Here is a 144,179-nt window from a genome sequence, read left to right on the forward strand (position 1 = left end):
CTACAGACTCCCTCGTGGGGAGAGGGGAAGAGTCCCTCATCGGGAGGGGGAAAGGGTCCCACCAACTTCCTGTTTCCATGGTTTATAAAGGCTGTAGTTCCTGTGTCCTGACATCCCTTCTGATTGGTCAATATTCCCTTTCCAATGGGTTACTGTAGTGACTCCTGAGGCCCTCCTCCCTCATGGTCTTCCTATTCCTTCTGGGCTTTCTTCCTTCTTTATTTTGTAAATACAGATCTTTTTTGGCTACTTCCAGTTCCCTTGTCTTATGGAAATATACCTGTTTCTGCTTCCTTGTCTTATGTAAATACAACTGTTGCTGCTCCCTTGTCTTATGGCGATGTAACTGCATCTGGCTTCCTTGTGTTAAGGAAATGTACCTTCTCCCCTTCTGTAGCCCTACGTGCGTTTTTTCCATGGACCCCAATTCTAAAAATTCCCTAAACCTGCCTATGTTCACCCAAAATTCCTGTTTCAAATGGTGATAATGCTGGGGTGAAATTCAAACTGAACATAAATGGAAAGAGCTGTGAGAATGTTGACACCTAATGCAGTTAAAAGGCTGATATGAAGCCACAACTTGGTGAAGGCACACTTACCAACATAAATGGGGAAAGTGGCTGTGACAAAGATATCCCAGCCTGGCTGGTTTGGCTCAGTGGATATAGAGTATCTGAACACAGACTGAAGGGTCACAGGTTCAATTCTGGTCAAGGACATGTACCTCAGTTAGAGGCTCGATCCCCGGCCCCAATGGATGTGTCTCTCTCACATTGATGTTTCTCTCTGTCTCTCCTCTCTCCTTCTCTCTAAAAATCAATGGAAAATATACCCTTGGGTAAGAATTCACAACAACAAAAAGATGTCCCAGGGGAGGTGAAACTGGTGTAAAACTTCCTATTAAAAGGACAGAGATCAAAAGAATGAGAATAAAAGCCACAGACTAGGAGAAAACATTTGCAAGACCTATCTGATAAAGGACAATTATCTAAAATATAGCAAGAACTCTTAATGGTCAACAATAAAATGAATAACCCAATTACAAAATGGACAAAAGACCTGAGCAGACACCTCATCAAAGATATACAGATGACAAATAAGCATATGAAAAGATGCTCAATATCATATATATCTGGGGAACTGAAAACAAAAACGAGGTACCAATACACACCTGTTAGAATGGCAAAAATCCAAAACACTGATAACACCAAATGCTGGCAAGGATGTGGAGCAACAGGAACTTTCATTCACTGCTGGTAGGAATGCAAAATGGCATAGAGATTGCTTGGCTGTTGCTTACAAAACTAAACATACTCTTGGAGAAACCAAGATGGCAGCATAGGTAAACACCGGAGTTTGCCTCGAACAACCACTTCAAAAATACAACTAAAAGACAGAACGAACATCATCCAGAACTACAGGAAGGCTGGCTGAGTGGAAATTCTACAACTAGAAGGAAAGAGGAAAGCTTACTGAGACTCAGAGGAGGCACAGTGTGAAAGTAAAATACTAAGGTACAGAGGCGCACATGGAGCGCACTGGTGGCTGAGGGCGCGGTTGCCGTTTCAATCAGGAGGGAGTCTCAGGCTCTGAGCTCCAGTTCCGGGCGAGTCTCTGGGGACCCAGACTCATACAGAAGAAAAGGGACTGTCTGGCATTGGTCAGAACTCGAGGGCAGCTTTCTCTCGGAGGGGCTTGCAGCAATTGCCAGGACACTGAGAAGTGGGGCCTCTGCGAGCAGCCATAACTGCTAGCCCCGCCTTGTTGATCCCGTGGGACCCGCCCCGCCCAAGCCCTGCAGGGAGGCTTTTGCTGGATAGCTAAGGCAGAGGCAAGATTAGCACCTCCCTAGCGATCCAGGAGCCAGGAAACCCAGAGGTGAGAGTGGGACCATCCAGTTTGCAGCTCTGTGGAACCGTAAAGGACACACTCAGGGGGCAGACTCATGAGCACCAAAGCCCCACTGAAGCAAGTCTCGCCCCATAAGGGTATCTCCAGCACAGAAGTTCTCCCACTGCAGACACAGTTGATTCTCACAGCCAATTGGCCTGGAGGTCGATTCCTCCCACTGATACCAGCAGCAATCAAGGCTTAACTACAAGACTGTGCACAAAGACCACAAGGGGGTGCACCAAAAGTGTCCTCCTCAGGTAATTGGGGAGGCTGAACCACTGGGGCCTAGAGGACACTTAGCACAGAAAACCACTTTATCAACACAGGGAAGCATAAAAAATGCGGAGACAAAGAAAAAGGACACAAATGACAGAAATGGAGGAAAGCAAACCACTGGATATAGAGTTAAAAAACCACACTTTTAAGGTTTTTCAAGAATTTTCTAGAAACTGCCGATAAACTTAATAAGACCTACAAGAAATCTAATGAGACCCTCGAGTTATGATAAAGGACCAACTAGAAATTAAGCATACACTGACTGAAATAAAGAATTTTATACAGACTCTCAACAGCAGACTAGAGGATCGCAAGAATCAAGTCAACAATTTGAAATACAAAGAAGCAAAAAACACCCAACCGGAAAAGCAAAATGAAAAAAGAATCCAAAAATATGAAGATAGTGTAAGGAGCCTCTGGGACAACCTCAAGTGTACCAACATCTGAATTATAGGGGTGCCAGAAGAAGAGAGAGAGCAAGATATTGAAAACCTATTTGAAGAAATAATGACAGAAAACTTCCCCTACCTGGTGAAAGAAATAGACTTACAAGTCCAGGAAGCGCAGAGAACCCCAAACAAAAGGAATCCAAAGAGGATCACACCAAGACACATCATAATTAAAATGCCAAGAGCAAAAGACAAAGAGAGACTCTTAAGAGCAGCAAGAGAAAGAAACTCAGTTACCTACAAGGGAATACCCATACGACTGTCAGCTGATTTCTCAACAGAAACTTTGCAGGCCAGAAGGGAGTGGCAAGAAATATTCAAAGTGATGAATACCAAGAACCTACAACCAAGATTACTTTATCCAGCAAAGCTATCATTCAGAACGGAAGGTCAGATAAAGAGCTTCACAGATAAGGAAAAGCTAAAGGAGTTCATCACCACCAAACCAGTATTATATGAAATGCTGAAAGGTATCCTTTAAGAAGAGGAAGAAGAAAAAGGTAAAGATACAAATTATGAACAACAAATACACATCTATCAACAAGTGAATCTGAAAATCGAGTGAATAATCTGATGCACAGAATCAACTGGTGATTATAATAGAATCAGGGGCATAGAAAGGGAGTGGACTGACTATTCTTGGGGGGGGGGGGAGGGGTGTGGGAGATGCGGGAAGAGACTGGACAAAAATCGTGCACCTATGGATGAGGACAGTGGGTGGGGAGTGAGGGCGGAGTGTGGGGTGGAAACTGGGTGGAGGGGAGTTATGGGCGGAAAAAAAGAGGAACAAATGTAATAATCTGAACAATAAAGATTTAATTAATAATAAGAAAAAACTAAACATACTCTTATCATATGATCCAGGAATTGCACCCTTTGTCAACACAAAAACTTGCACATAGATTTTTGTGGCAGCTTTATTGAGAATTCCCAAATTTGGAAGCAACCAAGATGTCCATAAGTAGGTGACTGAATAAACAGTGGCACATCCAAACAAGGAATATTATCCAGCACTAAGAAAAAATGAGCCACCAAGCCTTTATGGGAGGAAACGTAAATGCACATTAGGAAGTGAAAGAAGCCAACCTTAAATGACCGCTTGCTGGCACTCTCCCTTTCTGAGCACACCTGTGCCTTTCCCTTCCCCCTTTGTCCCTCCAGGCCTGTTACCTTTGCCTCTCTCTCTAAGCTCCAAGGGCCCTTCTTCTGCCTCTGTCACTTGTTTCCTGAGCCTACACAGCCCAGTTGGCTCACTTCTACTACCTCTGTAACTTTCTAAATAAACTTTCTCTTAAAATTTGGGAAAAACAAACAACAACAAAAATGACCGCATACTATATGATTCCAGTTATTTAACATTCTGGAAAAGGCAAAACTATGAAGACAGTGAAAAGATCAATGGTTTCCAGGGGCTAAGGGTGACGAGGGTTGGATAGGTGGGGTACTGAGAATTTTTAGAACAGTAAAACTGTTCTGTATGGTACTTTAATAGTGGATTTCTTTGTCAAACCATCAAATGTACAATGCCAAGACTGAACCCTAATATAAACTATGGTCTTTGGGTGATTATGATGTGTCAATGTAGGTTCATGTATCGAAACTGATACACCACTGTGGTGCTAGGTGTTGATAGTGGGGGAAGCTGTGCCTTTGTTGGGGAAGGGGTATATGGTAACTGTATTTTCTGTTCAATTTTGCTCTGAACCTAAAACTCCTCTAAAAAATAGTCTATTAAAGAGAAAAAAGAACAGGGGTATTTTGTGACACTGAAAGGGCAATAACATGTTGAAAGCTGATCCAAATTTAGGATTATGACAATTTACCAAGGTATTAAAATAATGCTTGTAAGTTATAAAAAAAGGTACTGTTCAAACGACACATAAATATTTACAGAAATAAAACTTTCTCAATGTTTCTAATACTTTGTAGTATATTGAAATTAGTTTTAGTACTTATTTCATTTCCTTATACATTTAGAACCAATGTTTTTAATGTGTTGACAAAATTTTTTAAAAATCACGAAACCATCACTTTCCCCAATGACTAAGATTTTGCAAATTTCAACTTGCTGTCATTTTTACAGCCCCATACTATCATGGAAAAGCAAGAAGTGTATGCATAACAAAATTGTTGAAATAGAAGCCTTCCAAAGTACTATATTTAATATGATTACTCCTAACCCCTCTTAACCATGTACTATTGGAACATAAAACTGGGGTTTAATTTACATGTTACTATTAACATTGGGTTACCTCATTTCAATATGTCAAGTTGTACAGAAACAAACTAATGAAATACATGGTCTTACACTTGAAATACAGGGAAGCAGAAGGAAAATATAGCTGAGCACCCAGACACAGGGAGAGGGAGAAAGGAATAGCAAAGCCTAGCTTAACATACTCTTCAGGGGCTTCTTCCCTTCCAGAAATGTTCCATGAAATGGGGGGAATGTTACCAGTAAATGCTTTATACGTTACTAAGGATTACACATAGAACAAAGTGTTATTTTTTTATAGTCAATGGCTGTTAATAAATGATAATAGGTTATTGGTAAATCTCATTGCAAAGTACTCATGTCATTAAGGCAGTCTAAAGAAAACGTATTTCACAAAAATAAATTTACATAATAGTCTAGATCAGTGGCTGGCAAACTGCGGCTCACGAGCCGCATGTGGCTCTTTGGCCCCTTGAGTGTGTCTCTTCCACAAAATACCACATGCGGGTGTGCACGTACAGAGTGATTGAAACTTCGTGGCCCATGCGCAGAAGTCGGTATTTTGTGGAAGAGCCACACTCAAGGGGCTAAAGAGCCGCATGTGGCTCGCGAGCTGCAGTTTGCCAACCACTGGTCTAGATAAGACAGGTAGTAACTTTTCCTCCCTCTTACACATGTCTATTTCCCTGCATGTGATTACATTCTGACAAGCTTTAATAAAAAATAAAAAAAATTCATAAAAAACAATGTTTAAAATTATAAACATTTAAAATAAGATGATCAATCCTACTTGTTTACACAAATCAACTCAAATGTGCAGTTAATTCAAATAAAGGAAGTCACAGCAGTTTTCTTAAGGATGTATTTCATTTCAATCATAGCATCACCTTAACCTTTCAGGTCATCATTTTTTCGCTGAAGGACAAAACATTCCATTATCCCATCCTGTACCCAAAGTAAATGCCTCCTCACTGAGCAAGTGAGAGAATATGAATGATTCAGAGCAGAAATTGAATTGCATATTATAATTGGGAAAAAAAATATTTTAGGAAGAGTTAAAAAAATCAATTTAATTTCATGGAACATTTAAGGGTCTCACTTAAGGTCACACAAATAGAAACCAAATCTCTTGATACTCCTATCTAACCACTATACAACAACACCAACAACTCGGAACAATATTAATGTTTCAATATCAGTACCTACTGACTATGGGGGTCAGGAATACAATTGTGAAAACACATAAGGTGTATGTCTTCCATCTTTGTGTGACATACTAAAAAAGGCTGCTTCAGTTGGTCAAGATATTACTCCAACCATGGCCTCATCTGCTCTCTTTACTAATTAATGGATTATACTTTACTGACATCAGACCAATGAAGGCACTCATGAGAATAGATCCCTAAGTAATAAATTCCAGTTTATTGAGAAAGAGACAATATAAAGCACATATGATCTCATTGTGCTCAATATTTTTTATTTTTAAGGGTAAAGGGAGAAAGGGTTAAAAACTATTGAAAAGGGTGTGAAAATACAACTTAAGATCACAAATACTTTTATTAAGCCTCAGACATAATAAAGCATTACAGGGAGAACCCAACTACATTTCATTAAAGATAAAAAATATGGTTTTAACAAAAACAAAAGAAATAGCCTACCAATGAAGATACATTAATACAGAAAAGTTATGAGAAATCTATTGTAATATTTTAAAAGGTAATATTCTTAAAAATTTGACAAAGTAATTTGGGTACTGCGATGCAGGAGGAGACAGTAATATTTGCCGATTCCTTTTAGTCCTCATACTAAAATAAATGGAGTATGTTTAATACACCATCAAGATTGGCTAAGTCTACTGAGTCATGAGTTTTCAGAGTCCACAATATCTGAAGAATCACTATCAGAGTTTCATTAGCCTTCTAACTACAGAGGACTATATTACCCTAGCATCTTAGCAAGTCAGGATGCCTGGAAAGTATAATCTCCAATTAACAAATCTTTGATTTATAAATAACTTTATTTATAATGGTATTTACATAATAAAAACAACACATGAAACTCACAAGTTATACAAAGAAACTGATGTGTAATAAAAACAGCAATATAGACCGACAGGCAAAAATTTAAAGAAAGACTTAATAAAGAGTTAAATATCAAGTAGACAACTTACTTCTAAGTTTCACTTTGTCACCCACACTGAATTGGAATTGAATAATGGCTCTCTCTTCAGGAGGTCCTGTACTGGAATTTCTGGAACCTGGTAAATCATATTTTGATAAGCATGTAAAGTTAATGACCTATTTCCATGCAGTACCTAATGCTTCCTTAACATGAAGTCACATTCAGTCTGCTTTGAAGTGAAATAGCCTGTTAATCTGTTCTGCCAGGCTAGAAAAAAATGTCACCAACATTTTGCTGATGTGTGATTTGGCAGAATAACTACTATTTAGAGAGTAAAGAGAACTGGAGCAGAAATGACTGGGCAACAGTTTCAAGAGAAGCAAAAGCCAAGAGAGGGAAATCAATGAAAACATGCACAGGAATGGGCAGAGTAATATACGCACAATTAACGCAGTTGGGAAATGAACAGAAGTAATTAATTATTCCATGGAGCAAGATAGGGCTTCTTTAGATACTATTCACTGGAAAACAACTTAGTGCCTAGCCAAACATACTTGTTTTAACAGAAGTAGTTGGGAGGACCTGGGGGTGTCAGTATATGGAATGCCACCTTTAAATTCAGGTTGAGTTCTAGTTGACAGTGGTGAACATCTGCTTCAAATAGCAATAAAATGAAAGCTATATAATCTATACAGCTGTATTCTTTAAACCTAACGTAATAAAAAAGAATTTCAAATGAGACAAGCAAAAACGAGACATAAGCATTGTCAAATAAGGCACATGTAAAAATCTACACACATTATCCAGTGAAAGACAATATATATATATTTGGAGGTAGAAATAATTACAAAAATACTGACATTTCTAAAGCATTAGCATATTTGTTACAAACAATCACCAACTAATCCCCATTCAGAAAACTGTTTTGTAAAATGATTATTCAACATCTTTAGGACTACATATTTGTGGCTTTTATTGAAACTTTATATGTGAGCTTCGGGAGAATTCAGTTAGTGGCAAAAAAGTTGTCCATACTATGAGAAATGTAATATGGAAATTATAAAAAGTTACAAATGTTCATAAACCCCATGGTCATCATAATGTAAATGTCCTTGAGTGCACCAAGTTGATATTTCCTCATCAATCAGGAATTCACAATTCTTATTTCACAAGCCCATTGATGTTTTAAGTAACGTGGCTATATCTGCTGGCATGCTCCCTTCGTCTCCTGCAGGTTAGAAAGTGGCATTAAAAGTTTAATAAAAATACTTTTTAATATTTTATAAAATATATTCATTCTCTCCAATTTTTGCTACTCCGGTGAATTTCTAATCATCTTTCAAGGCCCCATTTGCTTCAGTGTCATTTCCTGTTAAAAATCTTTCCAAATCTGTCTGGCTGGTGTGGTTCAGTGATTGAATGTCTACCCATAAACCAGGTCACAGTTAGATTCCAGGTCAGGGCACATCATCGATATTTCCATCTCTTTCACCCTCTCCCTCTCTTTTCCTCTCTCTGAAATCATTAAAAACGTATTTAAAAATAAATTTTAAAAATCTTTTGAAATCCCTCTGTACATTAGAGCTACTTCCTCTGTGCTCATGCTCCTATTGACAGTACGGCATCAGCAGGCTATGTTGCTGATGTGATATAGATATATAAGGATACACAGATAGTTGGATCACATCCTATTCAACTCTGCATAGTATTTATTCCTCAAGTTTGCTAAAGTGAGCACATTTATATAATGAACTGAATATTAAAACAAAAATAAAGCTCCCAAATCCCAACCAAACAAGAAATCATATCATCTACATCCTTAATTTTAGTCCAAAGATACAATCACTAACTTGGGCTTAATCAAACACATCAAAACAAAATTGAACACACCGTAACAGTGAGGATTACAGTGCCCACTGTAAACTACCATTTCCCAATGTTTGTCCCATGTTTCAAATAAATGGGGCCGCAGTATCTGAACATTTATCCAGGAATTAATCAGGATTTCCTAAGGTATGAAAACATCTGTGTCAAGGTAGCATAGGATCTAGTCATTCTTCATTATTTCCATTAATCACTCAGATTGTTTTTAGATGAAGTGTTTGTTTATAATAACAACGGTACAGCTGGCAATTCATAAATATTTATACACTTATAACTATGAATAATTTTATAACTTAGAAATGGCTAAAATGTAGCAAAACTAATCACTTCTCTCTCTCTAACCCCCCACCCCAAGTTATAATCTAAAATTATGAGAGTACTTTTATCTACTCTTCTTTCAATAAAAATCATATGCACAGGAACACAAACTATTGCATTAAACCCTCAGAAAATTCACTGACATCTCTGCCTCCAAATTCGTCTACAGATTTGAAGATAGTCTATTTTGTGAGTGTGTGCCAAAACCAGCAAAATCTCTGACTCAAAATTCTTCTGCGTGCCAACCCTAATTTTTTGAGAATATGTTACACCTACTTGATATCTCTTAAGGTGTATGTGAAGAACCTTGAAGAAATAATAAAATTCATTCGAGAGACAAAAACACAGTATATGATGATGAAAAATACATTTATTTTTTAATGTATACATGTACACTGATAGTCCGACAGAAAACTTTATGACTCCGTTTGATATTATCAGTGGGACTTCTGCTGCTGCATCACTGATGACAGAGACTATACATCAGGTTTATATTTCGTGACCTTCAGAGATATGCACGAGCTACTACTTTCATCCGTCAGGCTACTCCTATTATGAGACTTAACAAAATTCATCACTGAGAACAAAGCGTATGTGGATGAAAACATGGAGAGTAACGCTGTTGCAAAGTTTTTTAAACAGAAAAAATTTTCTGGAATGGCATTCCAAGTCCTCAGTAGTTCGTTTTCGACACTTCTCTCTGGTACTCCTGTCTCTAATCGCTTTTTTTCAATGTTTTCCAAGTCAACTCTAAGGTCAATAAATTTCTGCTTCCAAATTGAGCTACTCGGAAATTCAATCAACTGCATTTCAAAGTCAGCCATGTCTATCCATGAAAACATTTGTAAGTTTAGTTACTCCAGTTTCATGCTGTCTGGAAACCTCATGAATTTTGCTGTCTCTTCCAGTTCTCTGAATTTTGCAAATCTTGAGAAGAACTGCTCAATAGTTGACTCGATGATGTTTAAAAACAGCTTTTGAAGGCTTTGACAGTCTGTTCTGTCATCTTTTGGGAGATCTCTGATGTGCCTCTTGAGGTTTGGGAAATATCTAAATCTCTCACCATCCACATCCCTCTTAAAGACTTCCAGTTTCTTTTCAAAAGCCTTTATGTAACCAAACATAACATCAAGTGTCTTGCCAGTTCCTTCTAATTTAACATTTAAGTCATTCAAATGTTCACAAAAATTGTAAATGGAAGATTGTGAGAGAGGGCTTCGCATGCCAGCAAAAGTTACTGGCATGACATGTTTGGCACGCTTGCCAGGGGTTGCCCACCCCTGGTCTATAACATCTAAATTGACACTTGTCCTATATTAATTGATGCCATGAATAAATAACTGAACAAATCCAGAATACAATAAGACAACAATACAAATCTACATGACAAGAAGACTCTCCAAAATTCGATATTACTAGGAATTCAGGAGGAAAAAGGAAAGAGTGAAGACTCTTCAAAATTCAAAGATACTAAAGAAATCTATACTAATAAAAAGCCTAGGTGGCGTCTTGCCCTCATGTCGCCACAAGATGGCCGCCCCCACGATGTCACAAGATGGCCGATAGGGGAGGGCAGTTGTGGGCAACCAGGCCTGCAGGGGCGGGAAGTTGGGGGTGATCGGGCGGGCAGGGGAGCAGTTACAGGGCAATCAGGCAGGCAGGCAGACAGAAGCGGTTAGGAGCCAGTGGTCCCGGATTGTGAGAGGGATGTCTGACTGCCGGTTTGGGTCTGATCCCGAGGGGTCCCAGATTGGAGAGGGTGAAGGCTGGGCTGAGGGATAAACCCCCCTATAAAGTACATTGAGGAGGAAACTGGGGGAAAATCCAGATATGGATATAATATTTAAAAATTAATTTTCTTGGATGTAATAATGGTCATTATGGCAACTTAAAGGAATATGCTAAACTATTCAGAATAAAGTGTCATGTTTATAACTGACATTAAAAGGTTCATGGAAAGAAAAGGTTGAATGTCTGTCCTGGAGGAGGTAGGCACTGGTGTCTTCAAGGCAGGACGCTGGACTGTGATGGCCAAATAAGCTCGAAAGGGCATTCTCACATGAAATGATGAAAACCTTAATGCAAAACGCTCAGGATCAGGAGGTACTGTTGTAAACAAAAACATGCCTGTATCAGCAAAATACAGAGCTCCTCTGCTTGATGGATAGCATGTTGTGAAACAGCCCTGAATGAGAACCCTGGAGTCACAACCAGGGAGGCACCCAAAGCCGAGGGAACAATGTGTGACCTGTACTGAGGAAAGAAAAGACTCCCCCCTAGCCCCGCCCCACAATTTCAGGTGGATCAAAGACCTGAGCTTGAAAAGCAAAACTTGTACTTTTTGGAAGTAACCTAGATTATCTTCATGACCTACAGATAGTGATACGTGACATAAAAAATACTAACCAGAAAGTCTGACAGATTTGACTACATTAAAATGGGGAAATAAAACAAAACCCCAACCCAACCTGACCTTCAAAATACATCATAAAGAAAGAAAAACAAACTGCAGAGTAAGAGGAGGTGTCATGGATGCAGATGACTGACAAATGGTAGTGTCCAGGATATGTAAGAACTAAAGCAAAAGAAAGTCTTCCCAACAGAAAAGTAGGTAAAACTACTGAATTGTTGCTTTTAAAATGGAGAAATTCACTTCAATAAATATAGGTGTTCAAGCTCATTGCTAATCAGGAAATGCATTAAAATCACAGTGATTGTTTTTCATTGATTGGTCTTAAGTGCACTACACCCAAGAGCATGGCAAATATTAGAAGTTTTGACAGTTGTTGGTAGACTAATGGGAATTTTCTAATGGGGTGGTGAGAATGTTAACCAGTATGCCACTTTGGAAAGTAGTTTATGATTATTTAGTCAAGTTGAAGATGGACTTCAGATCTAACAATTCCACTTGTTGGTATTTATTAGTATGCCAGAGAAAATCTTGCTCAGCTATATCCAGAGACATTATAACAATGTTGTTAGCAATATTGTTCATAAGAACAAAAAGCTGGACAACAAAGTGTCCATCAACATTATAATAGTTCAAAGAATTGTGGTATCTATACAGCAAGAAAATTTGTTGAACAGCAATGGAAAATGGAACATTATATGGCAACAATAATAAACAAATTATAGCTACATGAAGCTATTAGTAAAGCAACATGAATCTCACAAGCATAATGGTGGGTGTAACAAGATGAAGACAAAATAATATATACTGTATGAATCTGTTTTTATAACATTCAAAACCAGGCAATACTAACAAAATAAAACCCCCCACAAAAGCAGGCGATACTATGTTGTTCAGGATGCATTCCCAGGCAAAAAAACTACACAAGGAAAAGCAACGAAGTAATTACCACAAAAGTCAGAATGGCAATTACCTCTGAGAAAAAAAAAGGAACTATGATAAAGGAAGGGCAAAGGAGGTACTTCTGGAGTGCTGGCAACATACCTTTTTTCTTTTTTTAATTTAGGTGATGATTACACAGTTGTTTGATTTAAAATAAAATAAAATAAAAAAGGTCGAAGCAAATGTTGCAAATGTTATAGTAAACCCTTGATTTTGCAGACCTTGATTTAACAAGCCTTGGAATTAACAGACAAAATTTCTGATCCGTAAGTCATATGTGAAAATCAACATCTGTTAATTTTAAAATGCTGCTCACCAAGATTTACTTATAATTAAATTAGAGGCCCGGTGCACGAGTTTGTGCATGGGTGGGGTCTCTCGGCCTGGCCAGCGACTGGGACTGATTGGGGCCCTTTCGCCCAGTCCCAATTGGGGCCATTGGGGTGGGCCAGCTGGAGGTAGGGACCTCGGGAGGTTGGCCCGTTGTGGGAGGTTGGCTGTGGGCGTGCACCGACCACCAAGGGGCAGCTCCTGTGTTGAGTGTCTGCCCCCTGGTGGTCAGTGCACATCATAGCGACCGCTCATAATGGTCGCTTCAGCCTTTATATATATAGATTAACGGGTTTTTTTGTTTTGTTATTAATTCACTGTTATTTTAAACAAATTTTAGCAAACAGACCATATATTAGGGAAAAAAACACTAGTAATTTCACCAACATAAATAAATATTACATATCTACAACTATATTCTACAAATTGTCACTGCTCACAATGTTTGGTGAATGATTAGCACTTGAGCACATAGCATCGAATCTCACCAGGTAATTGGTTTTGTTGTGATGTGGCCTGACTTTCTGTAGCAGTTTTTTTTTTTGTTTGTTTTTTTTAAATTGATTTCAGAGAGGAAGGGAGAGGGAAGTGAGTGATGAGGTGGGAGGCTTTTGTTTGCCTTTTATATATTTTGAATTTTGTATCTTTTCATATATATGTATCTTTTCATGTATATGTTTTTAAATTTTTAAACTTACAAAACTAAAAATTATTCTTTTCAGAAGGTGGTATTTGAGGGTTTTTTTCCCTAAAGCCAATTACTTTCATCTGAAATTATTAAATTTTTGAAAAAATGCATTTGATTATACTCAGTGCAATAAATATTTGCTGGTCAAATATTAAGGTAAATAAGCTAGTATTAGACCATCAATTTTGAATCTCTTGATCCATAACTATTATGCAGTAAGTAAATGATGATATTATAGATAAAATTATAGATCCAATTTTAATTTCTTTCTCGAATGTTTTGGTGTCAGAGATAAGGGATGGAATAGGCAGAATTTTGCAAAATCAAAGTGTTTATTTACATCAATTCTGGCAAAATTATCTTAGTTATTGTTGTACTTTTGAAATGAGTATGTTTCTTTTCTCCTATGCCATCCCTAAAATGTATGCCAGTTAAGGACCCAGACCATCTTAGTTACCCTTTGGTATTGCTAATTTGTTACATTTCCATATGAATAAATAGCTGAAGTTTCTGCTTATAAACAACTTACCTTCATCTACTGTGGTCATATCTTGCTCTAGTTTCAATTTCTGTTGGTTAATTTTTAACATGGATTCTTCAATCGTCCCTTGGCTTATTAATTTTATAACTAGTACTTCTCTAAAAAATAAGAGAGATGTCCACTGGTTACTAAATATAAAATGTTTAGATACATGTGAACTATATAAATCATCTTAGAGTCCTATAAGGATATTTTAAAAATTATATAACAAATATATACATAAATTTGAATTTCTTTATTCAAACTACTTGAAATTCACATTTTCTGAGCATGTCACTTTTAAACATCCTTTCCTACTAATCCAAGAGAAGCGAGAAAGATATTTGTACGTTAAAAAGTATTGGGTTTACAACACAGAATTGGGTTCACATAGTAATACCATTTTAAAAAGGAACTGCCGGGAGCCGGTCCATCCTTGCTGTTTCAAAGGACCTGGCATATATGGCATACTGTTCTTAAAATGTTTGCTCACCTTCTTGGCACTATTTGTTTTAACCAAGGTCTCCTCTCTGAGTAAGGTTGTTTCCCCAGGTAGGGATTTTCCCCTGAAGTTAGGGAGGGAATAAAACCCCTCAACTAAGTGCCAGGCGGGTAATTAATCACTTTAACTACGAACAATCATGCTTAAGCTACATAAGCTTTACTCCCTGGAATGGAGATAAGAAAAGCCCTAACCTTTGTAATAGAGATTGATAGGATTGAATCAACTGGTATAAATATAGATGTAACAAGACAGCAAGACACAGAACTTAGAAGACAGAACCTACACAGAATCTAGAGACAGAAGAACTTCGCTGGAGAGAACACGGCAAAAGATCCTGGACAGAAACTGGCAACAGAACCTAGAGACAGAACCTAGCGAGAGAAAATGGCAAAAGATCCTGGACTGAACCTGACTATAGAACGTGGCAAGAGAACCTGACTAGAACCTGGTGACTGAACCTGGCTGGAGAAGCTGGACAGAACCTGGCTGGAGATCCAGACCAGAACTTGGCTGGAGATCCTGGCTAGGCTGCTGATCAACTGAACACTGTCTCCGTGTCATTCCTTCTTAGCCAACTCCGTCCACACCTTTGGGGACCCCTGGACCTGCTGGGGTTGGACCCCAGCCAGGAACATGCTTTAATTATTAAGTTCAAAGAAATAATTCAGTACAAAAAGAAACAGTATAAAGATTACATGGGAGGTTTGAGTCCCACAATAGGTACTGATACCTATTTGGTTTATAAATGAATATATCAATGTCTTGGAAATACTGTCAAATACTCCACAAAGAAAACACTGTCTGCTGTTTACATGTGAAAGTAGAGTTGAAGTGTAGGTATTTTTTCACCTCTATATGGTCCTGTGACCAATATCAAAATTAACCATCACCTAAAATATCTAGAACTCAAAGAATCTATTTCCTAAAGAGTAATTGGGTAGCAAATGTATGTATATTATCAAGTCTATCTGGCTCTTAAATGGTCTAACAAGCAAGTCTTTTTAATTATTAATCACTTCAAAGGCACTGGATCATTGATAATATCACCATTTCATTAGCTACAGAATTATTTGGATTGGGGTGGAAAGTTATTTTGTTTTAAAAACTAAAAATTGAATAGGTTACACAGTGAAGTTCATATTTCACACTGCTGGTATAAAATACATCAGCAGCCATGCTTTGATAAAAAATATAAAAACTAAGGCAGGACAGCTGACAGACTACACTGTCATAGTCCATATACAATAAAATTACATTTGATTAAATATAAATTCCAGAGAAACTAAGATGGCGACATAGGTAAACAACTCAAATTGCTGCCTCGCACAACCACTTCAAAATTACAACTAAAAGACAAAACAGACATCATCCAGAACCACAGGAAGGCTGGCTGAGTGGAAATTCTACAACTAGAAGGAAAGAGAAAAGCACACTGAGACTCAGAGGAGATGCGGAAGTAAAGTGCAGAGGTACGGAGGCGCGCATGCAGAAAGGGCTGGTAACAGAGGACGCCGATGTCTTTTTCAATTGGGAGGGAGTCACAAGCTCCTGACGGCCCTGAACTTCAGTTCCGGGCGAGTCTCTGGGGACCCAGGACTCATACCGGGAGAAACTGGACTGTCTGGCATCGGGTGGAACTCGAGGGCGGCTTTTTCTCAGAGGTGCTTGCAGCGATTACCAGGACACTGAGAGGGGACACTGAGACCCGGGGGGCCTCTTAGGGCAGGGCTGAGGATCAGCCATAGCTGTTTCCTCCGCCCTGTTGATTCCCTGAGACCCCGCCCCACCCAAGCTGCTAGCAGAAGTCTTTGCAAATGAATGTGCTGGCCCTTTGAGATCTAAACTTACCTAACAAACTGCAGCTGGGTCAGAGAGACCCAGAACTTCCAAAAGAAGGCCCAAGGCATCACAGCAGCTTGCACTGCTTCACAGCTGGGCCTCATCTGGGCACCTCCAAACCCCAAATAAGGGAGAGGAATCTGCAGATCTCTCTGTAGCTCCTGCTGGGTAGCCTCAGGCAGAGGCTAAATTAGCACCTTCTTAGAGATCCAAGAGCCCGTGTACCCAGTGGTCACATTGGGACCGTCCAGATTACAACTCCTCAGATTCATAATGGACACACTCAGGGGGCAGACTCAGTGAGCACCAAAGCCCCACTGAAGCAAGTCTTGCCCCATAAGGGTGTCTTCAGCACAGAAGTTCTCCCACTGTAGACACAGCTGATTCTCACAGCCAATTGGCCTGGAGGACAATTCCTCCCAGTGATACCAAAAACAATCAAGGATTAACTACAACAAGACTGTGCACACAGCCCACAAAGGGGTGCACCAAGAGTGTCCACCTCAGGTAATTGGGGATGCTGAGCCACTGGGCCCTATAGGGCACCTAGCACACAAAGCCACTCTATCAACACAGGGAAGCATAAAAAATGTGGAGACAAAGAAACAGATCACAAATGACAGAAATGGAGGAAAGCAAACTACTGGATATAGAGTTAAAAACCACACTTTTAAGGTTTTTCAAGAATTTTCTAGAAACTGCCGATAAACTTAATGAGACCTACAAGAAATTTAATGAGACCCTCGAGTTATGATAAAGGACCAACTAGAAATTAAGCATACACTGACTGAAATAAAAAATAATATACAGATATCCAGTAGCAGACTAGAGGATCGCAAGAATCAAGTCAAAGATTTGAAATATGAAGAAGCAAAAACCACCCAACCAGAAAATCAAAAAGAAAAAAGAATCGTGAAATATCAAGATAGTGTAAGGAGCCTCTGAGACAACTTCAAGCGTACCAACATCTGAATTATAGGGGTGCCAGAAGAAGAGAGAGAGCAAGATACTGAAAACCTATTTGAAGAAATAATGACAGAAAACTTCCCCTACCTGGTGAAAGAAATAGACTTACAAGTCCAGGAAGCGCAGAGAACCCCAAACAAAAGGAATCCAAAGAGAACCACACCAAGACACATCATAATTAAAATGCCAAGAGCAAAAGACAAAGAGAGAATCTTAAAAGCAGCAAGAGAAAAACAGTTAGTAACCTACAAGGGAGTACCTATATGAATGTCAGCTGATTTCTCAACAGAAACTATGCAGGCCAGAAGGGAGTGGCAAGAAATATTCAAAGTGATGAATACCAAGAACCTACAACCAAGATTACTTTATCCAGCAAAGCTATCATTCAGAATTGAAGGTCAGATAAAGAGCTTCACAGATAAGAAAAAGCTAAAGGAGTTCATCACCACCAAACCAGTATTATATGAAATGCTAAAAGGTATTCTTTAAGAAGAGGAAGAATAAGAAGAAAAAGGTAAAGATAAAAATTATGAACAACAAATACATATCTATCAATAAGTGAATCTAAAAATAAAGTGAATAAAAAATCTGATTAACAGAGTAAACTGGTGAATATAATAGAATCAGGGGCATAGAAAGGGAGTGGACTGACAATTCTCGGGGAGGGGGGGTGGAATGGGGTGTGGGGGATGTGGGAAGAGTCTGGACAAATAACGTACACCTATGGATGAGGACAGTGGGAGGGTAAGAGCAGAGGTGGGGTGGGAACTGGGTGGAGGGGAGCTATGGGGGGAAAAAAGAGGAACAACTGTAATAATCTGAACAAAAAAGATTTATTTAAAAAAAATCATTTCAACTGAAATCACTTACTTAGTCTGGCCTACCCTATGGCATCTATCCTCTGCTTGTTTATCATTGTAAGGGTTACAGTCAATATCGTGAAGTATAACAACATTTGCTGAAGTCAGGTTTATTCCTAAGCCACCAGCTTTTGTTGACAGCAGAAACACGAAGATATCCATATCGGTATTATACTCATCAATTAAATGAATCCTGTAGGATAAATATATTAGGTTACATCTCACTAAAAGGTATATAATTAAAATGAAAACAATCACATCACATGAAAAATAAACTTGAAGATATAAATGCATGCTTTTCGTATTATAGCTACATTACCTGCAGCTATATTACTGAAAGAGCTTCCCAATTCATCAACTTCTTTTCTATGCCATTTATCTCTACTAATTCTTACTTAATTCAACTATTCAGAATTGATTAATTCCTGAAGGGCTATTTTGTCCTTTGTTTAATGGTTCTGGCTTCTCTAAATTCTATATATGGCTTTTCAGTCTTTAACCTTCTCCAAACTCTGTCAACTGCTACTAGTATACAATATAAGTATGAATTGAATCTCAAGATCAAGCGGTATTGGTGTAATCTCTTTATCATGACTTCCCTCACTGCAGTGCAGGGGGAAAATATTCACTCTGGCTGATAAAAAATAAATCAAGATATAATGCAGTTAAACACTCTAGAAAAAACATTCCATTTTTCAAGATAACCATTTTTAGCATTTGGGAATTAAAACATAACTTACTCAATTTCTCTTAAAATATGAAAGGCCAAGATTTTAAAACAATCTCAGTTTACAGATAAGGTGCTTTAGACTTTGAATGATTTTTAAAGAGAAAAACACTACTAAGTATACAATTATAGAACTGTTTCAAAATATACTTTATGCAATTCAGGCCAAAAAAATTTAAAAAAAAAGTTCCTCATCTTCAGGTAATGACTAGAAGTAACCACACATAAGACTCAAAGCAATACAATTCTATCAAGTGCTCTAGACATTTAAAATGCAAACAAATAATATAATTTGAGGGTAAGGTGGATAGAAATTTTTGAAACTAAAGTAAAGTATACCAACCTTTCAGAAATCTGAGTCTTTCCATCTAATCTGAGGTACCTATGCTGATGATGTTTTAAAAGAGCCTCTAAAATATCCAGCATCATGGTAAATTGGCTAAATAATACAACTCTATCACCCTGTGAAAATACATATATGTATTAAATACATGGGAAGAAAAATTATAAATATCTAATGTTCAACTGCTTCTTTAATAGAAATAATCATAACTAAGGTAAAATTCTTATTTTGGATTGTATATAAATTAACTTAATTTCTAAACTTAAGAACTAAATTCAATTTTCAGTTTTGATTTGTAAGGTCAGTAAATGGGAATAGCTACAAAGTACTGTTTGGGTTGTGTTCCTATTAATGTAAGCTATTTCCCATATAAACTGTAGTGTTACTTAACCTTTAACATAGTATCTTCAAAATATTAATTTTGAAGCAATCATAGAGATAGAGTGTTACCTATGAAATAATGGTGAGATTCTTTTTTTAAAAACACCAATATAGATATGTTCTAATAACTTCTATTTTTCTTTTGGAGGTTCGACAGAGGAAAAGTAATCAGGAAAATATACTCCCATATACAGTGGAAATCCCTTATCTGCGGGAAATACATTTCAAGATCCATGGTAGATGCTTGAAACCACGGATAGCACCAAACTCTACATATACTGTTTTTTTCCCCTCTACATACATACTTTTTCACTTAAAGGAAGCACTTTACAGCTTGTCTTCGGCATATCCAAATTACTAGCATCACTACTCTTGCACTTTGGGCCATTAATAAATAAAATAAGGGTTACCTGAATACAAGCATTGCGTTACACAGCCGATCTGATAACCGACTACAGATCTGATAACTGAGAGAACTACCGAGTGACTAATGGGCTAGTGTACATAGTGTAAATATGTTAGCACATACTGATTCATGTCCAGGTGAGACAGCGCAAGATCTCATCACAAAACTTAGAATAGTATGCAGTTTAAAACTTACGAATTGTTTATTTCTGGGATTTTCCATTTAATATTTTTGGATCATATTTGGATTTTGGTGACTAAAACCACAGAAAGCAAAAGGGCAGATAAGGGGGGAACTACTGTATCTTCCCCAAATGCTCAAAACACTAGTTCCTAAAAGAATGCAGAACAGACAATGGCTAAAACTTTAAGAAAGTCAAATCATGCCAAAATTGTCTTAAGAAGTTTAACTAATTGGGAAAACACATAAGAAGTAGCATTCTTCTTTAATACCTTCTCTTTTAGTTCCGACAAAATGCGTGCCAAAACTCGGAATTTTCCAGAATCTAAAATCAAGTCCATGTCTAACTGGAAGTTATTAATGTGCCGATACTGTTTACAAAGAACATGTAACTCAAAGTCTGTCATAACTTCCATATCTTCAAAGATCAGGTCAGGGTTAGCTTCACAATGTGTAGGTTCCTCAAAGCAAAACAAACAATACACATACTTCAAAATTAAGATAATTTATATGATCAAAACAATCTAATAAATTGTTCACATCTGATAAAGTATCTAAATCATAGAAATTTTAGGACAACATATGTAAGAAAGAAAACTAATATTTTTTAAGTACAATAAAGGGGGAAAGTTCTTACTATTTTAGAATTAGCATAATGAAATATATATAGATGAAATAAGATCTAGAATTTATTTCAAAATAATCTTGGGGAAGGGAAACAAGAGTAGTGTTACCCTTATGCACTGTTGATGGGACTGCATAGTGGTTTAAATAACCATTCATTTAAATGATCACAATAACACTATGAACAACAATATGGAGAAGTATCAAAAACTAAAAATAGATCTATCATACAACTCAGTAATTCCACTTCTGGCACTTATCCGAAGAAAACGAAAACACTAACTTGAAAAGATATATGCATTCCTATGTTGAGTGCATTATCATTTACAACAGCTAAGATATGGAAGCAACCTAAGTGTCCATAGATAGATGGATAAAGAAGATGTGATATATAAGTACAATGAATATTACAGAGAAATAAAAAAGTATGAAATCTTGCCATTTGCAACAACAGGGTATTAAGCTAAGTGAAATAAATCAGACAAAGATAAGTAACATATGGTATTACTTATATGTAGAATGTAAAAAAAATGCCAAAAAACCCACATGAACAAACAAGAACAGATTCATAAAAACTGACCAAATGGACGGTTGCCTGAGGGGAAGGGAAAGGGAGAAGGGTGAAAAAAAAAGGAAGGGGAATATAGTCAGTAATGATGTGATAAGTTTGCGGTAGCAGATGATGAACAGTATTAGTGAGTGATCACATTGTAAGGTATAAAAATGTTGAATCCCTATACTGTACACCTCAAATTAATATAACATTGTATAGCAACTACACTTAAATAGATAAAAAATAAACAAAGACTAGTGTCATTCCAGATAATAATCGCAGAAAATGTGTGAAGATTATATGGGCAGAGGATTTCATTATACATTTCTCTCCACTTTTACATGTTTGAAATTTTCCATAGTAAATTTAAAAATAATAGTAAAAAGAAAAATCAAAACAAATAGCTGCTGCCCAGCCGGCGTGGCTCAGAGGTTGAATATCGACCTATGAACCAGGAGGTCAGGGTTTGATACCAGGAGATCAGAGATTGATTCCCAGTCGGGGCATATACCCAGGTTGCAGGCTCGATGTCCACTGTGGGGTGTTCAGGAGGCAGCCAATCACTGATTCTCTCTCACTGTTGATGTTTCTCTCTCTCTCTCCCTCTCCTCTGAAATCAATAAAAAATATATTTAAAAAAAAAAAAAAAGCAAATGGCTTCTTTTAACAGAAGAAATATGGGTAGGTGCTAAAGAAGAATGTGGTAAAAATAAAGAGTAATGGCTAAAACGAAAAAAATAGAGAAAAATGACTCACTACCCAGGCGATAAAATCTGAGAAATCTTAGGGGGGGGGGGGCGGCATAAGTATATTATAAAGTCTAGATCAAGAATTGGCAAACTTTTTCTGCAAAGGGCCAGATAGTAAATATTTTAGACTCTGTAGGCTAAATGATCTGTTTGGCCAACATTCAACTCTGCCCTTGTATTGAGAAAGCAGTCACAGACAATGTCAAAACAAAAGGCTGGCTGTGGCTGTTAGAATAAAACTTTATTTATAAAAACAGACTACCATATTTGTCCCTCCAGAGGTAGTTGGCTGATTCCTGGTCAGTCCTTCTTGGCTCTTATGTCTCTCAAATTATCTTGAACTTTGTCTTAAAACATATTTGTTTTTCCTAAATGTGGTTAAGTTAATATGCTTATTAGGGTCAATGGTCTGATTTTTAGCTTAACAATTGACCCTCATGTTTAACAGTGGTAAGAAAGCTTAGTGTTAGCCTAAGATGGGACCTTTACCTTCAGCATCAGCTGGGACATTTCCTTGAGCTTTTCAGCTGTGTAATATTGGCGATGTAATAGAGGATGATTGGCCATTTTTCTCAACTGCATCATGACATTGCACATTTCTGTGTTTTTTTCTGTGATCCAAAGAGACAGATTTTTAAAAAATACAAAAAACAAACATAAACAAGCTGACAGCTGTTTGTTGAAATATATCTCAATGCAAACAAAGAGCTAAAATTATTTCTTCATATTACAACCAACTTAAAAAAATGAGTGGAGCCCACTATAATATGACTAAACAAAATGCTGCCCCAGTACAAGATCATTTTTCACGTAAAATTGTGAAAATCAGATTATACCCAAGTTATTGATAGACTTCTTCAATTTGCTGAAAAGACCCAGGTAGAGTTGCTCCTGTTTCTCCGACATGGGACACAACTCAATCTGGTCCTTCTTGGGGGGGAGCTGCTTGAGAACCTGAGTGAGGAAACCAGTTTAAGTAAAACAATCAGATAAAGATGAACACAGACATTTAAAAAACAATCGTAATAAAAAATATGAAGATAACAGTTACCTCATCTTTTACTCTTCTGAGAATAAATGGTTTTATAATTTGTTTTGCATGTGCTATTCTCTCCTTTTCATATATACTTTGCTCATCTGCTGATTTCTAAATAAAATAAGAACATATGCTTTTAGAAATTATATTCATTTAAATGATCACAATAACAATATTATACAACATGAAAATTTGAGTTGTTTTGCATAGAAACTCCATTTATTCTAGATGGAACTTCACATTTGTATTCTGGTCTATAATCTACTTAAAGCTCCATATGTATTTTGAGATTTCATGACATGTAAATTGTGTATTCTGCTGAACTGTACTAGGTTAGTTTTCAGAAGTCATTAACTGATGAGTTGTTACTGATTACCTAGAGAACGTAATGAAAAAGTATGTGCGTGTGTGGGTATGTGAGAGAGAGAGAGAGAGAGAGAGAGAGAGAGAGAGAGAGAGAGAGAGAGAAAGGGGGTGGGAAAAGGTGAGATGAAGGGTATGAGAGAGAGGTAAAAAACTTGTATTTATTTGTGGAAAACGGCCCTAAAAGAAAACTAGTACAGGTGATGTGAATCATGTGCTCTAAAAAATGGGCATAATTATTAGTCAAAACTGGTTAATTTTGGAGAATTAAATAAGTGGAATTTTATTCTAAAATGTAAAGGTATCATCAAGTGAGAAAAAATTCATTAGTGAGTTAAAAAGGCAGTCAATTGCAGCAGAAGACTATCACAGAAAATGCTTGCAAAATATGTATAACAGGAGAATCAAGAATCTATATTAACACTGCTATATGGAAGAATTTACGAGTTTTTGAAGACTATATATTGTGCTTTTTCTAAACAACCAGGAGAAAATTAACAAAATTTTCATCTAAACGGATTTCTTTATTGTAACTTTTAGAAACTGTTACTTTTGTATTTATGAACTTTTATTTCAAAACTATGTCCCAGGATAGGAATTTTCAACCTTTGCCTAGTTCTACAGTTCACCTGTTAAAAAAAAAAAGTGCGAACTTTCCTGACCAATTTTAATAAAGCAACAATCAAAACTTTTCGCAAATATTATATATCAGAGACTTCCACTAATTTAAAGTTGTTATTCTTCAGAAAATTAGCATGTTAAAAACCAAAACTTTTAGACACAGATTACAGAAGCCACCAATTCATTTCTCAATGTGTTTTGGCTGATTTCTCAACTCATCCAAGGATAGGAATACCGACTACTTAAATTTCAACATGAAAACAACAAAAAGACAAAATAGAAGAATGACCCAGGTAAAACACAAAGTAACATATTTGGGAGTAAATATGAATTTATGCTTACTGTCTTAGAAGAAAACATTCTTCGTATTTCACTTGTGCTACTACTAAACATGTGTGGCATAACAAAATTCAACAGCGACATGAGTTCTAATAGATTATTCTGAACAGGTGTGCCTGTGAGCAGCAAACGGTTATTTGCCTGTGAATGAAGGTAATTAAGATTAGTTGGTTTTTTTAAATTAGAGACACATCCTTCTTTGTCTACCCTCTGCAGTGGTGGTGGTGGTGGTGGGGATTAATACCATTATTAATAATGTAACATTCTGTAATGAAAGGTTAGTAATTTAAAAAAAATTATCATCTATTGTATCTTAAGGCAGAATGTGTAAAACTAATGGTTTCACTTTTTAAATAGGTAACTTGCATCTTTAGATTACTTTATGAGGTAATGAAAATAGATTATATTTAATATTCAGAGTTTATCACACAAGACAGAGGTGGTAAATTGAGGCTCATGAGCTATGAATGGTTTTTACAATTTTAAAGGGTTGTAAAAAACAGCAAAAGAACAAGTGACAGAGGCTAAATAGTCCACAAAGTATAAAATATTTCCTATTTGGCCCTTTACAGAAAAAGTTTGCTGACCCCTGATATAAAATACTACTTACATTAAAATACATAATATGAAATGTTATCAAAATTGGAAAAATTCACAAACACTCTCTTACATTAATTGTCATAAGGTGCTGGTAGCGAATAGAGCCCATATTCTTCAGCATATGGCCCTCATCAAAAATTGCGTAATTAAGTTTTAATCGTCGAAAGAGACCACGGTCATCAGAACTACTGATTGCACAATTATACCTGTCACCAAAAGAAAAAAGGAATGTCTAGGGTTATACCTTTATGAGCCACTAGTAAGATTTATTGCTTTGTAAAATTATTTTTATTTATACACTTTTAATCACTGGTATCTAAAAGATACTACTAGTTGGTGCTCAAATAAATATCAATGTAATGTAATTTATCTAGTAATGACTGATGTACATGTAACCAAGTTTAAAAATGGCCCAGCCAGTGCGGCTCAGTGATTTGAGCGTTGACCTATGAACCAGGTCGACTTTCAATACCTGTTCAGGGCACATGCCTGGGTCGCGGGCACAATCCCCAGTGGAGGGCGTGCAGAAGGCAGCCTATCAATGATTCCCTCTCATTATTGAAGTTCCTATCTTTCTCTCCCTTTCCCTCCCTCTCTGAAATTAGTAACCAAATCCTATCTAATACCAGACAAACATGGTAATTGACCATGCCTTCACTATGCCTCCCATTGGCTAATCAGCATATGCAAATTAACCAACAAAGATGGCAGCTAATTTGCATATACCAGCTGGGAGCGAAGACTGAAGACACCGTAGAAGGAAAGCAAGCAAGGGAGCCAAGGTTGCGGAGACGGGTGGGAGAGAAGCGGTAGAAAAGGGTGGGGTAGCAGCAGCAGAGATGGAAGCAAAGCCCTATTTTTGCAGGACTCTTCCTGCAATGGGCTTCTAGTATATATATATATATATGTGTGTGTGTGTGTGTGTGTGTGTGTGTATCACTTCCATAGGTAGCTAAAAGAATATTTAAATGTTATACTGTAATCAGACAACTTCTACATACCTAGGAAGAAGCCAATTTTGGTAATGTATATGTAATCTGCACTTGTTGTACACTTCACTGCATGAACTGTTATATTTTTAAAAGCAGCAGAAAAAAGGACATTACGCTAAGATATTTCTGTTAAGAACATCCTACTATATTAAACTAGCAGAGTAGATCCAAGAAATAACAGTTAATAGAAGTACAAGTCTATATAAACAATTTTTTGAATTAATTATTTTAATCATGGCCTCCTTTAAATATACTTAATATGCTTAAGATAACCTATTTAATAAATGAGCATTAAATTCTCTGCTAGATATTTATGCCAATTAGCTACTAATGATTAACTTATTCGGTTATATTTTCTATCCTTATTTCTAACTCAAATTTTTCACTGAGATTACATTGTATTTACTATTAATACTTGTAAGATAGAAATATTATAAATTACCTTGGTGGAATATCTTAAATGTTACTTTATTGTTATTTTTTAAAGAAATGCTTTTTATTTTTAAAGTTTTATTTAAGTATAGTTGATATACAATATTATATTAGTTTCAGGTGTACAATATTTTTATATCTTACAATGTGATTACCTGCTAATTTTAGTAACCATCTGTCACCATACAAACTTATCACATTATTAACTATATTCCCCTTAACCTTTTTGACCCATCTCCCTAAACATCTCCTCTCTGGCAACCATCCTTCTGGTGTTTCTACGAGTCTGTTTTCATGGATTTTTTAAGATTACACACATAGGTGAAACCATATGGTATTTGTCTTTCTCGGTTTGATCTATTCACTTAGCATAATGCCCTTTAGGTCTATGTTGTTGCAAATGGCAATATTTCGTTTTTTTTAATCCTCACCCAATGATATTTTTTTTCATTGATTTCTAGAGTGGAAGGGAGGGAGGAGGGGGAGAGAGACACGGAAGGGAGGGAGGAAAGGGAGAGAGAGAAATATCTATATGAGAAATATCAACGTGAAAGACACACCAATTGGTTGCCTTCCTTATGAGCCCCTACTGGAGCTGGGGAACCTGTAACTTTGACTGGGAATTGAATCTGTGGTCCTTCAGTACATGGGCGATTGTTCTAACCACTGATCAAAACCGGCCAGGGCAGATTTCATTCTTTATTGCTGTGTGATATTTCATTGTACATGTACATATATACCACATCTCCTTTATCCATTCATCGATGGATAGAAACATAGGTTATTTCCAAATCTTGGCTATTATAAATGATGCATATCATCTTTTCAAATTAGTGTTTTTATTCTCTTTGGATGATACCAGGAGTGGAATTGATGGGTTGTAGAGAAGATCTATTTTTATTTTTTTGAGGAATCTCCATTCTGTTCTCCACAGTGACTACACCAATTTGCAGTCCCACCGGCAGTGTACAAGAATTCCCTTTTCTCCAAATCCTTGCCAAACACAAGTGATTGTTGACTTTTTGATAATAGCCATTCTGACTTGTGTGAGGTGGTTTCTCATTGTGGTTTTAATTTGCATTTCCATGATGATTAGTGATGTTGAGAATCTTTTCATGTCTGTTGGCCATCTGTATGTCTCCTCTGGAGAAATGTCTTTTCATGTCCTTTGTTCATTTCTTGTCATTGAGTTGTATGAGTTAAATGTTACTTTAACTGAGAGAATATTATAACACTATACTTGCAGTCAAGTAGACAAAACCTTTTTATAACCAATGTCAACCAGTCACCTAATGTACTAGCAAAAAACTGCAATCTTGGTTTTATATACCAAACTGAAAAAATGCCTGAATCCTCATCATAAATCATTCCATTATTTTAGTTGCACAATTCTTAGCATAAACTTTCCTTCATATTAATATTATATTTCTTTTTAAACTTGGAAGCTGCACAAAATTTCTTTCTAGAAAACTTTTCTCAATACTTACGTGGTCACAATTACATTGTATTCTTCATATTTACTATGAATGTTATATCTTATCTGTTTACGTTCTTCTTGAGAACCTAGAATTTAAAACAATATGCATTTTGATTGTACTTATTGTACTCTACTGTATGTTAAAATTTTAAAATTAAAGCAAAATGATATATTCTTACCATAGTAGCAGAGCACCTTCAAAGTGGGGCACCATAAATTAACTTCCCTTAACCAGTTATCTATGAAACAAGAGATATTACTTGCATCTGCTACAACAGGATATGTGTATGCAATAAAATCAACACTACAATTTGACAAATTTTGCCCAGAAATTATTTTATAAAATAATACAGGTGATTTTTTGTTAAATTATAGGACCTTCCCAATTTTACTCCTGATGATTACAACTGTTTTGAGGTTTTGAGGTGGCATCAAATAAAGGGCAGAGAACCAACCATTGTATTTATAGGTGATTAATGATTTCCTATTTAAAGAAATGTCAATTTTGGTTATATTCATACATACATTCTCTTACTCTATTCTACACCCAATCAATTGAGCAAGAATATAACAATAATTTGAATGTGAATGAGTTGAATACTTTCTGATTCAATAAATGTTTAATTATAAATTTAAATGTACTTAGTTTCTTTTAGTTATTCATCAAAACAATTTATAAGTATTATGAAAACAAGATAAATGTTATCAAATGGTCTTTGACTTATAACAATTGACTTATACTTGAGTTTTTTTTTCTTTAAAAGACTTCTAGTACACACACACACACACACACACACACACACACACACACACACACCACAGAAATAAATATTCACCTCCACAAACTAAGGAATCGCACATACACACTCGGCTTTTCTTCTCCCTACGTAAAATAGGCTATAGTCAAGCCCTAGCTGGTTTGGCTCAGTGGATGGAGCGTCGGCCTGTGGACTAAAGGGTCCGGGGTTCGATTCTGGCCAGGGGCACATGCCTGGGATGTGGCCTCGATCCCCCTCAGTGGGGGGCATACAGGAGGCAGCCAATCAATGATTCTTATCATTGATGTTACTATCTCTCTATCCCTCTCCCTTCCTCTCTGAAATCAATAGAAATATATTAAAAAAATAGTGTAGTCAAGTATGGTTGTCCACAGTACTACAAACCTATAGTTGACGCAGGAACAACGATCAAATGAGGACCTTTATTACCCTCCTGATAGAGGTATGCCAGGAATGCAATGGCTTGAATAGTTTTTCCTAGGCCCTAAAATTAAAAGTTCAAAAGACAATATATGAAATGTAAAGATAAACAAACAAAACAAATAAATATAGAAAATACGAAAGAAAAAATATATTTCTGGTTTTGATTCCCTATAATGCAACACTATGAGAATTTCTATTAGGTTCTCAGTTCTTAATGAGATAAAAGAAACAAATATCCAAGGGAAATTACAACTTAGCTTAATGAGCAAGATATATCATAACTGCTAGTTAATATGTGACATACATTAATATGGAAGATCTTTGCATTGCACATAAAGGATATAATTTTGGTAACTATTTATATAAAGCAAACATTTAATACACACTAGATGGACTAATTACAATGTTCTAATGACTAATTAAAGATATAACCTTATTACTCAACAATTCCACTCCATATTCTATATGGGAGAATATTGCCACAAAAAGACTTGGGTAAGGACGTTCATATCCTATTATAATATAAGAGCCAAACACTGGAAATAACCTAATGCCCATCAACATGAGAATGGATAAACATGTTATAGCAGACTTATACTATGGACTTCTATATGCCAATATAGTAGCTGATACATGTAAATACTCGAATGAATTTCAGTAAATTTGTGATGCATCAAAAGAACCAGAAATTAACAGTATATACCACACGGTTCTATTTATATAAAGCTCAAAATCATAAAAAACTGATATGGTGATTGGCATCCAAATGGTGGTGGTTATAAAGGAACTTTCTGAGATGATAAAAATGTTGATCTGGGAGGTGATCACACACAGGGGTACATATATGTAAAAATTCACTAAGGTGAACATTGCATGTTTTATTGCAGCTGAATTATATATCAATAAAGTGTTTGTTTTTCACAAAAAGGTATTGAAGAGATTTAGCTCCTCAGGGGAGAAAGATATTATCATCTGTTCAAAAATGAAATCCCCCTCCCTCCCACTTGCGATTCATGTGTTGAAACCCTAACCGCTGGTGTAACTGACCGACTATATTTCAAGATAGGACCATTAAGGTTAAATAAGGTTATAAAGGTAGGACCCAAACCCCTCTTAAAAGAAGAGAAAGAGAGCCCTGGCCAATGTGGTTCAGTTGCTTGAAGTGTCATCCTGTATACTGAAAGGTAGCAGGTTCAATTCCCAGTTGGGCATGAAAGGAGGGCAAACAATCAATGTCTCTCTCACATTGATGTTTCTCTTTCTCTCCCCCACTTCCCCTTTCTCTAAAAATCAATAGACATATCCTCGGGTGAAGATTTTGAGAGAGAGAGAGAGAGAGAGAGAGAGAGAGAGAGAGAGAGAGAGAGAGAGACAGACACACACACAAAGAGATACTAAGGATGTATGCACACAGAGAAAAGGCCATGTGTGGGCACACCAAAAAAGTGGCTAACTACAAACAAAAAAAAGTGGCCTTAGGAGAAACCAAACCTGCCACATCTTGATCTTAGGACTTCCAGCCTCCAGAACTATGAGAAATAAATTTCTGCTAAGCCACGCAGTCTTTGATATTGTGGTAGCCCCAACAGACTAAGACACTAACTTATCACAAATATTGTCCTTTACAAGTTACAAAAACAGGTTCAAATAATATACCTCATTTGATACCAAACATAAGATTTTATAACATAAAAATTACTACATTTTATTAATGTTGGCAATGAGAGATTAGGTCATTGATAAAGAGCAAATGACTCAAGAAAGGCAAAGCTGTGATCCAAAACCCAGACTGACTGCTCAAATGCAGTTTTCCCACTGCTGGGGTCCAACCCCAGCAGGTCCAGGGGTTCCCAAAGGCGTGGACGGAGTCGGCGAAGAAGGAATGACATGGAGACAGTGTTCAGTTGATCAGCAGCCTAGCCAGGATCTCTAGCCAGGATCTCCAGCCAAGTTCTGGTCTGGATCTCCAGTTCTTCTGTCTCCAGGCTCCGTGTAGGTTCTGTCTTCTGAATTCTGACTCCTAAGTTGTGTGTCTTGCTGTCTTGTTACATCTGTATTTATACCAGTTGATTCAATCCTATCAATCTCTATTACAAAGGTTAGGGCATTTCTTATCTCCATTCCAGGGAGTAAAGATTATGTAGCTTAAGCATGATTGTTTGTAGTGATTAACTACCCGCCTGCCACTTAGTTAAGGAGTTTCATCCCCTCCCTGACTTCAGGGAAAAATTCCTACCTGGGGAAACAACCTTTCTCGGAGAGGTGACCTTGGTTAAAACACAGCGCCAAGAAGGTGAGCAAACATATTAAGAACCGTATGCCATATATGCCAGGTCCCTTGAAACAGCAAGGATGGACCGGCTCCCGGCACCCACAACCTTAATGTTCTATATCTAACTGCTATATCTATTTTGAAATCCTGCATACATTATTCATTTTTCTATCAGGTAAACAGCTAAACAGTACCTTTGCTTTAAAATGACATGCGTGTAGAAATAGTGGAAGCCCTTAAGATTACTAGAATGTAATTAGAGAACAAAGATCACTATCCTTGTTCATTTTTATTTTGGAAATCTAACACACAATGTAATATATATATATGTATTCAATAAATATTTTCTCCACAGATCATGACTCATTTTTAATAAATACTTCGAAAAAAGTATGGCGGGAGGAAGAAGGTAAGGTTAAAAGGCAAGTTTCTATGCAATAGTATCTAGACTACTGGCTGTAATAAACTGCCCAAGTCTAGGGTCAAGCAAATGTGACTTGGGAAAGAACAGAAACTCAGAGACATCTAGCAAAATAGTGGAAATGATGTTGATGAAGTTCTGATAAATGTATGAATTTATTTACTAACAAGGTCAAGTATCTATGATAAATTTTAATTTTAAAGGCAGCTATGGAAAAGTGCATATAGTACAATCTCATTCATTAGTTTGATAATCAGATAGCAAAAAACCTATATTCATTTGCGGTTGGGGTAGTAAGGAGGCTAGGGCTAAGACAAGCAATACAAAACCGGGAGGAGTGAGAGGGATATAGATACTGAAGTGAGGGAAGTAAACTACAGTTAAGGAAAAATTTCATTCTTTAAATGACAGCAAGGATGTCTTTTAATGAAAAATCCTAGAAATAGAGTTATTACTCACCATTTCATCTGCCAAAATGCCATTGAGTCCATGTTTATGTACCAATGCCAACCAATTCAAACCAACCTTCTGATAGGGCTTGAGTGATAAACTGATAAAGAGAGAGTTACCAAGTGTTACAGATTTATACTTCCATTAGTTTTCTCACATGAGATTTAGGTTTATAATGTACACAAAAACTGAAATACTATGTCTAATCTTACCTTTTAATTTACTGTTATGAACTATTTATATGTACTTAAAAAAAATCAGTCCAAAATATAATGCTCTTTCTTTTTTTTTTTTTTGGTCTTGTCAAATTTTATTCTGTATTTGTTGATTTATTTCTTCTGGCAATAAGAATTAAAAAAATAAATTCCCATATTTGGTCATAATGTAATGTCAACAAATTAACTAAATAACTGCAATATTAACTATGATAACGTTTATACTAAAAAATTGTATTGTACTGATTTGAGTTTTAGCACATTAAGAAACTTAAAGTATGAAGACAAAAAATACATGAGCATAATCTGTCTATCTCACTTGGAAGCCTTTTCTCATTCTCATTAGGACAGCATACAACCCATCTAACATGAAAACCTAGGACAAGGCCATGCCCCCCATTCTCCAGCTTTTTATCCGTCCTCTAAATTTCCTGTTACACATCTTATCACAGGGAAAGGGTCTGGACATAAGTATGGCATAATACACAGTTAATGGTTAGATTCTGAAATCAAAATACCACTATTAGAAAAGGGGTAAAAGACGTAGGACAGAATGATAGCCTTCTTAAATCAAAATCTATGTTTCAACAGTGCAGAATATATCCATAAAACATTTCTTATTTGAAAAAATGAAAAGTATAGGCAGGGAAAATATCAGCAGTACTGCTAAAATCTTTATAGTTCATTTTAAAGTTCATTACTTTTTGGACAAAACATTTTTTCTATGCTGCTTGCTACAAAAGTAATCATAAATAAAACATATTGTAGATATTTTAATTTCCAGATCCAAATGAATTCTTTCTACTACAGTAATGGTGAGAATAAGTTCCAGTATTGGAATGTTCACAGTATTTCAGTCACTTTGCTGTGGGCTTCACATGCATTATTACTTCATTTCATCTACATTATAAAGTAGATGCTATTATCATCTCTTTTTCCCAGATGAGAAGTTCTCTAGAACTCAGAGAGGTAACTTGTCCAATGTCATGTAGCTAACCAAACCCATGTGTGCAGTGACAGAGCCAGTATCCAATCCAGGACCGATCCAGTGCTCAGCTCCTAACCATTAAACAGCAAATATGAAAGAGTTTTTTCTCTCTCTCTCTCTGACCCACCCACTCTATGATCAAAACTGAGGCCTCATGTTATTTTTGAATCATTCACAATGCTTAAATCGTCTCACACACATGGCATGGAAGTGATGAAACGTGATGAGGTTGGCACACTACTTCACTTATAAATGCATTCAAGGGTGAACATGCTATCCCAATGTAAATCACAAAGAGCCAAAAAATACTCTTAACAAATAAACAAAAGTTACTGAACTTCTTCATTATCAACACATGTTGAGAAACAAGTCTATTAAAATATTTTTCACTACACATAAAACTTTAAAAAGTGATGAGGAAATTTTAAGAATCTACTACATAGAATTTTTCATTCAAATAAAATGGTTTCATCCAAAATCACAATGCAGCTCTGACTGCTGTTTTGATCAGGACATTAAGTTACTTTTGAAATATTTGTTTTAAAAGTATAAGTATTGGGTGATGGACACACAGTACAATATTCAGATCTTATAACATAGAAACCTATACCTGAAACCGATATGTTCATGTTGACCAATGGCACCCCAATCAATTTAATAAATATTAAAAATACATTTTTAAAAAATATTTCTAAAATAAATAAATATAAATATGTATGTACGTATGTATGTATTTGTGTGTGTGCATATTTGCACCTCTGCTAAATTTATCTAAATTACAATTAGGGGAATCCAAGATGGCAGCCTACGGGACGGCAGGCTGCAAGATAGTGTGTAAGAGAGTGAAAGGAGACTGCATGGATGTGCGGGGAGTGTATTTGTGAGTGAGGGACAGCTATATTCCACAGGACTGTTAGGGACTGGCGGACCAGGCTCCCCTGGCCGGGCAACCTCCACTACTGCTGAAATCTCTCCCAGAGTAGCCAGCTATGTCGCAGAGACTGTGCCATCTTGAAGGGGAGAGCGGCTGTGATCGGAAGCCCAGCCTTACCTTCAACTGGGAAGACCTCAGATACCTCCTGGGACCCTACAACCACATTGCCCAGGGACCAGCTACCTCAGCTGCGAACCCGCAAACTCCGAGACTCCAGCCTCCCCAGCCGCCTAAAAAGTTTGCCCAGAGGGAGACAAAGTGCCACTGAATACTAGGACAGGCCCTGCGCCTTCCCACAGAGCAGATAGAAGGAACACCTGAACCAAACAACATGCACCCAGAATTGGTGAATTAAATATAGCTGGTAAGGCAATCTGTGGATGGAAAAGTCAGAGATTGCCTAGAGCAGCCGTGGGCAAACTACGGCCCGCAGGCCGGATCCGGCCCATTTGAAATGAATAAAACTAAAAAAAAAAAAAAGGACCGTACCCTTTTATGTAATGATGTTTACTTTCAATTTATATTAGTTCACACAAACACTCCATCCATGCTTTTGTTCCGGCCCTCCGGTCCAGTTTAAGAACCCATTGTGGCCCTTGAGTCAAAAAGTTTGCCCACCCCTGGCCTAGAGAGAGCTCTGCCTCCTCAGATTCATCTGGGGATTTGTTGTTTGGGTGTTTGTTGTTTGCATTTTTTGGATTAATTGTTACTGGTTGTTTGCATTAATCTCAGAGTGTTTGTTGTTTGCATTTTTTTGGTTAGCTGTTGGTTTTTTGGAATTTTCTCCACATAGAAATATATTTTTCCCCCTTTTTTCTTCTCTTTCTTAGATTTTTTTCCTTTTCTCAATATCACTTTTGCATTCTTTTCTCTCCCCTAATTCTCTTTGCCCTGGTGGTCACCTTTATTTGGGGTTATTAGTATCGGGAATACATTTGTGTTTGGTGCCCTGTGCATTGTGTTTTGTCATGTTGTATTTTGTGCCTTTAAGTCAACGCAGGAGAGAGAAAGAGAGAGCTCTCTATCTCAGAGGAGTGACCACGGGGAGACAAAAAACAGCCCACATACTAAAGAAAAGGAATCACCAGAAAGGGAAGTAAATGAAATGGAGGCAAGCAATATTATCAGAGAAAGAATTCAGAGCAATGGTCATAAGGATGCTGAAAAGGATGGAAGACGAATTCAACAATATATGTAAGAACCAAAAGGAAATGAAGAAGAACCAAGAAATGGAAAATGACATTGCTGCAATAAAGAACACAGTAGAAAGCATCAACAGTAGACTAGAAGAAGTGGGGGACCGCATCAATGAGCTAGAAGACAAAGTAGGAAAAAATACCCAAGCAGAGCAGCAACTGGAAAAAAAACTTAAAAAGTATGAGGAGAGCCTAATGGAACTTTGGGACAGCATGAAACGAAACAACATCCGCATAATAGGGGTCCCAGAAGGAGAGGAAACTGAGCAAGGAACAGAAAACCTGTTTGAAGAAATAATGACAGAAAACTTCCCTGATATTGGGAAGAAGAAAAGACTCACACAAGTCCAAGAAGCTAACAGAGTCCCAAACAAGATGAACCCCAAAAGACCAACACCAAGACACATTATAATTAAACTAGAGGCCCAGTGCACAAATTCAGGCACAGGTGGGGTCTGGCTGGCCCGGCCCCTATGGGTGCAGATCAAGGCCAGGCCTGTCAGGAGGAGGACACGGAGGGAGGTTGGCTGGCTGGCCAGGGGGAGGGGCTACAGGCAATTGGCAGGCAAGTCACGCCCCTTATTGGGGGGGGGGCAAACTGGGGGTGGGGCTGGCTGTGGGGAGGGGCTGTGGGTGGTGGGATGGCCAGCCCTGCCCGATTGGTGTGTGGGGTACCAACTGAGGGCATCTGGCTGGGGAGTGGGTCCACGGGCCAATCGGGGTGGTAGGGGCTGATCAGGGGCGGGGATGGCTGGGGGGAGGGGGCTGCAGGCAGTTGGACGGCCGGTATTGCCCCTGATCGGGGGGTGGGGGGGCAATCTGGGGTGGGGCCAAGCAGGGAGAGGGGCTGCAGGAGGTTTGCCAGCTAGCCCCGCCTCCTATTGGGGTAGGGGGGCAATCATGGGCGGGGCTGGCTGGGGGAGGGGCCGTGGAAGGTTGGCTAGCCGGCCCACTCCCAATTGGGCCGGTTCGCTGGCCGCAGTGGGCATCATAGCTACCAGTTGTTACGGTGTTCTGGTCGCTGGTCTTTTATATATGTAGACTGACAAACCAACAACAAAGTAAGAATCTTAAAGGCTGCCTGAGAGAGACAGAAAGTTACCTATAAGGGATCTTCCATCAGACTATCGACTGATTTCTCAACAGAAACACATCAGGCCAGAAGGGAACAGAATAAAATATACAAAGTCATGCAAAGCAAGGGTCTGAATCCAAGAATACTGTACCCAGCAAGTCTTATCAATCAAAGTGGAGGGTGAAATCAGGAGCTTCACAGACAAAAAAGGACTTAAGGTAGTTTATTACCACCAAACCAGCAATGCAAAAAATGCTAAAGGGACTGCTGTAAAAAGAAATAGGAAGGGAAGAAGGAACACAGGCATAAAGAATAAAAATGGCAACGAACAAATGCCCCAATCAAAAGACATACGGTAACTGAGTGGATAAGAAAACAAGACCCATATAACTGCTGTGTACAGGAGACCCACCTCAGAACAAAGGACTTACACAGACTGATGGTAAAAGTATGGAAAAAGGTTTTTCAAGTGAATGGAAATGGAAAAAAAAAACCAAACTGGGGAAGCAATACTTATATCTCACAAATTAGACCTCAAAGTGAAGGCCATAACAAGAGATAAGGAAGGCCACTTCATAATACTAAAGGGAGCAATTCAACAAGAAGATATAACTCTGGTAAACATATATGCACCCAATACAGGAGCACTGAAATACAAAAAAAACTTCTGGAGGATATCAAGGGAGAGATTGACAGCAATATACTCATAGTAGGGGACTTAATACTCCACTACACCACTGGATAAATCCTCTAAACAAAAAATCAGCAAAGAAACATCAACCCTAAATGACTCAGTAGATCAGATGGAATTAATTGACATCTTCAGAACGTTTCACCCCAAAGCCACAGAATACCATATACTTCCTTCTCAAGTGCACATGGGTCATTTTCAAAGATAAACCACACATTGAGACACAGGCAAAATCTTTTCAAATTCAAGAGGATAGAAATTATATCAAGCATCTTCTCAGATCACAATGGCATAAAACTAGAAATCAACTACAATAAAAACAATGAAAAATATCGAACACTTAGAGGTTAAATAGCATGCTATTAAACAATGATTGGGTTACCAAAGAGATCAAAGAAGAAATAAAAACCATCCTGGCAGCAAACGACAATGAAAACACAACAATCCAAAATCTATGAGACACAGTGAAAGCAGTCCTGAGAGAGAAGTTCATAGCTCTACAGGCCTACCTCAAAAAACAATAAACAATGGTAATAAATTATCTAAACCTACAACTCAAAGAGTTAGAAAGACAGGAACTAGAAAAGCACAGCGTAAACAGAAGGAAGGAAATAATAAAGATCAGAGCAGAAATAAATGACAGAGACCAAAGAAACAATACAAAAGATCAACAAAAACCAAGAGCTGGTTCTTTGAAACGATAAAGAAGACTGATGAACCTCTAGCTAGGCTCACCAAGAAACAAAGAGAGGACCCAAATAAACAAAATTGGAAATGAAAGAGGTGAAGTAACAACAGACCCCACAGAAATACAAAGGACTGTAAAAAAAAAACAACACTAAATACTACGAACAACTCTTCTCCAACAAACTGGACAAACTCGACGAAATAGACACATTCCTAGAAAAATACAAGCTTCCAAAAGTCAATCAGGAGGAATCAAAAAACCTGAATAGGCCAATAACTACCAAAGAAATTGAAGCAGTAATCAAAAATCTTCCAGCAAACAAAAGCCCTGGTCCAGATGGCTTTACAGGGGAGTTCTGCCAAGCATTCAAAGAAGAACTAAAACCTATCCTCCTCAGACTATTCCAAAAAATTCAAGAGGAAGCAACACTTCCAAGCTCTTTCTATGAAGCCACCATTACCCTAATCCCAAAGCCATATAAAAGACACCACAAAAAAAGAGAACTATAGGCCAATATCTTTGATCAACATAGATACTAAAATCCTCAAAAAATTCTAGCAAATGAATTCAACATTACGTAAGAAAGATCATACACCATGACCAAGTGGGATTTATTCCGGGGATACAAGGATTGGTACAATATCTGTAAATCAATAAATGTGAAATATCACATAAACAAACTGAGAGAGAAAAATCACATAATCATAGAATTGATGCAGAAAAAGCATTTGACAAAATCCAACACCTTTCTTAAAACTCTCAGCAAAGTGGGAATAGAGGGATCATAACTCAACATAATAAAAGCCTTATGTGACAAACCTACAGCCAACATCATACTCAATGGACAAAAACTAAACTCATTTCCCCTAAAAACAGGAACAAGACAGGGACGCCCACTCTCACCACTTCGGTTCGATATAGTACTGGAAGTGCTAGCCAAAGCAATCAGACAAGAAAAAAACAAATAAAAGGCATCGAAATTGGAAAAGAAGAAGTAAAACTGTCCTTATTCACAGATGACATGATACTATACATAGAAAACCCCAAAGCCTCCATCAAAAAACTACTAGACCTAATAAATGAATTTGGCAATGTAGCAGGATACAAAATTAACACCCAGAAATCTATGGCCTTTTTATACATCAATAATGAACTCACAGAAAAAAAAAAGAAAAAACAAAAAACAAAAACAACAACAACATCAAAAAAACAATCCCATTTACCATTGCACCAAAAAAATTAAGATACCTAGGAATAAACTTAACTAAGGACATAAAAGACCGGTATTCGGAAAACTACAGGGCATTGAAAAATGAGATAGAGGAAGACATAAATAAATGGAAGAACATACCATGTTCATGGATTGGTAGATCAACATCATTAAAATGTCCATACTACCCAAAGCAATCTACAAACTCAATGCAATCCCCATTAAAATACCAATAGCATATTTCAAAGATCTAGAACAAACTCTCCAAAAATTCATCGGGAATAAAAAAAGACCCCGAATAGCCACAGCAATCCTGAGAAAGAGGAACAAAGTTGGCGGGAATACAATACCAGATATCAAGCTATACTACCAAGCCACAGTTCTCAAAACTGCCTGGTACTGGCACAAGAACAGACATATAGACCAATGGAACAGAACAGAGAACTCAGAAATCAACCTAAGCCATTATGCTCAATTAATATTTGACAAAGGAGGCAGGAGCATACAATGGAGTCAAGACAGTCTCTTCAATAAATGGTGCTGGGAAATTTGGTCAGATACACGCAAAAAAAAGAAAAAAATGAAAGTAGATCACCAACATGCACCATATACAAAAACAAACTCAAAATGGCTAAAGGACTTAAACGTAAGACAGGAAACCATAAAAATCCTACAAGACTCCAGAGGCAGCACAATAGCAGACATATGTCCTTAAAGACACAGCTCCTAGGGCAATGTAGACTGAGGAGAAAATAAACAAATGGGACTACATTAAAAAAAAAAAAAAAAAAAGCTTCTGCACAGCAAAAGAAACCATCAACAAAAAAACAAGAATGCCCACCGCATGGTTGAACATATTTTCAATGATATTTAAGATAAGGGTTTAATCTCCAAAATTTACAGAGAACTCATACAACTTAACAAAAAGAAGATAAACGACCCAGTCAAAAAATTGGCAAAGGACCTAAATGTACACTTTTGAAAGGACCTAAATAGACACTTTTCGAAAGAGGACATATAGAAGGCCCAGAGACATATGAAAACATGCTCAAAGTCACTAATCATCCGAGAGATGAAAATCAAAACAACAATGAGATACCAGTTTTATGTCCTGAGTGTAACAGCACTGCTGAAAATACTGCCACATCATTGGTGTGTATCCAAACTACTAAAATATTTGCATCAACATAGTATTTTGAATTAGTCAAACTAGACCTGCAGTATAGATTTGCATTCATACCTATCAGAATGGCTATCATCAACAAATCAACAAACGACAAGTGCTGGCGAGGATGTGGAGAAAAAGGAACCCTAGTGCACTGATGGTGGGAATGTAGACTGGTGCAGCCACTGTGGAAAACAGTATGGAGATTCCTCAAAAAGTTAAAAATGGAACTCCCATTTGACCCAGTAATCCCACTTCTAGGAATATATCCCAAGAAACCAGAAACACCAATCAGAAAGGATATATGCACCCCTATGTTCATAGTAGCACAATTTACAATAGCTAAGATTTGGAAACAGCCTAAGTGCCCATCAACAGATGAGTGTATTAAAAAACTGTGGTACATCTACCAGTACACAATGAAATACTACACCACTATAAAAAAGAAGGAACTTTTACCATTTACAACAGCATGGATGAACTGGAGAGTATTATGCTAAGCGAAATACGCCAGTCAGAGAAAGATAAATATTACATGATCTCACTCATATGTGGGATATAATGATCAACGTAATTTGATGAACAAGAATAGATCCAGAGACAAATGGCAGGGGAGGGAGGGGTTAGAGAGCAACCAAAGGACTTGTGTGCATGCATATTAGCATAACCAATGGACACAGACACTGGGGCGGTGGGGGCTTGCCCAGGGTGGGAAGAGCTGGGGGGAGGGAGGTGGTCAATTGGGGAAAAAGGAGACATATGTAAAACTTTAGACAATAAAAAAAAATCATTTCTGAAAAGTAAGAAACAGAAACAGGAGTACATACAATGTATTAAATTTGAGTTTAAAATACAGAAAAATACAGGGCTACAGAGCCTGGTTTTAAGTAGTTCATATGAAACAGATTAAGGATGCTAGTTGACCAAAGTTTTATGTCCTGTGAGTGTAACAGCACTGCTGAAAATACTGCCACAACATTGGTGTGTATCCAAACTACTAAAATATTTGCATCACCATAGTATTTTGAATTAGTCAAACCAGACCTGCAGTATAGATTTGCATTCATACCACTGTCAAATGGTTTCATAGCAACTGTGTAGGAATAGGACAGGGAACAATTCTGTCCAGTTGAGGGAGAAGAACATCAAAAGAACCTTGTTAAATTTAGCCCAGAAAAACAGAAAACATTTTATATTAAACATTGATAAATCTCTTCAGTTAAAACAGTTTAATAAATTTTAGATAAACTACCACAGCTTGAGAGATGGCTACATATCTATGATAGGAATAAAAAAAGGGGAAATACTGAGTTTTTTCTCTTTTTCCCTCATATATTTTAACTTTAGGCAATTTTAGTTTTGACATTTTAAGGTAAAGATTATGAATGTAGTGATTCTGAGATACATATGAAAAATCTTATTTTCCCTGCAAAGATCTTATTTTTAATGAGGAGTTATGGTATGTCTGTATTTCCTTGATTTCTTAATTACATAAGATGGCATTTTCCATCTTATGTAATTCATATAAACTTATAATAGGAAAATAAACACAATATAATTTTGCTTCAAAGTAAATTTTGCTTCAGAGATTTTGTTTTTTTAAGAAAGAACTTATTCATGGTAGCTTATTCATCAGCACAGTCTAACATTTTCCTTGTGCTAATAAATCCTTTCCCAAGGCAAAGAAACTACTTCTTGATTCCTGGCTAGTATAACAAGTAAAAGTGCTTGTCCAATTCCTACCTTGGTTAAAGACAAAAACCAAGACAACAAATTTCACCCCCTAAAAGTGCATCTATAAATATTCTATAGATAATATTTATAAAGGTTTTTAGAAGTTGTACCTTGGACTACATCCAATAAAAAACTTTTTAAAAAACTACTTTTATCATCTATTAAATATTCCATTAAAAATCCTCAGTCTAATGGAAAGGGCAATTTATTACCTGATCTTACGATTTACAAACAACAGGACTTTGTAAATGTGGATTTAAGAAAAAAAAATTTTAAGTGATGCAATAAAGCACTCGATTTTTTAAGCTCCAAATTATGATAAAGTAGACTCAACTGGGCAAGTCTTGTAGAGTGAAGAACTCCCCATATCCAATGCTGTAGAACAAGAAGGACCAGCTCCAACTACACTTTTAGGAGATGAATTTGCTGACTTGGCCATAGTTCTTTCTATGCAACAGAGAAAAGAGCTTCTTTGTGGGAACTGCATCACGTTTCCCTACACACCATCCCATAGCACCCTAGAAGGGCACAGAAAAGATTGTAGCTTACTATTAAAGGCCAGTAACCACTACTTGACTTTTAATTAACCAATGATCAGCAAATATGCTCTGATCATGAACTTAGAAAACTATCAAAAGAAGTAAATAAAATCATCAACTAAGGTAATTAATTTTAATGAGACCTTAGTCTTTTTTTTCTTAATTCTCACCCGAGGATATGTTTATTGATTTGAGAGAGGGGTAGGGGAGAGGAAAACATTGATCAGTTGACTCCCATACACACCCCGACCAGGGATTGAGCCCGCAACTTAGATATGTGTCCTAACTGGGAATCAAACCTGCAGCATTTTTGGTGTACAGGATGATATTCCAACCAACTGAGCCACCTGGTCAGGGCCCTAGTGCTACTCTTATTAAATACTTATCAGAAATATACTGAACAGATGTACCTCATAATTCATTCTAACTACTCTCTGATTTTTGGAACTTAGATTGTTTTCATGTTTTCGCCACCTATAAATATCATCACAGTACACAATTTTGCACATTTTTAAAAAAAGGAAATACTCTGAACATTCTGAGTCCCTAAACCACTTAAAACTTAGGGTCTACTTTTTGCAAAAATTATAACAAGGTATTTACTAAGAGTAACAGTTTGGGGGAATAATCTTTCCTTATATAATCTATTTAATGAAAGTGCCCTTTTCATTTTTGATGTGGTTCTACCCTAAAAAAAAATTTTTTTTTACAAATCTGGGCTACTGAAAACATTTAATTATATGTACAGGATATTTTAACCATTTCATTTTATTTATGACTAAAAATAGGCCCTGGCCGAATAGCTCAGTTGGTTAAGTTGTCCAGATATGCCAAATTTATGTGCCAGATCAGGGCACATACAAGACTCAACCAATGAATGCATAACTAAGTGGAACAACAGATCAATGTTTCTTTCTCTCTCTTTCCTTTCATTTCTCTCTCTCTCATTCTAAAAATTAAAAAAAGAAAGACATTAAGCTAATACAGAAATTTTTACATTGATGCAATTAAGCAGCTGATTTTTTAAAGTATCAAATTATGGAAAGGCATATCTAAAACCACCTTTTCAGTGCCTGTGATTATACACTGAGTGGCCAGATTATTATGACCGGCCAGATTATTATGACCACCCCATCAGTACTTTGTTGGGCCACCTTTTGCCTTCAATACTGCGGCAATTCTTCTTGGCATTCACTCCACGAGATGTTGAAAGGTGATGTGAGGAATCTGACACCATGCCTGATGAATAGCACTGTCCAGTTCTGTCAGATTTGATGGTTGTGGAACCAGCTGCCTGATGGCTCTTTTAACTTCGTCCCACAAATGCTCAATTGGATTGAGATCTGGTGATTGTGGGGCTGCCTAAGCAAGGTAAAGTCTCCCTCATGTTCTTGAAACCACTCCTGTACAATACAAGTACCGTGGCATGGTCCATTGTCTTGTTGGAAGAAGCCATCTCCATTGGGATACTCCATCAACATGATAGGATGAACTTGATCAGCAATGATACTGAGGTATGTTGTGCTATTCAGACGTTTATAATGATCTGGCTCTCTAGCAACTTCAGCGTGAAATTATAGCTAATTTGCCTACAAATGTCAGGTGGTCATAATATCTGGCCACTCAGTATATATGAAATTATCAGTAATCAAACAAGGAAAACCTAGGTCATATAAGACCATAATATTTCCTCTAATTTATGGTATGATGGAGTAAAATATCCTAATTGTGGGAAGGAGGGAAGTCAATGGGAACCAAATAATATACCACTTATATGTCATATAAAAAACCTCGGGTTTCCCTTTTAACATTATTAGTTTTCATATCACTTCCACATTTAAGTTCCCTAGGCATATTATAGAAACAAATTCAGAAATTATATACAACTGTGGTGAAAAAATGAATAGGTGTGTACAACAAATATTACCTTTGATTCAAAATAGAGGGTTGTTCTATGTTCCATCCACCTCCATTTCCAGTGAGCATGGTAACTTGTTTCGTCAATTTATTTGAAATATCTTCACATTTGTTCATAAGTCTTATAACTACATCTCTTTCTTGGATCAATGTTTTACAGTGCCATATCAAATCTTCTGATAAGCCATTAGTTTTGGACAGCTTTGTGAACTATGGCATGAAAAGAAAACAATTTAACAGTTCAGATCTAGTAAACAGAAAGCCAGTATCATTTTCTTTCTTTTGAGGAAAAAAGTTTAATTTAAAATTTTACTAATGACCTTAATCAAGTTCTAAGAAAACCTGATTCTTCATGTTTACATTTATATTCCTGTTTCACTTTGACAATCCTGTGACCTCCAACATAGCACACTGACATACAATATCTTTCTCTCCAGAATACACAATTCTACACTTGTAACTGTGACTCTGCTAGCTGTTTTCTTATAATGTCTCAAGTTTTGTCTTTAAAATCTCAGATTCACCTTTATTACCAAGGTAATAACACCAAATATAATAACTGCATACCTGATCTCTTGCCATTTTTGTGACTTCCTATGACTATGACATATTAGTAAATGATTAATCTTCCTAAAATATATTTTCTCCTACCTATCATCAGTACAATCCCTAAGCTTTCAAAACTCCAATTATTTGTTGTCACTTGATATTTTACTCTTAAGCTTAGACTATTACTTGGAAAGATAATGCATGAATCAAAAGTTAACTATGATCAATTCAATAATTGGATAAAACATTTTCCAAAAATTAATTTCAATACAACACCTGTTTTAGTCAAAGAATTTCTTCAAAATGTATTTGTACTTATTTTTCTAAAGGACACAATGAATACTGTAAAAGCTATATTAGAATTAAAAATTTTCCATATAGGTAGTTAAAAAAAATATGCCGAAAAACATTATAAAAATCCTTAGTGAAAGCTTGTTGGGCAAAAAAAAAAAAAAAAAAGCCCACAATCCAGAATGGAATAAAGAAAAATAAAGTAAAATCACTGATAGGATAAAACCACACATGATTTTGATTCATGTTAATCTTATTTAGCATATTCTTTCATGTTATGAATCACCTTAATAACTCTAATCTCTATGAATTTATTTCTAAATTCAAAGAGAATCTCAAGCAATAGAGATTAAATGCTTATAAGATATACTAAGATAATTTCATAAAAATGCAGTTTATAAAAATATACATTTTTCATATCTAGCCTAGAATAAGTTGGCAAAAAAGAAACTCTCCAATCTATTTGAAAACCAATGTACTGCAGGGTTAAAAATAAAAATTTACCATTTCACAAAATGGCATTGTGAAATATAAAGTTATTTGCACACTACTTTACATTTTCACAAGGAAAACATTCATAATCACAATGTGACCTCCCACTCTGTGCTTTCTAGAGAAAAGATTTATATGTAAACAGAAGGATATATGAGATTCAGTGCCTTGAAGATTTTAAGGGGGTTCCATTAGAACAAAAAACAATCTCATGCCAACAGTGGTGTGTGTGTTTGTGATGTATATGTGTGTGAAAGAACCAACACGAATAACTAGGAAGTACAGGAAGAACATGCATTCTGTACTTTTTATGTGCTAGAAACTACTAGATGCCTTTTATTCACTAACATTAAATCCTCACAGCAATTACAAGATCAGTCTACCAGCTCTGGATCAATAAAGCAAAGCTTCAATTTTCAAGGTGACAAAGATAAGAGATTCTAAAATCCATGTTCTTTTCTTTGCACTATAACTAGTACCTTCCTAAATAATTAAAATTTAAGACCTTAAAGTTAAACAAACAAAAATAAAAATAAAAACTTTTAAACTATAACCAACTGCCATTTATTATGTTCTTATTTTTAGCAACTACTACCCTGACTGGTGAAGGTACCTGGTATGTAGACAATAGCCCCTATCCTCATGTGGTTTATGGTCACCGGAAAAGACATGCAACAAAAAATTTTTAGTTTTAACAACTGGTATTATAAGGGGGAAAACAAATTTAATGGGCACTTTTTCACAAGGAGACCAATACAATCTAGCATCTAGGAAGTCCTTTCAGAGTAATAAACCCAGAAATAAGAAAAAACCGTTTTGACTCACAGAAGATCAATTCATTAGGACAGAACCTAGAAGTAAGAGATAAGCTAACATTACAAAAAAGGAACAACCAGACACTAGTGTCTCCTGATGAAACAACACAACAACAACCTTGTAATAGTACTGGTGGGAGCATTTAACCTTTTAATTATAACTTCACAGAAATTAACTGGTTCAGAAAAACATGTTTGTGTTAAACTATACCAGGGAGGTTTAACCAGAAAAGTCCAGACTGGGAAGCTATAGAACAAATGATGCAGTTTTTTTCACCAAAGATATTATAGGAAAAGAAAGAGATAGGTGGATGAGGAACCTACAGGTTAAAATAGTTACAAAGGCCTATCAAACAATCTCAATATGTGAACCTTATTTGGATCCTAATTCTAACTAACTCTAAAAAAGACAAATATTTATGACATTTATGAGGAAATAGAAATTTGAACACTTGAATGGGTATTTTCTAATATTAAGGAATTATTGATGACATTTATTAGGTGTGACAATGTTACTATGGGTTTAACGGATAAAAAACCTTTTTTTGAGTATGTATTTAAATTTTTAGGGATAAAAACTGAAGTCTGAAATTTGCATATAAATAGTAAGAGATGGAAGGGAGTAGATGAGGGTATAGACAAAACATCAGCTGGTACTGAAGCTTGTGATGAACACATGGGAGGTTCATTATACTATTCTAATTTTTATGTTTTAAATTCTTGTATGGGTAATGAAGTACAATGGTCTAAGTTTCCCACTCTCCGCCCCCCCCACCCCCCCCTACAAGCCAACCAACATTAGAGATGATCAAAATTATTGCTGCTAGTTTAGAATTTAGGTCTATCTGGTAGCGAGTGATACACTACACTGTCCATGAATGTAAAAAGTAGATAGATTTTCAAGGAGAAAGTTTGAATGATGAATCTAATAGGATTCGGTTAAGTTATGCATGATAATACACCCAAAACATCAGGAGTGTAAATAAGACATAAGTATATTTCTCTGTCATACAAAAGAGGACCTGAGGAAGCAGTTCAGATGTGGTACAATAATTCCAAAATCAAGAATTCTATTTTATTCTTCAATATCCTCAATATGTGGTTCTCATCACAATGACATCTCAACCAACAGGAAGAAGGGATCCTTAAAGAACACTTTCCAAAAATCGTAATATATTTATGCTTACATCCTATTGCAGTGACAGCGAACCTTTTGAGCTCGGCGTGTCAGCATTTTGAAAAACCCTGACTTAATTCTGGTGCCGTGTCACATAGAGAAATTTTTTGATATTTGCAACCATAGTAAAACAAAGACTTTTATTTTTGATATTTATTTTATATATTTAAATGCCATTTAACAAAGAAAAATCAACCAAAAAAAATGAGTTCGCGTGTCACCTCTGACATGCGTGTCACAGGTTCACCATCACTGTCCTATTGGATAGAACTTTGCCAAATTACCACAAGGGAAGCTGAAAAATGTAGTCTTAATATATTGTGGGTAATATGACCAGCCATAAATCTGTTTAAAAGCCCTGAGGGGTTTAAAAAAGCGAGAAAAATGGTTTCATCAAAAAAAGTTTCACACAATATGGCTCGAACTGATATTGGAGAGAAGCAGAAAACAACAAATGGCATATACAGTACTTTCAATGCAAAGTATTGTGGGTATCTAAAGCTAACGTTTTCCAAGAGCTTAGACTTCCCTATGGGTCAGTACCATAATTATACACACTTACAGATGAAGAAATAGAGAAACAGAGAGAATTTGCTTAAGGTTATATAAATTACTAGAACATGTCAAAACTGGGATCCAAAACCAGGCTATTTAGCTCCACTGTATTATTCACCCACCCCCTGGTAAGTCCTTACAAAACCAAGGGAATAAATGAAAAGACATGCATGAAATTCACAAACAAGAGATCCAACACAACAGAGACAATAGGATTCCTTAGGTTGTCAAGGAAATGAGATCTCAAGGCCATAGCTGATCAGCTTGCCTATAACACAACCAGTCTAATTCAAGGCAGTTCAATAAGACACTAAAAGACACTTCCTCAAGAATATAAAACTGACAGGATACCTGAGGTATCTAAAGACTGAAAGTAAATTTAGACAGCTGGGGAGGAGTTTAGAGTTGAAATAGTAAGTACACAGAAAACTAAGCAAACAGAAAAACCAAGGCAACTAATAACTAGAGAAAACAAAACGGTGAGCAAGGAAATAAAGCAATTATGTAGTATATTACATGGCCCAGCAATGAGAAGCATTTACATAGTCATAACAATGTAGATACTAAAAAAATATCTCTAAGATTACATATTAACTTATATTGGTTGGGTTGGGGAATAGGAAATGGGCATGTGAGGTGAGACAGTGAGAAGGGAGCTAATCCTACAATAATATTATGATTTATGTTATATCAGCTGATAAGGACTGCAATTGAAAATAAAAAGTAGGAATATGTTTTTATATGGGTTTTTTTTTTTTTTTGTATTACCTAGAAAAAGTGAAAAAAGTTATTTGTGGTATAAAAAATAGGCTGGGGACGGGAATAGATATGGATTTGGGGGGAGTACAAGCCTATTTTTTTTAACTTGTTAATCTAAATAGATGCATAACCCTGGCTGGCATGGCTCAGTGGCTGAGCGTCGACTTATGAACCAGGAGGTCACTGTTCAATTCCCCGACAGGGCACATGCTTGAGTTGTGGGCTCGATCCCCAGTATAGGGAGTGCAGGAGGCAGCTGATCAATGATTCTCTCTCAATATTTGATGTTTTGCCCAGGCCAGCATGGTTCAGTGGTTGGGTGTCAACCAATGAACCAGGAGGTCATAGTTCGATTCCATGTCCAGCACACGCCCAGGTTGTGGCTCAATCCTCAGTGTGGGACGTGCAGGATGCAGCCGATCAATGATTCTCATCATTGATGTTTCTACCTCTCTCGCTTCTCTGAAATCAATAAAAATATATATATAAATAATAAATCAAAATACTTTTTTAAAATCCTAATTTTTTTCCTTTTAATTGTTTTTATTACTCAAAAAAGCTTCATTTTTTAAAATTTATTTAACTTTCTGACTCTGTTTGTGCCTTCAACACTTTCACAATGATTTTCTGTCCTCAATAAGGAAAGCATGCTTGATCCAGTCACGAACACACTTAGTACACATGGATCCACCATAGGCCCTGTTGACTTGTTTTTTCCTTTTAGACAACCTCATTAGAACTTTAGGTCTCAAAGCACAAACTCCGAAAAGTTGGCCTGGGCGAAATGCAGATTTGGGTGCTTTCCCAACCTTCTTGGTATAAAGGTAAACAATTCTATTACCAGGTTTTGGGACAGCCTAGTGTAGGACAGCCTCTGACAGTATGTCAAATGCTGGATCATGGCGAATGCCTGAAGTCACAGTCTCCGGAAGAGGAAAAAAAAAAAAGCTAAAACCCTAATACTTAATTCCCACAATTCCTTCACTAAGTACATGTGTATGTGGCAGGATGGTGGGGGGGGGGGGGGGAGGGGGGCAGGGTAAGAGAAGGTCTAAGAACACTCTTATTATTCTTTTACTATTCTTTGAAGACATAAAGAATTTAACAATCCTGCATTTAACAATCCTGTAAGTTACTTAGCTTCACCAAAATTTTTTTAAGAAATACAAAGTATTCTGTAAATACAGGATCTACTAGTAAATTTAAGTTATTGGTAGCATAGAAAATATGATCCTATTTACATGTTAAATATAAAAAGGTATGTATAAATAGATGAATGCCAAATAATTAAGTGGTGGGTATCTTTGGTAGAATTTTGACTAAACTTGACTTTCTTCTTTGTTCTTGCAAGTACTCTTTCAATTTTAGACAAGGAAAACAAATCATTCTTTTAAAAAATGGTAAAGCTATTTTTCTAGGAGGAAGGGAAAAGAAGTAATTGCTATTTGCTGGAAAATTAATTACATAAAAAAATAGTATCAATATAGCCCTGGTTACTACCTCTTTGACAAAAAACTCAAGTACCACTCTAAGAACTTTTTTCCTTTCAAAATAGCCATAAACTGAAGTACCTCTCTCTTGCCACAGTGTGTCACTCTTACAGCACAAAAATTTTTTAAATTTCTATAGGAAGAGGGATATTGTTTACAAGTAGATTTGATTCCCCACCTAACAAGTAACAGTCTTGAAAACAGAGTACTAATCTTATTCATTGCTATAAATACCTGGCACCAGCCTACAAAGTACTCAGAATAAATTTATCATAAAAAAAGTTTATCAAACTCATAAAAATTAAAACAAAGCTGAATACTGTAATCTTCCACTCTATCAGGAAGAGAGCAGTAGGCATTACAATACTTCACGTGACAAATTCAGACAGAATTTTATACTACTGGGAAAACAAAGCAGAAAAAGAAAGCCTGTGGTCTGTGGTCTATGTTTCTAGTAGATCGGAATAGCTCAATGAAGAGCTTAAATAAACTAAAAAATGAACTCAACCTAGGTTGCCTGGTTAACAATCAAGAAGGAAATCTATTCTGATCTAAACGGTAAGGAGGTAGATGCATAAATGAAGCTTTCAGGCTGAGCTATTCATGAATCAGTTACTCATGAATAAAGTATACAGATGCAATGTATAGACATAATTACATCTCTAACCCACCTTATACAAGGCTAATAAAAAATTCAGTAAGTAGTTGGTGAACTGATGCCATCAAATGTGTAAAATTTGGCAATAAAAATCCCAATTTTATCACATTAACAGTACATGTTTTAAAACTAGTGACATTTTTGGCTTGCTGTATTTCCAAAGTCTACATGATTTAATGATGTGGTTTCTTATAATAAGCATATACTTTACTGCTATTAAGCTGAAAAATAAGTAAAATGAAAAAGTTATAAAGAGAACTTGCACAAACAATATTTAAGTTCTGATTAAAAAAAAAAATGGGTATAATGCTGAAAACAAACAACCTCATCTAATGCACTGATTTTTTGTTAAATAACCAAATTTTCCTCATGTAAAGTGAGTGTGACTAGTATATCTAAGATCATTTTATTTAATTTTTTAAGTGCAATTCTCTGAAAAGAAAGTCCTAACAATGATGCACAACTTTTCAAATAGCTTTTGTTTTAAAAGGCAGTGCTAACATAATTTTCACATTCAAATTATTTTTAAAATAAGACAGTGAAATACTAATGGTTCCATTTAACCCACCAATGTTATAGAGACTTCAGTTTTAACCAAAATCATAATTAAAATGTATGTGTGATTAACTTGTTGGCTTAGTAGGCATTTTAATGAAATATTAATAAAAGTTAATAAAAATTGCCAAATTCCAAATCCTTAAGACTAAATAAGCTTCAACAATAATGTTAAGAGTTTACTAGACTTTTACATGCTATTCTTACTATACAGGGTGGGGCAAAAGTAGGCTTACAGTTGTTCATATGGAAAATAATGCAATAATTGATAAATAACCATCCAAGAAAAAACTTTCGCATATGCACAACTGTAAACCTACTTTTGCCACACCTTGTATAATGTATTGTAGTTTCCATTAAGTATGCCTGAGTAACATAATTAAAATTTTAATTAATTCTCATAGGAATTTCTTAAAACAGCAGCTATGAAAACAAAGTAAATGTTTTCTTCTTTTGTTTCATTTTAAAGCTGTTCACAATTATACTATTAAACCTCTTTGATTAATAGGGAAAGAGTAAATTATATAGCTTTTTACCAAAATATTCGACTTTTTCCTTTATAATTTTAAGATATTAAATTGCCCTACAACCAGTCATATTCAAAATTTTAAAGTAATTGAAAGTATAAACTTACAGGTTCTAAGCCAATTAAAACTCAAAGCTTATATATACTGACGTGCTAATTTTAACTGTTCATTTAAAAAGCATTTTCATTTTCCTACTTTTTTCAGAAAAGCCCTGAATTACTGAATTCAAGTAGCAAATTTACTTTTTAAATGTTACATAAAATAATCAACATTTACATGCATAGCTAGCAAAAAATAGTCTTTGTATTCAACTTTTAAAAAGGGGACAAAGTTTAAGTAGGTAACACGCAATCTCATGTTAAGACTAATTTAAACTATGCCAATTAATTAGTAGGGGAACTATGCTTTTTACATGTTAAGTTGCTGAATATTTTAAAAAGCATCTGGCACATACAACTGGTTTAATTTACTGTTATTATAAGATATTTGGGCAAGTAGTTACAATGACTAAACACACTAGTGCGGATAACTGCATTCCTTATTAAATAAGCTAGAATCCCAACAAGCCTGAGCAACAGCAACCCTGCAATAACAGAGGAGATTATTAAAGATGAAAAGAAATTAAAAAAGGAAGAAAAGATGAACAAGAAAGCCCTTCAGCAAATACTTAAACAAATAAATCACTCAGGCAAAGCTGAACATGTTTGAAGGGCCTGCTTTGACAGATGTTTTCTGCAAGAGCAAAGGCTTCAGGCAAAACAAATGACTTTTTTTCTAAAGCTGAGAAATACTAGTCATTTAGTTTCTATATTTTTCATCTATTTTAATTTTTTAAAACATGCTTTTACAACCATTGTTTAGGAACCTTCCGATAACACCACTTCAAGACATTTGTCAAGGGAACTTATGCTCATATAGGTTTGTCACAAGTATAAAATTAATCACAAAAGCAACTTCTCCCTAAGTTAGCGAATAAAAACTTCATAAACATTTATAAAGCATCAAGAGTCAGTTTATCTTCTAAAACTGTAAAAAATAATCCATATCGCTTTCACTGCAGGGCCTATATACAATTCATACTATAAAGTCCACATTCTCACAAAAGTTGAAGCAACATTTTAAAAAGACAGGAGTATGAATAAGATTTGCTGATTGTTCACATTTATAAAACTCATAATACAAGTATTCTGACTAAAACTTGTTTATAGGAAATCAAATTCCAGAAAATGATCATGCAGAGTGTACTTACCAGTGCTTATGCCTTCCCTTCCCCTAACGCTTGAATTCTAGGCTTCCACACTTTTCTATCTTTCCAATTAAAAACGCTGCAGCCTGATATACTCCATAAAATGGCCGCGTTGTTTAACCAAGAAAAACATGTTAGAGCTGTCACTTTTAAAAGAAAAAGAAAATAAACAATTGTTTCTTTTGTGGAGAAGCATAAAACACCTAGGCTGGCATCTTGAATTATGGAGCTCCCCTGGATGTTGCTACTGCTCTTCACGTAGTTGCAGTAAAATTTCTGCCACATTCTTGCTTTCTGCATGGTGTATCAGCAGTAACAGATCAGAACAGGCTAGCAAACAACTCCTTTCTAAATGTAAGCTCTAATTTCTTCTTCTGCAGTGAAATGAACCAAGTTTCTATGCAAAAGAATGAGTGACAGTATGCCCAGCCAATCAGCTTGGGTTTTTTTTTCAGGAAAATCACCCCTTAATTCATTCAAAATTAGGTCATATGACACTATTTGAAATACTATTGGCTTACAATGAAAGTAATGTTTGCCTCTACAGAGGATAAGGCCACCCATCTATGCTTCCCTGGGCTGAAGACACGTTGAGTATAAACGGTACTGTGAATTAAACACACACACACACACACAGGGGGAGATAAAGAATGTAGCCTTACCAGAGCTTCCCAACTATTAAAGGGCCGGAGTTCTGTTATCTTCTGAGCCTTTTTCTGAGAACACTGAGGAATCAAAGTAAGTTCAGCAACTGAAGCATCTTGAAGGAAGTGAAGAATTTTACCTTTATAGCCATCCTCCATCACTTCTTCACCACTACTATAGTCCTCATCTAGTGAACTACCTGCCTCAGAACCTGAATCATATTCAGAGTCTTCAGTAACTCTCTTCGGATTAAATACATTTTTTTTACGTTTCTTGTTAAAACCATTTTGTGCTTTCATGGCATATTTCTGTTTTAGTTTTGCTTTAGCTATACTTTTAGGATAATTTTGACTTCTTGAAGAAACTTCTTTTCCATTTGGAAACTCACTTTGTGAAGCATATTCTGTGTACAAAGACAAAAATAACTAAATTACAATGATATAAATTAAACGATGTAACACTTCAAATGAGAAAAATATTTAAACATGTGTATCTTTCTTCTGAATACAAAATTCAACTACAAATTATAGTTAAATCTTGATACACACTGAAGAGAAATACCGAAGTACAATTTGAAGTTATTCATAAGTTAAAATAATTAGTTTCAAAAACAGGTGATAACTTCTTTTTCAAAGTGTATTAATTATAAATCCGCATTTTCTAACAAAGGTCCTGAAAATATAAATGGCAGCTTCATACCCACATGTCCCAGATGTTACTTTGCAGCCCATTCCTATGCCAACACTGATGGGTATAGCAATAACAAGGTTCACCCAAATTAAAACCTTCCATATTATAATTAATTTTTCCCTTACCACCTCTAAGTAATCTAAGTTTATTATTACTTAATAAAAAAGTATTTAAATATATTAAAAGGCACCACTGCTTTATCACTGATCAATAAATCATATTCCAGATTTCTAACATGCCTGTGATTGAAGGTACAATTTTAATGTACCAGTAAGAAAATATGTACCAATTAGTTTTTACACAAGACTTTATTATTTAGAATGTTTTTGTTTTACCTACTCAAAGAGCATTTAGACTTACACACTGATTATCATACGCCTTCATTCTTGTGCATATATTAAAAAAATAAGCAAGATAAATAGGGTAATTTCTTCACCTCATAACCTATCTCTTCTGAATCAATTTTCTGACTCAGAATTGGTGATATCAGTGGCTTACTTTACTCCACACAATATCATTCTCTGTGCCAACGAAAGCATTTGTAGTATAGCCATTCTTAAAAGAAATCATTTTCAAAACAAGAAAAACCTAAAGCCAATTATAAAGAGCTAGTATACTTAATTCTTGCTTAAGGATGTTAACTAAACATGAGTGATTCAACTCTGCCCCACTACTTTTCATACACTATTTGGTTCCTAAGGTTAGTGTTCCACCAGACTTTCTTCCATGCCAGTGATTCCCATCTTTTAAGTTTCTGATATTGGTACTTTTGACATTCATGCAAGTGCAGGCTAGGACTTCTACATTACAGTGACACCATCAATCATTAAGATCCATTCAGAGAGCTGTTAAAATGCAAAAAAATGTAGTGGGTTTTTTTTTTTTTTTTTTGTATTCAATAAAACATGGTAGTTTACAAGTAGCCATAAATATCAAAGAAAGTTATCCAAACAGAAAAATATATTTATTATTTCATTTTACACAATCATAAAGAATAGGCCAAAACATTTGGGAACTGGTCATTTACATTTTTTTCCCATTACTGTTTCTACTATCTTTTACAATCCCATTCTCTAATTACTAGATAATAGATTTACTATTTTCTTATTAATTAAAATATAGAATATAATGGGGGTATGTATTTTCTATAATAATAACACAGAATGGACAATTACCTTGATCTTCTGCAAACACTTTTAAAGATTCTAAGGCTTCTGTGTACATCCATTCATGTTCCTTGAGTACATCCCTTAGTTCCTAGATATAAGTTATTGATGTTTTTATTAAAAATCTAAAATTAGCAGCTCCTAGAAAACTTTTATGCTCTTTTAAAAATAAGAAAATCACCTGAAAACGTAATAGAATTCATCTGATTATTTCACACTTGTTTTCATGCTGCTTTACAAATGCTGTCTGTTTATATAATTTCACCTCCACAGATATATAACAGTTGTCAAAGGGAAGGAAGTTTGACTTCTTTTGCATTTTTACTTTCCCAATGAAATTCTCTGAACATTAGAGGATTAAAAAGTGTTTGCTCAATTAAATTTCTATATATAGCCGGGCTTTTACAAACTGTAAATTTCAAAACATATAGTTCCAACATATGTAAAAAAGGAGTATAGCAATAAGATTTTGCATTCAGCTCATCAGAATTAACAGATGTACTACCTGTACATATGCCTGAATAAATCAAATGCAAGTATTCTAAATGTTAAACAAATCACGCTTCCATATACGATCATATAATTAAACTGTGGCCCTATTAGCACCAGCATGCTTGGTATGGGTCTTTTTAATGACTCAAAGTATTTTCACTATCTGGCAAATAGAACAAAGCTTACAGAATATTAGCACAATGAAATGCAGTATTACAAATTCTTTTTATGTTGTTGTTAATCCTCACTTGAGGATATTTTTTCCATTGCATTTCAGAGAGAGTGGAAGGAGGCGGGGGGGGGGGGGGAGAGAGGCTCATCCATTGGTTGTTGCCTCCTGCACGAGGCCCAACCAGGCGTGGGGAGCGAACCAATAACCAAGGCATGTACACTTGACTGGGAACGAACCCAAGACCCTGTGGTGTGAGGGCCGAGACTCTAACCACTGAATCACCCTGGCCAGGGCTACACTTTGAAATTTTTTATGAGAAATTTAAAAAAAATAGAACAGCCCTAACCGGTTTGGCTCAGTGGATAGAGCGTCGGCCTGTGGACTCAAGGGTCCCAGGTTCAATTCCAGTCAAGGGCACGTACCTTGGTTGCGGGCACAACCCCGGTTGGGAGTGTGCAGGAGGCAGCTGATCGATGTATCTCTCTCATCGATGTTCCTAACTCTCTATCCTTCTCCCTTCCTCTCTGTAAAAAAAATCAATAAGAAAAAAAATAGAACAGGAAAAAAAGGTAAAAAAGCTGACTTGGGGTTATAGATTGCTTTCTAGATAATTTATATTTTATACATAAGTTCACAATTGTTAGTATAATTATGTTTGTTATGATTATGGTTAAATGCTGATACTATAGTTCGCAAATACGGTAAATAAACAATGTAAAGAATTAACAAGCCGTATAAAGATATTTTAAAGAAAAAATATTTAATTAGAAAAATGTAAAACTCATCCAAAGCTTTTATATCTCAAACACTATTTTGTAATACAAACACTTAGTACATGCTGATTAAATTTCAGTACATTACTCACCTTTCTACCCAAATGGGGAAATTCCTTTTGCAATTTCAATACAATACTTTCCTGCTTTTCCCAAATATTGCTAGATTCTGCAGACTCATTTGATTCCTCTCCCTAATGAGGAGAAAAAGAGAACCAGTTTAAGAGATTATCAATAACCAGAGGCTAAAGACAAATTACATTTGTATTTTGACTTGATTTGGAAGTTATCACATTCAATCTGAAGAATCCAAAACTGTTTCATTTTGTTCACATGAAAATTGATAAATTTATGTGTTTAAGGATAAAAAATTATTGCTGGTTTAAGATCTCTGAAAGACTTTGATTGCATATCCAACAATTGACAACTCACACTTCATTCATACAGTCGTCAAAATGAGATAAATCTCCTAAAAAAGAAAAAACAAAACAAAGCAATGAACTAGCATGTTTCTCAAATTAACCTGAAATAATTCAGGTATATTGAAGTCTCTCCAAGCTATTGGGGGAAAAAAATCTCATCTGTGTTCAGTTTCATGCTTTCAATTTCAAATACTGAGAGGAAAAAAACATTTACTTTTATTTCAGTCTTGATTCACAAAATGGCTTAAATATAAATTGCTCAGCCAGAACATAAAAGTGACACGATGGCCCTAGCTGGTTTGGCTCAGTGGTAGAGTGTCGGCCTGCGGACCAAAGGGTCCCAGATTCGATTCTGGTCAAGTGTACATGCCAGGGTTGCAGGCTCAATCCCCAGTAGGGGGCATAGAGGAGGCAGCCAATCAATGATTCTCTCCCATCATTGATGTTTCTCTCTCTCTCTCTCTCTCCCTTCCTCTCTGAAATCAACACACACACACACACACACACACACACACACACACACACACACAGTGATACAATGATTAAAAAAAAAAAAAAAAGACAAAAAACTTATGTGGGCCCTGATCAGATAGTTCAGCTGGTTACAGCATCGTCCCAATACGCCAAGGTTGCAGGTTTGGTCCCCAGTCAGGGCACATTTAAGAATCAACCAGGCTTGGCTGGCATGGTGCAATGGTTGAGCATCGACCTATGAACTGGGAGGTCATGGCTGGATTCCCGGTCAGGACACATGCCCAGGTTGATGGCTCGACCCCCAGAAGAGGGCATGCAGGAGGCTGATCAATGATTCTTATCATTGATGTTTCTATTCTCTCCCTCTCCCTTCCTCCCTGAAATCAATAAAAATATTTTTTTAAAAAAAGAATCAGCCCTGGCTGGTTTGGCTCAGTGGATAGAGCGTCAGCCTGGGGACTGAAGGGTCCAGGTTCGATTCCGGTCAATGGCATGTACCTTGGTTGCGGGCAAATCCCCAGTAGAGGGTGTGCAGGAGGCAGCTGATCGATGCTTCTCTCTCATCGATGTTTCTAACTCTCCATTCCTCTCCCTTCCCCTCTGTAAAAAATCAATAAAATATATTTTAAAAAAGAAAAGAAAAAGAATCAAACAATGGTTGCATCAATAAGTAAAACAAACTGATATTTCTCCAAAAAAGTCAATCAATTAAAAAAAACACTTATGTGAAACTAAACAATATATAAATTAAACATCAATCTGGGAATTACAATTATGGTTACTCATATGCACAATCTCTTTCCTCTTTTTGTGTCACCTAATATCACTTGAAGAAACTGGTTAAAATTCCACATTTAAACAAAAAAGATTCCTTGGGTTTATGCCTAAGAAATATCTTGTATTTTAGTCAATCCAAAAGCATTTATCTGTCTACTCTGCTTAGATCTGTACTACATGCTATACACACAAGATAAAGAAAAATACAGTCTCATACTTGCTCTTCTATTTTCTTTCTTAGCCAACAAATTAATGCAATATTTTTTCTGTCACTACCCAAGTTAAAAATAAATTGTGATACCTCACTTGCACACAGGAAGATGAGGTTCCACAGGAGAGACAAATAAAATGTTGTGTATAATGTATGTATGGTACCTGTATGTTAAAAATTGAAATTAAAGTTTCATGAACCACTTAAAAAATGCTATGGAAGTTTGGAGCAGGAAGAAAACTGCACATGTTTTTGTAATAGTAACTGGTCTATTTGGGATAAAGCACAGAGACCATGGATAGGCTAATGGCTAAAAACTAAAACCAGAACTAATACTGAATAAGGCTTGAAGTGCCAAACTGAGGTCATTTATCAAAAAGCAATAGTATTTTGAGCAGGGGAATAATAAAACACTAATATTTGGAGAAAGCATTTCAAAGCCCTCAAAAATTCATAATGCCACACTTATTTTATAGCTAAAGACACTGAAACTCCAAGAACAAGCTTTTTAGAGGTCACGGACAGATAATAACCAGAAATAGAAACTTAGGTGTCTAAATAGGTAAATACATAGAGACAAAGAGCAGAGTGGTAGCTGCCAAGGGTTGCGGGGAGAAGAGAAGAGAAACTGCTTAAAAGGTATGGCATGCTATTATGGGGTGATAAAATGTTTTGGAACTAGACAGAAGGGGTAGTTGCAACAACACTGTGAACATATTAAATGCCACTGAATTGTTCATTCTAAAATGGCTAATTTTATACTATGAATTTTACCTCAATAAAAAGTGGTTTAAAGACTTGGGAAATTGTAAACATCTTTTGGGAATCAAATATATGATAGCACAAATTAAAATACTCAGCAGAGAGTGTTCCTATCATTTGCTATTTGCTCTCGGATCCATGCATCTGCCAGCTCTGCTAATCCCTGCGACTGAAAATTCCTATGCAGTCCAGAGGTTACACCAGAGCTTTACCAATGCCAGGTGATTGGCGTTTGGGCCCAAATCTGTCTCTGTGGGTCCAGTGGTTATGAGTCAGTCCTGTAGCTATTTTTCTGGTTCCAGAATGAAAAGCTGGAACAGACATATTTGGCACTGGCAGAAACCCCGTATTAGCTCCTTGACCCATGGAGTAAGGGCCATTATTTTAGGTAATACCAAATCCAAGCCCCCAGTTTAGCCCTCTACAGTGGCAGCAGCACCAATACCATTATTCCTAAAGGAACTGCAGACCGACACCGCTGTACCATCCCAATGCAATGTGCCACCTTGGCCTATGCAAAAGCTGGACGGGTCTTGGAAAATTATTTTGGGTGGACATAAACAGGTGATGACCCCAATTGCAGCTGCTATACCAGATGTAGTACTTTTAAAGGAGCAGATCAATATAACTATGCAGTTATCAATCTGGCAGGTGCTTTTTTCTCCCCTATCCCAATTAGAAAGGGCAAGTAGAAGCAATTTGTTTTTACTTGAGCAAGTCAGTGATAGATAAACCTTCACTGGCCTCAGGGTTTTGGTTACTCTCCTGCTCTCTTTCATAATAAAGTACTCAAGGACTCTGACTGTTTTCCACAGTCCACAGAATGACTTTGTTCCTCTACACCAGTGGTCGGCAAACTGCGTCTCACGAGTCACATGCGGCTCTTTGGCCCCTTGAGTGTGGCTCTTCCGCAAAATACCGACTTCTGCACATGGGCCACGAAGTTTCAATCACACTGTACGTGCGCGCCCGCACATGGTATTTTGTGGAAGAGCCACACTCAAGGGGCCAAAGAGCCGCATGCGGTGCACGAGCCGCAGTTTGCCAACCACTGCTCTACACTAAAGATAGCATATTGACTGAACTTGGTAAGCAGGAAGCAATGGTGCTTTAGATGGCCTTGGTAAGATACATACATGTCAGAGTGGGAAATAACCACCCTCAAATTCTGGGGCCCACCACTTTCAAGATTTTTATGGAGTGTGTTGCATATTCGACTCTTAAACAAAAAGAAGACACAACACTTGGTTGGCCTCTGGATATTGGAGGCAAGGTATACTTAACTGCAGTGTGTGCTGCTCTACTTTGTTTAGGAAATAGCCCTTAACATTGTCAGTTGTGAATAGGGTCCAGATTAAGAGAAGGCTCTGTAGTAGGTCGAGGGTGCAGTACAATGTGCTCTGCCACTTGGATTTCATGGCTATTGAGCAGATGCAATGATTCTTTTTTTTTTTTTTTTTAGTATATTTTATTGATTTTCCACAGAGAGGAAGGGAGAGAGATAGAGAGTCAGAAACATCGATGAGAGAGAAACATCGATCAGCCGCCTCCTGCACATCCCCCCACTGGGGATGTGCCCGCAACCCAGGTACATGCCCTTGACCGGAATCGAACCCGGGACCCTTCAGTCCGCAGGCCGACGCTCTATCCACTGAGCCAAACCGGTTTCGGCTGCAATGATTCTTAAAGAATCTGGGTTAATAAGGATGCTGCATGACGTCTCTGGCAAGCCTAATAGAAAAATCCCAGCACGGACCCACATGGTTTTGAAGCAAGGTCAGATCTGCTTCTGCTGATAACTACTCTGTTCTGCTATAACTGGTATGCATTTCCAAAAATTACTGTGCTGTGCAAAATCATGAAAATAAAAACTACAGTGTTAAAAATGGCATGATAAATCTGAACTGAAATTTTCTTGGGGGTATTAGCACTGGAAGGTCTGGTTGCAGATATGTTACTGTGAAGTGGTAGTGGGGGAGGGGGGGGCGCTATCTGAAAATGAACAGAAAGTTGCACCAGCTATAGAAGGGCATGGCTCATTGTACTTCTGTTATCTCTCCTATACTGGCTGAAACTATAAATAGTGAATTAAAAAACAAATAAAATAAATAAATCTATGGAGCTTTTCTAGCTTCTTCCTTCCATACTAAAGTTGCCTGTATGATTCCAAATTCAACTGGATGCCATGCATCACGACTCTCCTATTACACTCAGCAGTAAGCCATTACCTTCAAACCAGTCTGTTTTCAACAGCACTTAAAAAACCTGGTAACTTGATGTGTTACGCTGTTCCAGTGAAGCCTTTAGGTTTTCATCATCATCTTCACATTTTGCAACTACATAGCCATTAGGTGCAACCTACTTCAAGTCTTCTGTGGCTAGATCAGGAATGGGACCCTTGAAACTTTAACATCTCCATTTTCTACCTCCTCAAAGCCAACCTGTTTTCCTATGTCAACACACTTGTTTTGAATTTTAAATATTTATCTGAAGAATCACAAATTAAGGAGAACTTTCCCCCATACTTAATGTAACCCTCCATTGTATCACTACAGGCTTCTATAATTGTAGCAATGCCTTCCTAATGTTAAATCTCTTCCAAAATTTTATAACCATATCTGCACTCTTACCTTCAGTAACAGCAAATAGCATTTTAAATGCTCACTTCAAATAATAAGACACGCACACAAGGAGCATGCAATGTGAAGATGAAGACAGAGATCTACAAGCCTAGAAACACTAAAGTTGCCAGCAAACCATCAGAATCCAGGAGAGAGGGATGGGACAGCCCTCAGAAGGAATCAACCCTTCCGACACCTTTATCTTGGACTTCTAGCTTCCAGAACTGTGAGACAACATATTTCTATTGTTTAAGCTATCCAGTTTGTGGTACTTTATTATGGCAGCCCCAGAGAATACATCTTATACAGATATATAGAAAGCCTCATTCTCAGTCATAGCACACTGAAACACAACAACGCTTCTGACTGGGAGCTAATTTCATTGGAAGAAAAGTGCATCAATAGATTCATGCTCAGGAAGTTCACTGATTTTACTGTGCCTCAACACCTAGAAGCAGCTGTCTTACAGATGTAGTATTGTTTAGTGAAAGTTCAGCATGTGAACTAGCAGATAACACTCTGATATGTTGTTCATCAGGATGTACAAGCAGGGCAAATGTTCTGAATCAGCAAAAAATATGATGCCATTTTCAGATAGTCATTATATGTAGATCTGTAAACTAAAACGTGGGCTTTTGTCTCTCACACTACAGCACTTCCTCATACCTAAAAACCTACTCACAGATGCCCTAGACGTTTTGGCTCAGTGTATAAAGTGTCGGCCTGCAGACTGAAGGGTCCTGGGTTCGATTCCAGTCAAGGGCGCATGCCTGGGTTGAGGGCTTGATCCCCAATAGGGGGTGTGCAGAAGGCAGCCAATCAATGGTTCTTTCTAATCATTGATGTTTCTCTCTCTCTCCCTCCCTCCCTCTCTGAAATCAATAAAAATATGTTTTAAAAAAACCCAAAAACACAAAATAATCTACTCGCAGAATTTTTACTTCCCATCAGTATTAGTTCCCAAGGGAAGAATGTATCTATGTAGGGACATGATTGTCCCATTAAATTAGGGTAGAGAAGGCCACCTGGCTATTTGGGCTTCTTATACTGACTAAATCACAGTGAAAAAGAGGTTACTGTGTTAGTTGTGGTATTTTATTTTTACTACCAAGAAGAAATTGTGTTTTCTGAATGAACAGGGAAGATTATGTCTGCTTTTACTGGGAGGCCTCTTAGTAGTTCTATACATAAAGTAAGTAAAAGTTAATAAAAAACTAGAACAGCCTGGCTGGTGTGGCTCAATAGGCTGGAGCGCTGTCCCATGCACCAAAAGGTGGCGGTTTCGATTCCCGGTCAGGGCACATACTGTTTGGGTTTAATCCCTGGTTGGGGCGCATGCAGGAGACAAACAATCGATGTTCTCTCTCATGTCCTTGTGTGTGTCTGTCTGTCTCTTTCCAAAACTCAAAAACAATTTTTAAATAAAATAAATAATGAAAAATTAGAGCAACCCAATAAAAGCATAACCACTATTAATGTAGGTAACCAGTTAAATATCAAAAGTCATCCAGAAGAGTTATAAGTAGTTGCCACTGGGAAGGAGGAAACAGTGCTGGTGGTGGTAACAACAGTTTTTCATAAGTATTATCTACATATAAAATCTATATATATAAAAGCCTAAGCGACCGTCGCAACCGAAACAACTGAACAGATGACCGAACAGGCGGCGTGGGACGACCAGGCCAGCAGGGAGGTTAGTGAGGGACAACCAAACGACTGAGCAGCAGACTGTGTGGGGCAACCAGGCCAGTAGGGGAGGGCAGTTGGGGACAACCAGGCCAGCAGGGGGGTTAGTGAGGAACAACCAAACAACTGAGCAGCAGGCTGCGTGGGGCAACCAGGCCAGCAGGGGGCGCAGTTGGGGGTGACCAGGCTGGCAGGAGAGGAGGCAGTGAGGGGCGACCAGGCTGGCGGGGTGGCAGTTGGGGGTGACCAGGCCAGTAGCGGGGGCAGTAAGAGGCAACCAGGCCGACAGGGGAGGCAGTTCGGAGTGACCCAGCTGGCAGGGGGGGCAGTTAGGGGTGATCAGGCAGGAGCCAGTGGTCCCGGATTGTGAGAGGGATATCTGAGGGGTCCCAGATTGCCCCGCCCGTGCACAAATATCATGCAGCAGGCCTCTAGTATAACCATATATATGTATAACTTTCATGAAAAAATTTTAAATGTATAAATATATGCCATTAGAATATCCTAAAAATTAATTTTATAACTAAGAGGTGAATAATACATACTAGATAAATTAAAAAGAAAACAAAACAGTCACAAATGAAATGCAAAAACTGCCCTAACCGGTTTGGCCCAGTGGATAGAGTGTCAGCCTGCGGACTCAAGGGTCCCAGGTTAGATTCCGGTCAGGGGCATATACCTTGGTTGCGGGCACATCCCCAGTGAGGAGTGTGCAGGAGGCGGCTGATGGATGTTTCTCTCTCATCGATGTTTCTGGCTCTCTATCCCTCTCCCTTCCTCTCTGTAAAAAATCAATAAAAAATATATTAAAAAAAAAAAAGAAATGCAAAAACTGATTTTCTGACTTGGTATTGAGAGAAAAGAAAGAAGATTCATTTAGGTGGATTTTCAGGTCTGATGTCTATAAACAACATATTCTGTGCTTAACCAGGTAATTCTGATAGTGCAATTCAAATGTAACTTACATGATCCAGTCTCTTCTTTTTTATGGGTTGATCATCATTAAATTCATCTTCCTCATTTGTGTCTGAAGAAGAAGATAACTTTCTTTTCCTGGGTCCACCACCTTTTAGAACAGAAAAGAACACTCAAAATTTGTACAGATAAGTGTAAGAATCATTAATGCAAAAGTATTATAAGGAATACATTTGTAGATTGTCCTCTTAACATCAGGTCCAATGTTCTTTCTTTGGCATATCTACTCAACAAATATCAATAGAATTGAAGGAAAAGTGAACAGAAACTCCAGTCTTTCAAAAGTAGAAATCACTGTAATAATATATTTGTAAACCATCATATTTAATGCTAAAAACATACATCACTAAATTGACGAGTAATTCTTCACTGCAATATTGGGAGGAGGGTTTCTCCTCAGTGACTTAGTGTTCATCGGTAAGAAAAAGTTGAGTCCCATCATTGTAGCTTATCTGAATAGCATCACTGACATCAATAATTTTATACTATGTACCAGGCTTTGCAGAGGACTTTTATACTAGTAAACTGTTGCTTCATTTACTTTCCAAAACAAACCTACAAACTAGGTAGTGCTCTATTTTAACAAATAAGGAGGAACTGAAATAGATACCTCAAGCAAATAATGCTCTTAACCTAAAAATAATAGTAAGACAAGAGTCTAACAATAATGAAAATCTGCATATTCTGCCAAGACTAAAAGAAAACTAGACTCACTGTACATGATTTTAAAAAGCTGTCACTTATTTATACTTTGTATACATTGACCTATTGCTTAAATACTTTTACTTTCAGCGAGCAAATTCCTTAGACATACTACTGTGCTAATATGAAAGCATTTGTTATAATTTCACAAAGGTTTAAGATTTCAATATTAATTATGTCAGTATCCTAACTATGCAGTTAGAAATAAAAGCTGTAGAAATATAATATTCAAAATAAATACAAGCTGGACAACTTTTAAGTTGTAAGCCAGAAGATTCATAATATGGCTGTAACAAAATAATTACATACTTAAATTCTTTTTCAATTTATTTCATAAAGTAAATGTGCATTATTATATGCCAACTAACTTCTAGCATCCACTTTAAGAAAGGGGAAGTATAACTACCACCTCATTATCACCCATATATTTGTTGGGGTTAAGCAAACACAATTAGGAATAGTCTAAGTCTGAAAAAAACTTCAAACTAGATCATTTATGCCGTGTCACCTAGACATGTTTCTTTTTTCTTTTTTTAAAATATATTTGATTGAGTTTTTACAGAGAGGAAGGGAGAGGAATAGAGAGCTAGAAACATCGATGAGAGAGAAACATCGATCAGCTGCCTCTTGCACACCTCCTACTGGGGATGTGCCCGCAACCAAGGTATATGCCCTTGACCGGAATCAAACCCAGGACCCCTGAGTCCTCAGGCTGACGCTCTATCCACTGAGCCAAACCAGTTAGGGTTAGACATGTTTCTTTACTAAAAGAACACAAACTTTGTTTTGTCAATAAAGAATTCTTTAGCCTAGCCCTGCCAGTGTGGCTCATTGGCTGAGGGTTGACCCATGAACCAGGAGGTCAGTGCTCAATTCCTGGTTCAAGACACATGTCCTGATTGCGAACTCAATCCCCAGTAGGGGGCGTGCAGGAGGCAGCTGATCCATGATTCTCTCTCATCACTGATGTTTCTATTTCTCTCTCCCTCTCCCTTCCTCTCTCTGAAATCTGAAATCAGTAAAAATATATTTTTTAAAAAAAGAGTTTTTTAGCCTTATATATTTGTCAATACATCTTTTTTTTTTTTTTTTTGGTGGTGGTGCGGGGGTTGGGGGTGTGGGGGGTAGGGTTTAATACCATAGCACCAAATCTTTACATGTATATAAAATGGATAAAGGCAAGAATGTGCAATTAAATGTGGGAGAAAATGCAAAACTACATTTTTTGTACAAAAAGTTATTTATATAACAGCACATAATGCTTAGTTACCTATCTCTCAACCTATGCTATTTATAATTATTAATTAGAAATTTAATATGCTACACTATCAATTTCAAATTATGTTTCATACATTCTTATCTTTTATTGGGAGTACCCATCACCAATTTCAAGGGGAAAGAAATTAGATGTTCCACATACCCCAGATAAAAATAAATTTCATGTAAATTCAATATTTAAAAACAAAAGATGAAACAGAAAAAAAAATATGGACAAAGAACACAAATGGGCAGTTCAACAGAAAAAAAAAAAAAAAGAGGCTCAACTTAAGTAATAATTTTTTGTTCATCCTAAGATTAAGAAGAGTAGTAAATGGACACAGGGCAAATAGTACAAACTGATGAATTGTAACAACCTTTCTGGAAGGCAATCTAAAAAATACATCTCTGAATTTTATCTCTGTATAGCTTTTAGTCCAACAATTCCTTTTCCAGGTATTATTTCCACAGCTCTGATGGAAATGTCTGCTTAGGCATATACACAAAAATGTTACCAAAATGTCTTAATGCCCAAGATATTACACAAATTAGGATACACATATATGCCACTATTAGAAAAGAGGCAGATATTTAAAGTAACATGGAAAGATGACTCTAATAAATGAAAATGTTACAAAACAGCAGATATAATAGGACGATACACAAAAATATTTTGCCTGTTCTCATACATATAGAGAAGTAGAAAAAATAGCTAGGGAAACTCCTGACAATATGAGTAAGTTCATATTGGTACCTTTTAAAAAAAAGTAAAAATTTTGGATACTATTTTTTTGTAACTTAGTATTTATAAATAAAAACATTCAGAAAGCAATGTATAAAATACACCCTTACTGCTTAATATGAAAGTTGATATTTTCTATAGAAGATAAATTTATTGTAAAACTTATGTCCAACATCATGACTTGTGGAACTGTCCAAGATCTCTTACAGGTATTTTAAAAAGCCTTTTGTTGAAAATTGTCCAAATATACCCAAAATAATTTCCCATCTTAATGATTTCATATATTGAAGATTATCTTATCTTGGCAAGACAAAGCCACCATACCCACAAAATGCATAGTACTAAAGATGAAGATGACTGATATGACTATCTAGTCCTTTCCAAGATGAAGTATGGAAGTTTACTTCAGAAGCAAGAAAACCCCAATTCCTTCTTTCCATGTAACTTGCCACCTGACTTAAATCAATTGGTTGCCTCCTCTAAACTCCCGACCGGGGATCAATGTGCCGTAACTGGGAATCAAACCAGCATCCTTTTGATGATGCTCCATCCAACTGAGCCAACAAAGAAATTCTGGCCCGGCCGGTGTGGCTCAGTGGTTGAGCATCGACCTATGAAGCAGGAGTTCACGGTTCTTATTCCTGGTCAGGGCACATGCCCGGGTTGTGGGCTCAATCCTCAGTGTGGGGTTTGCAGGAGGCAGCCAATCAATGATTCTCTCATCATTGATGTTTTTTATCTCTCTCTCCCTCTCCCTTACTCTCTGAAATCAATAAAACATATATTTTAAAAAAAAGAAATTCTGGAGCTGAAGAACTCAATAATGCAATAAATGAGATTAAGAATGAATTAGAGGCCGAAACCGGTTTGGCTCAGTGGATAGAGCGTCGGCCTGCGGACTGAAAGGTCCCAGGTTCGATTCCAGTCAAGGGCATGTACCTGGGTTGTGGGCACATCCCCAGTAGGAGATGTGCAGGAGGCAGCTGATCGATGTTTCTCTCTCATCGATGTTTCTAACTCTCTATCTATCTCTCTCCCTTCTTCTCTGTAAAAAATCAATAAAATATATTTTAAAAAAAAAGAATGAATTAGAGAACAGCCAGCATGACTCAGTGGTTGAGGCATCGACCTATGAACCAGGAGGTCACAAACCCGGTCAGGTCACATGCCCAAGTTGTGAGCTCAATCCCCGGTGGAGAGTATGCAGGAGGCAGCCAATCGATGATTCACATAATTGATATTTCTGTCTCTCTCTCCCCCCTCCCTTCCGCTCTGAAATCAATAAAAATATTGTTAAACACACACAAAAACCCCACACAAAAAAAATTCTCTCATAAACCAAAAGTCAAGGACAAGATAGCTTCCCTAGTGTGAATTCTATCATTCAAATAAGATATATTATCTATTCTTCTAAAATTCCCGAAAAGTTAAAGAGGGAATATTTCCTAACTCATTTTATGAGACCAACATTACCCTGATACCAAGACCTGGCAGGAACAACAACCACACAAAAAATATCACTAATGAACATAGATGCAAAAATCCTAAACAATACTAGCAAACTGAATACAATAAGGTATTAAAAAGATAATACATCACAACCAAATGGGTTCTTTCCACAAGGATGGTTCAACGTGTGCAAAATCAAGGTGATACACTACATTATCAAAATAAAAGGTAAAAATCACATAATCATTAACAGATGCAGAATAAGTGTTTGATAAGATATGACATCCATTTATGATTAAAACACTCAATAAAATGAGTACAGAAGGAAAGTACCTCAATATAATAAAGGCTACAAGACAAACCCTCAGATAATTTCACACTCAGTGGTGAAAAACTGAAAGTTTTTCCTCTAAGATTAGGAACAAGACAAGGATGCCCATTCTCGCCACTGTTACTCAACCTTGTACTGGAAGTCCTAGTCAGAGCAATCAGGCAAGAGAAAGAAATAAAGGGCATCAAACTGAAAATGAAGTAGACTCACTTTTTGCAGATGACATAATATAGAAAACCTAAAAGACTCCACCAAGACTTAGAAACAATAAATAAATACAGTAAAATTGCAGGATGCAAAATCAATGCATAAAAATCTGCGGCATTCCACCCTGGCCGATGTGGTGTTTGTTGGAGGGTCATCCCATACATCAAAATCAAAAGATTTGACTTTCTGGTCAGGGCACATACCCGAGTTGTGGGTTTGATCCCCACATGGAACACATGTGGCAGGCAGCCAACTGATGTTTCTTTCTCTCTCTCTTTTCCTTCCTCCCTCTCTCCCTCCCTCTGGAATCAATAAAAGAAATTTTTTAATTAAAATGAATTTTAAGTCTGCTGTGTTCCTATGTATTAACAGTGAAATTTCAGAAAAATAAAGAAAACAATCTCATTTGTAATTGCAACAAAAAGGCTAATATACTTAGTAATAAACTTAACAGAGGAAGTGAAGGACCTATACACTGAAAACTACAAGACAGTGTTGAAAGGAATTTAAAAAAAAACAAAGGAAAGATATTCCATGTTCATGGATTGAAAAAAATGAACATAGTTAAAATGGCCTTATTGCCTAAAGCAGTGATGGCGAACCTATGACATGCATGTCAGAGGTGACACGCGAACTCATTTTTTTTTGGTTTATTTTTCTTTGTTAAATGGCATTTAAATATATAAAATAAATATCAAAAATATAAGTCTTTGTTTTACTATCGTTGCAAATATCAAAAAATTTCTATATGTGACACGGCACCAGAGTTAAGTTAGGGTTTTTCAAAATGCTGACACGCCGAGCTCAAAAGGTTCGCCATCACTGGCCTAAAGCAATATACAGATTTAATGCAATCCCCATAAAAAACCCAAAGGCATTTTTCAAAGAAATAGATTAAAAAAAAAAACCATCAAATTTTTAAGGAACCATACAAGACCCTAAATGGCCAAAGCAATCCCGAGGGGGGAAAAACAAAGCTGGAGGTATCACATTTCCTTGATTTCAAATTATACTACAAAACAGTAAGATATTGACAGAAAAATAGACACACACACCAATGGAACAGAACTGAGAGCCCAGAAATAAACACACATACATGAGCAACTGATTTTTTACAAAGGTGCCAAAAACATACTATGGTAAAAGGAAATACCTTCAATAAATGGTATTGGAAAATTTGAAAAGCCACATGCAAAAAAATTAAACTAAATTTCTATCTGACACCATTCACAAAAATTAACTCAAATGAATTAAAAACTTAAATATAAGATCTGAAAAAAATAAAATATATGGAAAAAAGCATAGGTACATAAATACTAAACTTAATGGATCTACATCTCAGAGGTTTTTATGAACTTGACCTCAAAGGCAAAAGAAATAAAAGCAAAAATAAATGAATGGATTGTGTTGAATTAAAAAACTGCACAGTATGAGAAACTGTTAACAACAACAAAAAAGGCAATCAATGAATGGGAGAAGATATTCCCTAATGATACCTTCAATAAAGGGCTAATATCCAAAATATATAAAAACTATTATAATTCAACAACAAAAAAAACAAACAATCCAATTAAAAAATGGACAGAGGTGCTGAACAGACACTTTTCCCAGAAGACATACAATAGCCAACAGATATATGTAAAGATGCACAAATTCACTAGTTATAAGGGAAATGTACATCAAAACCACAATGAGTTAATACCTCATACCTGTTAAAATAGCTATTATCAACATGACAAGAAATAACAAGTGTTAGAGAGGATGTAAAAGAACCTTCATATATTGCTAGTGGGAATGTAAATTGGTATTGCCACTATGAACATTATGAAAGTTCTTTAAAAAAAAAATTAAGAATAGAGCTACTATATGACCCAGCAATCCTTCTTCTGGTAATCTACCTGAAAAGTTTGAAAACATTTATTTGCAAAGACATATGTACCTCTATGTTAACTACAGCATTATTCACAGTGGCCAAGACATGGAAACAACCTGAGTGTTGTTTGTTGATTGGATAAAGATGATATGGTACATATATACAGTGGACTACTACTCAGCCATAAAAGGGATTGGATACTGCCATTTGTGACAACATGAATAGATCCTGAGAGTATCATGCTAAGTAAAGTAAGTCAGTGAAAAAGGACACGAACCGTAGGATTTTACTTACATGTGGAATATAAAGTAGAAAGTAACAAATGAACAAACAAAACAAACTCAGAGACACAGACAATAGTATGGTCGTTACCAGATGGTAAAGGGGGTCAATATATGGTGATGAAAGGAGACAAGATTTTGGGTGGTAAGCAGTATACAGAATTGTACAGGTCCTATATAATGTTAACAAATGTTCCCTAATAAATTTAAAAAATGCAAACCAGCACTATAATTACATTCATAACCTCCTGTATGTGTGCTGTATAATGGTATGTATAAGCAATGTAAAAGCTGAAAATTATACAAAGCAAATTTAAGAGTGGTTAATGAAGTACAGGTTTGCTTTCCTTCCTTACTTTTTGGTAGTAAGATTACAAGTTATTTTTACCTGTTTGGTATGTACAAGTTAAAAAAAATCAAGATGCCATTTACTTAAAAAATTGCTTTTATATTGCAAGCTCCTTTAAATGCATTTACTTTGCATCCCAAGACTGGAACTTAGCATAAGTATTTACTAAATGAAGGAATGATGATTTCCAGCTAGGACTTCCCACAAGACATTATGTTCCTACTGACTCAGATTTGTAGACCTGTGAATAAAACCACAATGCGATTAGAAAGGATACTTAAAAAAAATTATATATCTTCCAAAACTTCATTGTTATGAAATCTGATCTGTAGGAAACAAGCAAAATTACCAATGGAAAGCTGCCCCTCCCCTTTTTTTGGCAGGGGGTGGGGTGGGGAGGGGGGGAAGGGGAGAGAATCAATCTAGAAAACTGGGTTCCGAAATAGCTGTATGAACTCAGGTAAGTCACTTAACCTTAAGATTCAGTTTCTTCATCTAAAAATGATGAAGTTACTAATATCTCATAAGTATCCTATAAGAATTCATGTAGGAACTTGGTAAATTATAGAGCAACTAGACCCCAGATGCAAGAAATTCATGAAAGGGTAGGCCTTTGCAGCCCTGGCCGCCTTGGCCGCTGCCTCACAGCCGCGGCTTCATCCAGAAGGTCATCCGGACAGTCATTCCGCTGTTCAGCCCTTTGGTCAATTTGCATATTATACTTTTATTATTATAGATATTAAAAATGAAAAGATATTCTTATGTAATAAGTCAATATAGTTTGAAACTAAGTTAGGCATACCTGCATCACCAAACATCAGCAAGGCAGCAGCAATTGCTCCATCCATTGTGCTGGTTGATTCAATCAACTAACAGAACGAGAATATATTAATATTTTAAAAAGAGCACTAAGAATTGTTTCATTTATCAAAATATTAAAGAACAAATATATTAAGTATATATAAAGTCGGGAAATATGTATGTCATAGTTTTAAATTCATTAAATCCTATGATAAATTTTCAGGCAACCTGGTTTATCGAAAAGTCTGAACTTATCTAAGCATATCTATTTTTATATATATATATATATATATATATATATATATATTATTGACTTTTTTGCAGAGAGGAAGGGAGTGGGATAGAGAGTTAGAAACATTGACCAGCTGCCTCCTGCACACCCCCTACTGGGGATGTGCACGCAACCTAGGTACATGCCCTTGACCGGAATCGAACCTGGGACCTTTCAGTCCGCAGGCCGACGCTTTATCCCCTGAGCCAAACCGGTTAGGGCTATCTAAGCATATCTTAAAATGTATCAAATTCACTCATCACTGCACAGGAAAAATTAAAACATAGTCAAATATGTACAGAATAATCAAGGCTTTTGTTAATTATAAAATTGTGCATTGGAGGCTTAAAAACTTTCTATTTACATTTCCAGGCTCTGAGGAGGGTGTGGGGAAAGGATAAGAGAAAGTAGGTGCTCTGGCTGGTTTGGCTCAGTGGACAGAGCGTCGGCCTGCGGACTGAAGGGTCCCAGGTTCGATTCCAGTCAAGGGCATGTACCTTGGTTGCGGGCACATCACCAGTGGGGAGTGTGCAGGAGGCAGCTGATCGATGTTTCTCTCTCATCAATGTTTCTAACTCTCTATCCCTCTCCCCTCCTCTCTATAAAAAATCAATAAAATATATTAAAAAAAAGAGAGAGAGAAAGTAGGGAGAAGGGGAGACCAACAGACATTTATATTATTCCTTTTCAACTGACATTTAGCAGTGGACACTGACATATTACAATTGTGCAGTTATTTTTTTAAAATCTAATACTTCCTAGATGAGTGGGATAAAGGGCCCTTTTGATTTTTACTCTACCTCTGAATTTGTTGAATTTGTTCAAGAACATATTCATATATTACTTATGTAATAAACATCTTCAATATATTTTCACACTGTTCTGTTACATTTTATATCTCAGGAGAAACTGAATAGTCCATATTTTTCTCTTACTAAAGTTTCCTGTACTTCCAATGAGTTATCTGGTTTTAAAAGATCTTACTTTTGCCTTAGCTGGGTGGCTCGGTTGGTTGGAGCATTATCCTATACACTAAAAAGTTTGCAGGTTCAATTCCCAGTCAGGGCACATACCTAGGTTTTGGGTTCTATCCCCAGTTGGGGTGAGTATGGGAGGCAACTGATTAATGTCTCTCTCTCTCTCTCTCTCCCCCTCAAATCAATGTACATATCCTCAAATGAGGATTAAAAAATTTTCTTTTATTCCAGCCAGCATGGCTCAGTGGTTGAGCATCAACCTATAATCAGGTCACAGTTCGCTTTCCAGTCGGGGCATATGTAGGGGTTATGTTATGGGCTCGATCCTCAGTGTGGGGTGTGCAAGAGGCAGTTGATCAATGATTCTCTCTCATCATTAATGTTTCTATCTATCTCTGCCTCTCCCTTCCTCTCTGAAATCAATAAAAATATATATTTTTAGAAGCATGAACAGACTGTTGAATCTCAGAGGGAAGGAAGGGGAGGGTGGGTGGGAAGAGACCAACCAATGAACTTGTATGTATATACCAGCCGTGGGCATACTACGGCCTGCGGGCCGGACCCGGCCCGTTTGAAATGAACAAAACTAAAAAAAAAAAAAAAGACCGTACCCTTTTATGTAATGATGTTTACTTTGAATTTACATTAGTTCACACAAACACTCCATCCATGCTTTTGTTCCGGCCCTCCGGTCCAGTTTAAGAACCCATTGTGGCCCTTGAGTCAAAAAGTTTGCCCACCCCTGGTATATACGCATAACCCATGGGCACAGAGGAGGAGGTAGTAAGGGCCTGGGGTGTGGGGGAGGATGGGAACGGGCTGGAAGAGGTTGATGGGGGAAAAAGGAGTACCTATGTAATACTTTCAACAATAAAAATCTTAAAAATATATTTTACTTTTTAAAATAAGTTATTTTTGTATTAAATTAAAAAGGCTCAAATCAAACTAGAATGCTGTCTTCTATACTAGTTTTCTTATCTTGGATCCTTACAGATCCTGTAAGTCCCTCTTCCTTTTCAAAATATCCAAAACATACGCTTTACAAATCTATGACTAAATTTATATTTTATAACCTCAATTCTATTATATGGGTCTAAAAACCTTTGCAAAGTAATTTATAAATGCCACCTTTAAATCTCTTGAAATGTCAGGGATAACTTGAAATCCAGATTACATCAAGAGAGTACTTTGCTATGGAGGGAGTGATATGCTAAATTCCAAAATTTTCTAATTAATGAAACATACAAATAAATTCTGTGTATCAAGCCTATTTTCCCATTAAAATTATAAAATAAGTGGGGGGGGGGTGGTAAGAGATCAACCAAAAGAGTTGCATGCATGTATACTGGTATAAGCATAACCAATGGACATGAACAATAGGGGGGTGAGATCCTGTGCTGGGAGGCAGGAGTAGGCTGGGAGAGGTCGATGGGGAAAAAAAAGAGACATATGTTAATGCTTTCAACAATAAAGAATTTAAAAAATTATAAAATAAGAGATAAATATTCCTATGGGAAAAAAATCCCCTTGAACCACATAAAAATTTGGCAACAAGCTACAAAGTATTGTTAAACTGAGATTTGTTTCTTTTGGAAACTCTTTCCAACACTGTAAGTAGCCCCTGTATCTACTAGTAGCTACATTTCTTTTCTTCTTATGCTGAGGGGGAGAGAGAGGGATGGGATCACACCAGGAAGCAAATAACACTGCTAGCAGGAAAAAAAGTACACCCAAGATAAATAACACTAAAGTTTCCTTTATCTAACAATGAGAAGGTATCAAAATGATAATTCGGGGGGAGGGGAGGTTCATGTTAAAAATAACAGGGAATAGAAAACTTAATCTATACTTCAGAGTTCAAACTAGCAGGCCCAGAATACCTTCAGTTCAGACTTACTTTGTTTGTCCTGAATGGTATTTTGTTTTTCTTTAGTTATTATAAAAAGGAATGAAGTCCTGATAAACATGGAGGAACTTCAAAACCTTATGCTAAGTGAAGACAAGCCAGTCACAAAAGATCATTCTATATAATAAAAGTCTAATACGCTAAGTGTCCAGTTGTCCGGTTGTCCATTCAACCAAAGCATAATATGCTAATGATATGCTAAGGCCACTCAAACCACTTGCACTGACCACCAGGGAGCAGACAGTCGACCAGTTGACTAATCACTATGATGTGCACTGACCACCACGGGGCAGACACTCCAATCAGTAGGTTACTTGCTGCTGGGGTCCAGCCAATCAGGACTGGAGCCCTCCCGCGGTCCCTCCCCAGCTGACCAACCTCCTGCGTCCCTCCCTGGCCCCAATCATGCACCGATGGAGTCCCTTGGCCTGACCTGCGCCCTCTCGCAATCTGGGCGGAGGGACCCTTCAACCCCCCCCCCCCCCCCCGCACAAGTTTTGTGCACCAGGCCTCTAGTTATTATGTAGCTAGTGCCCCAGTGCACAGATTTGTGCATATTAAAAGAAAATTAATTAGAAGGTGGCCGTCGGGGCAGAACTGGGCAAGATGGGCTGGACATGCCCTGGAGCCAACCTCCCACACTCCCTCCCTGGCTGGCCGCACCTGGGACGGCGCCAGGGCTTGAAGGCTCCTGCATTGAGCGTCTGCACCCTAGTGGTGAGTGTCATACCTACCGGCCCGTCGGATGGTCACTTAGCCTTTTATATATATATAGGTCCCATATATGAAAAGTCCAGATTAGACCAATCTATATAAATGGAGTGATTGCTAATGAGTACAAGGTTTCTTTTTGGAATGATCAAAATGCTCTAAAATTAGATTATGGTAATGGCTGTAAATCTCTAAAAACCATTAAATTATACATTTTATCACTAAATTATACATTTTATTTATTTATTTTAAATATATTTTTATTGATTCCAGAGAGGAATGGAGAGGGAGAGAGAGATAGAAACATCAATGATGAGAATCATTGATTGGCTGCCTCCTGCACGCCCCCTACTGGGGTTCCAACCAAGGCATGTATGCTGACTGGGAATTGAACCATGACCTCCTGCTCAACGTTCAACCACTGAGCCACGCAAGCTGGGCTAAATTATACATTTTAGGTAGGTGATCTTTATAACATTTAAATTATATCAAAATAAAACTATGAAATTGATCAATCCTATATAATAAAAGCCTAATATGCTAAGTGTCTGGTCATCCAATCAAAGCATAATATGATAATGATATGTTAAGGCCGCTCAACCACTTACTATGACGTGCACTGACCACCAGGGGGTAGATGCGCCAACCAATAGGTTAGCTTGCTGTTGGGGTTCAGCTGATTAGGACTGAGTGAGACAGGCTGGACATGCCCTGGAACCCTCCCGCTGACCATCCCTGGCTGGCCAAGCTCCCGCGTCCCTCCCTGGCCCCGATCGTGCACCGGGGTCCCTTGGCTTGGCCTGCACCCTCTCCCAATCCGGGACCCCTTGGGGGATGTCAGAGAGTCAGTTTCAGCCTGATCTCGCAGGCCAGGCCGAGGGACCCCACTGGTGCACAAATTCGTGAACCAGGCCTCTAGTAGTAAATAAAAATCCATCCTTTTCACTTTATTTGAAAAATCACAATGTCTGATAAAAATGGGCTATCAATGACTATCACATAGTCATATCCTGCTACAGTTAAGGAACAGCTATTCCTTTTAGGAACAGCGTGTACTATATAAATTTTTAAAATTTAAATTCTTTGTTTAAAATATTACATAAGTCTCCATTTTCCCCCACTGACCTCTCCCTGGCTGCTCCCACCCCCCAGCACATGCTCTGACCCCCCTACTATCTGTGTCCAATGGTTATGCTCATATGCATGCATACAAGTCCTTTGGTTGATCCCTTACGCCCTCACCCCCCGCCTTCCCTCATAGGTTGGACAGTCTGTTTGATGCTTCTATGTCTCTGGTTCAATTTTTGTTCATCAGTTTATGTTGTTCATTATATTCCACAAATGAGTGAGATCATGTGATATTTATCTTTCTCTGACTGGCTTATTTCGCTTAGCATAATGCTCTCCAGTTCCATCCATGCTGTTGCAAATGGTAAGAATTCCTTCTTTTTTACAGCAGCATAAGCATGTACTATAATGTATGCCAGCAACCCCTTATCATTATGGGGGTGGGGGAAAGCCTCCTGACATTTGTGAGCTTTTCTGGAAGATTGGGAGGGGAGGGTGTTCCCATTTTAAAACCATTCAAGCACACAAGAATTCACAAGCTATGTATGAGAGCCACTGAGGAAAACTCATTGTATTATCTATAGGTGAGTAACCTCACCTATTATTAACTCTTTCAAGTAAATCCCTGACATTTTCCTTAATTATTACACAGAAAGAAGTTAATAATTATCTTAAAACAAGTATCTTTAGAAAAATGACTAAATACAGCACTAGATACAGGAGAGATATTAAACATAATTACAGCTACAATAACCAGTTACTAAAATAGGGTATAACCTTAAGTAAATCACTGTCACTTCTTTGTGGGAACAGTTCCTTCAAGGTCTGAAGTTTAGCATCTTTAAGGTCTTCCAATTCCGAAAGGTCTTCCAGTTCTGAAATAGCATTATTTCTACCTGTCATGGCAGGAAGGCTTTGGGACTCTTCATCTTCAGATGGCTCAGAACTAAAATCATTTTCAGAAAAAAACAATTTAATGTATTTTTAATGCTATTGCATTATAATTGTATACACATGTATATATGAAAATATGAAATATGGCACATCTGCAGTTCTTTTTAATATTAAATGAAATCTACATCTGTCAAAGATTAAAACAACACAACATTTTTCATTTCAAAATGTTTATGTATATAAATCTACTTTCCCAAAATCTGCATATTCTGAAAATGTTTCAGATTATCCAGGCTGGAATGAAAAAGAACAAAACAAAATAGCAGCAATTATTTTTTAAGACACACACATATTTATTGCATGCCCACTTCTCTTTCCTACGTTTTTCACCTGTATTCTGCATATCAGATGAGTGTTGTCATGTTGTTCCTGAGAAATTATGAAGACTACATGAATAGGAAGAAAAAATAATTTTCATGGCCTATGTGACTAGAATCTGTGTTAAAATCGGAATGGCCCCATCAATATCAGAATCTCTGCCAGGAACAAAATACTTCCTTAGCAGACAGGGAGCATTTACTCCATATGAGGCTTTATTCTACAACAACTAATTTTAATCATGTTCCATTTCAGCTTGTATGTTTAGCCTATAATAGAAGACATTAGGGGCCAAGTTTTACTCATCCATCTCCCAAACAAATATCTCTGTTTGAAATTTCAGTTTTCTACCATGGTAGGCATTCTGGAGATCAGAGTGCAGATTCTGCTGTGCAGCTAGTTCTATTTTTTGACAGCTCTCTTGGACACATATCCGGAATCTGTACTTTACTAACTTCTCTACTCCTATTCATGTTAGATCAGTTGTACCTATTAGGGCACTGACAGGAACATGTATTTTAAGCTTCTAGGTTGACTTCTTCAACTTTGCTCTGAGAAACTGCTCTAAGGTAACAGGGTAAAATCAATCTCTTCATTTGTCACTAGGCCTATCCTTCAGTATTTGAAGACAATTATATGTGTCTCCCTTTCTATTACACCCAGATTTCTCATTCCTAATGTACTCAACTCTGAATTCTCACTCTGCCTCACTGTTCATGCTTCCTATCTGATTTTGTCTCCTAGTGCTTGGAGAAAATACAACTATTCAGGTTGGAATCCTTTTACAATTCCTGCTCTGGACGACCTCTTTCAAAGAAACTTGCTCTTCTGCATGACAACCTAAAGCTAGTGAGCAAGCTCATGACCATTCACTGGGACAAACTCATGGGTCTCTTGATGTAGTAAGTTAAGTAGTCATGCTGATGACAATCTGAATATGCCTCGAATTTAATGTCCAGTTCACAAAAAGTGGTACAGAAATAAATTCAATACCACCATGGGGAAACAATCAGAAAAATCTATTGTCTCTAAGAAAAGACTTGATCTCCTCAATAAGTTGAAACCCTTAAAAAAGAGAAGAGGAGGGGAGTTTATGAAGAATTAAGAGACATAATATCCAAATGCAGTAGATGTTTCTAGTTAGGATCCTGGCATGAAAAACCAGCTACAAAACACATCAAATCTGAACATAAACTGGGAATGATAGTGGAGAATTATTCATTGATAGCAGAGGGGGATGTATAGCAAAGAATCAAAGGCAGTAATGTTGGGATGTCTATAATTTACTTCAATATAGGGTGTTCCCAAAAAATATATACACACACTTTGAATAAAAGCAGTGATTATTAAAATACATTTCACTTTCAAAACTGAGCTATCAGCTGTTAAAGTGTGCACACATTTTTTGGGGGGGACACCCAAATAATAATAAAATCATAGTAAGAATAATAATTATCAGCGATTTTGAACAAGTTTGCCACAAGAATTTTTAAAACGTGCAATACCTGACTATTTAGTAAACGGCACTGACCTCTTTTCCCTTGGGTTGTCAAATATAAAAATGACAACAGCCAACACAATAGCTGTCCAGGGTGAATGAATAAAAATTATACCTAATTTTTTTGGTCAGATGGGCAAAAAATCAAATACATTTTTTTGTGTGTCGCAGAATTTTAGTAATTAGTTTATTGTGTGACATGAGATGAAAAAGACTGAAAATCCCTGATAATAGATGCAACTAACAGAAATAATTTTAATTGTTAAATCTAAATCCAAGAGATCTGTTTTCCAGCTATACTAGTGTCCCTTGGTGATTTCATCTAATCATGTGGCTTTAAATATCAAATCTATATGCTGGAAGGAGACTTGACGTGGGGTGGTGAACACACTATACAGGGCACAAATTATACAGATTTGGGGAATTGTGCACCTGAAACCTGTATGATAACCATTGTCACCCCGTTAAAGTCAACAACAAGTAAAAAGAAAATCTATACTCTGACAACTTACAAAATTAGGTATGTAATCTAGATCTTTCCCCAGAATTCAGATGTCACATTCAATTGCCTACTTGTCATCTCCACTTATATGTCTAAGAGTCTTGTCAATCACAGCATATTCAAGATAGTCTTCTTATCTCAGTTAATTGTTAATTCCATTCTTCTAGTTGCTCAGACCAAAAATCTTCTGGTCATCCTTGACTCCTTTCACTCCCACCCCACATGAAATCCATCAATAAATCCTCTCTGCTCTACCTTCAAAGTATATGCAGAACCTCACCACTTTTCATCATTTCCACAAGTAGTAGCCTGATCTAAACCTCCATCATTTCTTTCCTGGGTAATTAAAACAATATTCATGTTTCTACTACTACGCCCCTACAGCATCAAAGTCCTGCCAAACATGTAAGTCAGACAATTTTACTCCTCTGTTCAATTAGCTTCCCGTCTCATCTAGAATAAAAGGGCTTAACATGATTAAGCACCTCCTTTACCCCTTGTGACTTGTGACTATAGGACCTTTATTCTGCATCATTTGCTCCCCCTCCCCATTTTTCTCAAAAAATGGCAGACATAGCCCTGACTGGTTTGGCTCAGTGGAAAGAGCGTCAGCCTGTGGACTGAAGGGTCCCAGGTTCGATTCCAGTCAAGGGCATGTACCTTGGTTGCGGGAACAGCCCCAGTCGGGGGTGTGCAGGAGGCAACTGGTCAATGTTTTCTCTCTCATCGATGTTTCTAACTCTCTATCCCTCTCCCTTCCTCTCTATAAAAAAATCAATAAAATATATTTTTTAAAAAATGCCAGGCATAAAACCATTTTAGGATCACTGAAGAGGAAAATTTCCAATATCTGGAAAACATCCTCCACCCCATTTTCTACATGGTTCACTTTCTTATCCCCTTCAGGTCTTTGCCCAATTATCGTCTTCTCAATGAAGGCTTCATTGAGAAGCCTTTTTACTAGCTGTGCTCTTAAGAAACCATGCACCTACCCCTGGCCCCAAGCTGCATATTTCCTTTCCTTTTTTGCCCACAATATCTATTATTTGACATTTTTTTATGTTTATTATCTTTCTCCTGTCTACAATAGAAACTCTTTGCTACCTCACAGAATGTGCCCAAGAAATGTTAAATGATTTGACTCTGGGACTTAAGAACAAATCACAAAGCAGTTATAAGTGAACAAAGGTATTTGTTAAATTAATTTTCTATCTTTGGAAAATATGTATGTGTGTGTGTGTGTGTGTGTGTGTGTATACACCCTAATATGCAAATTGTCTCCGTGGGAGTTCAAACGGGAGACTGGTTGCTATGACATGTGCTGACAACCAGGGGGTGGCACAGAACGAAGGAAGGCCCCTGCCAGCAGACAGAAGGCCCCAATGAGCCCTGATTGCCGGCCAGGCCTAGGGACCCTACCCATGAATGAATTTCATGCACTGGGCCTCTAGTTAAAAATAATTAACTATTTGTTCTCAATAACTTACTGAAAATCATCGTTACCCAGAAATACACCACCTCTGTACATTTCTAAGTTAGCAAAAAATAACCAAGATGTAGTAGAAAAAGGAAAATATAATTAAGTAAACTTTTCTCAAAAAATCCTTACAATGTAAATATAATGAACCTATTTAGCTGCTTACACTATAATCACTGTGTCTTTGTTGAATTTTGTCTCTTGAACTGTATTGGAGCAATTTGGAGAAACAACATCTTCACTGTCAGAAGACAAATCAATATACTGTATTCCTCCTTGGTTCTTCAAACATGATATACTTGGTTTTCTTTCATTTACTGTAGTTTCTGGAACACTAGAATCTTCTGGTGGTGAGAAAAAAGAAAAGGAAAAGACATTTTTGGCAACTTGAAAACAAAGCAAATTTTTTATAATTAGAATCATGAGCTAAATATCTTTAACTTCATTCACTGTTCCCATTGTAAGACCAAAAATTTCTACCACTTTTTAAAGAAAAAAATTACTGACCAGAGCTGGTGTTAAATGATTTTCCATTTCACAGGTTATTCACTAGCATGACCCTGGTGAAAACTGCAAAACTGAGGTTTGTGTTCTATATTCCAATCCTTTTTCTCTATGCTTTTATTTCCTAGTTCAGGTCTTAGCTAAGAGAACATGGACACTAGAGCCTAAAAGACTTGAATTTCAATCCTGTCTCTTAGCCAGTTATAAAACTAGGGAAAGGAGTATTTTCATAGCTTTTTCACATTACTATAGATGTTTTTCTTTGATTCTAAATCCAAATTTGACAGGTGGTAGTTTTTTTAAAGGCTAATTGCAGTTTGGAATCAGAAACCATATGAATAAACTTTTGCATTATGTTATATTAAAACTCACTGTTCTAGCTAGGCCGGTGTGCTCGGTGGTTGAGCATTGACCTAGGAACCAAGAGGTCACTGGTTGAATTCCTGATCAGGCCACATGCCCAGGTTGTGAGCTCAATCCCCAGAGGGGGTGTGCAGGAGGAAGCCAACCAATGATTCTCTCTCATCACTGATGTTTGTATCTCTCTTTTTCCTCTCCAATCCTCTATGAAGTCAGTAAAAAATATATATATATATATTTAAATAAATAAATAAAACCCATTGGTCTATCTTGTACTTTAATAGATCTTTAACCCCAACATTATTTTGTAACATTGTGTGGATTGGTCATTGGAAAATACTGGCTAACTCCCTGATTAATGCAGATGTACTAAATGTTGACATATTTCATGATTTTTTTTTAAATAGATTCAATAATACCACCACCGATCTCTAAATACCTAGATATTGTCAAACTCACAGCTGTGGATACTAGTTTCCCAAAATACAAACTTTCCTTTGAAAAATAGAATTTTATCACTAGCAATAAATACTATCAGTTGTCTTCCTTGATATTGCTATTCATTTTTGAGAAAATGTCTGCATAACTATAGTTGTTGGTAAATCATCCTTTCAAGTAAAAATGGTACTCTGTGAAAAAAAAAAAATGACAAGTGCAGCTCACAACTCAAAGCAATCGCTCAAATGCTTTCCCTTGAAATAACATTGTATTTTGGTATGCAGCAAAAGTTAGTTCACATTTTGTTTCACAAAATATTATAAAAGTGCCTACTGATAAGTTGAAGTTTATTGAAAGTAGTAATTTGCACTGCTTTATCAAGAACATTCTTGCCCTGGTTAGTGTGGCTAGTGTTAGAGAGTCGGTCCGTGCACTGAAGGGTCTCAAGTTTGATTCCCGGCACATACCTGGGTTATGGGTACATGTGCAGAAGGCAACCAGTTGATGTGTCTCTCTTACATCGATGTTTCTCTCTCTCTGTCCCACTTTCTCTGAAAAGCAATGGACAAAATATCCTCAGGTGAGGATTTAAAAAAAAAGAACATTCTTAAGTGAAACTGGCATTTAAAAATTTTTAATACAATGACTACTATAACAGTTTGGAGTCTTGGCCTTGATTTGTGTTAAGGCACCAGCAGTTTTACTTACCATTGCTTTTGTACAATCAGTGCAAATATCGACATAGTGAAAAAGGCAAGTAATGTCTTATTATGAAAATAGTTTTGACCTGAAGGAGCCCAAAGGTTCAGAGACCACCACACTTTGAAAACTAATGGGTACAGTAAAAGCTTGTTTATATAAAATACCAACTTTCCAAAATAGTCACTAATCTAGAATTAGAATAGTGCTAAATGCTTAGATTTGTTTGGACTATTTTTGGAAATAAGCAACAGCAAAAATAGCTAAGATATTCCTGATGCAATGATGCTTTTGACCCAAAGCAAACCAGCATGTTTAAGCAACAGCACAAAGGAGATAAGGAAGGTGAAAAAGAAAAATCCTAATATATAAAAGCCCAGGGTTGTAACAACCAATCACAACTGAAGGCTGACAAACCCGGAAGTCCTTCAGTCAGCAGCTGGGTTGCTGTGGCGACCCAGCACTGACTGCCCAGGGGGCTGAGACCCAGAGAGAGAGGCAGGGTCTGATCTGCAGCCTCAGTGGCAGCTGTTGATCAGTACTTGACTCTCTCTTTCTCTCCCTTTCTTTCTGGGCTTCGCCAGCAGCTGGGCCTTTCTTTCTCTCCCGACCTTCTCAGGGGCTGCTGTTCAGCCCTGTCTCTCTGATCAGGTCCAGAGATTCTGACTGGCATAGAAACCGACCAATCAGAACCAAATGCGGGTGTTGCGAAGAACCAATGGCTATCTAGGAGGTGGAGGTTTTAGCGTTGACTGGCATAGAAACTGACCAATCAGAACCAAATGTGGATGCTGTGAAGAATCAATGGCTGCCTAGGATGCTGACATAGACACTGACCAATCAGAACCAAATGTGGGTGCTATGGGCAGCCAATGGCTGCCTAGGAGGCGGAGCTTTTGACACTGACTGGCATAGAAACCAACCAATCAGAACCAAATCTGGGTGCTGTGGGAAGCCAATGGCTGCTAGAAGGTGGAGCTTTTGATGCTGTCTGGCATTGAAACTGACCAATCAGAACCAAATCTGGGTGCTGTGGGGAGCAAATGGCTGCCTAGGAGGCGGAGCTTTTGACGCTGACTGGAATAGAAACTGACCAATCAGAACCAAATTGGCCAGCAGAGGAGGGCAGTTGGGGGCAACCAGGCCAGCAGGGGTGGGTAGTTGGGGGCAATTAGGCAGGCAGGCAGATGAGCAGTTAGGAGCCAGCGGTCCCAGACTGCAAGAGGGATGTGTGACTGCCGGCAGTTGGACATCCCCCAAGGGGTCCCCAGTTGGAGAGGGTGCAGGCTGGGCTGAGGGAACCCCCCCCTCTGTACACAAATTTCGTGCACCGGGCCTCTAGTCAATTATAAAGTCATTGGATAGTATTCAATTCTGACATTTGCTGAATGTCTTCTGTGTTTAAGGCACTGTACCAGGAAGTGGGGTATATAAAAGAAATAGAAAGGGCAAGTTATAATCTAATTTGCCCTAAAGAAAACAAATAATAGGAGGTAAATAGCCATGAAAATAACTATTATGAGGCATAATCTGAGTGAGGAATAAACAAATTCTTATTAGAACATGAGGAACAATAGCCTGTCCTTTCATATAAGAACAACTAAAAAGCCTATTATGTTTTAGGGACAAGATGATGCAAGGAGACAACAAGGTTCCAGGGGGTAATTCCAAATGAAATTCCCCATTAGTGGACTGCACAAGAGAACAAGAGAAGACAATCATAGATTCTAAATTTTCCCAGTGTGCTTATACCCATTCTCATTTCTAAGTCTGTCATGAAACAAAAGCATTTGAGTATGCCACTGATTTCACCAAAGTGGTCCAAGATCAAGGACCACTCAAAAAACAAAAACAAATAACTTAAAAAGGAAATTATGAGTCCAAACAGAAATAGTTTGTCAATTTGATAGTCCACAAATAAAGTGATTCCCCAAAGTAAAATGAAAACACATAAACCTCTATATCATCTGCAGACTTAACAAAAGCAATGCCATTTTTGGTATTCTAGTTGGGTATTGCTTTACATGGTTCAATTCTTTAACATGGCAACTGACTTTCAAGGCAGTTTGCCTAGAAAATGTGTCTCAGTGGTTGAGCATTGACGTAAGAAGCAGGAGGTCACAGATTGATTCCAGATCAGGGCATATACCCTGGATGCAGGCTCAATCCCCAGTGTGGGGCATGCAGGAGGCAGCCGATCAATGATTCTTTCTCATCATTGATGTTACTATCTCTCCTTCCTCTCGGAGATCAATAAAAATGTATTGAAAAAAAAATCTGCCTTGATCGGTTTGGCTCAGTGGATAGAGCGTCGGCCTGCAGACTGAGGGGTCCCGGGTGCGATTCCGGTCAAGGGCATGAACCTTGGTTGTGGGCACATCCCCAGTGGGGGGTGTGCAGGAAGCAGCTGGTCAATGTTTCTCTCTCATCAATGTTTCTAACTCTGTATCCCTTTCCCTTCCTCTCTGTAAAAAATCAGTAATTTTAAAAAAAGAAAAAACATATATATATCTACAGTAATAAAAGACAAACACCCCTCACTGCCCCCCCTGCTGGCCTGGTCGCCCACAACAGCCCCCTTCCGCCAGCCTAGTTGCCCCTTACTGTCCCCCTTGCCAGCCTGGTCGCCCCCAACTGCCCCCCTCTGCTAGCCTGGTCACCCCCAACTCCACCCCCGCCTGCCTGGTTGCCCCCAACTGCCCCCCATGCCACTGGCCTGGTCGCCCCTCACTGCCCCTCCCTGCTGGCCTGGTTGCCCCACGCAGCCTGCTGTTTAGTTGTTTATTCGCCCCTCACTGCCCCCCACCCCCAGCCGGCCTGGTAGCCCCACGCAGCCTGCTGTTCGGTCACTGTGTGACGGCATCCCAAACAATTTGCATATTCCTCAATTATTAGTATAGACTAGAGGCCTGGTGCACAAAAATTTGTGCACTGGGGGGGAAAGGGGTCCCTCAACCCAGCCTGTGCCTCTCGCAGTCTGGGACCCCTCAGGAGATAACCTGCAGGCTTAGGCCTGCTCCCGGGCAGCAGAGGGCAGGCCCAATCCCTAGGTGCAGCTCCTGGTTGGGCTCAGAGCAGGGCCGATTGGGGAGCTGGGGCGCCGCCCCCTGTCATGCACAGAGCAGGGTGGATCGGGAGGTTGCGATGCCGCCCTCAGTCACACTCAGGGTAGGGCCAATTGGGGGGTTGGGGCACCGCCCCCCGTCATACTCAAGGCAGGGTTGATGGGGAGGTTGCGGCACCACCCCGTCAGGCACAGAGCAGGGCCAATCAGGGGATTGGGGCGCTGCCCCCTGTCACTCAAAGAGCAGGGCCCATCAGGGGGGTTGGGGCGCTGCCCCGTCACGCTCAGAGCAGGGTTGGTCAGGGGGTTGGGGAGCTCCCCCCTGTCACACACAGAGCAGGGCCCATCAGGGGGTTGGGGAGCTCCCCCCGTCACACACAGAGCAGGGCCGATCAGGGGGTTGGGGCGCCACACCCTGTCACACTCAGGGCAGGGCCGATGGGGAGGTTATGGCTCTACCCTGTCACACACAGAGCAGGGCCCGTGGGGGGGGAGGGGGTTGGGGCGCTGCCCTCTATCACCCACAGAGCAGGGCCGATCAGGGGGTTGGGGTGCTGCCACTGTCACACTCAGGGCAGGGCCAATGGGGAGGTTATGGCTCTACCGCGTCACACACAGAGCAGGACCTGTGGGGGGCAGTTGAGGCGTCGTCCTCTATCACCCACAGAGCAGGGCCGATCAGGGGGTTAAGGAGCTCCCCCGTCACTCACAGAGTAGGTCCGATAGGGGAGTTGGGGCACTGCCCCGTCACACACAGAGCAGGGGCGATCAGGGGGTTGGGGCGCCGCCACTGTCACACTCAGGGCAGGGCTGATGGGGAGGTTATGGCTCTACCCCGTCACACTCAGAGCAGGGCCCGTGGGGGAGGGGGGTGTTGGGGCGCTGCACCCTGTCACACACAGAGCCGCAGGGCGATCAGGGGGTTTGGGTGTTGCCACCTGTCACGCTGATCCCGGTGCCGGGAGGCCTCGCGGCTCCACTGATCCCAGTGCTGGGTGGCATATTACCCTTTTACTATATAGGATAGAGTCCTGGTGCACGGGTGGGGGTCGGCTGGTTTGCCCTGAAAGGTGTCCTGGATCAGGGTGGGGGTCCCCACTGGGGTGCCTGGCCAGCCTGGATGAGGGGATGATGGCTGTTTGCAGCTGGTCACACACCCTTCAGGGTGGGGGTCCCCACTGGGGTGCCTGGCCAGTCTGGGTAAGGGGCTGAGGGCTGTTTTCAGGCTGGCGGGTGACTGAAGTTCCAAACCGCTCCTTTTTCTCTCTTTCTCTCTCTTTTTTTTTAATTCTGGGCCAGCTTTAGCTCTGAGGCTTGGCTCCAGCTCTTAGGTCTCCACTGCTGAAAGCAGGTATCTGGTTTGTTTGGGTTCTATAATCAAAACAGTTTCAACTCCAGCTCTGAGATCCCGGCTGACTGAAAGCAGGTTTCTGGGGTTTTGTTTAGCTTCTATATTTGTAACAATGTTTCAAACTGCAAGCTTAGAGGCCGGCAGTGGCAGGCGGGGAACGTTGGAGTCCTCCGTCACTGAAGCAAGCAAGCCTCATGTTCGCTTCAAGCTGCCTGGCTGCCGGCCGCCATCTTGTCTGGCAGTTAATTTGCATATCGCCCTGATTAGCCAATGGGAAGGGTAGCGGAGGTATGGCTAATTACCATGTTTCTCTTTTATTAGATAGGATGAGTGTTTGCATTTTTCTATTAGAACAATTCATCACTAAATCATTTACCAAGGACTGACTTTCAAGTACAGCTATTAAGAAGCCAGAATGACTACACAAAGATGATTCACATTTTGGATCACACATCTGAAAAAGACTGAGTAACACCCAATGGTTATAGAATCATGACAATAAAATGATATATTCTGCATCATTATTCAAAGAATCATATCCATTTTACTTTTTGCAGGGACTTCAGAGAACCTCTATATCTCTACAAATATATTCAATTTTCAACAATCCTGAAACATCTTTTCCTGACATTGCTTTCCCTGTCAAGCTGTTTCTCTTTGCCTTCATAAATAGTAGTCATCTCTTTGCCTTTCTACTGAAACAAAGGTCAACAATAACTTTTAATTTCCAAGAGAAGAGGTCCCTGATCAGTCCCTATCCAACTTGACTTCTCTACATTTGATACTGTTCACTATACTCCATCTTTAGCTTCCAGGATACTATCATTTCTGACTATTCTAGTCATCCTTTACAAGTCACTGATTTCCCTTCCTTTGATCATCATTAAATATTGATGTTTCTTACTATACATCTCTCTTAGGACATTTTTTGTTAAGTACCACAACTGTAATTCCAAAGTTGATTTCTCAGGCTCCAAACTCTGATGTACAACCATCTATTAAACCTCTTTACTGAAATATGAAAAGTAACTCAAACTCAATTTGTTTTGGTATCATCCTCCTAAGTGTACCACCTAATTCAGTTGACAGTGTCAATTACTCAGCTGTGTAAACAAGAAGTTTTACCTTTCAACTATGCTGAATACCATAAAATACATATCATATAAACATCCCTAAACTGCCCTCAACCATTCCTACTGTCATTTCCCTACATTTAGGCTTCAAATGCAATAGCTTCATTATTTGTCTTCTCACATTGAAATGCTCTCTAGTCTTTACCAAATAAAATCAGTGCTCCTTTCACAAAATATAAAGGCTCCTAAAAACCCAGCAGTTTGTATTTCTCTTTTCAGCTTTATCTAATATTTCCCTAAACTTCTTCTTCCATAGATAACTCCCCCTTCCCATAAACAACAGCACAGACTCTTTAAGGCAACATATATTTTCATCTCTTGTTCACCGAATTAAATGATTCACTGGTTAGGGCCCATTTAGTCACCTCTTCGTGACTTTTCCTGATCCTCCCAGGAAGAATGAATGATCATTTGTGAATTGGACTGTGATCCTTCACTGCTTAGTACCTTCCCCTGTGAGTTACCATATTGTACTATTTTAGCTATATATATTTACATGTCCTTTCCCCTTGGTGCCCCTTGAGGATCACAGTCTAATAAGAGAGACACAAATACCATTTTAGGTAGCGATAAATACATACAGTAGAGTGAAGCTGGGGGTGGAGGGGGGTTACTTCTGAGAGAGTGATCATGGGAAGGCCTTCTAAAAAGGGTACCATTTCATCAAGCCCCAATGAAGAAGCTGAGAGTCATATGCAAATAAGAGCAAAGCTTTGGAAGCAGAAGGAAAGATTGGACTATGATTGGTATTTTCAAGAAATGATGTGGCACCCTGGCCGGTTTGGCTCAGTGGATAGAGTGTCGGCCTGCTGACTCAAGGGTCTCGGGTTCGATTCCAGTCAAGGGCGTGTGCCTTGGTTTCGGGCACATCCCCAGTGGGGAGTGTGCAGGAGGCAGCTGATTGATGTTTCTCTCTCATCGAGGTTTCTAGCTCTCTACTTCTCTCCCTTCCTCTCTGTAAAAATCAGTAAAATATATTAAAAAAAAAAAAAAAAAAAGAAACGATGTGGCTGTGTCACAGTAACTGGAGTATGGTAAGAAATAAAATCTTAACTCAAATTAGATAAATAACAGGAGTAGCTGAAAAAGAGTAATTACAAATATATATTTTTTAATTTCCATCCTATGATTTAGACCCTAACACTCTACTGTAAATAAGCAAATATAGCAGTATCCCACAATGGCAGAATATGAAGTTACCATATAATGATAATGGAAGGTAAATATTCATATCCCACTGATAATTCTCCAATCTCATGTCCAGCCCGAAGTTAGATCTTAAATCTACCTTTGGTTTCTTATCCTCTCTACAGGTCAAGGCCTATATACTTAATTCAGTATCTGAATCCCCCACACTTAAGTTGTCGTTGGTCTACTCCAAAATGCTAGTTTGGAACAAGACTTTGATTCTTAATTTATTATTATTTTTTGTTGTTAATCCTCACCTGAGGACATTTTTCTATTGATTTTTATAGAAAGTGGAAGGGGGGGGAGTAGAGACAGAGAGAAACATCAATGTGAGAGAGACACATTGATTGGTTGCCTTCCACATGCAACCCAACCAGGAAAAGGGACCAGCCTGCAACTAGGTACATGCTCCCGACCCTTCAGTCCTTGGACCGACTTTCTATCCACTGAGCCAAACCAGCTAGGGCTGATTTTTTTAAAAAATATATTTTTATTGGTTTCAGAGATGAAGGGAGGATAGATAGAAACATCAATGAGGAGAATCATTGATTGGCTGCCTCCTATACGCCCCAGATATCGGAGCCTGGAGATCGAGCCTGCAACCTGGGCATGTGCCCTGACAGGAATTAAACCGTGACCTCTTGGTTCATAGGTAGATTGAGTCACACCAGTCGGTCTGATTCTTAATTTTTAAAGGCATGACCAATGGCTTACAATGGGTACATCTGTTCTGATGTACAAAACCACCATTTCTTTCAATTACCTAAACTAAAATTTTTATCAATCACTTTATCTCATTCCTACCAGCAATCTAGTTTTAAATCCTTGACCTTTCTTACTTGAAAACTCTCACATTTCTTCAGCATTTCTACTACCATCACTAAGTTTGGACTGTAAGTTTCCTAAATGATATCTCTCTTCAAACCCTATCCTCTGTTAGAGTGACTTTTTTTTTTTTTTTTACTAAACAACTTTCTCTCATTATTTTACCCTTCTACCTGAAGTCTTTAAGGGATCCCTAGTACTTATAAGGTAAAGTAAAAATTTAGCCTTAGTTTTCAAAATTCTCCAAAATTCATGGTACCATTTATAATACTTTCTTCTTAATGCAAAGCTCTCTCTCTATTCCTAACAAGATGAATTCTCATCATTCCCAGAACAAACCTAATTTTTATATTTTCCAGTGTCATCAAGACTGACCATATGGCCCTAACTGGTTTGGCTCAGTGGATGGGGCGTCAGCCTGCGGACTGAAAGGTCCCAGGTTCGATTCTGGTCAAGGGCATGTACCTTGATTGCGGGCCCATCCCCAGCAGGAGGTGTGCAAGTGGCAGCTGATCGATGTTTCTCTCTCATCGATGTTTCTAACTCTCTATCCCTCTCCCTTCCTCTCTATAAAAAATCAATAAAATATATTTTTAAAAAATAAAAATAAAAGACTGACCATATGATTCCTAAAGGTAATCTTAGTTTTTAAGATGAATTTACGTACCAAAGAAAAAGTCCCAATAAAAAGGGAGTAAAGTCTCAGACAGAGAAAAAAGTAAAGCAGAAAAACATCTTCTGCCCAGCCAGCGTGGCTCAGTGGTTGAGCACTGACCTATGATCCAGGAGGTCACAGTTCGATTCCCAGTCAGGGCACATGCTCGGGTTGCGGGATTGATCCCCAGTGTGGGGCGTGCAGGAGGCAGCCGATCAATGATTCTCTCTCATCATTGATGTTTCTATCTCTCTCTACCTCTCCCTTCCTCTCTGAAATCAATAAAAATATATTAAAAAAAAAAAAGAAGAAGAAAAACATCTTCTGATTAGAAAAGGCAATTAAGCCCTAGCTGGTTTGGCTCAGTGGATAGAGTGTTAGCCTGTGGAATGAAGAGTCCCATGTTCGATTCCGGTCAAGGGCACATGCCCGGGTTGCCTTAATCCTCAGTAGGAGGTGTGCAGGAGGCAGCCAATCAATGATTCTTTCTCATCATTGATGTTTCTATCTCTCTCTCTCCCTTCCTCTCTGAAATCAATAAAAATATATTTTTTTTAAAAAATGCAATTAAGAATTTTACATTACTAATATTGATAAATAAGTATAACATTCCGTTGAATCCCAGTTTACAAAGTGCTTTTATTTTACATAATAAAAAATAGTGGATCTCAATTTTAAGTGACTTATCCAATGTCCCATTTAACTAAAATGATGGACAGAGGCTTTTAAGGCCTCAAAATTCCAAGCCTACAACCCTCTGCCCTAACTACCTAAGAAACAGATAAATGTATTTACTGTCAAAATAGTAAAGTACCGGGATGTTTAGACATTAGCTATAGCATGTTATACAAATCAAATTATCTGTTAAAAGATTAAACAAAGGGCTATCCCTCCTGTGCTTAAATCCTTCAGTGCTTTCCCATAGAATTCAGATAAGTTCAAAGCTCTTCAAAGAAAGCCTTTCAATATTTCACTCCTACTTACTACTTAACCAAACCAAACAAATCATTTCAGCATATTCCATTTATAAGAAAGTATTTAAGCCCTAACCCAGTGATGGTGAACCTATGACACGTGTGTCAGAGGTGACACGCGAACTCATTTTTTTGGTTGATTTTTCTTTGTTAAATGGCATTTAAATATGTAAAATAAATATCAAAAATATGTCTTTGTTTTACTATGGTTGCAAATATCAAAAAATTTCTATATGTGACACAGCACCAGAGTTAAATTAGGGTTTTTCAAAATGCTGACATGCCAAGCTCAAAAGGTTCGCCATCACTGCCCTAACCGGTTTGGCTCAGTGGATGGAGCGTCGGCCTGCGGACTCAAGGGTCCCAGGTTCGATTCCTGTCAGGGGCATGTACCTTGGTTGCGGGCACATCCCCAGTTAGGGGGTGTGCAGGAGGCAGCTGATCGATGTTCCTCTCTCATCAATGTTTCTAACTCTCTATCCCTCTCCCTTCCTCTCTGTAAAAAATCAATAAAAAATGTATTAAAAAAAAAAAAAGAAAGTATTTAAAAATGGTACTCCAATTACCTTGTAGGGATTCTGCCAACATTAACCACTGTTACATTTAAACAGAAGAGTACCAAACAAAATAAGAGATATCAAGAGTTAAGACATATATGTCACTAATCTTGTCAGGGCCACATTCATTTTAAAACTGCTTGTGAAATACAGATTTTGCATTAAAAAGGAGATTATTGGAATAAACATTAAAATAAAACTTCTAATATCCCTTTCACCCTCAAGAATTAGATTGCTTGGCTCTAGCCAGTGTTGCTCATTAGTTAGATCCTGTGCACGAAAGGATCTCGGGTTTAATTACTGGTCAAGGGTACATACCTGGGCTGCTGGTTAGATGCTCAGTCCCAATTGGAGTATGTGTGATTGCAGTGCATGTGGGAGGCAACCGATCAATGTGTCTTAACACTGATGTCTTCCCCACCCCCCCTTTCACTTCCACTCTAAAAATCAGGAACAGACTGATGAATCTCAGAGGCAAAGGGGCAGGTAGAGATTAACCAAAGAACTTATATGCATAACCCATGAACACAGGCAATACTGCAATGAAGGTATGGGGCGGGGGGTGGCGGGAGTGAGGTGGAGGGGGTTAACGGAGGGAGGAGGACATCTGTAATTCTTTCAACAATAAAGATGAACTTTTAAAAATTTATACAAATGTAAAAACAGTAAAAAAAAAAATCAATGGAAAAAATATCCTCGGGTGAGCATTAACAAAAAATAGAAGAAAAAAAAGGAATTAGAATGCTTGGATTTGAGTTCTGGTTATACCTACTTCCTAACAATTTAACCTCCCTGGGTCTCATTTCTGCAATATGTGGGTAATATCTCACAGGACTGTTGTGCCAATTAAATGAGAATGTGAAGCACTATGTCAAAACATAGTAAGCATTCAAGTATATTCGAATTTGTAACAGATTAAAATGGAAATGCTAATTTGGGGCTTCTTCTCAAACCCTATTGTCCCTGACAACCTGCTGGAGGTTAAAATGGCTCATTCACCAGAAAGAACACGAATTACTCTTCTGCACTCTGGGGATCTCCAGGAAGTCAGGTAGTGGCAACATCGGGCTGTGATCTGACCTTTTGTTCACGGAGATTGTCTTCAGACACCTTGAATAAAGCCTCGCTCACGGGAGGTGACCAGTATTTTTTGGAGAAATACTGGAATCAGTGTCAACACCTGGCCAAGTAACCAGGTGGTTCACAGGGCTGACCTAAAGATGACCTAAATGCTGATTTCACCTTCCATTGTTGGGCCACATTCCAAGAACTCGCAGAAAGGGGAGGAGGGTGTGAATGGATGCTCAGCTGGAGGGCCTGGTGCCTATGACAGCCCCCAAGCTGCTTTCAAAGGGGAAGACAATGCATGAGCACATGTCACCTCGGGAATGGAAGCTGCAATCTCTTCCGCCTCTCGTCTCGCCAACATCTCTCTGGACGCCCCATCCGGCGGCGGCGTGGTAACTCACCTGTTTTCTCAGTGACATCGGAGTCAGGGCTGCCTGCCCTGCTCACCTCCCCCTCGGCGTTCTCCTCCTCGGCGCTAAGGGAAATGGGCGAGGAAGGGCCAGGCTGGGAGGGTGGGGGTGTTGCCTCGGGCGCTTCCTCAATCTTATTCCTTTTTTCAAAACGAAAACGGTCCAGGTTGAAAAGATTCATCCTGGTGGCCGCCCCCACCTTGTGGGACTGGGAGTCTGAAAGGAACCAGCTACGGAAAACAGAAGGAGAAAGAGAGGCCATGAGAACAATCTGCAGTACAAAGCCGGCGCAGGTCCCTCCCGGGGCAATCCAGGCACCGCCGAGGCGCCAGGGGCGCAGGCCGACCGCTATGGCTGCGCCTCATTGTTGGGCCACGGCGAGAAGGGGGACCGAGCCGGGGTGTGTTCCATCTCTCCACGGCTCCTTTCACGCCCCTCGTCCCCCCGCCACCCCCCGCCCCCCCTCCTCCCTCACACCACAGGCTGACCCTCGTGCAACCTCTTACCCCAGCGCGCGCGGGCACGTCCCCCTCGCACCCCCCTGCGAGCCGCGCGCCCGCCCACGGCGAGCGGCGCCTGCACGACGGCGCTGCCTGCCTGCGGGAAGGACGTGCCGGGGCCCGCGCCTCGGCACCGCGGGGACACAAAGGGGCCGGAGGCGGGGAGCGGCGCAGGCCGCGCTGGCGAGCACCCGCCCGGAAGTTGACGCGACGCGAGCCCAGCTGGGAGGACGCTGATAGGACCGAGCGGCGCGGGGCTGGCTCCCAGGCGCCCCGGCATCTCCGGAGCGTCCCCTCGCCCGCTGGCTCCCCGCCTTTCTCCCTCCGGTACTTACCGTCTTGCAGGCTCGGTGCGCTGTAACCAAGGTTGAAGAGGAAAAAAATAATTTCTGGCGTGGGCGACGGGAGCTGGCCCGGGCCTTTCCAATTAAGCCGGAGCAAGCCTGCGAGCGCGTAGTGATGACGCAACACGCAGCCTAAGCTTCTCTTCTTCCCCGAGCGGAAAATGGTGGGGCGCGCGCTGTTGTCATGGTAACTGGAACCCGCCTCTCCGCCTGGGAAGAAGCTTTCTGGCCTGTTTGTCTAGGTTGGCTGGAGAGTTGGAAAATAGAATACATAATAATAAAGAGCACACTGACAAGAAGTAGCATAACAATAACGTGTGATACAATGTTTGATATGTTACAATCTGTGTTTTAGGTAACATATAGATAGTATAATAACAATATGGTGCTACATGTGTTTTTTTTTTATGTGTATGATCGGAACCCTTTAAAGAAGCCTATTTTTTTTTTTTTTTTTTTTTTTTTTTTTTTTTTTTACCAAGTAAGGAACCCGAGGCCTGCAGATGTTAAGTAGTTACTTAGTAAGGGGTAATAGCCCGGGTATGCTGAGCTTCAAAGCAGACAAACTGCCTCGTCACTGTAGGCTGGATGGTTCTTAGCGTAGAATATGACAATTCACTCACCTATCTTGATGGAAATATTACCCGAAGAATATTTATCCCCGTTGTTCTAACATTAGACTAAACAGGCACTTTTCTGAATTGTAATTTGATCCTCTGGTTAAAAAGAAATTACAACACATCATTAATCTGCCAAATATATTGGTCACTGTAAATTTAAATTGGTATTCTGTTTTATAAATCAGTGTTTTGAATTATAACACAAACCCACAGATTTATCAAATGTGGGCACGCATAAAACACGTATCTGGATTCATAAAATTCAGTAACAAAGCCTGAAAAATTGGAATTTCACCCTGGCCGAGTAGCTCAGTTGGTTGGAACATCCATCCGTACACCTAAAAGTTGCAGGTTCAATTCTGGTCAGGGCACATATAAGAATCAACCAAATGGATGCATGAATAAATGGAGTAACAAATTGATGTTTCTTTTCCTCTCCTTTCATCTCTCTCGCTAAAAGCAATAAGTCAAAAAGAATATTTGCTTTATATTCAGACAGATCTAACCACCTCCTACTCTAATATTATTAGGGGCCTTCTGCTCACACATATGGACACGCAGCTCAAATGTCCAACTCTTACCACCACCTAAGGTTGCCATATTTGAAAAAAAAAAAAAAAAAGACGCTTTCTTAAATCTGAATGTTAAACAACAACTTCTTTTTGTTTAATATATTTTTATTGATTTCAGAAAGGAAGGGAGGGAGAGAGAGATAGAAACATCAATGAAGAGAGAGAATCATTGATTGGCTGCCTGCTACATGGCCTCTACTGGGGATCGAGTCTGAAACCCTGACAGGGAATCAAATCCTGACCTAGTTCATAGTTAGACGCTGAACCACTGACCCACACCGGCAGTGCAACAAATGCTTTTTTAGTACAAATATGTCCCATGCAATTTTTGAAACTTAACTTATACTGAAAAATTATTTGTTGTCTCTCTGATATTTTAACAAGATGTCCTGTATTTTATTTGGCTAACTTACCTGCACCCTATTGCTTGGTCACCTTTTAGGCCTAGGGGCCTTTTACTACATGTTAGGTCTAAGGATATAGATACTGGAAGCACTGTTGGCCCTCAGCAGGAAGGACCTGGGAAAAAGTTAGTTATCCTTCTTGGAGCTATGTGAGCAGAAAATTTCAGAGCCCAGGTGCTCAAAACCATTGTGCAAAAGTTAAGGCACACTTTACAAAGGGACAAAAAAATAATCTGGCCAAAGTTATTAACTAAACTAAATGCCAGAGATAATGATGCAACATCTACAAAGATCTGGAGGGGAAGTATTGTGACTCTGTCTTTCTAGATCACATATATATTACTCATTTATGGAAGAAAAAAATCAATTTCATGTTTTTAATTCCTGGAAAATATATTTTTCTTAACATGTGTCTAAAGACATAAATCCAGCTGACAGGGCCAAAAAAATGAGGATTTCAAAAACAGAGAATTCATGGTATAAAAGTATTCTGTTGAGACAAAACACAGTTAGGACTTAATTATAAATATGGTGTATTAGCTTTTTGTTGCATAGTAAACAACCACAAAATTTTTTTCTTTTCAAAATATTTTCATTTATCTTTAGAGAGAGAGGTGGGAGAGGGAGAGAGAGAAGCATTGATGTGAGAAAGAAACATAGATTCGCTGCTTCCTGCATGCTCCCCACTGGGGATAGAGCCTGAAACCCAGGCATGTGCCCTGACTGGGAATTGAACCAACATGTTTTTGGTGCACAGAACAATGCCCAACTAATTGAGCCACACTGGCCAGGGCAAACAACCACAAAACTTTAGTTGCATAGAACAATAATCTTGATTGGCTTGTGTGGTTCAATTTCAAGCTACAAGGCCTTTCTGTACATAGTGCATGCTCAATAAGTATTTGTTGAGTGAATAAATGATGATAATAATTACGTAAAATGCCTAAGCATATAGATAACCACAAATGAATGTTTTAAAAAACTGAGTATCCTCAAAATGATGCATGCCATGAAAGAACCACAGAAACCAGCGTTTTAAAATTTCAGAAAAGAGGTAACATAATTCAAGAAAGAAAGAGAAGTAAAAGAAAAAAATAATCTTAGAAATGAAGATTAACTTAGGTATAACACATAGATAAACATAACAGATAATGCCTTAATAAAGTAGAGTAAAAAGGGAAAGAAACTAAAATAAAAATAGGTAAGTAGATTTAAAGAGAAAATAATGAATATTCAAGATAAGCAAAGAAGATCCAACATAATTACAATAGGAGTCACTTAGACAAAAGCAAATAACTGGCCTGTAAGGGACAGAAAACTATATTATTATCACAGTTTTAACAACAAGTCTTCATGCCAGAAGAAAATGGGGTAACTGTATTTAGGATGTAAATAAAGTGTGATCCAGGGTTTTATATTGAGCAAATGTGCCTTTCAAATATAAAGGCTCAGATAAGCTATTAACATTATGCAAGAACTCTGAGGATGTTGTTCTCCTGAGCACTCCTGAAGAATCTATTAGAGAATGGGTTTCATAAAACCTAAATGTCTATAGAAACAAGGTGTTTTTACCATTGTCAGCAACACAGCAGTAAACAATGATGTAAGGACAGATTGAGGACTAACTATAGTTACACTAGAGGCCTGGTGCACAAGTTCGTGCACATTGAAAGAAAATTAACTAAAATGAATATTTTAATATGGCTATTTGCCCTTTTTCTATAATAGAATGTTTCTGGGCTGGGCTGGGCCATGGACTGCATTTTTCACCATGGGGTCTTGGCAGCGTTGGCTGCAACTTGGTGGGCTGTTGCTATGGGGTGGTAACATGAAAAAATATTTTTTTAACTTTTCAGTAATATTGGAGTGTGTTCGTATTGTTATTCTAAGACTGGGTAAAACAAATGAATAACTATTATTTTATTTTTATTTAAGTATCAGGATTATAAAGAAGAAGGAAGAAGATATGACACAGAGAGGTTAGAGTGCAAATCTTCAAGTGCAAAGTGGTCCTTTATTTGAATTGGAATTATCAGTAGAAACTTACCAGGTCTTATATACACATGCACACACACAGACACACATTCTATATACATACATCTATAGCCTGTATATATATTTGTGTGTGTGTGTGTGTGTGTGTGTGTGTGTGTGTTTCCTATCTGTGACCACTGGAAAAGCCTAGGAACTGACCAGCCCGTTATACATCCCTACCTCTAAGATTATGGTCTTGAAATAGAATTTAACACTAAAGGAAATCAGAGCTTCTTGGCAAAAGGACTCCAGGCTGGGACAGGAAATGTCCAGGATGAGCCTGGAATATCTTTCTGTAACAGAAAGCAAGGAAATTATCAAAGACCACTATTATCATTTCAAAAGATTCAGGAGTCAACTTGAAGAGGCTTCTACTACTGACCAAAGATGGAGTACTTGGAACTTCAATAAGATTTAAAATTACAATTTTTTGAAAGCCATCAAATATATGAGTTATTTATGGTATTAAAAAAATAACACAACTGGTTGTTTTTGGAGAATGAAAGAAGACAATTCATTATCATGAAAACTGGTAAGTAGAGGAAAAGAACCAAGCTTTTATTTTGCGTTTATTCTGTGAAGGGTTCATTAAGAAATCAAACGATAGATGAAGGAAAGTGTCTCTTTATAGAAAGTACTCCAGCCCTGCTCGTGGCTCAGAGGTTGAGGGGCAACCCATGAACCAGGAGGTCACCATTCAATTCCAGGTCAGAGTACATGCCCTGGTTGTGGGCTCAGTCTCCAGGAGGGAGCAGGAGGCAGCTGATCAAACTTTCTCTCATCTATGTTTCTAAAATCTCTCTTCACTCTCCCTTCCTCTATCTCTAAAATCAATTTTTTAAAAACCGTATTTAAAAAAAAAAAAGAGTATTCCAACTAGTGTATGAGAAATAAATGATAAAATTTGAATCACTCAGCAAGCCTGGCCCAAATTCCTGACCTATAAAATCATGAGATACAATCAAATGGCTGCCAGGGCTGACCAGCAGCCCCTGAACAATGGATGAACAGATCACTCTGACACAGTTTCACTGTGAAAGAGAGGCTAAGGGATGGCCTGGCCAAAGTGACCAGGGAACCTAGATTGCCTGCCTTGCTAGGCTTTTATTGGACTTTTTATCTTTAGGTACAATCAGTAGGGTGAGTAATCTTGGGAGGAAATGTGTGTTTACATTGTCCTCTAGGGCAAGGGCATCCAGGGATTAAGCATAAGGATTCTAGTAAACACCCGGTGGTCTGCACATGCATAGACTTGTTTGGAAAGGTCAAGGAATAATTAAGGGTGCCACCTTCAACACTCCCCTAAGACTACCCTAAGTAGGAATTCCAATAAACAGGGCAGGCGGCCTTCCACACACTTCCCTTTTATCTGAATGTTCTCCTTACAAACATTCCAACCAAGTTTCATGCTTCCCAACATTTGGCCATTGTTTTAAAGCACTAAATTTTGGATGTAGTTTGTTATGCAGTAATTGGAACACATCCAAACATTTTTCTACATTTTTTTTCTCAAGTGTATTGATATTTTAATGTAGAATTAAGGTGTTCCTTCTTTTCCCAACTTAAAATACCTTGACTCAGCAACTATCTGGAAATCTTAGGCCCATTTCCTAGTCACCTCAAATTTGGAGCAGCTGAATCGAAACACCATAATCTAATAGACTTTGTGTGTCCTCATAATTTCTCTCTGCCTTTTATGCCAGAAGAATTATTTCCCACAATAATACCCAACTCCTCTTTCTCAGTAGCATAAATGAGATTGAAGGCACCTCTTTTAAAGTACTAGATAATCACTGAAATGCATTATCATTTCTAATTTTTGTGATGTTTTATGTGATTCCTCATGGAAATTAAGATGAAGTTTCACGACACTTGAAACCTATATAATTTTTAAAACCAATTTCACCTCAAGAAATTCAATAAGTTAACAAAATTTAAATATGTTTTTATTGGTTTCAGAGAGAGAGAGAAAAAAAAACATACATGAGAAACATTGATCAGCTGCCTCCTGCACCACACCTACTAAGGATCGAGCCCGAAACTCAGGCATGTGCCCTGACCAGGAATTGAGCTGTAACCTCCTGGTTCATGGGTCGACACTCAACCATTGAACCGCACCGTCTGGGCAATAAAATTTTTTAATTTAAAAAAATAGTAGTTTCACAAGTATAGACCATGAAATAGAACATTGTGAATAGGAACTACTCAAATGTGGTGACTAAGACTTCAGAAATAAATTATTGCTTCAAGGGTCCCTATGGGGAGAGTATTCACCCTTTAACTTAAAATGACTATTTATGCAGGACTGACTGCTGTAATGGGTAATTTTATGTGTCAATTTGACTAGGCTAAGTAATTGCCAGATTGATGGAATGACATTATTTCTGGGTGTGTCCTTAAGGTTGTTTCTGAAAGAGATTAGCATTTGAATTGGTAGATTAAGTAAAGAAGATTGCCTCACCCATTTGGGTGGGCTTCAGTCAACCCATTAAGGGCCTGAATAGAAAAAAAAAAAAAAAGGCATAACAAAGGGAATATTCACTCTCTCTGCTTTAACTGGAATACCATCCTCTCTGACCTCTTCTCTGGCCTTTGAACTGGGGTCTTGGACTGGAACTACATCACCAGCTTTCCTGCACCTCCAGCTTGCAGAGTGACTTCTCAGTCTCCAAAATCAGGTGATCCAATCTCTCACGATGCATCTCTTTACATGTGTACATATCCTCTTGCTTCTGTTTTTCCAGAAAACCCTGAGTAACAGAGCTGCAGAAATTCTGTTAATTACCTGTTAGTTTTGAAATGGGGTCAGTGAAAATGTTTGATAGAACCTCAAATGTCTTCATTAAATAGGAGAAAAGACTTTGTGGGAATTAAAAAAAAATTTTGGCTTTATATTTACCAAAACAAAATCATAAAGCAATTCAAAGAAGGAGCCACCCTTCCAAATTTGAATTGAATTGAATAAGAAACCAAGCAAAATAATAAACAGCAACAGAGATTAAAAATGGGACTTGCAAACCTGGATTTCTTCTTAACTTGATATCTTAAAAATGTAAACCACACCTGGTTGGTAATGGAAACTTGTGTAAACCAATCTTACCTCCCACACACAAATATGAAATGGAAAAGACAGGATACTAGATCGTAAGACTAAATTGATCTTTCTTTCTTGAAAACAAGAAACTAAGACAAATATTACCAAATTTGTAAGCAAATACTTCTTTTTCCAGAGTGATCATTTTTAATTTGGGGAGACAGAGGGAATGGTCATGAACCTCTTTTGAGAATCTGAGTTTTAAGAAGCTATGGAATGTATTCAAGAAAACTGCATATGCACACAACAGATTGTACATAATTTCAGGGGGTTCATGGACCCCTTAGCGCTCCATGAACTTCACATTAAGAAACCCTGACAAAGAGGTCTTGAGTCTTTATAACTGGTGGAATCTGTGATGATTCCATCCCTGTATGCACCTTTTATTTTGTATTTTTTTTTAATTATTTATTGATTTGAGAGAGAGAAAGGAAGGAAGAGATAGAAACATTGATTTGTTATGCCACTTATTTTTGCATTCATTGATTATTCTTATATGTGCCCTGATGGGGATTGAACCCACAACTTTGGTGTATAGGGACCATGCTCTAACCCAAGCATGTCAAACTCGTGGCCCATGGGCCACATGCAGCCCACAATGAATATTTTTGTGGCCCAGCCAATATAACAGTATGTAAGAAACATTTTAATAAAAATTTTGTAACTTAATTTTTACAATATCCTGTTATACATAATCCTATATAATGAAAGGCTAATATGCAAATTGTCCCCTCTATTGGGAGTTCAGCTGGGAGTTCCACCAGGAGGTGGGGCCTGCTGGCCAACTGACCTCGACCCCTCCCCTGGCCAGCCTGGCCCAATAGGCCCCAGTTGAAGTGGGCTGGCTAGACCCCACCTGTGCGCGAATTTGTGCACTGGGCCTCCAGTTATTAATAACGAACTACAATGTTCACTAATGACTGATTACTATAATCATGTTGCATTCATTTCCCTTACAGGCCTAATGCTCAGGCACCCTATTTCTCTCCACTAATACCAGCAGCGAATATTTTAGCAGCTGATTGCCATGTCATTAGTCTTGGGCTGACTTGTTTGGTGTGTGCAACAGGAAATATTTTGCTTTTGAAGAACAAGAAAAAGAGGTTTATTTACATTACATTTATAAATTTGTGCAGTTATTCAGTGTCTGGTAAGTTAATGTTCAAGAAAAAATATTAATTTTTATTAAAATGTTCTATTATTTTATGTTAACAATTACTCATTTATTTCAGCCCTTTGTATTCAGCATGTCTCTATCGAAATAAACTTACATTTCTATGAAAATTGAGGCTTTTGGGGTTTTTTTGCAGCCCACATAAACTTAAACCTTGTTTATTTGGTCCGTGTTAGTTTTTGAGTTTGACATGCTTGCTCTAACCAACTGAGCTACCCGACCAAGGCTTTGTATGTGCCTTTTAAAACTTAAACCTTTAGTAACTGCCATGACTAATTTTGGGGAATAAAAAGTATTGCGTATTTTCACCATTTTGATAATCACCTGCTATATTTTGCTAACTACTTTAATTGCATTTCTGGGGAAAAGTAGGATTTAAATTCTAAATACAACATATAATTTTTTATTTTTCAGTAAGTTCTCATTAAAGAGTATACACTATATTGTATCTTTCCTTACTTGATTTTGTTCATCCTATTTCCCCCACTTTTTTACTACTTACTTATGCATGTCTTTTTAAATTGAATTTATTGGTTAATAAAATTATATAGGGTTCAGGTATACAATTCTGTAATACAGCAACTGTATATTGTATTATGCCTTCACCACCCCAAATCAAGTCCCTTTCCATCACCTCTTATCTCCCTTACATCTCTTCTATTACACCACACACCTCTCTCCCTCTGGTATATGAATTTTTGTCTGTATATGAGTTTTTTTCTTTTTGCTTAATCCCTTCACCTTTTCCACCCAGCCTTGCAACCCCACTCCCCTCTGACAGCTGTCAGGCTGTTCTTGATGAATCTGTTTCTATTTTGTTTGTTAGTTTATTTTGTTCATGAGATTCCACATATGAGTGCAATAATGTGGTACTTGTTTTTCTCTGATTGGCTTATTTCACTTAGCACAATGTCCTCTAGGCCCATCCATGCTGTGGCAAAAGGTAAGATTTCCTTTTTATTTTTATTCCTATAACTTTATTAATAATGCATAAATCGCCAAACCGGTTTGGCTCAGTGGATAGAGCATCTGCCTGCGAACTGAAAGGTCCCAGGTTCAATTCCGGTCAAGGGCACGTACCTCGGTTGCGGGCACATCCCCAGTAGGAGGTGTGCAGGAGGTGGCTGGTCGATGTTTCTCTCTCATCGATGTTTCTAACTCTCTATCCCTCTCCCTTCCTCTCTGTAAAAAATCAATAAAATAAATTTAAAAAAAAATAATGCATAAATCGCTTATGGACAGTCATCACCAACTTGACTAACCTATCTTAGCTACTCTGTGGAAGAAGTGTTTTCTATTTTATCTAACTCAACTAATGCTTGTTCATGAGCAGGTTAAAATGTCATCTTGGACTCCACATTTACACAATATATTAATCTAACTTATACAGACAGCATATCTTTATTTAAAAAAACCTTAAAAATGTTTCTTCAAATTTTAAAACACTTGCCCAAGTTGCTTTCTAGGTTTAGAGGCACAGAGGGCTGGCAATCAAAAAAAACAATAAATAAAATTACCTGTGAGACTGTCCATCAGTGCTTTTTTGATGGCAGGTGCCTCACGCTAGTGTATAAAAAAGGAATTTTAGCCAAAACCGGTTTGGCTCAGTGGATAGAGCGTCAGCCTGCGGACTGAAGGGTCCCAGGTTCGATTCCGGTCAAGGGCATGTACCTGGGTTGCGGGCACATCCCCAATAGGAGATGTGCAGGAGGCAGCTGATCCATGTTTCTCTCTCATCGATGTTTCTAACTCTCTATCTCTCTCCCTTCCTCTCTGTAAAAAATCAATAAAATATATTTTTTAAAAAAGTAATTTTAAAGAGTGAAAAAAAATACTTTCATTTCTTAAATTTCTTATCCCTTAGTGTCCACATTAATAATCTTAAATTCCATGTGAAATATTATGACATGTGAGATACAGTGCACCATAAAAGAGGGGCAAATTAAATAGCAAAAGACCTAACAATCAGGGAAATGCCACTCAAGCCTCTCTGTTTCTACTTTATTGATCTGGACACAAGTACATAAGTCTAAAGGGAAAAGACCAAATCTTGTAATATTTCCAGAATGAAAATTAACTTTTCCACTGTGAATAAAAAGTAGCACGTGCAGCCCAGGTTATTTGCATACAAATGGGCAGCTCCTATAAAAACAACAGCAGTCCTCTGGTCTGTCTCTCATCATCATCATCACCTGGGTGTTTAGCTACACTGCGGTGTTGACACAACGTCCTCTACAGGAGTTGGGAGTAGACATTCTTGCAAAGAAGTAACTCTGGTCGCTTTCATTTCTGCAGTACGATTTGTTGCAATATTTATAATGACATTTCAGTGAGTCACCTATTCCTTTGCGTAGTCCCATCAAATGACATTTGAGAGCATCAGTAGATCATTACCCTGACTGCATGTGAATAAAAGGCTTGGCCGGGTACAAGCTCTGGGCAGTCAATCAGTTGAGAGAAGTCTGTTTGTGGCACCCTATTTGGAGGAGGGCCCGGAATCGGCCATTTTCCTGGTTCTGTCTTTTTTCTCATTTTCTTGTCCACAATTTCCACTTCTGTGCTATCTTTCAGTGCCTCTAAAATGAGATTAAGGTTTGTAGTGAGAGCCTGAACATGGTGGAAACCAGCAATCAGGGAAATAGGCAAGAAACCTTGTTCATCCATCTTGCTCCTAAGAAAGAAGTCCCGTTCCAAATTTTCTATACTGAAGTAATATTCAAGTTGGCGCTTAATATACTCTTTGAGCAATGCTTCTTCCACAGGATATACCTGTATGCCTGTACCATCATCACAGTAATGCATCACATTGGTATTGAGTTCTGTTTGAAATGGTTGGTCAGTCCTTTCACCATGTTCTTGATAAAGTATATGAATAATCAAAGTTCAATCGAGAATTTCATCTGCCTCGTACTCTTCCCGTCCTCGACCTCTTCCTCGGCCTCTTGGGGAAACTCGGATATTACCACCTTCACTTCGCACACTGGAAACTTCATCTTCATCATCTCTGTTTTCTCTATCACGTCTCCAACTTTGTGTATCATTTCTCCTATTGTTATGTGATGATTTATTTTTTCAGATTGACATCTTGAGCTGTTCCCAGATCCTGGTCTTTTTTGTTTTTGTTTTTGTTTTTAATATATTTTATTGATTTTTTACAGAGAGGAAGGGAGAGGGATAGAGAGTTAGAAACATCGATGAGAGAGAAACAGCAATCAGCTGCCTCCTGCACACCTGCTACTGGGGATGTGCCCACAACCAAAATCGAACCCGGGACCCTTCAGTCCGCAGGCCGACGTTCTATCCACTGAGCCAAACCGGTTAGGGCGATCCCGGTCTTTCTTGACTCTCTGGTCTTACATCATCGAAGTGGAGTGGTACCCACTTGCTTATCAGCTTTCCTTCCTTGGTTACTTGACTGGGCTTTACCCTCACTGACATTTTCACAGGACCATCTAGTTTTGTTTCCCGGGTTTCTTTGCTCTCACTGTTATTTCCCTTTTTCTTTTTTATTTTGTAGCTTCTTATTTCCTTGGTTGATGACACTCTTGACACTTGTTGGGGTTCTTGGTCTTGAGTTTTCCTGCTTTTATAATTTTGGGGGAACTGAGCTCTGCTTCCAGGGATTCCAGTGGGGGCAGGTGCTGAGGCGGCTTTTTGGTCCAAGGGTTCTCCTTAGGCAGCGGCGGCAGCTTTTCTTCGGAGCCCGCCACCCGCACCCCCGCGCCCTGTGCGCCAGGTGCAGCGCCGGAGTCCTCCCTGCACGGCTGCCTGGGGCTCCAGCAACGGCTCCCCCGGCGCCCCACGCTGGTGGCGGTGGCGGCCCGCTCCTCCTTCGCCGCCTGCTTGCCCTCCTATTTGGGTGCAGCCGCATGGGCAGCTCTTCCTGAGAGTGAGTGGCAGGCACCAGATCAGGAGCAGACATGGTCCCCTTGCCCCAGGCGTGGGAGGCCCCGGGCCAGGGAGTCCGGCTGCCCTCTCTCTGCAGAGACACCCACTCAGATTTCCTTCTTTATGGTTGAGTAGTATTCCTTTGTGTAAATGTACCACAGCTTTTTTATCCACTCATCTATTGATGGACCCTTGGACTATTTTCAAATCTTGGCCATTGTAAATAATGCTGTAGTGAGCATAGGGATGCATTACTTACGCATGTCTTATAATTGTCATGGTATTCTCAGCTAGAAGCTTGAGTTCAAACACACGGACCTTACATTTTTCTCCCACTCTTGTTGCTATTCAGCTTCCTCATGACATCATGTTGTTACCATTTTGTTGTTGTCTATACGCACAATGTCAGGATGGTACTTGATACATTGACTAGTCAACTCACACATCCAGGTTCAAATTTTACCACATCTGTATTTGTGGCATCTCATTTTTATTCTCATAACTAGTGACCTGGTGCATGAAATTTGTGCACATTAAAAGGGAATTAATTAGAGGAAATATTTTAATATTGCCATTTGCCCTTTATAATAGAAGTGTCAGAGATGAAAGAAAATTAGTAAAATGTATATGAAAATCTTCCTCCTGTCAGAGTCTGGGGCGCACCATGGGAACCCAAGTCAAGCCCCCACCCACCCACATGTGCTTTGAAATCACATGAGACCCAGACCCGGCCGGCCCCACCCCCATTGGGCTAGATCCAGACCCTGTTGGCGCCACCTCCATCAAGCCCTGCCGGGCGGGGGGTGCAGCCTGAGGTCCCTTGTCAAGCCCTGCTAGGTGGGGGGCACAGCCTGAGGTCCCCTGGCCCAGGCTGGGGCAGGTGATATGCCTTGAGGTCCCTGTTAAGCCCTGCCAGGTGGGGGGGGCATGGCCTCAGGCCCCCTGGCCCAGCGCTGGGGCCGGGGGAGCGGCCTGAGGTCTCCCATCCAGGGTCGGTGTGGGGGCATGCCTTAAGGTTCCCTGTCAAACCCCGCCGGGCAGGAGATGTGGCCTCAGGTCCCCTGTCAAGCCCCACCAGGCAGGGGGTGCAGCTTCAGGTCCCTGCTGATTGCTCGTTACGGGAACTCGGCCTCTGCTGTGGGCGCAGCCATCTTGACTGTTATGGCGTGATGGTCAATTTGCGTATTCCCTATTTATTAGGTAAGATTCTTATGTTGACATTATCTTAATATATCTGCCATTTTGCAACTGTCATGTTTCACAATATATTTAACTCAAAATTGGATCATTGTAATCAATCTTGTAAATCAAGCATGTAAAACTTAAAGTCTAACATGGGCCAAATAAACAAGGTTTAAGTTTATGTGGGCCACAAAAAAAAAAAGCTTCAATTTTTTTAAAAAATATTTTTATTGATTTCAGAGAGGAAGGGAAAGAGAGACAGAAACATCAATGATGAGAGAATCATTGATTGGCTGCTTTCTGCATGCTTCCCAGTGGGGATCGAGCCCACAACCTGGGCATGTGCCCTGACATGAATCGAACCCCAACCTCATGGTTCATAGGTCATCGCTCAACCACTGAGCCATGCTGGCCAGTCCAAAAGCTTCAATTTTTATAGAAATTTAGGTTTATTTCAATGGAGACATGCTGAATACAAAGGGCTGAAATCAATGAGTAATCATTAACATAAAATAATAGAACATTTTAATAAAAATTAATATTTTTTCTTGAACATTAACTTACCAGATACTGAATAACTGAACAAATTAATAAGCATAACTCAAATAAACCTGTTTTTCTTGTTCTCCGAAAGCAAAATATTTCCTGTTGCACACACCAAACAAGTCAGTCCAAGAGTAATGACGTGGCAATCGGCTGCTAAAATATTCACTCCTGGTATTAGTGGAGAGAAATGGTGCGCCTGCGCGTAAGGCGCATAAGGGAAATGAATGCAACATGATTATAGTAATCAGTCAGCGAGCATTGTAGTTCATTATTCATAATTATGTATAATAGGATATTGTAAAAAATAACTTACGAAATTTTTATTAAAGCATTTCTTACATACTGTTGTATTGGCTGGGCCGCAAAAATATTCACATATCTACTCCTGGATCAAAGAGAAGCCAGGAAAATAAGAATCTGGTTTCCCTGGCCCTGTAGCAGAAAGTGACAAAGAGAGGAGGGTTACAAATGTTTTCATGTTGACAACAGTGTTTGCCACACATCCCAACAGTCTTTATTTTATTTTTTTCCATCACCATTTAATCTCAATAGTCTTTTAATTCCTATCTGGTAAAGGAAATTACTAGCCTTAAATTAAAGAATTCAAGATGTTCTCTCTGAAATGTTCCCATATCTTCCTACCAAAATCATTTGACTCTTCAAATCCATTTCCAGTGTCACACTTATTCTCCTCAGTTTGGATAATACTCCCACCCCATCTTCAATTCCTCCTCTTGCTTTAACCTCCATAGCCTTGTATGCCAGTCTCCAATTCATTCTCCAAAAATCCCACATCAGCTTTGCACACTTGTGTGGCTCTTCATTGCCCTAGGACAGTGATGGCAAACCTTTTGAGCTCGGCGTGTCAGCATTTTGAAAAGCCCTAACTTAACTCCGGTGCCATGTCACATATAGAAATTTTTTGATATTTACAACCATAGTAAAACAACTTATATTTTTGATATTTACAACCATAGTAAAACAACTTATATTTTTGATATTTATTTTATATATTTAAATGCCATTTAACAAAGAAAAATCAACCAAAAAAATGAGTTCGCGTGTCACCTCTGACATGTGTGTCATAGGTTTGCCATCACTGCCCTAGGATAAGGTGTAAAATTTTCAACCTGGCTGACACGTCTGTAGGTGTCCTAGCCCTTGACCTTTGGGTTTCTCTCTGGTCTTGTCTATAGCCATGACCTCCTCACCCCCACTCCAGTCATATTGAACTTTGTTCCTCCCATGCACCATTCTCCCTTTCCTTTACTCGCCTTTACACAAACTGTTGTCTTGCCCTGAAAAACTGTTCCTTGCATTTGTTGATGTCTTGACCTACTTCATTTAGCTGAGTGTCATTTCATGCCCTTCTTCAACCATTCTCAGTGTTCTTAGATCACGCAGTGTTTCCCCCTTAGGTGTCATTACTGCACTGGATTATCATTGCTTATGTGATTCTCTGTCACCCCTCATAGACTCTAAACTGCGTGACAGAGCCTATTGAAGTGCTCTTAGAGATAGATTCTCTATAAATCTTTTGGGACCAAAGGAATGAATGACTCAAGCTCAGACTGAACTCACCAAGTTTAGCTGAATTAAAGAAGAAATAATTAGGAAATAAATAAATGTACTTTTAACAATTTGATATACAAGCACCTTCCATAGAATTGATTTTGGGGATTAAATTATAGGGGGAAAATGGGGATCAAAATGTAATTCATTAAATGTGAGCACTTAATGAAAATTCTGGGAAAGGTGTGTTAACAGCAAAATCCCCAATCTATTTTTGCGATATTCAGCCTACATAACAGACTATTTAAGTGTACTTATTCATTTGATGAAGGCATTCACAAGTGAGGGGGAAAAATCATTATTCCAGCAACTGTTTGTCATTACAGGTCTGAACTGCCAGAGGCACCAAGCCACCCACAATCTGTATAGCATGAGTCACAAACCAAACGTGTCTTTACTGTGCCTGAATTCCAGTTCCTAATCATAAAGTTAACTATGAACGTGACAACACTTTTAGGTAAAAGAACTGATTATGCAAGGGATATTTCCCCGCACACACATTTGAGTATACTTAGCAAAGAGAGCCATAGACTAAAAGTTGTATTGAAATAAAATAGTTCATTAGTATGTGTTCGTATTCTCAATAAGCTCTCAGGCAATAAAAGTTTTTAGAATCATTCTCCCTCCCCCCAAATTTTATACTCCTTGTAAGATAAGGAGCAATTGGGCCTATAGATGAATTATGTTGTGATGCATGATAGGTGCACAAATACTTGTTGACTAAATTAATTTGCTCAAATAGGTATAGATTCTAATCCCAGCTTGAGCTGCATGAGAGCAGGTAAATCACTTAACCTAACATTATACTATAATTAATATGTAAGTTATGTGATATATTAGAAAGTGATATTTTCACCCTGGCCAGGTAGCTCAGTTGGTTAGAGTGTGATACCCATAGGTCAAGGTTGCAGGTTCTATCTTCAGTCAGGACACATACAAGAAGCAATCAGTAAATGCATAAATAGTAGAACAATAAATCGATGTTTCTCTCTCTCAAATCAATTTTAAAAAAAGTGATTTTTTTTTAAAGAAAGGTGTAAACCAAGATTGAGGAGATCAAGAGTAGGGATGGATGCTTATGTGAGTACATATGCTTGACATATATGAGCCTTCAATGAAATACTACCATTATTATTCCTTTATTTCTTATATGTAAATGAAAACATTTGGTTCACTGATTCCTAGTGCTTGAAAAATATTTGTGTTCCATTTCAGGATTTTGTGATTTTGCTCTTGCAAATTCCTTGGGGTTCTTCTAAGTTTCAAAAAGTTATTGTACTTCTGTGTTGTTTAAGGTTTTTTTTGTTTTTATGTTGTGATTTCTATAAAACAGACTTTAATGATGTGGGGAATATTAAATTGATTTTTAAAATACACTTATTTGTTTTAAAAAAGCAAACTCAAAATAAAAATTTTAGTTTATTTAAAAATATGTAATAGTATCAGATAATATTTTTCTGTCAGGCCAATTTCCTTTTTTTTAAAAAAATACACGTTTATTGATTTTAGAGAGGAAGGAAGAGGGAGATAGAGCTAGACACATCAATGATGAGAGAGAATCTTGGATCGGCTGTCTCCTGCACACCCCACATGGGATCGAGCCCGCAACCTGGGCATGTGCTGACCAGGAATTAAGCCATAATCTTCTGGTTCATAGATTGATGCTCAACCACTGAGCAACACTGGCTGGGCAGGCCAATTTCCTTTAAATCTTATCTTTGTGGTAACTGATTCATGATTGTTTCTTTTCCAGTTCTTTTTATTTCAAGAAAAAATAATTTTAAATATAATAATGTTACATGCAATAAATTTTAATATCACAAGAAAAATGATTTTAAATATGATAATGTTACATGCAATAAACATCAATTATTCAAGAAAAATGATCTTATGTATAGTAATATTACATGCAATAAACATTAATATTTTAAGAATAAAAAGATTTTAAGTATAATAATATTACCAAAACTGTACTAACATAGTATGATATCACAAAAGTTGTAGGAAATATTAAAAATCTGCAAATAACAGGATTACTTCTATTATATTCTAGAATATTTTTTTCTGTCTGGCTTTATTTTTGTTCATCAGTTTATGTTGTTCATTATATTCTACAAGTGAGTGAGATCATATGATATTTATCTTTCTCTGACTGGGAGCTCCAGTGGCGCAATCGGTTAGCGCGCGGTACTTATCTTTCTCTGACTGGGTTATTTCGCTTAGCATGATGCTTTCAAAGTCTATTTTGTCGGATATGAGTATTGCTACTCCAGCTTTGTGTTTTTTTTCCATTTGCATGGAAAAATTTTTCCCATCCCTTCACTTTCTTTCTTTTTTTTTCTTTCTGTTCATCAGATTTTTTATTCACTTGATTTTTAGATTCACTTGTTGATATGTATTTGCTGTTCATAATTTTTATCTTTACCTTTTTCTTCTTCTTCCTCTTCTTAAAGAATACCTTTCAGCATTTCATATAATGCTTGTTTGATGGTCATGAACTCCTTTAGCTTTTTCTTGTCTGTGAAGCTCTTTATCTGACTTTCAATTCTGAATGATAGCTTTGCTGGATAAAGTAATCTTGGTTGTAGGTTCTTGCTATTCATCACTTTGAATATTTCTTGCCACTCTCTTCTGGCCTGCATAGTTTCTGTTGAGAAATCAGTTGACAGTCATATGGGTACTCCCTTGTAGGTAACTGACTGTTTTTCTCTTGCTGCTTTTAAGATTCTCTCTTTGTCTTTTGCTCTTGGCATTTTAATTATGATGTGTCTTGGTGTGGTCCTCTTTGGATTCCTTTTGTTTGGGGTTCTCTGTGCTTCCTGGACTTGTAAGTCTATTTCTTTCACCAGGTAGGGGAAGTTTTCTGTAATTATTTCTTCTAATAGGTTTTCAATATCTTGCCCTCTCTCTTCTTCTGGCACCCCTATAATTCGGATGTTGATATGCTTGAAGTTGTCCCAGAGGCTCCTTATACTATCTTCATATTTTTGGATTCTTTTTGCTTTTTGCTTTTCCGGTTGGGTATTTTTTGTTTCTTCGTATTTCAAATCTTTGACTTGATTCTTGAGATCCTCTTGTCTGCTGTTGGATCTCTGTATATTATTTTTTATTTCAGTCAGTGTATGCTTAATTTCTAGTTGGTCCTTTTTCATATCCTCCAGGGTCTCACTAAATTTATCAGCGGTTTCCAAAAAATTCTTGAAAAACCTTATAACCGTGGTTTTGAGCTCTATATCCAGTCGTTTGCTTTCCTCCATTTCTGTTATTTGTGACCTGTTTCTTTGTCTCTGCATTTTTTATGCTTCCCTGTGTTGGTAGAGTGGCTTTCTCTGCTAGGTGTCCTATAGGGCCCAGTGGCTCAACTGCCACTCCCTGTCTGACAGCACCCCACTGCTTTTCACAGCTAAATGTTATGTGGGTACCCTCCGCAGTTGGTGCTCTCTGCTGGGGAGCCCAGCTTCGGGATTAGATCCTAGAGTTCTCAGTGGCTTCCCCCCATAGCTGAGATATCTCTCCAGGACTTCACTTGCCATCTGTGGATGGCCAGCCAGCCCTTTCGTGCCTTTGCCCCTTCTACCAGTCTCTATGCAGACTCTACCTTCAGTCCTTGGGTATCAGGGCTCTATCCTTTGAGTTTTCCATTAATTATTCAGGGAGCCTTTCCATATTTCAGTTGTAATTCCAGCTTGTTCCTGGAAGCATGTCCTTGCAGCATCCTCCTACTCTGCTGCCATTTTTAATCCAAAAGAAGGAACTCTTACCATTTGCAACAACATGAATGGACCTGGAGATCATTATGCTTGATTCATGATTGTTTCAAGTTTTCCAATAAATACTGGCACACAGCTCCATTCTAACAGATTTGTGTTTGAAATTGACACATTATCATTATTGTCTTGGAAACAAACATTTGCAGCACATGTGTTAGGCCTGTCTCCAAAGACTGTTAAGTATTATTAAAAGTAGGTTTTCTTCATTGCTATACATTGCAAACTAGAATTCAGACTGTCAGTCCTAGATGAGTTTCTACATGAATATTAATTTTTAAATGAAATGAAAGAAGGAAGAAAAAAGAGAAGTCCTTAAATGTTTAAATCAGTTTAACCACCTATAGTAGATGACTCAATAAAGTGTATATATAATGCATGCTGTTTCTGTAGCAGTCTTACTATTCCTTTCCCTGCACAAGTATCTAAATTCCAGAGGAGAACTAAGATGGCAGCATAGTTCTCCTCCCACAACCACACCAAAACTACAACTAAAAGACAAAATGGCTATCATCCAGAACCATGGGGCCTCCTCTGGGCACTTCTAAACCCAAAACAAAGAGGAGGAATCTGCAGATCTCTCTGTAGCTCCTGCTGGGTGGCCTCAGGCAATGGTTGATTATGCACCTCCTTGGAGATCTAAGAGCCAGTGTACCCAGTGGTCAGAGTGAGACCATACCAGAGTACAACTCTTCACATCCATAAGTGACACACTCAAGAAGCAGACTCAGTGAGAACCAAAGCCCCACTGAAGCAAGTCCTGCCCCATAAGGGTGTCTCCAGCACAACAGCTCTCCCACTGTAGTTGCAGCTGGTCCCCACAGCCAATTGGCCTGGAGGTCAATTCCTCCCACTGATACCAGCAGCAATCAAGGCTTAACTACAACAAGACTATGCACCCAGCCCACAAAGGGGTGCACCAAAAGTCTCCACCTCAGGTGACTGGGGAGGCTGAGCCACTGGGCCCAATAGGACACCTACCACACAAAGCCACTCTATCAACATAGGGAAGCAGCCAAAATGCAGAGACAAAGAAACATGTCATGAATGAAAGAAATGGAGGAAAGCAATCTATGGGATATAGAGATCAAAACCACAGTTATAAGGTTACTCAAAAATCTTCTACAAACCTCTGAGGAACATAGTGAGACCTTCAAGGATCTTAGTGAGAATGCCAAAAAAAAAAAAAAAAAAAAAAGGAAAAGGACAAGTCAGAAATTATGCATACACTGTCTGAAATAAAGAATAATATACAGAAATTCAACAGCAGACTAGAGGGTACCAAGAATCAAATCAAATATTTGAAATACGAGGAAGCAAAAAACACTCATCCTGAAAAGCAAAAAGAAAAAAGAATCCAAAATATGAAGATAGTGTAAGGAGCTTCTGGGACAATTTCAAACATACCAACATCTGAATTACAGGGGTGCCAGAAGAAGAGACAGAGCAAGATATTGAAAACCTTTTAGAAGAAATAATTACAGAAAACCCTTACCTGGTGAAAGAAATAGACTTACAAGTCCAGGAAGCGCAGAGAACCCCAAACAAAAGGAATCCAAAGAGGACCACACCAAGACACATCATAATTAAAATGCCAAGAGCAAAAGACAAAGAGAGAATCTTAAAAGCAGCAAGAGAAAGACAGTCAGTTACCTACAAGGGAGTACCCATATGACTGTCAACTGATTTCTCAACAGAAACTATGCAGGCCAGAAGGGAGTGGCAAGAAATATTCAAAGTGATGAATAGCAAGAACCTACAACCAAGATTACTCTACCCATCAAAGCTACCATTTAGAATTGAAGGTCAGATAAAGAGCTTCACAGACAAGAAAAAGCTAAAGGAGTTCATCACCACCAAACCAGGATTATATGAAATGCTGAAAGGTATTCTTTAAGAAGAGGAAGAAGAAGAAAAGGTAAAGATAAAAATTATGAACAACAAAGTGACAATAAATACATATCTATCAACAAGTGAATCTAAAAATTAAGTCAATAAAAAAATCAGATAAACAGAATAAACTGGTGAATATAATAGAAGCAGGGGCATAGAAAGGGAGTGGACTGACAATTCTCGTACACCTATGGATGAGGACAGTTGGGGGGGGGGTAAGGGCAGGGGGTGGGGTGGGAACTGGGTGGAGGGGAGCTATGGGGGGGGGGGAAGAGGAACATCTGTAATAATCTGAACAATAAAGATTTATAAAAAAAGCATCTAAATTCCAGCAACGAAAAATGCACAACAGTCCTAAATGTTGTTATATTCTAATAACCTCCCAATCTTCATCCTCTTCTATTTATTTTAGTTGGTAAAATTATACTTTCATGAGTTCCAGAAGCTTTTGTAGAAAAACATCAATAATTTAATATTCATGTATCAGTTTCTATTGGCACATTAAAAATTATTCTCCAAGCATAGCAGTTTAAAATAACAAATATTTATTAATTCACATCATTTCTGAGGATCAGGAATCGGGGAATGACTTAGCTGGGTGATTCTGGCTCAGGGTCTCTCATAAGATACCAATCAAGTTTTTAGTTGAGGCTGCAGTCAAGCAACACTGGAGGATCCACTCCCAAACTCATTCAGATTGTTATTTGCGGACTTCAGGCGCTCACTAGTGACCTGGCAATGACAGGACCGTCCCCTGATCAAGTGATCCAAAAAGAGAGTGATGGACGTTTTATAACCTTATGTCATTCCTGACATGCCACTCCTTCTGCTGTATTCCATTGGCCACACAGGCTAATCCTAGTGCCATGTGGGAGAGGACCATACATGGGTTGAGAACTAGGAGACAGAGATCACTGTGGGGAGGCAGCTTGGAACATTGGTACCACAATATATTCAACTTCTAGTCACCAATCTACCAAGCTGACTGCCAGAGTACAGTCTAGTGACTTTATACCAAACTTCTATTGCTGGAGTACTTAGGCAAACAATTACATATATATATATATATATATATATTTTTACCAAGAGACCATCTTTGAATTGACTTTTTCCTTGTTCAAAATTTGTAGTACAACTTTGACATGCTCATCATTAAATTGTCTGAAAACACTTTTTAAAATAGTCCTAAAGATGAGAAATAAATAAATGTATACTTTTCTGAAGAAACAATTGTCATAAGGGTTATTGGAAAGATGATTTGACCAATGGCATATCTCAGAGATCTAGAACAAATATTCTAAAAACTTACATAGAACCACAAAAGACACTGAATAGTCTCAGCAAGCTTGAGAAAAAAGTACAAAGTTTCAATACTACAAGGCCATAGTAATCAAAACAGCATGGTATTGGCATAAGAACAGGCATATACATCAATGGAACAGAATAGAGAGCACAGAAATAAACCCACACCTTTATGGTCAATTAATATTTGACAAAGGAAGCAAGAACATACGATGGGGTAAAGATCGTCTCTTCAAATAAATGGTGTTGGGAAAATTGGACAAATACATGCAAAAAAATTGAACTAGACCACCAACTTACACCACACACAAAATTTAACTCAAAATGGATTAAAGATTAAATGTAAGTTGTGAAAAGGAAACTGGACAACCAATGGGTCTGGACTGTCTGTCACTACTTGAGTCAATTAAGCAGAGATAGGGCCAAAGCATATACAAGCCTTTATTCCAATGATACAGGCAATATAGGAGCAGCAGGTCATCCATGAAAATCTGCTCTGCCTACTCCCCATAAGCCAGCAGTTTATTTGGGTAGAAGGTCAAAGCTTACATGGCGAAGTGGGCAAAAGGAAAAAGTATGGGTATAATGGTTACAGATGACAGGGTTGTGGGTTTGCGAAGGGCAGGGTGGGTTTCTGGGGACTCCACTGTTTCCCCAACAAGGTTGTTTATCTTTCCGTGATAATAGGAAGTTCTTGGATGAGAATGTGCCTCAGAAACATCACAGGGTCTGAACCCAAAGAGACTTTCTCAAGGCCGTGGCACCAGACTGCAATGAGGATCTGCTCCTGTGGAGCCCTGCTGCATGCATTGCTTTGACCATTTTTGTTACGCTGGTAATGGTAGACTCCCTTAATGTAGAAGTGACCTGGCTGGCTTGTAGCATGGTAAAAGCCCAGAATGCCACCTCCAGGGCTATCCACGGGATAAATCAAGAGCTGAGCCAGGTCAGGGAGACAGTTCTAGAAAATCGGACAGCAATAGATTATTTGCTGTTGCAGCATATCCACGGTTGTGAGGAATTTAAAGGAATGTGCTGTTTTTTTGTGTGTGTTTTTTAAAAAAATCTGTTTTATTGATTTTTTTACAGAGGAAGGGAGAGGGATAGAGAGTTAGAAACATCGATCAGCTGCCTCCTGCACACCCCCCACTGGGCATGTGCCCTCAACCCAGGTACATGCCCTTGACTGGAATCAAACCCAGGACCCTTCAGTCTGCAGGCCGAGCTCTATCCACTGAGCCAAACTGGTCAGGCAGGAATGTGCTGTTTTAATCTTTCTGACCATACTCAGTTGATAGAACATATGTCCATGATCCTGCATTAGGTGTACTCCTTCCCTGGGAACTGCTTTCCAGGCAGAAGCAGATGCAGTCCAGCCGGATAAGGCCTTTTCGTCTAAAACTAATCTCATAGATGTGAGAGGATAGAAACAGCAGTGGGGAAATGTTAGGGGCAAAACTAGACTATTAGGGACTAGCTATGGTTATGGAAAACAGTAATCATGCTCTGTTAACCATGCTTGCCATGTGTTGGTTAAAGAAAGGACATGCTGACCTGGCTGGGAGTTGTAAGCCCCCAGGACCTGGGAGTCAACCTGGGACCTGGGAGTCAACCTTGGAATGTGGTCCATTTTCATGGAAAGATTAACAACCTTGTTGCTCAGACAATGGAGTCCCACCCCAGCCTCCTACTTCCCCATGCCTGTAATCCCTACTTCCCCATACCTATAATCCACATTGCCCCATGTAATCTTTGTTTTACCCTATGTAAGCAGCTGGATCATGGGGGGCTGCAGAGCAGATTTTTGTGGATGACTTGCTGCTCCCCCATACTGCTGGCAGTATTGGAATAGATGCTCATATGTGATTCTAATTAGTTGTCAGGTACATTTGGCCATAAGAGGGTAAGCAGTTTGGAGTCATTTTAAAAGAGGAGGATTACTTATTAGATGTTAAGAGTGAAGGGTTTTTCATGGCTGACCATGTCCTGGAATAAGCTGGTTGATAGGGTGCTTTTTGGAAGTCAAATTATCATCTCATTGCAGTCCTGGGAAGTGGCTGCCATGGCAGGCAGTTTCTCAATTATGTTATATGAAAATTAGAAAAAGTTGGTTCATTCATTTCACTCTGGGGGGAGGGAAAACCTCAAAAACTTAGTAGATGAAAGCATTGTGTACGAATTATTGAGCATCATGGTATTACTGTGTGTGTTAACTCCATATATTTTGGGGAGAAGATTTTAAAGATAGCCACCATTTTTATCTGTATACAGATATGCATGAGACTTATATATTGCTACAGAGTAAATTCGCCAAAATCACACGTTAAGACCAACATCAGTCTTAAATAACTCATCATATGGATGGTAGAGTTTTATGCAGAGCTCCAAGAACAAAAACGGTTTTAGATTTAAGTTGGTAAGCATGCATGGTTCCCAAGCTTCTGGACTAATATATTGTAAAAAGGAATGAAGAGGACCAGGGTAATTTTAAAATATGCTTAGAAAAAATTGGAACCCCTTAAATATTACATGTGTTTCAAATCGCTGTCATGTGCTTTGCCTAGGTAAAGGAGAATTTTCCATAAAAGAAATCTCAGCCAGAAAATATGCCTGGTAAATCAGTCTTCTCAAAGCTGCTGGAGATAAGGGAAAAAATTAGTAATGTAATTGCCCATCTAATTAATTCTGGGCACTATTAACAAAAATTATTTTGCTTTTTTTGGCAGGAAGGTTTCTGTTTTAAATTTTTTTTTTATTAATCCTATCTCAACCCATTTCAAGAGGATTCCTTTAGTTGTATAGGCAAGAAAATGTTCTTTGCCTCCTTTATGTAACTTAAGAGTCTTTACTTAAATAAAACGCCTTAAGGAAGAAGAAATTGCAGAGGAGGTAGGAAGAGCGAGACAAGAATAGGGCTAAAAGGACTTGGTTGTAACAGGCATATACGTGAGAACCTTTACAGCCTAAGAGCTTCTGGAGGGTGGGGTGGGGTCATTCTGGGATTAATTATGAAGGGATCCTGTCACCTATGAGCCTGAGCATTTTTTACCGGTGTCTTTGCAACAAAGAGGCTATTGTGCTTCAAAACAAGTTCCAAACAGTGTCAGAGAAGCCAGGCAAAGGGGCCAGAGGGGTGGTTGCTCACTGAAAATTTCGGTAGTATTTTCAAGGTAATTGGCTTAATTACATGCCCAAACGAAGTTGTTGTAATTTTAAGGGGACCACAATTAACAGTGATTTCTCTTACACCTCTGTAATTAGTTCTTTGTTCTTTCGTTCTTGTAACTAGATCTCTGGGAGAATAAATAGGAACTGAAATGTTATGGGTCAAGACTTTGTGAAACAAAAGGCACTCTGGACTCAAGGATGGAATCAGGACTATATAGTCATGCTGGCTATGGTAGGTTAAGAACTAAATAAAATAAATTCTAAGGTGATTAGTTTGTATTGTATATAGTGCTCCAGATAAGGCAGTTTAGCAAGCGGTTAAAGGCAGGGCTTTTGGAGCCAGGCGGCTGGGATTTATTGCTCAACTTTGCCATTAAGTGTGTGATCATAAGTACAATGAATAAGAGCCACCAATGCGTGTTCTGTTTAATAAATACAAAGTATTTACAGTAAGGGATGAAAGCAAAGCTATACTCCATCAACCACTCTATACATGATTTGTATCTTCTTCAATTTCCCCCCCAAGTTATACACACTGGTAGATAATAGACACATACATAATGCCAATAATATTGGTTTCCAATTGAAAGCAATAATTTAATGATTTAACATGGGCTGTTCTCTAGGTTAGTACATACAGTTTATCCATGAAAAAGATGACTATAATATATTTTAACCTTATTAATTATTGGTCTATTTAATGGACATTTAAGTTTCCATTAATTTGCTGTTTTGTTGGTACAGTGAACATCTTTTCTTTTAAATATATTTTTGTTGATTTTAGAGAGGAAGAGAGAGATAGAAACATCAATGATGAGAGAGAATCATTGATCAGCTGCCTCCTGCATGTCCTCCAGCAGGGATCCAGCCCGCAACCCGGCCATATGCCCTGACCAGGAATTGAACCATGACCTCTTGGTTCATAGGTTCCACTGAGCTATACCAGCCGGGCCAGTAAACATCTTTGTACATAAATATTAAGGTTGTTATTTCTGTAAACTAGATTTCAAACTGGGCTGATGAATCAAAGAGTATGTATATATTTAATTTAAAATATTTTAGAGATATCATTGACAAATCCTATCTAATAAAAGAGAAACATGGTAATTGGCGTACTACCGCTACCCTTCCCATTGACTAATCAGCGAGATATGCAAATTAACTGCCAGCCAAGATGGCGGCCGGCAGCCAGGCAGCTTGAAACTAACATGAGGCTTGCTTGCTTCAGTGACGGAGGACTCCACCGTTCCCCGCCTGCCTTGCTGGCCTCTGAGCCTTCAGTTTAAGAAACATTGTAACAAATATAGAAGCTAAACAAAACCCCAGAAACCTGCTTTCAGCGAACCCGGGATCTCAGAGCTGGAGTTGATACAGAGTTTCAATTATAGAACCAAAACAAACCAGATACCTTCTTGCAGCAGCAGAAGCCTCAGAGCTGGAGCCAAGCCTCAGAGCTAAAGCTGGCCCAGAATAAAAAAAAGAAAAAAAAGAAAAAAAGGAGCAGTTGGGAGCTTCAGTCAGCCTGAAAACAGCCCTTAGCCCCTCACCCAGACTGGCCAGGCACCCCAGTGGGGACCCCCACCCTGAAGGGTGTGTGACCAGCTGCAAACAGCCATCATCCCCTCACCCAGGCTGGCCAGGCACCCCAGTGGGGACCCCCACCCTGATCCAGCACACCCTTCAGGGCAAACCAGCCAGCCCCACCCATGCACCAGGCCTCTATCCTAGATAGTAAAAGGGTAATATGCCTCCCAGCACCAGGATCAGCGTGACAGGGGGCAGCGCCCAAACCCCCTGATCGCCCTGCAGATCTGTGTGTGACAGGGGGCGGGGCCACAACCTCCCTATCCGCCCTGCTCTGTTTGTGACAGGGGAAGGCGCCCCAACCCCCTGATCAGCCTTGCTCTGTGCCTGATAGGAGGGAGCTCCCCAACCCCCTAATCGCCCTGCGGCTCTGTGTGTGACAGGGTGCGGCGCCCCAATCCCCTGATGGGCCCTGCTCTGTGCATGACAGGGGGCGGCGCCCCAGCTCCCCAATCGGCCCTGCTCTGAGCCCGACCAGGCGCTGCACCTAGGGATTAGGCCACCCGGGAGCAGGCCTCAGCCAGCAGGTCATTATCTCCTGAGGGGTCCCAGACTGCAAGAGGGCACAGGCTGGGCTGAGGGACCCCCTCTCCCCGCCGAGTGCACAAATTTTTGTGCACCGGTCCTCTAGTAACATTATAATAGTGTCAAGTGTACAACACAATGAAATAGACACGAGACAGCTCTTTTTCTCCCTGGCTGCTTGGGGATCAGCTACCCTCATGAATGACAACAGTAACTATCCAGACCAGGCAGTTCATGACCAACAGACCAGTTCAGTGGAAACAAATGGTCATTGATGTCCTTCACCCTGGGAAAGCAACAGTACCTAAGACAGAAATCTGGGAAACAACTAGTCAAAATGTACAATGCAACACCAGATATCATCTTTGTATTTAGATTTAGAACCATATTAGTGATGCAAGACAACTGGCTTTGGCATGATTTTAGATTCCTTGGATTATGCAAAGAAGAATGAACCCAAAGACATGGCCTATATGAAAAGAAGACCTCAAGAGCAAAGTCATGGGGACTGCAAAGGTCATTGTTGGTGATGACAAAAAGAAGGAGTACAGATTCCTCAGTGAGTTTATCTGTGGTAATTGTGCAGATTTTTCATGAGAGTGTCAATAAAGTCAAAATTTTAAAAAATAGACAGAAGCCCTGACCGGTTTGGCTCAGTGGATAGAGCATCGGCCTGTGGACTCAAGGATCCCAGGTTCGATTCTGGTCAAGGGCATGTACCTTGGTTGTGGGCACATTCCCAATGGGGGAGTGTGCAGGAGGCAGCTAATCGATGTCTCTCTCTCATCGATGTTTCTAACTCTCTATCCCTCTCCTGTCCTCTCTGTAAAAAATCAATAAAATATATTTTTTAAAAAATAGACAGAAGACAGATTAGCAAGAAAAAAACCCCCAAATTTAATGCATACGCATGTATGGGAATCCAGCACATAGGAGAGAGTCAGAGACCCTTCATGAAGGAGAGATTCAGAGATTAAAAGGGAACATGGATATATGACATTCTGAGGCAATCACATACTTTATAAAGTGTTCTCCCAAAATTTCCAGTACCTACTTGGCACCACACATAGTTATTAAAATATTACTGACTACATTCCCTGTGACTGCAGTATTCTGTAACTACCAATTTGTAGTTCTAATCCCTTCACCTTTTTCACCCAGTGCCCCAAGCCCCCTCTCTTCTGGCAACCATGTCTGTTCTCTGTATCCATGGGTCTGTTTCTATTTTGTTTGATCATATATATTGTCATTTAGGTTTCATAAGTGGAGTCATATGGTATTTATCTTTCTTTGACTGATTTATTTCACTTAGTGTAATACCCTGTAGGTAGGTCCATCCATGCTGTCACAAATGGTAAGATTTTGTTCTTTTTTTATGGCTAATATTCCATTGTATAAATATACCCCCACATTTTCATCCACATGTCTATTGATGGGCACTTGTGTTGTTTCCATATCTTGGCTATTGTAAATAATACTGCAATGAACATATAGATGTATATATGTTTTCAAATTAGTCTTCTGGATTTCTTTGGATATATATGCAGAAGTAGAATCACTGGGTCAGAAGGTAGTGCCATTTTTAATTTTTTGAGGACACTCTATAATGTTTTCCAGGGAGGCTGCACCAATCTGCATTCCCACCAGCAGTGTACTAGGGTTCCCTTTTCTCCACATCCTCACCAGCACTTGTTGTTTGTTGATTTATTGATGGCAACCATTCTGGTAGGTGTGAAGTGATACCTCATTGTGTGTGTGTGTGCATGTGTGTGCACGCGTGTGTGTGCATGCGTGTGTGTATGTGCGTGTGTGTGTGTGTTTTAAGACATGTTTTTATTGATTTCAGGAGAGGAAGAGAGAAATAGAAACATCAATGATAAGAGAGAATCATTGATCGGCTGCCTCCTGCATGCCCCCTGTGGGAACTACACCAGAGGTGCCTGATAGTCAAGGGCAAATAAAGCACAGAGGCCTTGTTGTCAATATACCAAACTGTCCAAGGCCATTCTGCACCTAGGCTAAGATACCATAAGCAGGTGCATGGACCCACAATGCACTGTGACCTTCTGCAGCCAAAATGATTGATGTCACTGTTGGCAACTGGCCTTCTTTGTCTCTAAGGAGTATAATACATGTTATTTGACCAGCTGAGAGAGAGAGAAGAAGCAGAGGTGGTAGGCACAGAGATGTAGCTCCTAAGTGAACAGGAGAGAGGAGAGCTCAGACAGAGCTGAGAGCTGATACTGCTACTATGTAAGGCTAAGAGATCATAGAGAGCTCAGATATAGCTACCATGTTAGCCAGCCAGTGTCCTGGGCAGGGGAGACAGGAGAAGCTGCTGAGCAGAGAGGCTAAAGAAGCTGCTGAGGCAGAAAGCTACTATGTGAGGCAGCGTGTGGTTGCTCAGATCATAGCTGTGGGTACAGAGACTAATGTTGCTTTGTGGGAAAGATGTATCTGTTCACCAGCTGGTGTCCGGCTGCCTGCCTGTATGGACTTTGCTGTAAAGGACTGTCTTGCCTGTATAGGACTGTTGTGCCACTGGCTTCTGCAATAAAGACTCATTCTTATATACTCACAACTTCTCATGGCATCTCTGTCTGAGAGCTGGCATCCAAGGAGCTCCAGCCCTAGGCAGGGGAGCTTGGACCCAACACCTGTAACTAGTGAGCAGAGGATAAAGGGGGAACTTGGACTACGTTCCCAACAGTTATAGAGTGGGCAGGGTTCGAGAAGGACCTGCCCTGGCATAGTCGGGAAGAATTTAGAAGAATGTATGGACTCAGATAAACTCAGAGCAGCAGCCCTGAGCAGCGCTCCTGCTGCCTCTCATACAACCTACTGGGGATTGACCAAAACCTGGGCATGTGTCCTGATGGGGAATCGAATCGTGACCTCCTGGTTCATGAGTTGATGCTCAACCACTGAGCAACATCAGCCATTTTTATTGTGGTTTTAATTTGCATTTCTCTGATGATTAGTGATGTTGAGAATCTTTTCATATGTCTATTGGCCACCTAAGTGTCTATTCAGGTCCTCTGTCCATGTTTTAATCGGATTGTTTTTTCTTTCTTTCTGGTGTTGAGTTGCAGGCTTCAATTATTTTCTTTATTGATTAAGGTATTACATATGTGTCCTTATCCCCCGATTGCCCCCCCCCCATGCCCTCACTACCCTGGTGTCTGTGTCCATTGGTTAGGCTTATATGAATGCATAAAAGTCCTTTGGTTGATCTCTCCCCCTTACCCCGACCCTTCCCTACCTTCCTTCTGAGGTTTGACGGTCTGATCGATGCTTCTCTGCCTCTGGATCTGTTTTTGTTCATCAGTTTATGTTTTTCATTATATTCCACAAATGAGTGAGATCATGTGATATTTATCTTCCTCTGACTGGCTTATTTCACTTAGCATAATGCTCTCCAGTTCCATCCATGCTGTTGCAAATGGTAAGAATGCCTTTTTTTTTTTTTTTTTTTTTTTACCGCAGTGTAGTATTCCATTGTGTAGATGCACCACAGTTTTCTAATCCACTCATCTGCTGATGGGCACTTAGGCTGTTTCCAAATCTTAGCTATGGTGAATTGTGCTGCTATGAACACAGGGGTGCATGTATCCTTTCTGATTGGTGTTTCTAGTTTCTTGGGATATATTCCTAGAAGTGGGATCACTGGGTCCAATGGGAGTTCCATTTTTAGTTTTTTGTGGAAACTTCATACTGTTCCTGTAGTGGCTGCACCAGTCTGCATTCCCACCAGCAGTGCACAAGGGTTCCTTTTTCTCCGCATCCTCTCCAACACTTGTTATTTGTTGATGATAGCCATTCTGACAGGTGTGAGATAGTACCACATTGTCGTTTTGATTGGCATCTCTTGGATGATTTGTGACTTTGAGCATGTTTTCATGTCTCTTGGCCTTCCTTATGTCCTCTTTAGAAAAGTATCTATTTAGGTCCATTGCCCATTATTTGATTGGGTTGTTTATCTTTCTTTTGTTAAGTTGTATGAGTTCCCTGTAAATGTTGGAGATTAAACCCTTATCGGTGATAACATTGGCAAATATGTTCTCCCATGCAGTGGGCTTTCTTGTTGTTTTGTTGATGATTTCTTTTGCTGTGCAGAAGCTTAAGACCTGTACTCAGAAAACTATAGGACGCTGAAAAAAGAAATAGAGGAAGACATAAACAGATGGAAGAACATACCATGCTCATGAGTTGGTAGAATCAACATCATTAAAATGTCCATACTACTCAAAGCAATCTATAGATTCAATACACTCCCCATTAAAATATCAATGACATATTTCATAGACTTAGAATGAACTCTCCAAAAATTCATCTGGAATAAAAAATACTCCGAATAGCTGCAGCAACTTGTCTCTAAAATGCAGTTGGTATAAACAAACAAACAAACAAACAAAAACAACAAACAAAAAACCCCCGTCTAAATTAAGTAACTTTTAAACTAAGACCACAAGGTTTTCTTGTACTTAGCTTAGTAAAGGGTGTCATGAATATTGAATTAGAAATTTATGTTACTCTGTTTTGTGAAACATAGGAATATTCATATATATATATAAAGAAACCATGTTTTTCAGATATATGTATATATTTAATTATTAAACCTGGATCATTAGAGGTGTAGAAAAATGAGGTAGATAAAAATCTTAGTGAAATTAGTTTTGGGGTGATTCTGTTGTATGCAGGTGTTGGATAAGGTGACTCACTCCTAGCCTGTGATGTTCTGGCTCCAAGAAGAATGCAGAGAGCAGCAATCAGGATGAGTGGGCTGCTGATATGATCTGTTACTTTGTTGAATAAAGGAAAACAAATCACTTTTAAAAGTGTATTATGTTTTGAATTTCAACATCTCTTCTATGCCTTTTTGTTAATAAAGTTGTTAGCAAATTAAGGATATTAACCTGCAAATAATCATTGACTTTAAAAAAATGTTTTTTTTCCTTATGGATTTTAAAGAGAGAGAGAGAGAGAGAGAGAGAGAAACATTGATCAGTTTCCTCCCACATGCAACCCGACCAGGGACTGAACCCGAAATCTGGGCATGTGCCCTGACTGGGAACGGAACTGGCAACCTTTCAGTGCATGGGACAATGCTCAACCAACTAAGCCACACAGGCCAGGGCAGTAACCATAATCATTGACTTTTAAGGACACATGCTTTGACAAAGAAATGTGAAGAAAAGTCTCACAAGCTTACTGTTATAGAAGGTACTTATTTTGAATATAATTCTTTATTGTTGAAAGTATTACATACGTCTTCTTTTTTTCCCCATTGACCCCCTCCAGCCTGCCCCATTGTCTGTGTCCATGGACCATGCATATATGCATGCAAGGTCGAAGACACCTTTTTTTTTTTTTAATATATTTTATTGATTTTTTACAGAGAGGAAGGGAGAGAGATAGAGAGTTAGAAGGATCGATGAGAGAGAAACATCGATCAGCTGCCTCCTGTACATCTCCTACTGGGGATGTGCCCGCAACCAACGTACATGCCCTTGACCGGAATCGAACCTGGGACCTTTCAGTCCGCAGGCCGACGCTCTCTCCACTGAGCCAAACTGGTTTCGGCCTAAGACACCTTTTTAAAAAAGTTTTTATTGATTTTAGAGAGAAAGGAATGCAGAAAGATAGGTAGAAACATGGATCTGCTGCTTCCTGCAGGCCCCCTACTGGGGACCCAGCCCAGAACCTGGGCATGTGCCCTCACTGGGAATCAAACCGGTGACCTCTTGGTTCATGGAACAACCATTGAGCCACACCGGCCAGGCTCAAAGGCACCTTTGCTAAAATATTTCAGTCTCAGCTACCTCTAAACCTGAAAGGTCTGTTTCTTATGGAGTTATATCATCATAAAAGAGAACACAGATTTAAAGGCAAGTTAGTCCTGGATTTAAATCCTAGGCCCACCACTTACTGTGGAAACACTATAATTTTTTTTAACAACTTGATTGAGGTATAATTTAGATATCACAAGATCTAACCATTTTAGTGTATGATTCAATGTTTTTTTAAAGTAAATTTACAGTTATGAAACAATTACCACAACCTAATTTAACAGTATTCCTATCAACACCCGAAAGCTCCTTTCTGCCCATTTTCAGTCAATCCCCATGACCCAGCAGGCACTAATAAAAAAAAAAATTTTTTTTTTGTCTCTATAGTTATGCCTTTTCTGGACATTTCAAATAGAAATAAATCCTAATATTTGTGGCCACTTTCTTTCATTAGGTCCACCTGTTTCAGTAGTTTGTTTCTTTTTATTGCATAGTAGAATTCTACTATATAGACATATCACATTGTGTTTATCCATTCAACAGTTGGTGATCATTTGAAATTTTCCAATTTTGGTAGTTATGAATAATGCTACTATAAATATTCATGGTCAAGTCTGTATATGAAAATGTGTTTTCATTTCTCAGGGTTAGATACTTAAAAATAGAAATCTAAGTTTGTAGGGTAAGTTTAATTTTAATTTTAATTTTTAAATATATTTTATTGATTTTTTACAGAGAGGAAGGGAGAGAGATAGAGAGTTAGAAACATCGATGAGAGAGAAACATTGATCAGCTGCCTCCTGCACACCCCCTACTGGGGATGTGCCTGCAACCCAGGTACATGCCCTTGGCCGGAATCGAACCTGGGACCTCTCAGTCCTCAGGCCGACGCTCTATCCACTGAGCCAAATTGGTTTCGGCGTAAGTTAAATTTTTTAAAAAATCTATTTTTATTGAATTCAGAGAGGAAGGAAGAGGGAGGAAGAGATAGAAACAACAATGATAAGAGAGAATTATTGATAGGCTGCTTCCTGCAAGCCCCCCTCCACTGGGGATCAAACCCACAATCTGGGCATGTGCCCTTGACCAGAATTGAACCTGGGACCTTTCAGTTCACAGGCCGATGCTGTATCCACCGAGCCAAACCAGCTAGGGCATAATTTCTAAAGAAAATTCCAAACTGTTTTTCAAAGTATCTTCACTTTGCATTTCTGTATAAATTTTAAGATCAGTTTGTCAATGTCCATTAAAAGAAAGGTTGCTGGAATTTTGATCAGGATTATGTTGAATTTATTATGAGGATAATGTGTATTTTGTTCTTAATTCTATTAATGAAATATCACATTAGCTGCTATTTGGACACTAAACCAACCTTGCATTCCAGGTTTTAAATGCCACTTAGTCATGATGCATTATCCTATTTGTATATTGCTGATATATTGTTGAAATCTTTTGTGTGTATATTCATGAAGGATATTGGTTTATAGTTTTGTTGTGATATCTTTGTCTATCTTTGATATGAGGATAATAGGATATATTGTTTTCATAGAATGAATTAGAAAGTATTCCCTTCTCCTTTGTCTTCAGGAAGAGTTTGGGAAGAAATGATAATATTTCTTCTTTAAATGTTTGTTAGAGTTCATCAGTGACACCATCTAGACTTGGGCTTCATTTTTGTGGGAAGATTTCAATTACTAATTCAATTTCTTTATTTATTGTAGGTATATTAGATTATTTGTTTTATTTGAGTCAATTTCAACTAATAGTACTTTTATTAGGAATTTGTCCATCTTAGTTGTCCAGTTTGTTGGCATAGAGTTGTTGATAGTATTCCCTTATGATAATTTTAATTTGTATAAAATCATTAGTAATGTCCCCTCTTTCATTACTGATTTTAGTAATTCGTGTTTTCTCTTTTTCTTGGTCAGCTTTTATTCTTCTTTAATATGAAGATAGTATTCATCTCATAGAATGAACTGTATTATTCTCTTTTCTATTCTCTAAAAGGATTTGTGAAGGTTTGGTTTATTTGTTCAATGTTTGAACTCATCTGGGCCTGAGCTTTTCTTTGTGTGATGATTCTTCCCACCCTCCACCCCCTGGATTATTGTGTGTTTTTTTTTTTTCAATTAGAGGCCCAGTGCATGGATTTGTGCACCGGTGGGGTCCCTTGGTCTAGCCTGCAGGGATCAGGCCAAACTGGCTCTCCAACATGCCCTGAGGGGTCCTGGATTGCAAGAGGCAGTTCTCAGGTGACGCACCCCGGAATTGGGCTTCCCCGTCTCTTCTCCCAATATGATGCTACTTTTTCTCTGTATTGGTCTTGCTTCTTTCATCTCACTTTACCTAAGTTTGGTGGTAACTGACGACTCATGGGCATTTAGCTGCAAAATGCAATTATTTAGCAAACAGGATTTGCTTAACCTGGAATTTAGTCAGCCTAGGGCAGGACCCTGCTCAATGTCAGGCTCCTGCCCAGGCGCTCCCTCCCAGGCTCTTCGGTCCATACAGAGTCCTGTGGTGGCAGGTACCTCCTTCTTCCCAGCTGAGCTACTCCTTCACCTCCTTCCCTCCCCAGAGGTTGCTCAAGGGAAGCTGTGGCTGGTTTCCCAGTCAAGAGTGGTAGCGGGAAAATTTGCTGCCTTCACTGGAAATTGATATTAAGCAGATGGGCCAGCACGGGAGTAAGATGTCGGGCCGCAGCCAGTAGGTCCTATATGTCTTATCATTTAGCTAATGGAGTCGAAAAGTTTCTATAAGGGCCAGACCCATGACCTCTGCAATGGGCTAGAGGCCCAGTGGGGAGCCCAACCCGAAGTGGGGAGCCAATGAGCTAGAGGCCCAGTGCACAGATTTGTGGACTGGTGGGTTCCCTCAGCCCAGCCTGTGGGGATCTGGTTGAAACTGGCTCTCCGATATCCCCCAAGGGGTCCTGGATTGTAAGAGGGCAGTTCTCAGGTGGCACACCCTGGAATCAGGCACCCTCCTCTCTGGTTCCAGGTGTGTCACCTGAGAACCACAGCTGCCAAGTCACCTCAGCTCGGTATCTCCTGCATTGAGGGTCTTCCCCCTGGGGGTCAATGCGTGTCATAGCTACTGGTTGGACGGTTGAATGGTTGGATGGTTGCTTAGGCTTTTATATATATAAACTAGAGGCCCAGTGCACAAAAATTTGTGCACTCGGGGGGAAGGAGGGGTCCCTCAGCCCGGCCTGTGCCCTCTCGCAGTCTGGGACCCCTCGGGAGATAATGACCTGCTAGCTGAGGCCTGCTCCCGGGTGGCAGAGGGCAGGCCCAATCCCTAGGAGCAGCCCCTGGTCAGGCTCAGAGCAGGGCCAAGTGGAGAGTTGGGGTGCCGCCCCCTGTCATGCACAGAGCAGGGCTGATCAGGAGGTTGCGATGCCACCCTCGGTCACGCTCAGGGTAGGGCCGATTGTGGGGTTGGGGCACCGCCCCCTGACACACTCAAGGCAGGGCCTATCAGGGGGTTGAGGAGCTCGCCCCTGTCACTCACAGAGTAGGGCTGATAGGGGAGTTGGGGCACCGGCCCCTGTCACACACAGAGCAGGGCCAATCAGGGGGTTGGGGTGCCGCCACTGTCACACTCAGGGCAGGGCCTATGGGGAGGTTATGGCTCTACCCCGTCACACATAGAGCAGGGCCAATCAGGGGGTTGGGGTGCTGCCCCCTGTCACACACAGAGCCGCAGGGCGATCAGGGGGTTGGGGAGCTCCCCCTATCAGGTACAGAGCAGGGCTGATCAGGGGGTTGGGGCGCCTTCCCCTGTCACAAACAGAGCAGGGCGGATAGGGAGGTTGTGGCCCCGCCCCCTGTCACACGCAGATCTGCAGGGCGATCAGGGGGTTTGGGCGCTTCCCCCAGTCACACTGATCCCTGTGCCGGGAGGCCTCTCAGCTCCGCTGATCCCGGTGCTGGGTGGCATATTACCCTTTTACTATCTAGGATAGAGGCCTGGTGCATGGGTTGGGGCCGGCTGGTTTGCCCTGAAGGGTGTCCCGGATCAGGATGGGGGTCCCCACTGGGGTGCCTGGTCAGTCTGGGTGGGGGGCTGAGGGCTGTTTTCAGGCTGGCGGGTGACTGAAGCTCCCAACCACTCCTTTTTTTCTTTTCTTTTTTTTTTATTCTGGGCCAGCTTTAGCTTTGAGGCTTGGCTGCAGCTCTTAGGCCTCCGCTGCTGAAAGCAGGTTTCTGGCCTTTGTTTACCTTCTGTATTTGAAACAATGTTGCGATCCTGCTGGCTGAAGCCCGACGGACTAAAGCAGGTTTCTGGGGTTTTGTTTAGCTTCTTTTTTTTTTTAATTTTTTAAAATATATTTTATTGATTTTTTACAGAGAGGAAGGGAGAGAGATAGAGAGTCAGAAACATCGATGAGAGAGAAACATCGATCATCTGCCTCCTGCACATCTCCTACTGGGGATGTGCCCGCAACCCAGGTACATGCCCTTGACCGGAATCGAACCTGGGACCTTTCAGTCCACAGGCCGATGCTCTATCCACTGAGCCAAACCGGTTTCGGCTTTGTTTAGCTTCTATATTTGTAACATAGTTGCTTAGAGTTGCAGCTCAGAGGCCTGCAGCGGCAGGCGGGGAACGTTGGAGTCCTCCGTCACTGAAGCAAGCAAGCCTCATGTTCACTTTAAGCTGCCTGGCTGCTGGTCGCCATCTTGGCTGGCTGTTAATTTGCATATTGCCCTGATTAGCCAATGGGAAGGGTAGCGGTCGCACGCTAATTACCATGTTTCTCTTTTATTAGATAGGATTAGATATGACATTCAATATTATATTAGTTTCAAGTGTACAGCATAGTGGTTGGACATTTAGATAACTGATGAATTGATCTCCAAGATAAATCTAGTGTCCACCTGACACTATACACAGTTGTTATGATATTAATGACTGTATTTCCTATGTTTTATATCCCATGACTGTTTTGTAGCTGCCAACTTATATTTCTTAATCTTTTCCCCTTTTCATTCAGCTTCCCAACCTCCTTTCATCTGGCAACCATCAGTTTATTCTTTGTCTCTTATGTTTGTTTCTTTTTTTGTGTGTTCAGTTTTTAAAAAACTTATTTATTTACTTGAGAGAGAGAGGGAGAGAGAGAGGGAGAGATGGAGAGAGAGATATGTGTTGTTCAACTTATTTATGCACTCATGTGCCCTGACCAGGGATTTAAACTGACACTCTATCCACTGAGCCAAACTGTCTGCAGTGGTCTGCAAACTGCAGCTCGGCAAACAGTGGCTCGCGAACCACATGCGGCTCTTTGGCCCCTTGAGTGTGGCTCTTCCACAAAATACCGACTTCTGTGCATGGGCCATGAAGTTTCAATCGCACTGTATGTGCACGCCCGCACGTGATGTCTTGTGGAAGAGCCACACTCAAGGGGCCAAAGAGCCACATGTGGCTCGCGAGCCGCGGTTTGCCGACCACTGGTCTAGGGCATTGGTTGATTCTTGTATGTGCCCTGACCGGGGATCAAACCTTTAACATTGGCATTTTGGGAAGAAGCTCTAACTAACTGAGTTACCCAGCCACCCACTATTATTCTGGAATTTTCTATTATTTCCTTTAATTCTGTTACTTTTTGCTTCATATGTTTTGGGACTCAGTGTTAGATGGTTATATATTTGTAATTGTTATATCTCCCTGATGAATTGATGTTTTCAAAAAATGTCTTTTTTAAAACTGATTTTAAAGAACGAGAAAGGGAGAGAAGGAGAATCATTAATTGGCTGCCTTCTGCACACCCCCTACTGGGTGGGGATTGAACCTGCAACCCAGGTATATGGCCTTGACTGGGAATTGAACCCAGGACCCTTTGGTGTACGGCTGATGCTCTAATCACTGAGCACACTGGCCAGGGTGAATGTCAATCTTTGTCTCCAGAAATACTTTTGTTTTAAAGTCTATTCTGCCTGATATTACTTAAAGCCTGTTCTGCCTGATATTAATGTACCCACTTACAACTCTTTTATGGTTACTAATTACATGATATGTATACAGGGTGTGCCAAAAGAAATGTATACATAGTTTGAATAATTCTTAATTTCAACAGGCTAAATCCAAAAAGAAAGAAACATCAATGGGTCAGCTATTAAAGTGTGTATACATTTGGGTAGAACCCACAACCTGGGAATGTGCGCTGACCAGGAATCAAACCTACCACCTTTTGTTGTATAGGATGCTCCAAACAACTGAGAGATACTGGTCAGGGCAGTGCCTCCTTTTTGTTGCTTCTACTTACTTCCTTTATTACGCAAAGGTTATTTATTCTTTTTGTTTGTTTGTCGGTTTTTTAATTTAAAAGATGTTTTCCTTTTAGGCTATTTATTCTTTGAATAGCCTACTCTGTTGGGTTATTTTAGGTGTTGACTCTAATATATTGGTATTTATGTGTTTTGGTCTATTAAAAGTAAAATACCCCACTTGCAAAGCAATCAGGAACATACCAGTTTTCAAAAGAGACAATTTATAAAACATAATTTTTAAATCTTTTATAGTATAAGAAATTTATAGAATTTGAGCTCTGTAATTTCTCATATAAGGCCATGTCACTAAAATGAACATTATTACTGGAGAGAGAACTAAATCAATGTCATACAATAGAAAAACATTTTCATTATGGGAAAAGTGATGGTGAATACTACAAATATTTGTGTTAAAGTGTATCAATGGCAGATTGGATATTTTGACCTTTGATGACTTTAAGAAATACCTTAAAAATACTGTTATTTATTTAATGTTTCATATAACTAATTCACTTCCAAATATTTCTGAAGAATAATACACTTATATAACCCTCACCTTTTATCACCTAGAACTGGGGAACTTCCAAACCTTTGCATGCAAGCTGTTTTTAAAGAGAAAAGTAAATCTCCTTTAATCCAATGCCTTTGAAAGTTTGTAAGTAGTTCATTACTTAAAAAAAACTTAAAAAAGAAGAATAAATGAATATCTTGGATTAAACACATTTTTTCTTGTTACAAGTAGGTACAGAGCCTTGTCATGTTACTGTTTTCATTCTAAATATTAATCTATAGCAACAGTTTTAACCTTTCACATTTCATGGCACACATGAACGAATTACTACAATTCTGCAGCACACCAAAAATATATTATATATTTTTTGCCAATCTGACAAAAATTAGGTATAATTTTGATTTACAAAAAGATAATGAAAGTAATTACCTATCCTTTTTGCTCCAAAGTGACTTAAAAAAATCAGGTACCTATATTTGTATATAAGGATTTCTGTTACCAAGAATTAACCACTCATAATGTGCTCCAGGTCTATCCATGGTGTTGCAAAGGATAAAATTTTCTTCCTTTTTATGGCCAAGTAGTATTCCATTGTGTAAATATACCATTGCTGTTTTATCCACTTATTTACTGATTGACACTTGGGCTGCTTCCAAATCTTGGTTATTGTAAATAGTGCTGCAATGAATATAGGGTGCATATATTCTTCTGAATTAGTGTTTCAGGTTTCTTTAGATAAATTCCCAGAAGTGGAACAAAGTGAACTAACAAGAAAAATAAAAATAGACTCATAGAGAGCAGGCAGATAGGTCTGGTAGGGTGGCGGGTATGGAGGGTGATGGAGGGATTGAGCAAAGAAGAAAAAAAGACAAAGAACTTATGGATGCATACAACAGTGTGGCGATTGTGGATGAAGGTGGAAAGGGAATAGGGGGGATAAATGGTGATGGGGAAAAAAGGAACCAATCAGATGCAACCTTATTATGCAACATGACCAATAAGATGCCAACTCTATTATATGACCTATGTTTTTATGGCTCAAGACGGCATTCACACAGGATGGCTATAGTTGTATTGGCTCTTGTCATTTTTTTATTTGACAATATAAGGGAAAAGAGGTCTGTGCCTCTGATGAAATAGTCAGGTATTGCATGATTTAAAATCTTGCAGCATACCGGTTGAAAATCACTGATCTATAGCAACAAGCTGATTCTGCAAGAGGGCATTTTTTGCAGCTTGCTTTCTCAAATGTACAAGTCAATCTAGCCCTAGCTGGTTTGGCTCAGTGGATAGAGCATTGGCCTGTGGACCAAAGGGTCCTGGGTTCAACTCCAGTCAAGGGCAAATGCTTGGTTGCAGGGCCCTGGTCAGGGCTCGTGCAGGAGGCAACCAATTGATGTGTTTCTCTCACATTGATGTTTCTCTCTGTCTTTCCCTCTCTCTTTTACTCTCCTTAAAAGTCAATGGAAGAATACCCTCTGGTGAGGATTAATAACAACAACAACAACAAAAACAAATCAATCTGAAGGACAATACCAAGATCTATAATGTATGATAGTAATGCATATAATTTTGAATGAGAATTTACCTAAAATTGAGGTTATAATAATTTGGTTTTAATTTATTCACTTAATATATTTTTTTACTAGATTCTTATTCCCTTTACTATTATTAGCATTACTAATGTTCTATTTAAGGTTTTCAGACATTAACCACACAGATTTAAGAGCTGGGATAGCTGGCTAATATACTCTACCATTTCCTAATTGTGTGGCTTTGGGCAACTAAACTCTCTGTGCTTCCTTTTCCTCTTATGTAAAATAAGGACAGAATAAAGCCCACCTTGCAGGGTTTTTATGAGAATCAAATAAAGTGGCATAGATATATAGATATATAGACCTAGGTATAGATATCTATATCTATATATGTGTTTACTGTTTGTAGGTAAGATCCCGTTAGTCTTAAGGATCTGCTGATACAAGTAGCAATACTAATAGCATTTATCTTATATTTGTAGTGCCTTAGACATTATGGAAAAGTTTCACATTTAATACCAGTAGGAACCCTGTTGTAATTGATACTGAAGCCGTTTGCAGTATGCGCAGGGAGTGCATTTATGTTAAGTTGTTGCATTCTGCCATGGCTATTTGGATAGGGCTCAATTGTCTATTCCAGGGCATTTCCCTTTCCCTGAGGTCCCAGAGCAACTCCTTCGCGTCTCTTCTCCCTTCCACTTCTTTCCTCTCCCAGTCCCTCCCCACCCCCAAAGCTTTTACTAAACTTTTAAAGAGCAAATTCACGAAACACAAATATTACATTTAAAAATCACAGATTCTTTTCATTTTATGTTCTTACTCGTCATGTCCATAAAAATGCAGAAGGAATATTATATTCTAAGGAGTATCATTATATGGTAGAGAAGAGCTTCCCATTTGAGAAATACTGTTGCACAGCTTAGAAGCAGCTGCATAATCTTAAGAGTGAGGTATTTTTTAGGAAGTGGATGAAGAATATTTCCAAATTTGCTAGTCTCATGGAAAAAAGCATGGCTGATTATTTAAACAAAAGCCAAAAAGTTTCCAAATACATAAATTTATTATTTCAATATTTTTCAAATTATTAAGATATTAACTTAGTAAGTTTATAATTTTCTTAATGGATTTGCAGATATTTAAAATTATTTTACCCACATTTTGAACAATAAATGGTTAGTTACAAGTTAAGTGTGGATTGTAAGATTCACAGGAACATTACTTCAGTTCCTTCAGCTGAACCTACAACTAGTCTTATTTTGATTGACCATTAGGTAATTATACAGGAATTTCAATTTACAGTGTTACTTGATGTCCACTAGGGGGGACCAAAGCACAAACAGGAGTATATGCTTCTATTCCCCAAAGTGGTGAAAAACCCAAGCCACTTCAGACTGCCCCTCTGATATTCACAAATTGTTCTTCAAACTTTCCTAGTGCTAAAAGGCCAACTCTATCAGGATAGACAAACAAACCTATGGAAACATTGAGGAATCAATGGTGGACAAATAGTTTAGAGTAGAGCAAAAGGTTGCCTAGAGTCTTTGATAATTTGAAAGTTTAGTCAATTCATAGAAAAGCACTAAACTTATTTTGAAATTGTTTATCTTTTAATAAAAGGGTAGCAAGATGTACTCTTATAAGTTTTCTTTTAAAATACTTGACTCGCGAGGCCGGTGTGGCTCCGTGAATGAGCGTCGACCTATGAACCAGGAGGTCACGGTTCCATTCCCAGTCAGGGCACATGCCCTGGCTGTGGGCTCGATCCAGTGTGGGGCGTACAGGAGGCAGCTGATCAATGATTCTTTCTCATCATTGATGTTTCTTTCTCTCTCTCCTTTTCCCTTTCTCTCTGAAATCAATAAAAAAATATATATTTAAAAATTTTTTAAAACATTTGACTAAAAGACAAAGGTGAATTTTGAAATATGACTCTATAAAGTAGTAAGTTAGTATATTATAGATCATGTTGAATATTCAGAAGTAAATTTTTATTGGAACCATGTCCAATTGTTTTATTTGTCAGGGAATTACTAAATCAACAAATCCTAAAATTTGTTTGCAATTTCTAATTTAAAATACCTTATTTTCTCTATATTCTCTATATTCCACAAATGAGTGAGATCATGTGGTATTTATCTTTCTCTGACAATAGACTGATGAACAGGGACAGATCCAAAGACAGAGAAACAGTGATCAGACTATCAATCCCCAGAGGGAAAGTAGGGGAGGGTGGGGGTAAGGGGAAGAGATCAACCAAAGAACTTGTGTGCATGCTCATAAGCCAAACCAGTGGACATGGACAATAGGGGGATGAGAGCATGAGTGGGGGGGGGGGAGGTTGGGGGTTAGTGGGGGGATGAAGACACATTTGTAAGACCTTAACCAATAAAGAAATTAAAAAAAATACCTTATTTTGAAAATTTTGTTTTCCAAAATGAAATCAACATGCACTTTAGAACTCTGAATTTCAAGTTCAATATTTCTGCCCTTGCTTGAAATCTCTGATTTGTAAAATATTTTCATGATATGAAGCAGTGCATTTGCATATTGTTTGTTCTAACTTTCTTAAAGCATTTTACATTTTGTGAGACCTAATATTCCAAGAAAAACAAAAATGATTTTAATGTAAATATAATTTAAAAACCTCATACTGCAATATTTTTCAAAATTAAAGGTAAACAGTTAAGAATCTAGAACTATAGATTCTAAACTACGTTGTTTTTTTTTAATAAAAGCAGCTTGAATTTTATTGCTAAGGTAGTATAAAAAAATCACACAACATGGGAGATGAAAACATAGCTTATTTAAAATGACAATAACAACAGAACTGTTAAACTTCAAAGATCCATATAGCATCTATTTCTCTGCAAAGTACAGGAAGGTATTGCAGAAACGAAATGTCCACTAGATGCCACACTTCCTTTGCGGAGTAAAGCAGTACTTGCTTCTTGGCAACTTGATGCAGATGCTATTGTATCTGGTAACAGGGCCCTAGTTCAACTGCCTTTTTCCTTATATTTGCTCTCTGATGCCCTTTTCCCATTACTATGCCTAATTATTCAAAACCTGCAGGGTAGTGGTAGCTTGTAAAGTTCTATTAAAATCCTTCTGAAGGAGTATAAGGAGCTTACATTTACGGATTTTAAAGATCAAGTCATTTTAAAACAGAAAAAAAATAAAGATCTATCAGTTATCATTGACATTTTTAGTAGGCTGAATTCAATAATGAAATGAATAGAATTCAGGATAGAGGTAGGCAGGGTGGGGAGAAACAGGGTGCATCTGCAAGAGCGTCAACATTAAAAATAAAAATAAAAAAGAAGTATGAGGCATTAATTTTACAAGCTCCCACCCTATGCCGTGAGTTAAACCTAACAGGACTATTGAGAATTCAGAGTACTTATACTTAGTTTGAGTCACAATATTTGATGTACCTGTGAATTGTCAATTATGGCATCTTTATGGGAATGTAATCTAAGGTTAGTATTTGGTGATATAAAGTAAATAGCATACCTTACTCATGTGATAGGGTGAGGCTGAGGCCTATTCTTTGTTTCCTTCAGATTACTAGTCACTTGAGCAAGTCTTTTCTAGGAAATTACAACTTTATAGAAATTGTGTTTTTCTTATTCTTAAAATATTTTGAGGATGTGATCACTGTATTTGATCATTAAGGAATCTACAGTAAATTTTTAAAAATCGCACTCAAACTGCACGGCTGGTGTGTCTCAGTGGATTGAGCATTGTCCCATGGACCAAGAGGTTCCAGCTTGGATTCCCTGTCAGGGCACATGCCTGGGGTGCTGGCTTGATCCCCAGTAGGGGGTGTACAGGTGGCAGCCAATCGATGTGTCTCTCTCATCGATGTTTCAATCTCTTTCCCTCTCCCTTCCTCTCTATCTAAAAATCAATAAAAACATATTTAAAAAATAAAATCACACTCAAACTTATTTTAGTTGCTGGAGTAACTAGTGAATTTACCAGTTGGTTTGCAATTTTTTTCTTTTTCTAAATGGATGTGTTTTAAAGACTAATTTTCAGATAAATCCTTTTCAATATAACCTGTATGAAAAGGTCTCTCTTGATAACTGACATAAGATTGATCAAATTTACTAGCCAGTTTATGGAATAAAATAAGTTCTGAAGAGAAGAAGAAAACTCAACTAAACAACAAAAACAACAAACAAATCAAGGAAACTGCTTTGAACTCTCAATCTGAAAGGTTTGTATATCTGTACCAAGATGTTATCAAAATAATTCCTGTTATTTCACGTTTTTCCTAGTAATTTTTTCCTATGTACATAGCATCTATTTTTTAAAAAATATTTTTTTATTGATTTCAGAGAGGAAGACGAGAGAGAGAGAGAGAGAGAGAGAGAGAGAGAGAGAAACATCAATGATTAGAGAGAATCATTGATTGGCTGCCTTTTGCATGCCCCACACTGGGGATCGAGCCTGCAACCCGGGCATGTGCCCTGACCAGGAATTGAACTGTGACCTCCTGGTTCATAGGTCGATGCTCAACTACTGAGCCACACCAGCTGGGTCATAGTCTCTATTTTAAAGATTCCATTCACTGAGAAACATATGTGATTTGTGATAACTTTCCAAAGGAAACTAGAGAAAACTGATGAATCAAAATGTGCTTTTGTAAAAAGGGTTCATGTAAACAAAGCAAGATAACAATGTGTGACACTTGCTAAAAGCTACTGTAAGAATAGATTGCTGTTCATTCTAGTTTCTTTATGATTGTCTTTTAAGAGTATGCACTGAAAGCCCAAAGTGTTATTTATAGGTGAAGGACACCTAGAAACTAAGTCCTCAAGAATAATTTCCCCCCACATTTGAATGATGCTACTATGGCAAATATACTGTAATTTATTTCCATTGAATTCTAAGATAAACAGAGTCTGCTTTAGTGACAAACTATCGTTAACCCTTGGATTTTTCAAGGAAATTGTGTCTGTATCAGAAATCACATAGAAAGAAATTGTCAGACAATGAACATAATTGAGCATCAAGAATATCGTTTACATCATTTTAAGCGCTGTGGAAAGTATAAATAAAGTGCTTGGAGAAATCCTTTTCCAAGTGTCAAAAATATAAAAATAGAAATACTAGGAAATGGAGGTCCTAGTTGGTATAGCTCAGTTGGTTGGAATGTCATCCCATGCACTGAAAGGTGGCAGGTTCCATCTCCAGTGAGGGCACGCCCCCCAATGGGGATTGAGCCGGCAACCGGGCATGTGCCCTGACCAGGAATCAAACCGTGACCTCCTGGTTTATA

General features: G+C 38.5%; 1 protein-coding gene and 2 pseudogenes across 11 annotated transcripts; all 3 read right to left on the reverse strand.

Moving 5' to 3' along the window:
- Positions 1-6,831: 6,831 nt before the first annotated feature.
- SMARCAD1 (SWI/SNF-related, matrix-associated actin-dependent regulator of chromatin, subfamily a, containing DEAD/H box 1) lies at positions 6,832-97,597 on the reverse strand. 11 transcript variants are annotated; one of them, XM_059665279.1, is made up of 26 exons: positions 97,123-97,318; positions 96,608-96,846; positions 85,160-85,243; positions 83,557-83,734; positions 79,419-79,587; positions 73,710-73,776; positions 65,707-65,807; positions 65,421-65,522; positions 57,881-57,982; positions 56,361-56,442; positions 54,513-54,898; positions 44,747-44,946; positions 32,394-32,484; positions 29,203-29,302; positions 28,219-28,278; positions 28,050-28,125; positions 25,209-25,344; positions 24,542-24,679; positions 23,231-23,326; positions 23,016-23,133; positions 22,669-22,790; positions 20,526-20,714; positions 19,287-19,405; positions 18,227-18,409; positions 14,056-14,165; positions 6,832-8,182 (listed from the first exon to the last, which is right to left on the reverse strand). In XM_059665279.1, exons 2-26 carry the CDS (start codon positions 96,795-96,797, stop codon positions 8,121-8,123), a joined length of 3,261 nt encoding a protein of 1,086 aa, XP_059521262.1. In that variant the 5' UTR covers positions 96,798-96,846; positions 97,123-97,318; the 3' UTR covers positions 6,832-8,120. The 11 variants fall into 11 exon arrangements, with proteins under 11 accessions (XP_059521262.1, XP_059521312.1, XP_059521292.1 ...); XM_059665261.1 differs by lacking the exons at positions 6,832-8,182; positions 97,123-97,318 and adding exons at positions 10,696-11,262; positions 97,452-97,597; XM_059665257.1 differs by lacking the exon at positions 6,832-8,182 and adding an exon at positions 10,696-11,262 and having other exon boundaries at positions 97,123-97,320.
- On the reverse strand, positions 47,702-50,275 carry LOC132227088 (large ribosomal subunit protein eL34-like; annotated as a pseudogene).
- Positions 97,598-107,610: 10,013 nt separating the features above from the next.
- On the reverse strand, positions 107,611-111,751 carry LOC132238452 (la-related protein 1B-like; annotated as a pseudogene).
- Between the last annotated feature and the right edge of the window lie 32,428 nt (positions 111,752-144,179).

The sequence above is a fragment of the Myotis daubentonii genome, chromosome 1 (genome assembly GCF_963259705.1).
Source record: "Myotis daubentonii chromosome 1, mMyoDau2.1, whole genome shotgun sequence".
NCBI classification, from domain to species: Eukaryota; Metazoa; Chordata; class Mammalia; order Chiroptera; family Vespertilionidae; genus Myotis; species Myotis daubentonii.

What these genes read in the sequence shown, in the direction of transcription:
- SMARCAD1 (XM_059665261.1), bottom strand. Translation starts at nt 96,797, where the DNA reads ATGAATCTTTTCAACCTGGACCGTTTTCGTTTTGAAAAAAGGAATAAG. An exon ending in TTCCCCATTTGGGTAGAAAG is followed by an intron (nt 56,443 to 57,880) that starts GTGAGTAATGTA and finishes ACTTATATCTAG; the next exon opens with GAACTAAGGGATGTACTCAA. An exon ending in TCAGAAGAGTAAAAGATGAG is followed by an intron (nt 23,134 to 23,230) that starts GTAACTGTTATC and finishes TTCCTCACTCAG; the next exon opens with GTTCTCAAGCAGCTCCCCCC.